General features: G+C 44.6%; 1 long non-coding RNA gene and 1 pseudogene across 1 annotated transcript; one reads left to right on the top strand and one right to left on the bottom strand.

The window, feature by feature from the left end:
- Positions 1 to 68151: 68151 nt before the first annotated feature.
- Positions 68152 to 136384, bottom strand: LOC144828265 (uncharacterized). Its single transcript, XR_013610406.1, has 3 exons — positions 136229 to 136384; positions 72142 to 72197; positions 68152 to 68517 (listed from the first exon to the last, which is right to left on the bottom strand). It is a non-coding gene; the product is annotated as an uncharacterized LOC144828265 (long non-coding RNA).
- On the top strand, positions 72328 to 74581 carry LOC144826803 (uncharacterized; annotated as a pseudogene).
- Positions 136385 to 144179: the final 7795 nt, after the last annotated feature.

The raw sequence follows: 144179 nt of genomic DNA, 5'->3' as shown, positions 1-144179 counted from the left end.
TTTTAAATGTGACCTGATGTTAGTTGTTTTGGGCTCCTGCGCACTTTACCACTGTGTACCAGTGTAAAGTGCGTGCGCAATCTGAGTGCGTGTGGTGAGATTGGCCTGTCCTCCCATAGGAATGCATGGGGAATATGTGTGTCCATTGTAGTTACTGATTTGTAGGGAGTGCAGGGGTGAGTTTGGTATGTGCGAACTCGTGAGATTAAATTCTGCACGATGGTGTGCACAGATTTAATGTGTCTGGTGTGGAAGTGCCACTTTTTGAAGTTAGCATGTCTGTGCAGTGAATGTGAATTGACTGTCTAGCTTGTTATTGGATGGAGCTGGCTGGTGTGCCTGGCTCCAGGAGTAAGGATAGGTCTGCCCGGTGGTGAATGGGGAGATCTTCATGTTGATGGCAGGAAGGAGTGCACCTGGGACCTGAATAGGGCTGGGCCTTCCCTCCACAATGTTGACTCCGCCCCCTGTGGTGCGTCTGATGTCCCTAGCCTGTCCTGTGAATGGGGAGAGGGGCTGAGCACAACAAAGTGCTCAAGAACCAGTTGTAACCGGTTCTCCCCCTGCCCTGCAGCCTAAGACAAAGGAAAAATGTGTATAAAAAGGGGCTGTGACCCCTTGTAAAGTTGTTCTCTCTTTGACCTAACTTGAGGGGAGCCTGCTGCTGGGCGCCAGGAGGACCGCCACTGGGGACTGCCTCCCTGCTGGAGGGCCCTGTGAGCTGGGCCCTGGGCTCAGCCTTTGGCCCCCCACCCTCTAAAAAGCTCCCCTGGACTTTGGACTGCTGGGCCTCTGAGCGCTCTCTTTTGCATTGAGAGGAGCACTTTTACTTGTCTTTGCAGAGCGCTGTATCTTTGGCCCAGGAGGACTGTGGAGAGCTTATAGAACGAGGCTGCAATCCTCTTGGGTAGGGGGACCACCAGCGTGGAGTCATCCCCCGCAATTGTGCATTGCGGCGCTGGTGCCCACCCCGCATTTTATGCCGCATATTTGCCGCACTTTTTTCCCCTATCGGGTGCCCACCCCACCAGGGACTTTGCTGAGTTTGTGTTACGAGCAGGAGCCCACCCTGCATTCTGCCTATTTATTTTTCCCTCTGGCACGGGTGCCCACCCCGCCAGGGACCTTGTGCTTGAAGCGGGTGCCTACCACGCAGTTGCATGCATCGGACCGGGTGCCTACCCCTCAGTGGTGTGCATTGAAGCTGGTGCCCACCCCGCATGCCAGTGAATTGGTTTAATTAGAGGGCGCCTACCCCTCATTTGTCCTGTTTCACCGCTGCTGGCCCGGGAGTCCCCGGAGCACCATGCTGGCTCCCCGCTGACGTCAGAGGGGAGCCGCGCTGGGATTGGTGCTCGAGCCGGGAGTTGCCCGGCAACCGGAGGCGCATCCTCCAGGACGTCGGTGATGGCAACCTGATCACGGCTGGGGCGCCGGCCACATGCACGGCCAAAGGGAAGCCGGAAGCTGACGGGAGCTCACCCCGTGCTCCGATGCACTCAGCAAGAGGGGACCAAGAAGGAGAGTCCAGGTGGGAGCCCACCCCACACTGGAAGGTGCCCAAAGAAGTGGAGGAGTGCCTCAGTGGCTGGCGGGGCTCTCGTGTCATGAGGGAGAGCTCCACGCCCGCACCAGAGGAGGCGTCCCCAGACAGCCCGGTGAGTGGAGCTTGGTTGCAAAGGGGCTGGAGGTGTGTTGAGGCACGTTGTCGGTGCCCAGAGGAGGCCGCTGAGTAACAGCACCACTCCAGGAGTCCCGGTGAGTGGGGCTCCGGCCTGACATTGTTGGGGCAGTTTTCTTCAAAGGGGAGACCTGGGAGGAAGCTAATCTCCCCACAGTTCGTTCCCTGCACAGCGAAGTGCCACGTGGGGGCATATTTAATTTCAGAGCCCCGGCAACTTTGGGGCACAGTATGTTTAAGGGCACCAGTGTGGGCTCCAACAACCAGTGGTGCCTACGCCTTCTTTCCCCATTACTCCTAGAGCCTTAGGGCTCCAACTAGGCCCCAGTTGTTTTCAGGAGCCGGAGTGCTCCTAGTGACATACTTCCTTGGCGCAGTTTTCCAGCTGCTCTGCGAGAGCGCAGGCAGCTGCAATGTTTGGGGGCACATTTTATTTTGTTAGAGTCTCAAGGGGGGACAGAGATGGCACAGGGAGTGCCAGTGCCTCATTTTGTGATTTTACAGCTGCCAGCAATTAGTGGGCAGCTGCCACATTTAGGCTGCTCTTTTCCCTTGTTGCTTATGCTGCTTGCGCAGCCAGCCCGGACATTCTGGACTAAGGGCATTTGAGCCCCATGGAAGGCCAGTTGGCCTGGGGTCAGCATCTTATGTGATTTAGGCGCAAGGTGATTGCCTACTGTGTTTATGATGATAATTGCCTATTGTGATTTATGAATCATGTGCAATGCCTTTATGCCTGTGATACCTCTGACTGTGTTTTTATGCTTAGGAGGTTGTTTTGCCTAGTATAGTAAGTAAGTAAAATTTATTTGCACAATTAATTAAAATCATTGCAATATACACACTTATAATTGACAATTAAAAAGACAATTTTCGGATCTGATAAAAAGACAGTAAATTTATGGGATGAAAAAGTGTCACTTAGGGGGTTAAAGCTCAGTCTTGGTCAGATGCTAAGATCAAGGAATTAATTTCTGTGATAAACTTTACAAAGCGCGTCGCCATCTGAGGTGAATCGCCCCTCATGCATACATCGAGTGCTACTTGGTATGTCCTGATGTTAAGAATTGGGCGAAGCCAAAAAATTATTTGGGCTAGTAAGCGTCGACAAATGCACAAGATGTGAATGAGATTTTCCTCTTCCTGATTACAGAAGCGGCATTGGGAGGAGGCTTCTTTCTTATATCCTTGGCCAAACTTATATGCCATCAGTGGAATTAAGCCAAAACGGAATCTCATTAATTGGAGTTTTACATGAGATTTCATAGGAGATGTAAGATAGGACGGTAATATTTTTGGGGCATACAGTTTGGAGGCCCAGGGGCCATGGAAGAGCTTTAGTACTTGTTGTGCGTCAAGGTCATTTGATAGAATTTTTGCTTGTTTGGTTAAAAGCTTTGATTTCGCCTCAATGGGCAGCGAAGTTGACCATATGTCCTTTGCTTTAAGGGATTCAAGACAAAAGATCAGATATTTATTCCACAATGTTTTGGGGTTGCTGAGCAATGACCATATACAGCTCTTTAAAGTGTGGGGGCTAGCTTGTTTCGTTTTTAGGCAGTAGGCGATGTATCTTGCGCTCATGATCCATCGCTGAGAAGATAAGGAGAATTATTTTCGAATTTGGGCATGGGAGGTCGAGTTTGGCAATTGGAAAACCCTACGGAAGCAAGATGATTGCGCTCTATCCAACCAATTAATCATTTTATCTTTAAAGATTATTGCGCCGAAAGAGATTGTAGGGAGGAATTTTGCAGCAATCAGTTTTATTAGTGGGGCAAAGTCCTGGGAATGGAGAGCACTTTTTGTTCTTATAAAAGCCCCCTCCAGGCTACCAGCAACTGCCTGCATTTCAGTTGTATGCACAGTCGATCTCCCTTTATGATCGATCCAAACACCCAAATAGTTATATGCGGGAACAGTTTCCAATTGCTTCCCTTCAATAAACCACATGCTCTTTTTTGTTTTCGGGGAAGATATTGCCATTACTTTGGTCTTAGTGGCATTTATCTCTAACATATTGATGTTGCAGTACAAGGCAAGGGAGTCAAGCAGTCTTTGAAGGCCCACCTGGGTTTGGTCTAGGAGAATGGTATCGTCTGCGTATTGCAGGGTTTGGATTTTTCTTTGGTCAATTCCTGGGGGGAAGGCTCGAGAGCGGGACAGCCATTCAGGGAGGTCTGTGAGGTACAAATTGAAGAGTAGAGGTGCAAGAATGCATCCTTGTTTTAGACCTCTACTGGTATAGATTTTATTAGAAGAGGACCATCTCGATGTAACTCTTACTTTAACCCAAGTGTCTGTATGTAGGGCTATTAATGCTTTCAATAACATCCGAGGAATACCGCATCGTGCCAGTTTTTCCAGAGTTTAGCCCGGATCACGCTATCGAAAGCTTTGAGAAAGTCTATGAATCCCAGGTGTAGCGATTTACCTTTTACGGCTATGGTGGTTTCCATCAAGTGGGCTATGCAGATCAAATTATCTTCAATATGACAGCCTCTTTGGAAGCCGGTTTGGGTAAAAGGGATTCAGTTGTTATTTTCCACCCACTTTGTTAGTGCTGTTAAAAGGACGCTTGCATATGCCTTCCAGTCCACGTCAAGGAGGGCTATCATCCGATAATTGTCGGGATTAGAGCGCAAGCCTTTTTTATGGAAGTAGTGATCCTTGCCAAGAGACCGGGATGGGACCTCGTAGTATTGCGGCCTCAAAGAGGGGGGTCAACATCAGAGCCCATTTCTGGGCGGAGGCTTTGTATACTTGAGTGGGAATTCTGGTGGGTCCTGGGGCGCCACCTGAGCGCATTTTCTTTATTATTCCCGTTATTTCATTTGTGGTTATCTTGGCGGGGGGGATTGTGTCATCCTGGGGAATTAATTGATCGAGGATGGAGAGGCTACTGCTGTTGGTTGCGTGCGGTGCTGTATAAAGAACTTTGACATAGGCCTCCCAATCAGCAGAAGAGATATTAGTTGCGGTGGGAGGTTTGGTGGCTTTGGTGGCCTTGTTTACCCAGTTCCCAAATTTCTTTGATCTTTAGATTTTATGATCTCAAAGGCTGTTGCCCAATGGTGCTCTTCTTCCAATTTCTTTAAAATGAACCTGGCCTTCCTGTACTCTTTTCTGACGACTGATAAGTCACTCCTCAGAGATTTATATTCACTTTTGTTATTGGCGTTGGTCCGTTGCAGCTTATTTAATTTACTTTTTGTAATGGTTGTGTGTTGTTTTTTCTCTAGCAGGGTAGTTGAGGCCGAAAAGTCCTTAGGAGGACTTATTGGTGGTTTTAGAGCTAATTGGTCTCTGAAGTCGGTCAGTATAAGTTCCCATAAGGATACTGTCAAGTGGCTAATGCCAGCCGGAGGCCATTTTGTCAGAAGATTGTCCACTTCCGCTTCTATTGCTTCCCGGATTCCCTCGAACCATCTCAGGTTTCTTACACTCTGTAGGTTTGATTCCGTTCCGATCAGGGGAATATTCGGGCGGTGTAGCTGCCTTAGGCCAATCTTGCATGTTCAAATTGCATGGTCGCTATCTGAGGATGGAGTTACCAAGAACTGTCGTACCAGCTGAAAGTCAGTTAGTGATATCCATATATAGTCCAGGGTGGCCATTCGAGAGGTGGATACATGGGTGTATGCAGCTGGTTGGTCCAAGACAATCCTTCCGTTTAGGTTGTGCAGGCCTAATTGATTTAATTCTGTTGCCAATTTTATTCCATTGGCTTCCTTCCGTTGATACTGAGATTTTATCTCCGGAATTGCCCACATTTCATTAATTGAGGGTAATTGAGAAGGTTGGGTGGAATCAGTCTCCATTAAGTTGGAGTTAAAATCACCCATTATCAGCCATATATCGTTTGGAAATAGGGCTTCAAGGTTGTTTATTACGGGTAGCATATTTCTCAGAGTAGACTCTCGTCTTGTTTTTGAGGGGTGCAAGTAAACACAGCCTAGGATGATTTTTTGTTTTAAATTTCCCTTTTCATGGCTCTTAGCCTCGAGGCTGATAAAAATATAGTCGCCCTCACCATTATAAAGTGGTTCTAATTTTGCGACCAGTGTGTTCTTAATGGCAATCAGCACGCTTCCAGATGCATGACCACCTACAGCAGATGGAATAGCGAAAGATTCGATAACGGTGAAATCTTCCCAAATGGTGTTCTCCAGGGCCCAAGTCTCTTGAATAGCAAAGATGTCGTGGGTCTCCCGGAGATCCATGGTTAATCGTCCGATTTTCACTTTTGTTAGACCCCGGATGTTCCAAGAGCATATATTTAGGTAGTGAGCTACATCGTGGTTAGGTTTGTTTTCATTCGGTATTTGCCTAATATAGTTTATACTAGTGAGTTTATGTTTTCCTGCGTGATCTATGGTGATTAGTATTGTGTAGTGTGTACCTACCTTTTACCAGTGGTTACTGGTTGTGTCCTAGAATTGTTATTTTATGCTACAGTTGCTCTAAGTGCTATTTCCACTAAGTGCTATTCCTACTAAGTGCTATTTCTGACGGTGGCCCATGTTGCCCTGTCCTGTGTATAACATCCCCTGTAAATTTTGCCCAGTGCCAGTTGGCACAGTGTATCTGTGTGATTATGGTCTAATGTGTTTATGGTAATACAAAGGCTATTTATATATATAACCTTTTGTGGAGTTCCTTTTTGTGGTGTGCCTAGTGTGACGCTGCTGTGTGTGTGTTGCGCGAACGCTTTACACCTTGCCTCCGGGATAAGGCTTACTGATCGTGTCACGCTACCAAGGGGGTGAGTAGGGGTTATCTTGGCATGTAACTACCTTGCCCTGACTAGAGTGGTGGTTTCTGCCTGGCTTTGTTGCAAGCCTTAGCCAACCAGAAATCCCATTTCTAACACAACGTATCAGGAGAAGCTTGTTATGAAGTTTCAAGAGTGCTAAAGAAAATTAAACTTCTGATTATTGATGAGGTAAGCATGGTCTCAAACTTAATGCTTGCTTTTGTGTATTTAAGAATGCAGCAAATTCTTAAAACAGAGTACGATGTCTTATTTGGAGGAAAACATGTCATAGTTTTTGGAGATCTACCGCAACTTCCTCCCGTAAAAGGACAACCAGTATTTAAAACACTTGCGCATGAAGACACCAGAAAGTCTTTGGGTAGTGTTGGAAACGTTAATATTTGGTCATGTTTGATTACAAAGAACTCATTACAAATATGCCACAGGCAAATGATGTTGATTATGGAACTATTCTTCAAGATATAAGAATTGGAGTACTGACAGAACATGTCAAACAAGCTTTGCAGAGTCGGTTACTTTCCAATTTGTTTCCAAATGAAAATAAAGTTCCTGAGAAAATATATATGAAAATTGCAGAAAACACATCTGTAATCTACTTAATGCCAACACTACACGAGTGTTCTATATTCAATTAACAACTTTTGAAGCTGGAAAATGGAGAAATAATAAAAATCGAAGCCATTGATAAAATAGAGCATGAAGGAATCACTATTATTTTGAAAGAAAAATTGAAAACAAAATTGGATTCTTTAGAAAAATCGATATCTAAAACTGCTGGTTTAGAAAAGAATCTATATGCATGTATAAACTGTCGGTGTCGAGTAATTTGAGGCGTAATTTGGATGTTGAAAAAGGTTTAGTTAATGGAGCAATGGGTAAAGTTGTGGATTATGTTAATTATCAGAATAAAGATGGAAATGAATTTTTAAAAATTAAATTTAATCAGATTGAAGAAGTAAAACAAATTGGTCGTTGTTTAGTTTGTTTTTTGCTTGTTAAAGATTTATATGTCTGTAGAAAACAGTTTCCATTTTCTCTGGGTTATTCAGTGACTACTCATAAATCTCAAGGTTTAAGTGTAGACAGTGCTTTGATGAACGTTGGAAGTACAGTGTTTAAAGAGGGTATGGCACATGTAGCTTTGTCCCGAGTCAGAACTTTATCTGGTTTGTTTTTGAATGATTTTGATGACACAAAGGCTACTGCAAATGCAAACTGTGTAAAAGAGTATAATAGGTTAAGAAGAGCGTATGCTCCCAATTTAGGTCAATATCCTGTATTTGAAAAGTGTGTGGTAGGTCGTAAAAGAAGTTATGAGAATATCTGTAGTGAAGGTGTAGAGAAGGAAAAATAACAAGATAATGTTGTGATTGCAAGCAAAAAGAAAAAGAACACTGTTGAAGAGATTGTTGGTTATCAGTTTGAAAATAGTTCAGGTATCAACTGCTACGCTAATGTAGTGGCCAATGTTGTTTTTTTTCTTGAAAGTTTGCAACAGCAAATATTGGAGAATCGGAAAAAATATGTTGTTCCTTGTTGCATAATATTTTTGAAAAATTGAGAACTGATAAAAGTAAAATACAAAGCGATTGTGATATTCGTAATCTTTTGGATGTATGTTCTGCTTCTACACAATTTACGCAGAATATCCAACAAGATGCTCAGGAATTTCTAATGTATATGCTTACCGTATTGGAAAATGAAGGCTTAGAAATTGAAAATCGTTTTGGCCTTTGTTATAAATGGGAGCATCAATGTGAAAATTGAATGTTTATATGTAGCACTAACATAGACACTGAAAGATATATTTGACATTACCAGACTATAAATCAGTGTCTTTCAACAAACTAGTTAAAGCAGCAAATCAAAACATGGAGTGTAGCCAATGCAAATCAGAAATGTTATCAACATTATTTATAGAAAGATATTGACAATATATAATTTTAATGATGCAACGTTGTACAGCTGATGGAAGAAAATTGGAAACTTTAATAAAACATTTTGTAGCAAGTCAAGTATCAATAACAGGAAGAACTTTTGTAGCAGCAGCAATAATTTTCCATGATGGTCCTTCTACAACATCTGGACCTTACACTCCCTGTTTAAAATGCGGTAAAGGATGGACCTATTGTAATGATGCTCAATTGTTTTTTAAACAACTTTTGCCTAGTGAATTATCAAATTCCTACATAATATTTTTAAAGCCCAAGTTTTAGGAACATAATTCGGCCTCTGAGGAATTTATTAATATGTATTAATACGATTACTATTGGACAATTTCAATACAAAGGATTTCAAGAATATTATTTGCCCTAGAGGAAAAGTATATATTTGAATTAAGGACTTTTACTTGCACATTCTGTCAGCATATATTTTTAAAGAAGATTATTTACATTGAATGAAAATTAAAAATAATTTTTCATCGTATTATTCTTTAAGTTCTTTCATATTCAAGTAAGAAATTTGTCTTAGAAGAAAGCATTTTATTTATGTTCGATTTGTATTATATGGTTTGTTAGTGAGGATGTAGTTTTTGTGGAATGTTCAGAAATAGTTGAGTACATTATAAATATGTTACACATAGTTTTTTTTTTAAACAATCTTATTGGCTGTTATGTGATGAGTACAATTGAAATCACTGTTTATAGTGGAATTCAATATATTCTGAGAACAGCAAAAAAGCAAAGAAAATAATAAAAAAAATGTTTAAATTATGTTGGGTTATAAAAAATTTAATATTATATATTATAACTGTATTTTGTCTTCTCTTTCACAGATCCTAATTCTAAAATTTGAAATTTTCAGAAATATAAATTATAAAAAACAACTGAAAAAATGTGTAGCATTTTTTATTTCTATTACTGTGAAGGTAAGTTTAACTAAGTATTAATATGCACAATGGGCTGTGTTTGCACACTGGTGAAGAAAGGGGGGATGGACGGAGTAGATATGTGTGGAAAGATGCTCTGTGGGCATTTTAAGTTACAGGATAAAGTTAACATGAATACTGAGTGTCTCTGGGGCCAATTAACCCACCAGATATGTGCAGAAAGTGCCAAAGAGTTGCATTGCAGAGAGGTATGAAAAGGGACATGATTTCAGAGCACCTCTCTGCAACGCAGCTGTATGGTGTTCAATAGAGAGACATGGTGGGCTAGTAGGGCCCAGGGACTTTCAGGATTAAAATAAACTAAATTCCTCAACTTAAAACAGGTCACAGAGTGTGTTTGCTCATGTCACATCAGGCCCCATCCCTTCCCTTCACCACTCTATAAACATGTCCTATTACTTTGCCACAACCTAATTCCTTATAAATGTATCTCGTTCTCTCTTTGCAGTACTGAAATTACTCTATTTATTAATCATATAGTTAAGGATTGGCCTAGCCATTAACCCTAGTAAAAGTTAATTTCTTTATATACTATGCAAGCAGATCTGCACAAAGCTACAAAGTATTAATACAGTCTTCTAAACACCCAGTTTATACCTATGTAGTTTTGGAATCTCCCTGTCATAGGATATCGTGTGTCCTGAAAAAAAAAGATTTGATTGGTTCATAATATTTCTCATTGTACCTACGGAAGGACCGCAATCATTTCAATCATTCTTGGAGACATAAATCTGTGCTTACCTCCTATCACTCTCATGCAATTTTTCAAACAATGAACTAGCAATATGTTCTTATTGTAACAGTCTGACAATACCTAAGCACTTATGGGGCAAATTTAGAAGCATCCTGTGCCAACAATATGTCACTTATTGTAACATAGTGATAGCGCAAGACACTCTTTCATATTTACAAAGAGAGGAAAAGGCACTCTGTGTACCTTTTCTTCTCCATGTAAATACAACCTCATCATACACACCACTTTGCGTTGAAAGGGCGTTCTATAGGTGTTGCTGTGCGTGTTTGCACAGAACACTCATAGAACAAGACACATCTACAGATTTATCAGAAATCATAAATTTGGACATGTGCGTGAATGCTGCACCGTCCTCCAATTGGTGTAGCAAGGCACAACAAGGAGAATTGTTTTCATTTCTCCTCATTTTTTGTCTTTCAATATATGCCACAATGCACAGCATACATTGAAGGAGAAAAATGCCTTCACTGATTGTTTTTGTGCAGGAAGGTGTGTCTTCCTGCACAAAAACAAACTCCACACGACACAGATATCCTTGCACCATGGTGCAAGGGTGCCTGTGTCACCACATGGCTGCAGTTTAAGCAGCAGTGCAGAGGGAAACATAGACTTGCAATATATTTATGTACATCATATGTTGTATCCCTGTGCTTCGAAAGTACCTCAGCACACTGCAGCTAAAGAGCTTACAGTGTCATGCTGCAGCACTTCCTTATAGTTCTGCATTTACACATTCACCATACACTACTAATGCATTCTTTCATTCAAATATGCACTACGCATACATTCATCTAAACTTTCACACACTATAATACAAATATAGCTCTTTTTTTAACCAGAGAAGTTAGATCTGAAAATAAATTGTTTTTGTTTTATATTTTTTTGTGTTTTTCTGACCAATTTTTAGATTTTTGGGGTTTTGCTTCAACATGAAAAAAAAGAGAACTGGAAGAACAAAACAATGAACTTCAGGGAAGAAAAAAAAACCTCTAGCACCAATGGTTTTCTTGTGCTCTGCAAATCAAATCCACGGACTGCTCTCCGTAACAGAGCAATCTGTTGCACTTAATGCAGTGCACCTTCACGTGGCCGAATTGTGGACGTATGTCCGGATGTAGTGCGGACGGACACGTCCCAGAAGTACTTGGTACTGCAGGTGGTAAATTCTCACACAGTCTTCTACACTCCTCGTGCGCCAGGTTTACAGGGTGCAGAGTCTTTAAGTGCTTGAGCATACTTGCGGTCCAGCAAGAGTACTTCTTGGTTTGATCATATGTGAGAGGACTCTTTTGCAGATCTTCACATTTACTTTTTTTTGTCCCTCGGGGAACGTAAAAAATTTCCACAGGACTGAGTATACCTCTCAGGGCGTGGAGGTTCAGCAACAAATCCATCATCAGATGAATGTTCAGACTCAGATGATGGCTGCTGTCCTGAAGGCGTTGTTTTGCAATGAAAAGCAATAGTAGGTGTGGTATCAGCAAAAAAAGGTTCTTCTCAATAGAGAGTTGTTCCTCCAAAGAAGGTCTAAGAAGAATGATTGAAATGGGTGGGATCCTTCTAAAGTTAGAATAGGAAGTGTTATGAACCAATCAAATCTCTTTTTTTCAGGTCACATGGGGTCCGCGCACCGTGCGCACAGACAGCACGCACCCAACGCGACTTCGAGAAATTGCATTTAAAAGTAATATAGGTATATTAAAAGTAAAAGTATATTACTTTTATGATTAGCTCAGATAATGTCTTGCCTTAATATTTATATTAAAAACATATATATATCTTTTTAGACATTAAAAGATTTCACACACCCTAAGCGGATCCTACAAAACAATCCTAAAATGGTGGCTAGGTTCCGCGCTGTGATCGAGAAAGGTACGCTTTGGGTGCACGACTCCCAAAAAAAGTAAAAAATAAATATATAGAAAATATTTTTTATATAGATAATTGATCATACTTACATTTACTCAGCTACGCACTAACAACACTTTATTTATCCATATAGATAGTAACTCATACTTAGTGTGTCATAAAATCACTATTACAAGTATACAGTTTAACATACAGTCACTCAGACAATCACTAACTCTTATGTATACTTATTCATATACAACAACTGTCACATACACTGCCTTTTATATTTCTACTTTGTTGGACGTGTATCATTGAGAAATATATTTACTCATCAACACACCCATAAAGATATTCACTCACCCAAACAACTGTTTCCACATGCAGTCTTAACCTCATATACCGACTAAATCAACTATTCACACATCTTTGGACAGTCACACACCTCCCACCCAACCTCACATGCATTCACTCTCGCATGCAAATACTCACTTAACTAATTAAAAACTAACATAGTTTCACATATGTAGTAACCAACTTATGCAGTAGTTTACACAACAAGAGACAGAGTGATACAGATATTCACAGTTTAATCACTATCCCATATATTTAGTGAGACATTTTAAAATAGTCACTTAGACAGTCAACCAGAGTGCTACTAAATTCTCCATCCAGACACTTATACAGCCACTCAGTGTTCAATGCAGATACCTTTATATATAATACTTATTTAAATATGGAACCAAACCACATTCACTGGATGATGTCATCAGTGATGTTATCAGTGATGTCATTTGAGATGTCATCAGTGATGTCATCAGCGATGTCACTGACCATGTCATGAATGATGTAATATGTGACATCATCAGCAGTGGATTGCGGGCGCGCGAGTTATAGTTAGTACAACTAACTATAACGGAGGAATTTCAATGGTTTTGTACGAGTGAAATGTCCAGCTAACTATAACACCTCTAAAACCTATGTTTTTTTCAGTGAATATATATATATATATATATATATATATATATATATATATATATATATATATACATATATATATTCACTGAAAAAACCATAGGTTATAGACCATATATAGTTAGGAATTAGCATTTACAAAACCTTGAAAATTCACTGAAAAAACCATAGGTTATAGACCATATATAGTTAGGAATTAGCATTTAAAAAACCTTATTTTACTCACACAAAACCATTGAAATTCCATATATAGTTAGTTGCACTAACTATATATTGCGCACCCGCAATCCACTGCTGATGATGTCACATATTACATCATTCATGACATGGTCAGTGACATCACTGATGACATCACTGATGACATCTCAAATGACATCACTGATGACATCACTGATGACAACATCCAGTGACTATGTTTCTGTAAAGTTAAAATATGTCTTACATATTGAAGAATGAGTGGATGTATAAGTGTCTGGACGAAGGATTTAGTAGGTGCATGACTGAATGTATGAGTGAGTGATTAAATGTGTCTCACTGAGTGCATGGGTTAGTGACTAAACTGTCTTAATTTGTGCATCATTATGTCTGTTGTTCTGTAAACTGCTGCATGTGTTGATCAGTAGCTATATGAGTAACTATATGGGTTATTGATTGATTGCCCAAGTATTTGCATGGGAGACTGAGTGTGTGTGTGGCTGGATGGGAGGTGTGTGACTCTGTACAGATCAATGTGTACTTGTATCAATGATTGTATAAGAGAGTAAGTATGTGTTAGTATATGGTTGAAAACGTAAGGTGCTCTATGTTTAACTGTATAGAGTAGAAAATGGAAGTGTGATTGATTCTTTACAGGACTGACTAGGTGTGTGAGTAACTCCATGGATGAGTGGCAGAGTGTGAGTGTCTGTATAGGTGTATGAGTGCATATGATTGTGTTGTAAACATGAGTGATTGTATGTATGAATGATTGTATGGGTGAATGAGTGAATGTGTGTGTAGACGTAGGAATCAGTGAGTACGTATGTAGTAACTAGTATTGGTGTGTCAATGGTTTCAAAAATTATACTCTGTTTTTAACACTGGGTGAAACAGAGGTTATATTAAAATGTGAGGAGATGCATTGTATTGTCACATGAATGATATCATCAGTGATGTGATCATTGATGTCAAGTGAGATGTCATCAGTGATGTCATTTGAGATGTCATCAGTGATGTCATCAGTGATGTCACTGACCATGTCATGAATGATGTAATATGTGACATCATCAGCAGTGGATTGCGGGTGCGCAATATATAGTTAGTGCAACTAACTATATATGGAATTTCAATGGTTTTGTGTGAGTAAAATAAGGTTTTTTAAATGCTAATTCCTAACTATATATGGTCTATAACCTATGGTTTTTTCAGTGAATTTTCAAGGTTTTGTAAATGCTAATTCCTAACTATATATGGTCTATAACCTATGGTTTTTTCAGTGAATTTCAATGGTTTTTTAATAGCAAATATCATAAGCTGTCGAATGTCAAGTACGTGGTAAGAATTTTTTTTTTCGTGTTTATGCACACTGATCTGCTTTGATTGCTGCCCCCCACCCCTCATTTCTATTAGGAGTACTCTCTCTTTGCAGATAGTGAAGGGTAGTTAACGCAGCCCTTTCCCCCTTTGTAATCCGTCGTGCCTGCTTCTCTCTCCATTTGATTGATTGTTCTCTTTGGTTCATTCTCTATTTACAAACAAGCACAGAGTCCCAATACTCTGTTTAGTCTTTGCAGATAGCGAAAAATCGTGTAAAAAAACAAAAGGAATCGAGCAAAATCAGTAGGCCACTAATGGGATCTCTTTTGACCTCGCTAAAATAGAAACATTAGGAACAACCTGTTGAAAATAGCAATGCGTATGTATATAAGCGGCGTTCATTTGTGTTCACAGTACCCCTTGTTGATTGTTTCAATCGAGCATTGAATTGTTCGAAGTTAATTCTCTTAACGATCTTCTCTACCTGCAAACGAGGAAGAATAGGAATATTCTATCTCCCTTTGCAGATAGTGAAGGGTAGGTAACGCAAGCCTTTAACACGTCGTACCTATTTCATTCCTCATTGATTGATTGATTGTCCGAACATTGACTGTTTGGGAATTAGTTCTTTTTGGAGGTATTCCCTGTTTGCAAATAAACGTAGGAAAATCTTTGCAAGTAGTGAAAGGGTACGTAATGCGGACCGTTCTCCCCCGTTGTAATCTGTCATGCCTATCTACTCCCCACTGATTGATGCACCTTTTTCACCCGGACCATTTACTAGAGATACGTCATCTGGCCCGACCAGAGAGCACCCCTAGTGAAAAGGACATATGCAATAATAACGAAGTGATCACTGTATCCTGTTAACAGAAACTTTACCATGAAACAACCTGGAAAGAAAAAAATAGGAAAACGAAAATCAGTAGGCCACTGATGAACATGAACTTTTATTAAACAACGAACAAAGAAACGATAACATAACGTAATGATAAAACCTATTAATGTCCTAGAAACAAGAAAACGTTAAAATATGCCAGTGGTGAGAGACCAGAAAAACAGTAAGAGAAACCAAATCACCCCTCGCTGTCCCACCGCCTGCCACGCCAAAAAAATCGATAGACTAGGGAAAATGCAAGTCAGTAGAACATCCACCCCCACTCTGGAAACTTCCAAGGTGGGGCAGGGTTCCGGCTACGCCCAGCCGGGAGCAGCCCATATAAGGCAGGTCCTGCTGCCACGCCTCGGCCAGGAGATCCTAACGTAGGGTGTAGCCGGAGGAGAGACCGAGACCAGCGGGACCCGGCCAGGGGATTGCCTTTACAACGCTGAACAGTTGCAGGGGGGGGGAATGTCTCCTCGACCCTCCCCTCTCTCTCCCAGTCCGGCCGCGGTGGCCCTTGAGAGTTGCAGGTAGTCCCGCCACATGCTCTTCCGGTCCGACCACCAACGGTCGGGGGGCCGAGGCCGACGGGATCCGGCTGCAGCCGATAAACCAAGAAACCCGTTCATGGGGCCAGAGCCAGGGGCGTCCGGCCGACATCCACCGGAAGCCCGGCCCGAAGACGGACGGGACACTTCTTTCTTTTATAATGGCTGCGACAACACTGGAGGGGGATGTCTTGCACATGCCTCCGACCCCCCCCTCGTCCTCATCGCCTGGTCCGGCCATAACAAATCTCAAGCGAGACGCCGTGGGGTGCACTGGGAGGGAGAGACGGTGCGAACAGGCCTCTCCCGCCTCCCCAGGTGGAGGCTTCCCAGCTGCACCCTCAGCGCTCCAGGCGGTGGCATCCTAACAACTACAGTGCTGCACAGTTTCGGAACGACCTAGATAACGGTTCTTCCACTGTGGCCATGCTGCAACGTCTCGCCCGGCAGGGTGGAGCCCGTCCGCTCATGTGACCCCGCGATCGCCGGTAGCTGCCGAACTCTCAAAATGGCGGTCGACCTGGCAAGAGCGGGCCCAACATAAAGAAATGGCCCGGTCACTGGTTGACTCCACCACCGTAGTCCTCCACGACCTTGAAGATTCTAGAGGAGCCGCGGGAGTCTCCGACCCCCGATGGGGAATGACTGCCATGATCGCCCGTGGAGTGACGAAACTGTATCCGCGGGACGTCGGCGCTCCCATGCTGGCGCCAGCCTCACTTTGAATTACTACAATCCTGCAGACCTTACTTCCGGTGAAAGCACAGTGTGACCCGGTAGGAAAAATTATTGCACCCCCTCCCCTTTTTGACTGATAGTTCAAACCACCGATCCTTTCCTTTGCCCTTTTAACGGAACTTTGGACTGCCTCCCCCTCTTTTACATTTTCTAGAGAAAACAAAACATTAACCACTACATTAGCATAGCAGTTGACACCAGAACTGTTTTCAAATTGAAAACCAACAACATCTTCAACAGAATCCTTTTTGTTTCTGCTGTGACCCTGCTACAGCACAGGCATTGTCCCCAGCAGTAATTCTGCAATGCCGGTAAGAATAGCTGTGGTGCCTACTGGACTCACTCACCCCCGCGGCGCCCCACGCCGTTTTTTGCTGGGCGGCAACTTACTAGACATCACTTTCGTGCCATCTAGATTTCAGCGCGTTCTGCTGCCTTGGAACTATTCGCACAACAGACCGCTACTGACAAGAATATTTCATTATTGGTGCTGTCAATTTCAATAAATCTATTGGATAATTAAAAAGAAATTGCCACGGTCTCTTCGTTGTTTAAATGTTTTTACTGTTTTTGTTTTGTTGTATATATTTATATGTTATTAAAGTTTTATATTCCTACTACTTTGTTGGAGTGCTATATATTTTTAATGTGACACATAATTGTAAAAACTTTGATGTACAAAGAGTCATTCCTGGAATCTTCCGCTTCAGGCTCGGTCCCCTCCCCAATCACAATACAGGATGGTTTTCAGATAGTAGGAACGCGTGTGCTGTGACGGATCACATCGGGTGTGGGCCTTGATCTACTATAACTCCTTTGAAGAGGGGTGATTCTTTACAGCTGGGGCCATAAACTACATCTGCAGGGCTAGCTGATAGCCTAGGACCGGCCTGGACATTCGGACACAGAGGAAGAGGAGTGTCAGAGGGTGCGGTAGTGAATAGGGCGAAAGGGAGGTGTCGGGCGGGCACAGAGTGTGATTCTCAGGGAAGAGCAGCGCAGATGGGGGAAGGTTTATTGCCCATGCATAAGACAGAGAGCGGTGGTGACCAGTGCCTGGGGGAGATGCTTACGAGGGTGAGGAGCCATGCTACGAATCGACAGCGTGCAGAGAGTGGGTCTGGTCAAGACATCTAAAATGGCTGCCGTGCACGACAAAAGTGTGGCATTTCAAAAAAGGCAAGATGGCGCAGACAATGTTTTTCAACACTTCCTCATTTCCTTCGAATCGAACGTTAACAGACGTTGGGGCATATTACCAAAGTTAAGCGATATTTATCGCTAACGATGCTTACCAACCAATTTTTTACCACTAAGCATCGTCAGAAATTATCGAAGATAAACCTTACTATTATCAAGGTTTATCGCAAATGCGATAATAAACGGCCGCAATGCATGAATATCGCTAAAAAGTCAGCGATATTCATGCATTACCGAGCTAATACTCTTAGCCATGTTATCCACCTCCCATTGGATAACATGGCTAAGAACTGCTCAGGGCAGGTGTTACTTTTTGGAGATATTCGCGCTTAGCGCGAATATCTCCAAAAGTTGGTAATAGGAGATAGATATCTTGCATGTTGTAATGCAAGTTATTGTGGTATATGGAACTCATACCATAATCTCTCAGGAAAGCAGAAACTGATCCTTTTGGGACCGCCTAAAAAGGCCTAGGGGGTGAGGAGTACTCTACTTTGCCCCCTTTTCACGTTCCGAACTATTTTATTTTACTCTCTTCTGTAATTACACAAAATACCAGCGATAAGATGCATCGGAGACACACAGTGAGAGAAAGGAGGCCGGAGATGAAGAAGACATGTCAAATACACATTGGAGATAATATAGTGGCAGAAGGGAAGTAAATATGAGTAAACTTACCATGTAACATAAAAATGTTGCACTCTATACTATAAGTCTCATTTTATACTACAATCACTTCGCTACAACCTCATAAATTAAAAATAAAAATAAATAATGTCTCAAACAATTTTTGATTTCTAAATATAAATTTATTCTTCAGAATTTTCTAAATTTGAAACAACTAGTAACATGTCCTCATCAGTAATTTCCTCTTCAATCATCTCATCTGGAATCTCCTCATTAAAAGTCTGCAATGATGATTCTTGTAACTCTATGGTCTCCAAACACTCGATAAATTCGCCATCAAGAGATTGATCAAAAAAATCATTCAAGTCATCTCCTCCTTCTGACAATATTTCATTATTGGTGCTGTCCATTTCAATCAATGTAGTGGAATCATTCAAGTCATCTCCTCGTGACAATATTTCATTATTGGTGCTCTCAATTTCAATCAATGTAGTGGAATCATTCAAGTCATCTCCTCCTTGTGACAATATTTCATTATTGGTGCTGTCCATTTCAATCAATCTAATGGAATCATACAAGCCATCTCCTCCTTGTGACAATATTTCATTATTGGTGCTCTCAATTTCAATCAATGTAGTGGAATCATTCAAGTCATCTCCTTGTGACAATATTTCATTCTTGGTGCTGTCCATTTCAATCAATCTAATGGAATCATACAAGTCATGTCCTCCTTGTGACAATATTTCATTATTGGTGCTCTCAATTTCAATCAATGTAGTGGACAATTCAAAAGAAATTGCCACGGTCTCTTCATTGTGAGCCATTTTATTTTGAAATTGCTTGCTGTAAATTGCAGAAAAAAATAATCACTTTCATTTATCGTTTTTAGTAATACATAATATAAAACTAACTTCATCAAGTATTTAGTATAACAGAAGGACTGCAAATAAATAACAGAAAACATTTTTCAAATTATCTTCAAGTGTACAACATAGTTCCCCTTACAAATTAACAACTCACCTTTTTAAAAGTAGCAGAAGTGTTAGTACTGTGTAAATCAAACACCAGAAATTCACCACCAAAAATTCCTCACAAATGTACCTCAGACAGTAGTATCACAAAATGGCTGTGGTTTCCTCTCATTTGACATATATACATAACCAATTAACTTTCATCACACACAAATACAAAACCAAAGTAACATTTTAATTGGTTCTAAATTTCAACACTTTCAAATGTGTTTTCCCCATGCAATTTTCCATAGGACATTTACATACGTCTACAGCCTGAATGGCTGAACGGAATTACACCAAACTTGGCAAAATGGTACATCAAACCTAAGAGGTCAGGAATGATCTACTATGCCCCCTTATGGTCATTTCCCCCTTCGCTTTGGCCTCCTCTTGTCTCTCAATCCTACCGAGGGACAAGATGGCGGCCGCTACGGACTGTTTGGAATGTTGACAGACGCCGGAGAACCAATCAGCTTCGCAAAGCTCCGTAACGCGAAAAGTACGCGAAGCGGAGCGCTGTTACAGATATATATCTTTTTTTCAACGTTAATTTCTCAAAATCCACTGGAGCACATATATTGAGACCTAGCAAAGGCACATCGGGCTACCAGTCCCTAATATTTTGCCAAGTTTCGTGCAAATCCATTCAGCCGTTCGATTATTATTATTTTGTTTTTTTTTTGCCCCGCGGGGCCCTTTTAAAACCTCCACATCAAACCTAGGGGGTCAGCGAGGATCTACTATGCCCCCTTATAGTTATTTCCCCCTTTGTTTTGACCTCCTCTTGTCTCTCGATCCTACCGAGAGACAAGATGGCGGCCGCTACGGACTGTTTGGAATGTTGACAGACGCCGGAGAACCAATCAGCTTCGCTTCACAAAGCTCCGTTGCGCGAAAAGTCCGCGAACCAGAGCGCTAACCGGTCCGCTGTTACAGATATATATCTTTTTTTAAACGTTAATTTCTCAAAATCCACTGGAGCACATATATTGAGACCTACAAAAGGCACATCGGGCTACCAGTCCCTACAATTTTGCCAAGTTTCGTGCAAATCCATTCAGCCGTTCGGGCTAAAAGTGAGGCCAACCGCCCTATGGAAAACTCAATGTTAAAAACACGTTTTGGGACCCCCCTTTTTTCTCGGCCCCCACTGGACGAACCCCCCCCAAATTTTCAAGGGCTGCTCAGAAACAAAATGTGCCATTTTCCTGAAAATTTCAGCCAATTCCGTCCACAAACGCCAAAGTTATTAGACATAGAATTTTCAAAAAACCCATAGAGAAAAAATCCTAACTATATATACCTACTGGCGACCGCCAGTAGGTAATATATATGTATATATATGCCTGCTCCAGCGTCTTCTCCTCCTGTCTCGAGAAAACTTGAATTATATAAAAAAGTATAAAAAGTGCAAAATGTATATGCAATTGGAACTGCTGGATAGAATAACAGGGATCTTTTATTGATGATTTTGTCTCTAGATATGAAATTAATTATTGAGAGTTGCGTGTTATAACGAGATTATTTAAGTTAACTGCAAATTGAGGTAGCTCATTGGGTTCTTATATCAAAACCAATATTGTGGGATGAGGAACGTGGCAACCTAGAAGGGTTGCTATGCCGATCCACGGCAAGATCACACAAGCTGAAACTATTTGTTTTAGAATGGCAAAGGTGCAATACAAATCCGCTGTTTTGATTCAATAATGTGGTTTAAGTATGTATATAATGTGTCGATTGTATTTACAATATGGCGCCCATGATTTGTTGGTTGTTCTTAAAAATGGCGCAGCGCAGCGCGTAAAGTTTGACACAGAAGAAGGGAGTATCTCCCGAAACACGTCTGTCTTGGCGTTAATAAACCCGCTTTTTGCTATACATTCCCGTGAGTGCTGTTTGTTTTCTCGAGAAAGGAGGAGAAGACGCTGGAGCAGGCATTAATATCGCGGACACGCCGCCGCGAACACAGCACCCGTTTGCAGTAGTGACTCGCTGTCTGGGCGTATCTTGGAGCGTACATATATATATTTTTTTTATAATGTGAACCCCCTGCGACAACCCTTCCCTGCCCTCACCCCTCTGCCTGAGAGCGATGCTGGCCGCCACTGCATGGAACGCACCTTTCATACGGTATAATGCGTGAAAGGGGCACATATTTACAAGTCCATGAAAAGCCATGTAAAGTGGCTTCGCGTGGTCTTGTAAACATGCTGCGGCACATTGCAAAAACGGAACATCAAACACATGATGTCACAGCATTGCAAGAGTGCTGCTAGGGCCTCATAAATTATTTGGATAATCAGAGAGCTCCCACAATTCATCCTTGCCATGGTCAATGACGCCATGGACCTCATGCCATTGCAGCTAGGAGCACCAAGGAGACCATCACTACCCCTCCTGACACGCATCGCTCACCTAGACATCCGCTCCGTTCCCTTTGGGTGAGGACTGGCCCTGATTCCCTCTAAGTGCTGACCTCCATAGTCCGGAACTTCAGCAAGAAGAAGCTGGAGACCAGGAACAGCAGAAACCAGAGACTCTACGGAACTGTCTCTAACCGTGGAAGAAGGAGAGACGCACAACCAGTCAACATCAAATTAGGTTATCTGCCGTCTGAGGAGTCACATCTGGGGGCTGCATAGACTCCGTACTGGATGACCACGTTGCAGTGGAGCCCATTTGCAGGGGGAGCGTTCAGGGGAAGTGTGGGGATCTTGTAACTGAGTGCGTTTGTGCATTGTTGGTGCTGCATGCAGCTCCTTCAGCCTCTCTTGTACAACCTGCTGCAGATTGGGGGTGGCTCGTAGATGTTGTAGTGTAGTTCCTATTTTCCCAATAGGCTTTGCGCATTGGAATAATATCTTCAAATAGTATAGACGTAGGACTGTGGTTAACTAGGTCTTCTACTGACGATATTAGACTTAAAGTTATGTGTGCCAGCTAGCTCAGAGTTCACTAGAAACTTTCTTGAATAGGCAAGGAGGAGTTTAACCTCCATGGATAGACAAGAAGGGATTTAGTTTCTGACAACCATAGAACATGACAACTTTGCTCCCCCTAATCAAGAGTATATCTCTAGAGTCATGTGAAAACAAAAGACAATCATTTTACTCAGTCAATACGTGCATTCTTAGTTTCACCAGATTGTAGAGAAAAAGAAGAGACGGGCGTGTTCAATAAAGAGGTGTTATTTATTGATCAGTCTCTTTTCTCATACAAGAGAAATGAATCGCTATTATTGCAATACTTATAGTTAAGTAAAGTGCATACAGTAAAAGCAGGAATATAAAATAATACTGTAAAAGCATGGATATGGTTTCTTAGCAATATGATACTTAAAATGGATAAAAGTTATACATACATATATACATTGACTAATCGTACTCAACTGGTGCTTCTAACTACGCCTACCCCGGTGTACCTGACCTAAGCCTAATACGTGGGTGGGAATAAATAAGTAGCAGTTTAAGTTAAGTTTGCTTTGCCAAGAATCTGACTCAAGAATTCTCTGTAAGGGGTTAGTCAGTTCAGTACCTGGGATTTAGAAGGCTGGAGGGTTGGTATCTCTGTCTCAGGACTCGGTATCCCAGTTACCCGCGAGGGCAAGCCAGGAACGCCGGAGGCTGGATTTCTCGGCAGGAGAAAAGGCAGCGTCTATCTCAGCACGTCAAAAGGGAGGGGCAGCTTCCGTGGGCTTCCTGCATCAGCTGGGCTCTCCGGCAAGTAGCGCTGCTCCAAGCTCGTCACCACCGTGTCCCTGCTTAGGGCAGCGTCGGCATATTTATACCTGAAAGGTGCCGAGTTTGACGTAAGGATGGACATAAGACGTCAGTAAGAATGTCATAAGGACTGGTCGTTCTTACATTCTTTTCAGGAGTTCTCGAACGTAATCAAAACAATAGCTACGGGGGATTTCCCAGGTCTGCTGGAGGTTTGATTTGTTTTGAGAACTCGGTGTGCTTTCTAGGTGGCTGGAGGATAGGGCTTGCATGCGCTATGACCCAATCTGAAGACGGGTTTCTGTGCCGTTGTATATCCATTTTAGTAATTAATAACCGGACAAGGGTCAGAAATAGGAGGATCAATATAGGTACCTAGATAAACACACTACACCCACTCCACGATTTTATGTACATATTTACTAACCTAAGCAATAGTAAACATAACTAAGAGTGCATGTGTATACCGGACCACCCCAAAATACATTTTTTGCATTGCATTTGAAATGGCGTATGCGACATACACGATATGAGTATAGGTACTGTATGCATTCAAGCAGTATAATCATTCAAAAAGGAGATGCACATTGTATATCAGCATGAATGATTTGCGAAATTACACATGAAATGGCTCTTAATACAGAATAAAAGTTGCGAGACCATCTCATCACATATAAATACAATTACTTGTATATAAGCTAGAGGTTGAGGTAATGTAATGTCTCTAGAGTTCCTAAGAATAGAAGCTCTGTTCTCTAAGAATAGTTTTACTTTAAGCAGAAGATAAGTGCCAAAAAGGTAAATATTTTGGAATTTGGAAAAAATAATGTTCGCTTTTCAGGGGAGAAGAGAAAAAAATAGTTCAAAAAGTCACTTTGTTTTGAGAACTTGAAGGCCAAATTCAGAGTTCAGGGAACGCTGTGTGCAAATTTGCTTAAAGTCATTCTTTCTGTTCTGGGGAAAACATCATTTCAGATAAACTCTCGAAAAAACAGTCTACGGCTTCTGGTGAAAGTTCGACAAGGTTGGACAAAGTCGCTACCATGCAGTCATTCGCATGATTGCTTTCAGTGATGTTTTGATCAGCATAGCTGACAGAAGGTTGTACCTGATCAATGCTGCTTTCATCTAGTACTTCACTACCCTTCAATCGCAGTGGTGAAGTCTCCACGAATGCCGTCATCAGGATAGGTAGCCGCTGGTGACAGCACAATGCATGAGCCTTTACTGGACCCAACAAAGTATCTGCATCCAATGGTACATCTGATTGTAGTGTAAGACAGGTGTCCAACACGCATTCTTCGCTGCATAGCATGCACCTTAATACAGGCATAACACAATTCTGCCACATGGGTCTGAATGAAAGAAACCAGGTCATATTTAAATCTCGTAGCCGGGCTAAACCACGGACTTTAGTTATGCGGTCCCGGTAGCGGATAGCTAAGATCGTTTCTTCCATTGTTGCTAGAGTCTTGTCTGTGACATGGCTTGCCATAGCGAAGCAATAGTAGCAAAAATAGGACGCCTCCTACTAGTCCCAACAGAAGAGGAAGTCCGCCAAAGATGGAATGGACGAAGTTTGGAAAAATACCCAGGATCGCGTTAAATGGTGTTAAAGCTCCTGAAAAAACTGTCTTGTATCAGAAATATTTAAGATTTCGTTTAGCATTTCTGCGAAGTGTAGGGGGCAATTCGTTGATAATATTGAATGAATCTCTGCCGTTGTCCTTGCAACTTGGAGATCATACGTTTCTTTTGATGACGTCAACTGGGTTGGCGTCTGTAGGAGCACAGTCTTCATTCTGCTTAAAGTATCAATTCGAATAGAAGAGATATTCAAACTGGGCCATAACTTTCCCTCCTTGTCTGGAGCATCATTCGGGAACAATACTCTTTCACAGCACATGACCCTGGAAGTCACGCTTATAAGATAAGGTTTTCCTGGCAGCTAGCCACAACAACTGTGTTCTACAATTAGAATGTAACTCCCGTTAGAAAGTCTTCTAAAGAATGGTTCTATTTGTGTTGCAGGTGTGCCTAACTGGTGACATGAAAGGTTATTTGAAGTCCCTTCACAGGCCCCATGCAAACTTATACCCTGACACAGAAGTATGCAGCTCAGTGATTTTTCACAATTATTACCACTAAGAAATACACTCTGTCCTTTATTACTGACATATGTGTGTGTATAGGGTAAGTTCCATGTTGACTTAATGTATCCTTTACCCAACCTTTCATACTGGCCTGCCTGTATACATTTTTGGCAGTATTGAAACTGGAAAGTTGTTATCGGAATATTTATTATCCCATGTATTATCCATTCAATGACAGGTCGTTCTGACATTGTCAATGGTAATCTCTCAAGTTTTTCAATGCTCAGAATTGTATAGTCAGCACCCTTTTGTGCCAAACTGATTTGTTTGTCAGTAAGGTTAAAGATATTAAATAGTGACGTTGTGTTGATTAAACGCCAAGGCACATAGCCTGAACGCAGATTTTGTAACGTCCAGCCAAGCTGTACAATAGAACGTAATTGAGACTGACCGTGTTGCAACATCAGTAAGTCTTGTTCTATTATATCGATTGCAGAAGATACAATACTGTCCAGTGAATATATTCTGGAAGACAGAGTCATTAACCCATTGTCCACAACAGAAAGTGTTTTTTTCCAAATTAACACGGTCAATTTCCCGTATTTTTTCTGCTGTCTCAATTTGAGTTTCTTTCCAAGCTTCCTTATAAGCTGCATATATAGAGGCCGCTATGAAACGTTTTTGACGCTGTTTGCATGGTCCCATAACAAAATCACGCAAGTCAGCACCTTCTTTAAGTAAAGTTAAGTGTTGCTTAATTTCTGAGAGTGTGGATGTATGTAACCATTGAAGGCAGACTTTCCCCACACTGTAAGTAGTTACAATCCCTGGATGTTGTCTCTGGGAGTATCTTGGGTCTGGCCTGGTCAATGTGAACCCCTGTATTTTGTTCAGGAATCTGTCTTGACAGTTATTTGTGTCTGTGGGCCAGATCAACCATTGTTTCCAATCAGGATGTGTTCTGTTTTGGTTTAAAATATGGGATACGTCTATTTCAACATCCGTAGTGCTATTAATGTTAGTTGTAGGTTTTGGAATAGACGGTTTGTTTAAGTCTTTGATCTTGGCTAGGCCAAGACAAGTAGTCTGTTGAATTGTGTCATTCAAAAATATAATTTGTTCTGGGATCATGCAGGCTCTAAATAATGATTCTATACCTTGCACTTGCCAATCTTTTGTGCCCCAGATCGTTTTCGTTTCAATGTTATTGTTCCAGAAATCAAAACCCAATGTATTCATTTTTTCAAAAAATGAGTCCGAATATATCAATTTTGTGTTTGTAAGCATGGTTTTCACTTCTGTCTTATTTAACAATTTGAAATAAAATGTTTCTGCATTACTTGTGTTAAACCCCGAAAAGTATGAATATTTATCAAAAAATGTTTTTGAACTGCCTTTTGGTGGAGTTGCACAATGTTCCCATTGGTTAAAATTTAAAAAATTTCTAGGTTGAGTAGATTTATGCAGATAATGGTTACCATAATGGTTGTAACAAAACATTTGATCGTAATTAGATGAACCTTGCAAATAATCATGTTCTGTAAATTTAGCTGACATCACTAGATCAGACATCATATCATTAATACTTTCAAAGTCCCAAGCATCAGCGAATGTGCTCGGTTTCACAAAGTCACTCAATGAAATCTTAAATTGATGAGGATACTTCAGGAGCTCAACCGGACCATATATCTCGTAATCAGTTTTGTCCCATGCTACCCCACCGGGTATAGGATTGGCTGTGAAGTTTACTGAAGAAAGTTCTCTTTTCTCGATGTGTGAAGACTTGTGTGGTTTTAGGACCAAGTTGATATTCTGATTTGCTGTGTCCATTGTAGCATATTTTCCCTCAATGAAATGTCCCAAGCATAGTACCATGACGAGCCAAAGTATGAGGATCAATACACCTTGTGCCACCCAAAGTTCAATCCATGGAGAAATCAGATAGGTTTCTTTTAGTTGATGAAAGAGTTCCTTTGCTTTATTTTTAAAAGTTTTTGTTGTTGGCTGTTCCTCAGGTTCACTCAGATCCTCAGAAAAATCATCGAAGTTGATAAAGTAGCCAGATGCTGTTCTGTCAATTTTTTCAATTGCTTCTGGATTCCTTTTTGCTTTAGCTATTTGCTTTGTTTCATTAGCATAGTCTGTGGTTACATCACTGTAGAATGGAGTTTCTTGATGTAAAGCTTTGATTTGGGTTTAAGAGGTTTAAGTTCCATTGCTTTGTTGCATAGTCCTTGTTGAATCACTGTAGGTTTATCAGGTGTGATTAGTCTTTCAGTTTGAACCTCTGTGGTTGTAGCAAACTTTGGTGTTCTGCTACTTCTTGGGAGTCCACTTGGCCTACTACTTGTTATCGGCCACATGATTGTGGTTTGACCAGGTCGATGGATACAACTCGGTTCTCCTTTTTACCAGCAAGGGGCGGTAGTACAACTGATCTTGTCCCGTTGACAGACAAGACAGGAACTGCTTTTCTGTAAGAAGGCCCAAATTCCTTCTTCACCGCGATCTTCTCTCTGACCAGATCCCCGATTTTTGGAATCCAGACAGGCCTTGCTGGGACAGGTGGTTTCTCTTCAGTGGTTATTTGCTGCTGTTTCAACTTTATGTTGCTCAGGTCTTTTCTTGTTTCATTTAAGTCTTGTAAAATAGCCAAACGATCTTTGATATCAAAGCATTTTTCTTTAACCACTGAAGTTTGACTATCGAGGTCCTGGATTAGCATTCTAGTCCCAAACAATAGTTCGTACGGACTGAGACCTCTCAGAGAATTTCTTGGCAGATTATTAAGACTACGTTGGACACTTATTAAATGTTTGACCCACCCAGCTCCCGAACCTAATACCTTTGCCGTTATAGATCGCTCTATGCCTTTGGTTTTTTCTTTACACCATCCCGTTTCCCTCAGGAAGGAAGTGACAAGAGTACCGCAATGCAATGCTCATTCTGGCCATGCCCCCCCCTATAAGCTCGAGAGCTATAGGCAAGACATCGGTCAGAATGTAGCATGCTCCTAGCGTATATGCCATTATAGACTTGCAAATCTTTGTATAACAGTTCAGACGTCAGCCGAGAGCTGTGGTCTACATTATAAGTGAAAATAGTCTCTACATGTTAATATGGCGCTTTATTCATACTGGATTTTTTATGTAGATAGCCTATTCCTTATTGAGCGAAACGCCACGGCAGTATACCGTCTCGGTCACCACTGCGATCTCTGTTGCAGTTTGGACAGTTTCTCGCGAATAGGTGATGGTCCAGACTCATTCCTGGCCACCAGTATGTTGATTGGTATTCTGCTAGAGAATCCTTAATTGTGCGATGTCTAAGACCCTCGCCAATATGTGCGTCTACTATTAACAAGACTCTCCTGTTCATGTTTGGAATCACTCTATCCCCCACTCCAGGGATTCAAGCAAAAGGAACGGAGTTTGCATCGATTATGTATGTATAATTGAGTGGATACATGATGGGTAGCGATGAACAGTCGCCTTTTGATGACGTTTTCACCGCCAGCATTGTTTCCCCGTCAATGTATTTTTCTGTACGCTTTTTTGTAGCTTCGGAAGCCGATTTAGTTGCTTCCACTGTGGCTGTCTCAGCTAATGAATTCCCTGCAACGTGAACGCCATCACGCTGATGACTCAGTGAGTGTATCACGTGAGTCTTTGGTAGTTCTTTCTGTAAAAGAACTACTTGTTCCCAAAGCGATTTTTGCTTTATTGTGGCACCTGTGTCATCTTTGTAACCGTTTTTAATCCATTTCTGTAAATCGTTATTGTATGATTTGACGCAGTAATACGAATCGCACACTATTAGTGTCAGGAATTCGCGATCGGCATTATCTAGCGCCATTTTTAACGCTATTGTTGTTGTTCTGAATTATTTTCCACTGAGTGTGTTTTTGTTAACAGAGGTTTTAACTTACCTTCACGCCACACGTTTTTTACAATCTCGCATGTGGCGTTGTATGCTTGCTCTCCCCAAACTGAGGGTTGAGCATGTCCGTCTGTATATATTACACAGGCGTACTGTCGTATGGGCAGAATGTCGATTGGCAGAGGATATTCTCTTTCATATTCTAGATATTTTAATTTTGTCATTTCCGGGTCAAAATAGTATTTTACTTTGTCCGTAGCAAGAGAATTTTCCCATTGTATCCATTTTGGATTTAATGCCATAGTAGGTAAATTACATGGGCTTGTTAATGCCTCAAAAGCTGATTCTGCTGTTCTGACTGTAATACGTCTGCCGTCAGCTTGGTCTCTTTCTCTTGCTACAGCTGTTTGAACCGCTTGAACAATGTTTTCCTTAATGCTGAACATTTTTTCAGCTTCTGTGTACAAGTGTGATTTGTATGCTATTGGTACCGTTTCTCCCTCATTAGAGGTTAGGTACGTGAATCCGCATCTTCCTGGGATGACTCGGTTTACAAGGTTGCGTGTGTTATCGCGTGTTTGCAGTTTTGTTTTAACTAACATATCTGTTTGTAAGGATCTCAAAATTTCTGTGTGTTTTTGAGTCCAATTGATTCTTTTAAAATCTGGTTTTATTAAGTCATAGAGAGGTTTAACCCTCTCCGCGTCATTTATAATATAAGTTCTTCCGAAATTCAGAAAACCTAGAATTGATTGCAAGTTCTTCAGTGTTCTAGGTGCTTGGATTACAGCACATTTCTCTAGGAAATTGTCAGCCAGGCTTTTGCCTTCACTTGATAATTCATACCCTAAAAACAGGACCGTTAGATGGGCAATTCTTGAATTTTTGAAGTTAAATTTGTAACCCTCTGCTGCGAACCCAAGTATTATGGTGTTCACTCTTTTCAAGTGAGTATCCAAGTAATCATTCATTTGATAGATGTCATCGACATAAGATAATGCCTCGTCATCATATATTTGTAGTAACTCTGTTACCCTTGCTGAGAATAATCCTGGGCTGTTCTTGAACCCCTGGGGTAAACGACAGAAATTTTCTGCGAGCCATTTATTGAGAACGCGGTCAAATATCTGCTTTCTGGTGCTATATTTTGACAAAAGAATCCATTGGAGATGTCTAATGTTGTTTTGTATCTTTTGCGTACTATGCTATTCATTAGTGCTGCACTGTGTGAGTTTTGTACTGCAAAGGTTTTGCAGCATGAGTTAAGGTGTCTGTAGTCCAAAACTAGACGATATGAATCATCTGGTTTGGAGACAGGAAACAAGGGATTGTTCATTTGTGAGGTGCAAGTTTCAATCACCCCCTGGTATTCAAGTTGATCTAGGATCTCTTTTACCTGTTTTTTAGCTTCTTGCTTGATTGGGTACTGCCTCTGCGCAGTAGGTTGAGATTTTAACTGGATTTCATGAGGAGGAGAGTCCTCATCCCATCCCAAATGGTTTTTATATAATGCAGGAGCTTGGGCTACTGCCCACTTTCTTGCAAGTGTATATTTTTTATGAATTGGAATATGATTTGAGAAGGCAGGCATAATCATTTCTTCGCCATGAGGGCACTCTCTGACAAACTCTGGTGGCCAGTCTTTTTCAGCTAGAAGGATGTCATAGCCCTTGGAGAGATTATCCCAAAATAGACCCCTTATTTGCAAATTTTTTGAGGAACGAGTTTTACTTAAAGTACCTATGGCGGGAATCGCGCTTACCTCTTTTACCGTGGAGAACTGCCTGCTTCTCTGGTCCTGTTCTATCTACTAGTGACTGTTAAGGGGTTGGTTTAAATAGTGTTTTCTATGTTTTGATTGGTCCACGGTAAAAGAGGTAAGCGCGATTCCCGCCATAGGTACTTTAAGTAAAACTCGTTCCTCAAAAAATTTGCAACCACTGAAAAACCCTTCTTTTACTCTGGCCCTTAGTAAAATGATTGTTTCTACCGGGAGGACATGACGAAAGCGCCCCTGGTCCCACAAAAAGCTTTTAAAGAGAAAACCCGCCATCAGACAAGGAAATAGTGTTTGAAGACACAGCACACCTACCGTTTCAGGTATGAAAAAATTGCTTTATAACCAATTAAAAAAGAACCACAGGTCAAGTCCTACCGCTAATCACCTTTAATAATTACATTTGCCAGGACACCTAACAAACTACAGACTGCTCAAATTTAGGAGAGTAAACGAAAAATGAAGCAAATCACTACGCCGTAATAGACCCCCACATGATAATATCCAACGGATAGTTTTAAGGTAAATTGATTAAAACTAGCTTTCCTTGAGAAAATGTACTCTGTTTTTTCTTCTTACTTGTTAAGTCAACGAATTAACATGCAATTCGAAATTGGAACCTTTTTGTATCGCCAATTTGGGCTTTAGGATGTATTTTAGGTAGTATGATGGAGCTTTATATCCGGCAATCACAGAGAATATCTTTAAAAAGGAATATAGTTTGTTTATAACTTTGAATTCCCAAAAAACTACACCAAGTCCTGATGACTGAGATAGGAAGACTGCCAGTCCCACCAGTCTGTTAGAGAGACCAGAGACTGAGATAGGAAGACTGCCAGTCCCACCAGTCTGTTAGAGAGACCAGGAAATAGGTTCAAAATAAAACATAGCTCAAACTAGACATGCAATGCTAATGCATAATGGTTTTATTGAATGTACCGTCTTCTCCAAAGGTTTAAGAGAGTGAGCAGGAGCTATAGAGGATCTCCCATACAAATGTTATCCGTACTGTTACCAAATGATCGAACATAGAGTAGTAGTAGAAAAAATGTTTATATATCTCTTAGTAACATAACTGTTCTCCATTATATTGATACCATTAGTTTTGTCATCCAATCAAGACAATGGTCAGGAATTACATATATGATCAACCGCAAATGTCATTGTATTGCAACCGTCATAAAATGTGAAATATCCTGCATAACTGTATAAACTTGAATACTTTACCTGCATATATTCTAATTGATTGTATATCCATCCCATAGGGTGATCTAACTGACCCCAGAAACTCGACAGACAGAACGTAGTGTCTTGACAAAGGTGGCCCAGAATCATATGTACCACCGAAACGCGTCGACGCATTTCATAGTATATTTCTTCCACTCGGACACCTGTGTTGACACATTAATAGACTGTGCATAACATATGGGGGTCAGATAGAGTTTGAATATACACTCAGTATTGCACAATTGAATGTCTCACTGTTGTCTGTCCTTGTAATTTGTTTCAATTTTGCAGGTCAATCTTGAACCCCATGTATTTTGATCATTTGTCTTATTAATTTTTGTAACTGTTTTTATTTGTGTAAGTGGTGCTATTGTCCACTTGGTATTTTAAATACATTGTGTAACTTAATAAATTGTAATATAAAAGATTTTTTTGCATAATTGTTGTTGATTTTATGTATTGAACTACCTGCTTGGAGTTTCAAATTGTTTCACTGTATATTTTTCAAGGGAATATCCTTTGTTTATTAGGGCGCCATTAAACCAGAGCAGGTGCTCTTGGTATTTGAGTGGTATTTCCACCTCCTCGAAAGGAGTGTACTCATCCGGAGGTTCCTCTATCTTGTAATAGTGGAATTCCTTTGTTACAGCGTTTGCTGCTGGAAAGTTTATCCATGAATAGAATACCTCTGTCTGCCGATATTCGTGTGCCTCAATTACGAATATGACTGTACCACCTCTCGGTGTTAGTCCATTTTCTATAAGTTTTAAAGTTATAGTTTTTCTTATGCTGACCGGGATGAGTATTGCATCCGGGTCTTGCTGTACGAGACTTGTGTCCTCTGTTATGAGTTGAGCTGCTATTCTAGCTGCCTCCCTTTCTTCTTCAGTTTCTGACATTTTACTGACAAGAAGTTTTTTGTTTGTTTGCAGATCAGGTTTTTACGGAAACAAAGATTAGATGCACAATATTTTGGAACACTGTATCCTTCAACGTTGAATAAACCAAAAACCATATATAGGAGTCTCCTCCTACTAAGTTTTGGCGGATTTAACCTTTCACCCACTCCAGACGTCTTTGGAGTTTTATGCGAAAAAAGGGTCTGTGTGAAAAAGCACGACTGAGTTACTCTAATGTCTTGCATTAGATTTATCGCCTATCCAAACCGTTGGGCGCCATGTAGTGTAGTTCCTATTTTCCCAATAGGCTCTGCGCATTGGAATAATATCTTCAAATAGTATAGACGTAGGACTGTGGTTCACTAGGTCTTCTACTGAGATATTAGACTTAAAGTTATGTGTGCCAGCTAGCTCAGAGTTCACTAGAAACTTTCTCGAATAGGCAAGGAGGAGTTTAACCTCCCTGGATAGACAAGAAGGGATTTAGTTTCTGACAACCATAGAACATGACAACTTTGCTCCCCCTAATCAAGAGTATATCTCTAGAGTCGTGTGAAAACAAAAGACAATCATTTTACTCAGTCAGTACGTGCATTCTTAGTTTCACCAGATTGTGGAGAAAAAGAAGAGACGGACGTGTTCAATAAAAAGGTGTTATTTATTGATCAGTCTCTTTTCTCATACAAGAGAAATGAATCGCTATTATTGCAATACTTATAGTTAAGTAAAGTGCATACAGTAAAAGCAGGATTATAAAATAATACTGTAAAAGCATGGATATGGTTCCTTAGCCATATGATACTTTAAATGGATAAAAGTTATACATACATATATATACATTGACTAATCGTACTCAACTGGTGCTTCTAACTACGCCTACCCAGGTGTACCTGACCTAAGCCTAATACGTGGGTGGGAATAAATAAGTAGCAGTTTAAGTTAAATTTGCTTTCCCAAGAATCTGACTCAAGAATTCTCTGTAAGGGGTTAGTCAGTTCAGTACCTGGGATTTAGAAGGCTGGAGGGTTGGTATCTCTGTCTCAGGACTCGGTATCCCAGTTACCCGTGAGGGCAAGCCAGGAACGCCGGAGGCTGGATTTCTCGGCAGGAGAAAAGGCAGCGTCTATCTCAGCGCGTCAAAAGGGAGGGGCAGCTTCCGTGGGTTCCTGCATCAGCTGGGCTCTCCGGCAAGTAGCGCTGCTCCAAGCTCGTCGCCACCGTGTCCCTGCTTAGGGCAGCGTCGGCATATTTATACCTGAAAGGTGCCGAGTTTGACGTAAGGATGGACATAAGACATCAGTAAGAATGTCATAAGGACTGGTCGTTCTTACATTCTTTTCAGGAGTTCTCGAACGTAATCAAAACAATAGCTGCGGGGGATTTCCCAGGTCTGCTGGAGGTTTGATTTGTTTTGAGAACTCAGTGTGCTTTCTAGGTGGCTGGAGGATAGGGATTGCATGCGCTATGACCTAATCTGAAGACGGGTTTCAGTGCCGTTGTATGGCCATTTTAGTAATTAATAACCGGACAAGGGTCAGAAATAGGAGGATCAATATAGCTACCTAGATAAACACACTACAATGTCATGGGGAGGCCAGCTCCTCAAACACCTCCCAGTACAACTGGAATCACGAATGACAGCTTGTTGCGCAGACCCTTCACTCCCTGTCCGCAGCACACGGCAACCAAAAGATTGCAGCCACGTCCAGCACTGGTCAGCTGCATCCATAATTTGCGTGTCAACATCTGAGATTACTCACAGCCTTTATAGGTAGAGGAGGGAGTATTTGATGCCCAACTCTCAGAGGCATTGTTTAACCACTAGAAATAAGGCCCTGTGCCTCTGCACCCCGTGGTGTAGTCAGGGAAGAAAATAACTGCTGTTATCCACTTTCACCTCCCCCAGCTTGCGTACCTCCCTCAGGACAGCATCACGATCCCTCTAGGAGGCAGAACACCTGTACCTGGCAGCATGCGGCTCGTGGGCCCTTGACGGGCCTGTTCCACAACAAGGAATGGGAGAGTGCACCTCCTGGCAGTAGGTCACGCAACCATGTCTCAGTATATACCACTGCATCAGCCCCTTCTGCTCTTTCAGGCAGACCCAACACTTTGTTAGGCTGGGAGTGGCCCTCCACAGTCGCCACTGTTTTTCCAGTGACTTCACATGTGCTGTTAGCTGCTACATCTCTAAAGCTGCGCTCAGGGTACTCAGAGGGACTTTGGGCAGTTCTTGCTCAATGTTGTGTACCTTGTAAGTCAGCTTGTGATGATCTGTGAGCTTCAGAGTGAAGTCAACTGTGATTTTGTCTATGCAGCATCAAATGAAGTGCCCGTTTGTTTGAAGGGGGTACCCCCTGCGAGTACAGAGTCTAGTTTGGAGTCCAGGATCCACTGTCACCTGCCCGGGTGGGCAGTGATTTCCAGGCACTATGTTTTCAATATGGTGGTGCAGTGCGGTGCAGTGTGGTCAGCCGGCCCCTCTCCTCCTGTTAGGTGTATGCTAGCCAGGAATCTATGTTTGGGGGGGCACTGATTGAAATCCCCTGTACACCCAAGAGCTCACTTTCAGGGAGCGAGGAAAGGCAGCACCACCCGGTCACCTCCTCCGATCTAACAGTGACAACCAGATTCTGTGTTCCTCAGTAGACGAAGAGGAGCACCCAAGGACCTAGGACTGAACCGACCCCATAACCCTGGCACCTGCCATCACCAACAGCCAATATCAGAGACTAGAGCCCGTTAGTGGAGTCCCCCACCAGTCTTGTGCTGTACCTAGCGCCGCACTCTGCCCTCTCAAAGTATCTTTTTAATTGAGGTTGTCGTTCAACAGCACCGCAGGTGCACAGCTGGTAAGTAGCTGACATTCTAAAGGTATGCCTAAGGCATGCCCTAGGCACCCGTCTGTGCCTAGCCTGCATCCATCACCATAGACCCTGGTCCAACTAACTGCCACTGCTACACCTTCGCTGACCTGCTAGGTCTCAACACTGGATCCGTCACAACAGCTGACCCCACTCCCCATCAGTCCTTGCAACTGCAATCACTGCTACTTTTCTCCATGCCAGCCACCATCCGCACACACCTCCACCTTCATTGCTTGCATGCTCCTCAACACCAGATATCTCTACAAATACTCCACCGATGTCTGTGACCTCATTGATACACACTTTCGGGACAACATCCTTTTCATCGAAATCTGTCTCAGCCCTTCATCCACCTCACTATTGCAGTGGCCAACCCCCTTGCCACAAGATTGTGTGCTATGTCAGGCTCCGCAAACCCGGAGTTAGCCTAGCAATCATCCACAAAGACACAATCACCGGCACTACCGCAACGGACGAACCAACCACGCTCATGGAACACCTGCACTTTGAAATGCTTCTGATTATAGTTCATGCTATGCAGTGTCTCCCAGTGAGAGGACTATACTAGCATATACAGGCTCCAGAATCAGACACACAGTTTGAACGTGTTCATGATTCACCTCTGCCCTGAAGAAAACCCTTTGAGCTGTTAGTCATTTTCATCAACTACTGTTCTGGGCCACAGCAAGAGGTTCTGGACTCAGAAGGGGTCTTTTCACAGATCAAGGTGAGTGGGAAATTGAATGCTGTTGTCCCCGGTTGTGGACGGTGGAGGCCCGCCAAAGATATCAGTGTGGGTTTCAAAATACAATTGCATTAAGTTCAAGTCCACTTACCTTCATTTTTCCTCATCTCCATTTCAGGTTTCTGAGCTTTTACAATTCCAATGTTTGTTTCTTTTTCTTTTCTCTTTTTCATCTCCTGCTCTGGAACATGAAGCTTTACCTTCTCACATCTGGAAGAACATACACATGAGTTTAATGCTACAAAACACTCACAGGCTACACAATCTGAAAAGGAACAGCACATACATCCTGTTATTGGAAATAAAATGCTGCAATCACAGGAGCTCCTGCACTTGGTGTGACATACCAGACACACACACACACATACGCATACACACACACACACACACACACACAAACAACAGGAGCTCCAGAGGTATCAATGGTGTCACAAACTATCCCTTCCCCTCTGAATGTCCCTCTGGTCAAAGCCTTGGAGGTAACAAGCACATGATAATACAAGCTTCAGGGTCTAAGAGGAATGAGTGAAGAACTCGGCTTCCAATACACTTGACCAGTCTCTCTCTTCATCTCCATTTATGTCTATTTATCTGATCACCTGCATCACTCTCTCTTCCTCCCTCACATCTCTTTGCATTTCTCCCTCTCTCTCAGAAAGCACCAGGGATCTCCAATGTAACTGTAAACATGCCCTGTTATTAAAAAAACAAACACACTAACTGTACGTGCCACGTTGTTTCTACTTTGTTTCACCTCTCCTTTCCCCACTTTCTGTCTCTCACTGTGACTCTAACAACACAAACATTATTGTGAAATTTGATGTTACTTCACTCACACTCTCTTTTCATCGGTATCTCAGCAACTGTTTCTCTCTCAGTCCTTCTTTGCTTCCCAGTAACTGAAAACTATTTGTCACTATAACCACATGCAAACACACACACACACACACACACACACAGCCACACACACACACACACAGAGCCACACACACACACACACACAGAGCCACACACACACACACACACACACTCCTTTCTTACAAGCACTATTGGTTTGTTTATCTCTTTCTCTAACAGTTCTTCGGATCTCAAATGCAGATGTGAATAATCACACACACTCTATCTCTCTCACTCTCTCTTTTACTCTCTGTATATGCCCCTGAGTTTCTACTCACTCTCATGAACTCCTGCATCTGTCTATCTCTCTCTCTCCCCCTCTCACTCGCTCTCTCTCTTTTTCTGTATCTATTTCACTCTCTCGTTCTCCCTCTTAGACATCCTGCACATGAATATTTCAGTAGTGCTGAGTATTAGTGTCTGTGAAATCTTGCATTCTGCCCTCTTTGTGAAATTTTTCAATCTGGAATTACTAAGGGGCATATTATCAAGAAACAGCGTTAAAATTATCGCCGCTTTTGCAGCAGAAAATTTGTATCTTGGAATCACTGGGTCCCTGTACTTTGTAATAACTAAAGGCCTGTGCCTTGAAATCTCTAAACAGCTAAACATTGGACTCATTTAGGTCCCGCATTAAAGAGTCTCTAGGATTCTGCACATTGATTCTCTCGATCCCAGTCCCTTTGAATCTTGGCCATTCTGGGGTACCCCACCTTGGAGTCCCTGACAACCGATACCATGGAGTCCCTGCAGTCCTTCACCTTCGAAGCAATGAGGTCCTGCACCTTGGAATCTCTTGGCTCCTGCATCTTGGAATCCCTCACCAAGGACCCCCACACCGCCAAATCCAACATCCACGAGGACATGAAGGCCATCGCAGACTGGATGAGGAGCAGCCGTCTGAAACTGAACTCGGACAAGACGGAGGTCCTCATCCTCGGACCCACCCCCTCAGCCTGGGACGACTCCTGGTGGCCAAATGCCCTAGGCACTGCAACACCACCAACCATCTAGGAGATGCGTCACGTTGTAAAGCCCTGCGCCATAAGGAGGCGTTCCTGCGCAGGGGGGGGGGGCGTTCCTGCGCAGGAACACCTCCTAAAAGTGGCTGAGTGAAATCTATGAGATTTCACTCAGTCACTTTCAGGACAATGCTGCGTCAAAACCCTGCGCCGGCTTGAAGCAGGCGTAGGTCTTGACGCAGCATTGTGGAGATGGGGCACCCCGGAGCCTTGCCGGAGCAGCTCCAGCAATGCGCCACCTTTACGTCACGCATCTGTGCCGTTTTTGCCCCATGGTGCGCCGCATTGTGAATGCGGCGCACCATGGGTGGCGGAGCAGCGGCGCAGGATGACTGGCGCATCCCTGGGGATGCTCCAGTCATCATAAATCTGCCCCCCAGGGTTTAATGGGACACTGAATGAAGATATGTGGAAACTGAGAGTGACTGAAAGAAAATAGGTCAAAGAACAGAGATGTCCCGATTCGGTGGACAATTCGTCCTATTTATGTGTTAAACGTAGGGGTGTAATATTAAGAACAGCATACCATACAATCGGCGGGAAAGGCAAAGGTACAATGAAATGTATTTTAGTTATCTAAACACGTTGATTATACAGTGTCATACTGAGGTCAATTGTAGATTCTAACAAATTCTAAACAGTTCTTAAGGCAAAAGGAATTAAATCATTGAAACTTGTCACGAAGCTTGTTTGATAAAACTATGTATTAGAGTTTATTTACACAATCAATTTACAGATCATAACTCATATCAAAACATTGTTTAAAAACATATCACAAGGGACATTTTAATTAAAAAAAATTCATGAAATACATAATAAAAACAAGAAGAATCAAAAAGGTCGACGCAGCGTTTCGGCTTTCTTTTAGTACACCTTCATCAGGACTGATTCTTATTCCCATTTTTTATCATTTCATTTTTAAAGCTTTATTCGACATTTGTCATAAAAGCATTCACCTAACCCTAATACAATAAATACTACATTTAAAAATAATTTAAAAAATACATATTAAACATTAAATGTCGAATGAATACATGATAAAAATACATCTGATAATAACAAGTTATAACAATTCATAAAAAATGTAAATTTCCTAGAGTAAAATAGTATAATCCATGTGACAAAATGCAAAATACATAATTTCTTTACGGTGCAATTGCCATTAACGATCGGGTACGAATTAACCAAGACCAAGCTAGAAATTTTGCTACCCCAACCACAAGAAATGTAGAACAATCTGTTTCAAGTATCCTGAGAGCTTCCGATTGGCTACGGGTTCCCAAGTTTGAGCACACAGGTTTTAACCATTTACGTCTGGGAGACAAATACAGAGGACAACAAAACAAAAAATGGGAAATGTGTTCAGTTTGTTCATTACAATGGTGACAATATTCGTCCCATGCCGGGGACCAATGCTTCTTAAACGCATTCAGCGGAAGTACACCTATGCGAAATTGAAAGTAAAGTTTTCTATCATGGGGTTTTTCAATAATGTCCCAGAAAGGTTCGCAAAAAGGGTACATTTTTATATTTAAGAAGCGAGATGTTAAATTTGAACTTGTACTGTCACTAAACATTGTGAGATATACCATTTCCCAATATAGTTCTTTTAACTTAGTCTTTGTTGGAAAGCAAGCTACATCTTCAGCTTCCCACAGATAGTCCAATTTCAGTTTTATTAGGAGACCCCGAAGCTCCCTTAACCATGGAATACTGTGAAAACAATCAAATTTGATGACATCCTTCAATGCTGCTGCATAATGGCTTAATTCTGGGGTCACCATAATCCTTCTCCAGTATAGGAGAGGGCGTAACCTCGCTATGTCCTCTATAGATTTTCTTCCCAGATCCAGTTTTAACGGGGTTGTCGGTGTACTTTGAGGGACCATCACAATCCCTCGTAAAAACCTGTTTTCAGCTCGTCCCAGTTCTCTCAAATTAGAAAAACCCCATAGTTCAGAGCCATATAAACAAGCCCCCAGTACTTTCATAGAATAAATTTCCAGCACACTGCTTACTGGCTTTGTCAGTGAGGTGCGGTGTTTAAGTGTAATAGCGCCTGCTAACTGCCTAAACTTTAATAAGGTCATGGTTATGTGTTGCTTCCAGCTCATGTGTTCTTGGAGGGTGATGCCTAAGTAGGAAAAAGAATCCACTCTCTCCAGTGGTGTACCTTTGTATTTTATTACACCTTTAAAGGTGGACTGTTGGTTGAGGCACATAAATTTTGTTTTGGTGGTATTCAATTCAAGGCCCCTCCCATCGCAGAATACACCAAAGGCATCCACCACTTTTTGAAGCCCACTAGGGGTGCGGGAAAGTAAGAGTGTATCATCCGCAAACATGAGGACTGGTACACGAGAGCCAGCAATTACAGGGGCGTCACTAGCAACCTTTTCTAGATGTTCAACAATACCATTTATATAAATAGAGAAAAGGGTTGGCGCTAAGACACACCCTTGCCTTACCCCACGTTCTACTGGGAAGGGATCAGTTTTTATAAAGGTTGTTAGCAATCTTCTTCCATAGGAGCTATGTGATCACTCGCTGCAGTCTGGAACCTCTTTCAATTAGGTCAGCCTTGCGTGGAGGACCGATTATATATTCGGGGTTGGCCTCACGAGTTTGTTATTCTCTTCGTTCATTAGTACGGCCTCCCTGCTCCTATCTCCTGGCAGCCTTCCCTTGTATCGTTCACTCAATCTCCACGGGGGGTTGCTAACAACCTTTATAAAAAACGGTGGCTCCTCCTGGCAGATATATAAGCAGGATCACATCCTATAAACAGATATGAGATAAGTTGTACTAACAGATATAGACGACATCAAAGGAACTTCGTAGTCACTCGTCTTTTAGGAGAAACAGCAGGCTTTGCAAATTGAGAATAGCATCCTGTGACCTGTTAACTGTCCAAAAGTTCATAAGACTTTTGATCCACCCAGCATTTTCCAGTTGGGCAACATACTCCATCTGGAATAAGAATCAGTCCTGATGAAGGTGTACTAAAAGAAAGCCGAAACGCCGCGTAGACCTTTTTGATTCTTCTTGTTTTTATTATGTATTTCATGAAATTTTTTTTTATTAAAATGTCCTTTGTGATATGTTTTTAAACAATGTTTTGATATGAGTTATGATCTGTAAATTGATTGTGTAAATAAATTCTAATACATAGTTTTATCAAACAAGCTTCGTGACAAGTTTCAATGATTTAATTCCTTTTGCCTTAAGAACTGTTTAGAATTTGTTAGAATCTACAATTGTCCTCAGTATGACACTGTATAATCAACGTGTTTAGATAACTAAAATACATTTCATTGTACCTTTGCCTTTCCCGCCGATTGTATGGTATGCTGTTCTTAATATTACACCCCTACGTTTAACACATAAATAGGACGAATTGTCCACCGAATCGGGACATCTCTGTTCTTTGACCACTGTCTTCCCCCCAGTCCCTTATAACTCTGTGAGGGGTCCTCCTTTTTTTCTTCTGAAAGAAAATAGGAACAGCACCCATCATCCCCCAAGCTGAAATCTTTCAAAAACGAGTACAACAAAAAGATCCTCAATTCCAAAAAGGAATTCTTTAGATTGGAACTGGACAATGCCAAAAACAGACCACGGAAACTATTCAAGATCTTAAAGCAACAATCCAGTAGGACAACTCTGCCCAATAAACTATTAAAACTCAACTGAGCTGTGAAGAATTCTCCTAATTCTTCACCGACAAGGCCATCACGCTTGAAAGAGAGCAAAGGATGGCAGCCGGCAATCTTCCCAGCCAACCACCCACACTGAACAATGCTACCACGACAATCAATCATGATAGGGTGAAAAACAAGGCACAATGGGCTACCTTCAAGCTATATGACCGGAATACCATTGCCAAAACTCTCTCGGATATCAAACCTAATAACCACTACAATGACCCACTCCTCTCTAATTGCCTAAAAAGAATCAGCCATATCGTCGTCCCTATATGGCAAAATTTTTAAATGCCTCACTATCTCAAGGGAACTTCCAGAATGCCTAAAAACAGGTCGTCATCCCCATCATCGAAAATCCTACAGCTGACCCAGCAGAACCAAACAACTTTCGCCCAGTAACCAATATTCCATTACTTGCCAAACTAATTGAGAAATGTGCTCAATTGAGTCATCATATCGCCAAATTTCAAGCTGCTGGACGGATGCCAATCGGTATTCAGAACAGGCCACAGCACGGAAACAGCGATCCTACATATAGTGGATAATGTGATACAGGCCCTAGATCACAATCGAAGATGTGTACTAGTTCTTCTAGACCTGTCGTCAGCATTTGACACAGTAAATCATGAAAAATTACTAGCAAGGCTTCATGACAGGATGGGACTATCTGCAAATGTGCTGAAATGGTTTGAATCCTTCCTTCAGAATAGAACACAAAGATTCCTGGTCAACCAGACGCTATCCCCATCAAGTCCTAATTCAATTGGAGTCCCTCAGGATCTACACTATCTCCATCTCTATTCAACCTGTATGTCGAACCCCTCACAGAAATTCTCCGAGACGCAAACATATCCTATCACATGTACGCGTACGTCACTCAGATCTACATTAAGATCACGTCTCTGGAAGACATCAATTTAACGAATGAGCCCTTAAAAGTATCATTACAGTGGTTAACTAGCAATCATCTGAATCTAAAGCCACAAAAACAGAATTCCTATTAATTTTACCACCAAAGAACCACACAGAAGTGAAGGAATGGCCCAACTGATCACAACACTAGACTGCACCCCTATTCTAGTGGACTCAGCGAAATCGATAGGAATCATGCTGGATAAGAAACTAGACATGAAAGCCCACATCAAATTGATGACAAAAAGTGCCTGATTTCAATTGAACTATATTAGAAATGTGAAACCATTCATTTCTACGGTGGACCTCAAATTGGCAGTCCAGTCCTTAGTTATCTCAAGGATTGAATATGGATGTACAACTTTAGCAGGTCTATCAAAAATTTCCACAACACCACTAAAAGCATGTCTCAATGCGGCCACAAGACTCATCACCGGATCTAGGAAATTCAGCCATATCTCCCCACACCTGAAAGCGTTAAACTGGCTACCATACGAAGCCAGAATAAAATTTAAGCTGGCATGTATTACCCACAAAGCGCTCCACTACAAAACACCAAGGGACTTAGCACAGAAAATTGAGCTATCAGGGGGAAGCAAACCAGCCAGGAGTGCCAGGGAGCTGTTGCTGAAACCGTCCATCTTTCGGAAGAAGAAATCATATGACAGAGCTTTCTCGGGAGTGGCCCCCAGAATCTGGAACTCACTCCCTCCAAACATTAGAAAAATTCCAAACACGGCAACATTCAAGAGGGAAGCGAAGATCTTCCTAATGAGAAAGCTCCTTCCGTAGGCAAGACTGTTCATCACTAGCACCATGATATAGGTGTTACCAACACAGAACAACAATGTAAAGATAAAGTCAACAGATATGCTGGGAATAATCTTTAACAGTACTGTACTACTCAAGACTCGTTGTGATGTAGAATGCACGGAAAAAGACACATCGGAACTACTTGTATAGGAATACTCTTACACTTTGTACACTAATCAGTTCCAAAAAGTATTATTTGTAACCGAGAAGATAGGGTACACAGACAAAATATCAAGTTTTAAATTTCAATATACAATTATATCGAAGTTTAAATATCGAAGGGACATAATATAGAAGGTAAGTAATATCGACACTCATAATATCGATATTAGTAATATCGAAGTTTTAAATATCGATGTCAGTAATATCGAAGTAAATAATTTCGATGTTACTAATATCGATTTTTAAATACATTTTGTGTATATTATAGTGTATTTATTATGTTTAATAATTTATTTTTAATGTAATTTAATTAAATGTTGTCTTTTAGTACTGTAGTGGGTTGTGGGTTTATAGGGGAATAGGGTGGGAAGTAATTTAATTATGTTAAATTAATTATTAATTAGTAGGAATTATAAATTAATTAATTGAGAATAATTTTTAAATAATTATAATTAATTGAATAATTGATAAATATGTTCTGTAGCGGGTTATGGGTTTATAGGGGAATAGGGTGGGAAGTAATTTATTTATGTTAAATCAATTATTAATTAGTAGGAATTATTAATTATTAATTGAGAATTATTTGTAATTAATATTCATTAATTGATTAATTGATAAATATGTTCTGTAGCGGGTTTTGGGTTTATAGGGGAATAGGGTGGGAAGTAATTTAATTATGTTAAATTAATTATTAATTAGTAGGAATTATTAATTAATTAATTGAGAATTCTTTTTAATTAATTTTAATTAATTGATTAATTGATAAATATGTTCTGTAGCGGGTTATGGGTTTATAGGGGAATAGGGTGGGAAGTAATTTAATTATGTAGAATTAATTATTAATTAGTAGGAAGCATACATTAATTGTTATTAATTGGTAAATAATTATAATTAATTGGTAATTAATTTTAAATAATTCATTAATTGATAAATATGTTCTGTTGCGGGTTGTGTGTTTATAGGGGATATGGTGGGAACTAATTTTAATGTAATTAAGTAATAATGAATTATTTTTTATAAGTATGTTATTTCAACCCCTACGCTATCCAACACTTTCCCTACTGTTGCACTCTCTGGAGTGGGAATAGTAATTTTTACCCCTACGCTATCCAACACTTTCCCTACTGTTGCACTCTCTAGAGTTGGAATAGTAATTGTTACCCCTACGCGATCCAACACTTTCCCTACTGTTGCATTCTCTGGAGTTGGAATAGTATTTGTTACCCCTACGCTATCCAACACTTTCCCTACTGTTGCACTCTCTGGAGTTGGAATAGTAATTGTTACCCCTACGCTATCCAACACTTTCCCTACTGTTGCACTCTCTGGAGTTGGGATTGTAATTTTTAATCCTACGCTATCCAACACTTTCCCTACTGTTGCACTCTCTGGAGTTGGAATAGTAATTGTTACCCCTACGCTATCCAACACTTTCCCTACTGTTGCACTCTCTGGAGTTGGAATAGTAATTGTTACCCCTACGCTATCCAACACTTTCCCTACTGTTGCACTCTCTGGAGTTGGAATAGTAATTGTTACCCCTACGCTATCCAACACTTTCCCTACTGTTGCACTCTCTGGAGTTGGAATAGTAATTTTTAATCCTACGCTATCCAACACTTTCCCTACTGTTGCACTCTCTGGAGTTGGAATAGTAATTGTTACCCCTACGCTATCCAACACTTTCCCTACTGTTGCACTCTCTGGAGTTGGAATAGTAATTGTTACCCCTATGCTATCCAACACTTTCCCTACTGTTGCACTCTCTGGAGTGGGAATAGTAATTGTTACCCCTACGCTATCCAACACTTTCCCTACTGTTGTACTCTCTGGAGTGGGAATAGTAATTGTTACCCCTACGCTATCCAACACTTTCCCTACTGTTGCACTCTCTGGAGTTGGAATAGTAATTGTTAACCCTACGCTATCCAACACTTTCCCTACTGTTGCACTCTCTGGAGTGGGAATAGTAATTTTTACTCATACACTATCTAAAATGTATTTAGCTTTTTTATTAGTATTATATTGTTATTAATTGTTATTTATGTGATTATTTTATGTATATAAATGTATTAGTAATTTATTATATTATTATTTTTTTATAAGTTATGAAAATAATTAATTTAGAGTTAATATTATTGAAAAATATATTATGTATTATATATTTATTAATATTAATTTGTATTACATTATGTATTCATTTTAAATATTATAGTACATTTTTAAATATGTTTATTACATTTATAAGTATTATTTTGTTAATATTAGATTTTTATTTAATAAAAAAAACGATATTTTACAAAAAACGATATTTTTGTCATTCTATATATTTTTTTCGATATATTTGTACTTACCTTGTTAGGGATAGGATTCCTATATTTTTGACTTCGATATTTTTGTTCCGATATTTTTGTATATCGATATTTGTGTTATCGATATTTTGTCAGACATTCGAAGATAGACATGTACAGGAGTAATTACCTACTGGCGGTCGCCAGTAGGTATATATAGTTAGGATTTTTTCTCTATGGGTTTTTTGAAAATTCTATGTCTAATAACTTTGGCGTTTGTGGACGGAATTGGCTGAAATTTTCAGGAAAATGGCACATTTTGTTTCTGAGCAGCCCCTGAAAATTTTGGGGGGGTTCATCAAGGGGGGGGCCGAGAAAAAAGGGGGGTCCCAAAACGTGTTTTTCCTATGTTAATTTCCATAGGGCGGTTGGCCTCACTTTTAGCCCGAACGGCTGAATGGATTTGCACGAAACTTGGCAAAATTGTAGGGACTGGTAGCCCGATGTGCCTTTTGTAGGTCTCAATATATGTGCTTAAGTGGATTTTGAGAAATTAAGGTTCAAAAAAAGATATATATCTGTAACCGCGGACTGGGCAGCGCTCCGCTACGCGTACTTTTCGCGCAACGGAGCTTTGTGAAGCGAAGCTGATTGGTTCTCCGGCGTCTGTCAACATTCCAAACAGTCCGTAGCGGCCGCCATCTTGTCTCTCGGTAGGATCGAGAGACAAGGGGAGGCGAAAGCGAAGGGGCAAATGACCATAAGGGGGAATAGTAGATCCTCGCTGACCCCCTAGGTTTGATGTGGAGGTTTTAAAAGGGCCCCGCGGGGCAAAAAAAAATAATAATAATAATAATTGAACGGCTGAATGGATTTGCACGAAACTTGGCAAAATATTAGGGACTGGTAGCCCGATGTGCCTTTGCTAGGTCTCAATATATGTGCTCCAGTGGATTTTGAGAAATTAACGTTCAAAAAAAGGTATATATCTGTAACAGCGCACCGCTTCGCGTACTTTTCGCGTTACGGAGCTTTGCGAAGCGAAGCTGATTGGCTCTCCGGTGTCTGTAAACATTCCAAACAGTCCGTAGCGGCCGCCATCTTGTCCCTCGGTAGGATTGAGAGACAAGAGGAGGCCAAAGCGAAGGGGGAAATGACCATAAGGGGGCATAGTAGATCCTTCCTGACCTCTTAGGTTTGATGTACCATTTTGCCAAGTTTGGTGTAATTCCGTTCAGCCATTCAGGCTGTAGACGTATGTAAATGTCCTATGGAAAATTGCATGGGGAAAACACATTTGAAAGTGTTGAAATTTAGAACCAATTAAAATGTTACTTTGGTTTTGTATTTGTGTGTGATGAAAGTTAATTGGTTATGTATATATGTCAAATGAGAGGAAACCACAGCCATTTTGTGATACTACTGTCTGAGGTACATTTGTGAGGAATTTTTGGTGGTGAATTTCTGGTGTTTGATTTACACAGTACTAACACTTCTGCTACTTTTAAAAAGGTGAGTTGTTAATTTGTAAGGGGAACTATGTTGTACACTTGAAGATAATTTGAAAAATGTTTTCTGTTATTTATTTGCAGTCCTTCTGTTATACTAAATACTTGATAAAGTTAGTTTTATATTATGTATTACTACAAACGATAAATGAAAGTGATTATTTTTTTCTGCAATTTACAGCAAGCAATTTCAAAATAAAATGGCTCACAATGAAGAGACCGTGGCAATTTCTTTTGAATCGTCCACTACATTGATTGAAATTGACAGCACCAATAATGAAATATTATCACAAGGTGGACATGACTTGTATGATTCCATTAGATTGATTGAAATGGACAGCACCAAGAATGAAATATTGTCACAAGGAGATGACTTGAATGATTCCACTACATTGATTGAAATTGAGAGCACCAATAATGAAATATTGTCACAAGGAGGAGATGGCTTGTATGATTCCATTAGATTGCTTGAAATGGACAGCACCAATAATGAAATATTGTCACAAGGAGGAGATGACTTGAATGATTCCACTACATTGATTGAAATTGAGAGCACCAATAATGAAATATTGTCACAAGGAGGAGATGACTTGAATGATTCCACTACATTGATTGAAATTGACAGCACCAATAATGAAATATTGTCACAAGGAGGAGATGACTTGAATGATTTTTTTTATCAATCTCTTGATGGCGAATTTATCGAGTGTTTGGAGACCATAGAGTTACAAGAATCATCATTGGAGACTTTTAATGAGGACATTGCTGATGAGGACATGTTAGTAGTTCTTTCAAATTTAGAAAATTCTGAAGAATAAATTTATATTTAGAAATCAAAAATTGTTTGAGACATTATTCATTTTTATTTTTAATTTATGAGGTTGTAGCGAAGTGATTGTAGTATAAAATGAGACTTATAGTATAGAGTGCAACATTTTTATGTTACATGGTAAGTTTACTCATATTTACTTCCCTTCTGCCACTATATTATCTCCAATGTGTATTTGACATGTCTTCTTCATCTCCGGCCTCCTTTCTCTCACTGTGTGTCTCCGATGCATCTTATCGCTGGTATTTTGTGTAATTACAGAAGAGAGTAAAATAAAATAGTTCGGAACGTGAAAAGGGGGCAAAGTAGAGTACTCCTCACCCCCTAGGCCTTTTTAGGCGGTCCCAAAAGGATCAGTTTCTGCTTTCCTGAGAGATTATGGTATGAGTTCCATATACCACAATAACTTGCATTACAACATGCAAGATATCTATCTCCTATTACCAACTTTTGGAGATATTCGCGCTAAGCGCGAATATCTCCAAAAAGTAACACCTGCCCTGAGCAGTTCTTAGCCATGTTATCCAATGGGAGGTGGATAACATGGCTAAGAGCATTAGCTCGGTAATGCATGAATATCGCTGAGTTTTTAGCGATATTCATGCATTGCGGCCGTTTATTATCGCATTTGCGATAAACCTTGATAATAGTAAGGTTTATCTTCGATAATTTCTGACGATGCTTAGTGGTAAAAAATTGGTTGGTAAGCATCGTTAGCGATAAATATCGCTTAACTTTGGTAATATGCCCCAACGTCTGTTAACGTTCCATTCGAAGGAAATGAGGAAGTGTTGAAAAACATTGTCTGCGCCATCTTGCCTTTTTTGAAATGCCACACTTTTGTCGTGCACAGACCCACTCTCTGCACGCTGTCGATTCGTAGCATGGCTCCTCACCCACGCAAGCATCTTCCCTAGGCACTGGTCACCACCGCTCTCTGTCTTATGTATGGGCAATAAACCTCCCCCCATCTGCGCTGCTCTTCTCTGAGAATCACACTCTGTGCCCGCCCGACACCTCCCTTTCGCCCTATTCACTACCGCACCCTCTGACACTCCTCTTTCTCTGTGTCCGATTGTCCAGGCTATCAGCTAGCCCTGTAGATGTAGTTTATGGCCCCAGCTGTAAAGAATCACCCCTCTTCAAAGGAGTTATAGTAGATCAAGGCCCACACTCGATGAGATCCGTCACACCACACGTGTTCCTACTATCTGAAAACCATCCTGTATTGTGATTGGGGAGGGGACAGAGCCTGAAGCGGAAGATTCCAGGAATGACTCTTTGTACATCAAAGTTTTTACAATTATGTGTCACATTAAAAATATATAGCACTCCAACAAAGTAGTAGGTATATAAAACTTTAATAACATATAAATATATACAACAAAACAAAAACAGTAAAAACATTTAAACAACGAAGAGACCGTGGCAATTTCTTTTTAATTATCCAATAGATTTATTGAAATTGACAGCACCAATAATGAAATATTCTTGTCAGTAGAGGTCTGTTGTGCGAATAGTTCCAAGGCAGCAGAACGCGCTGAAATCTAGATGGCACGAAAGTGATGTCTAGTAAGTTGCCGCCCAGCAAATAACGGCGTGGGGCGCCGCGGGGGTGAGTGAGTCCAGTAGGCACCACAGCTATTCTTACCGGCATTGCAGAATTACTGCTGGGGACAATGCCTGTGCTGTAGCAGGGTCACAGCAGAAACAAAAAGGATTCTGTTGAAGATGTTGTTGGTTTTCAATTTGAAAACAGTTCTGGTGTCAACTGCTATGCTAATGTAGTGGTTAATGTTTTGTTTTCTCTAGAAAATGAAAAAGAGGGGGAGGCAGTCCAAAGTTCCGTTAAAAGGGCAAAGGAAAGGATCGGTGGTTTGAACTATCAGTCAAAAAGGGGAGGGGGTGGAATAATTTTTCCTACCGGGTCACACTGTGCTTTCACCGGAAGTGAGGTCTGCAGGATTCTAGTAATTCAAGGTGAGGCTGGCGCCAGCATGGGAGCGCCGACGTCCCGCGGATACAGTTTCGTCACTCCACGGGCGATCATGGCAGTCATTCCCCATCGGGGGTCGGAGACTCCCGCGGCTCCTCTAGAATCTTCAAGGTCGTGGAGGACTACGGTGGTGGAGTCAACCAGTGACCGGGCCATTTCTTTATGCTGGGCCCGCTCTTGCCAGGTCGACCGCCATTTTGAGAGTTGGGTAGCTACCGGCGATCGCGGGGTCACATGAGCGGACGGGCTCCACCCTGCCGGGCGAGACGTTGCAGCATGGCCATAGTGGAAGAACCGTTATCTAGGTCGTTCCGAAACTGTGCAGCACTGTAGTTGTTAGGATGCCACCGCCTGGAGCGCTGAGGGTGCAGCTGGGAAGTCTCCACCTGGGGAGGCGGGAGAGGCCTGTTCGCACCATCTCTCCCTCCCAGTGCACCCCACGGCGTCTCGCTTGAGATTTGTTATGGCCGGACCAGGCGATGAGGACGAGGGGGGGGTCGGAGGCATGTGCAAGACATCCCCCCCAGTGTTGTCGCAGCCATTATAAAAGAAAGAAGTGTCCCGTCCGTCTTCGGGCCGGGCTTCCGGTGGATGTCGGCCGGACGCCCCTGGCTCTGGCCCCATGAACGGGTTTCTTGGTTTATCGGCTGCAGCCGGATCCCGTCGGCCTCGGCCCCCCGACCGTTGGTGGCCGGACCGAAAGACATGTGGCGGGACTACCTGAATCTCTCAAGGGCCACCGCGGCCGGACTGGGAGAGAGAGGGGAGGGTCGAGGAGACATTCCCCCCCCCTGCAACTGTTCAGCGTTGTAAAGGCAATCCCCTGGCCGGGTCCCGCTGGCCTCGGCCTCTCCTTCGGCTACACCCTACGTTAGGATCTGCTGGTCGAGGCGTGGCAGCAGGACCTGCCTTATATGGGCTGCTCCCGGCTGGGCGTAGCCGGAACCCTGCCCCACCTTGGAAGTTTCCAGAGTGGGGGTGGATGTTCTACTGACTTGCATTTTCCCTAGTCTATCGATTTTTTTGGCGTGGCAGGCGGTGGGACAGCGAGGGGTGATTTGGTTTCTCTTACTGTTTTTCTGGTCTCTCACCACTGGCATATTTTAACGTTTTCTTGTTTCTAGGACATTAATAGGTTTTATCATTACGTTATGTTATCGTTTCTTTGTTCGTTGTTTAATAAAAGTTCATGTTCATCAGTGGCCTACTGATTTTCGTTTTCCTATTCTTTTCTTTCCAGGTTGTTTCATGGTAAAGTTTCTGTTAACAGGATACAGTGATCACTTCGTTATTATTGCATATGTCCTTTTCACTAGGGGTGCTCTCTGGTCGGGCCAGATGACGTATCTCTAGTAAATGGTCCGGGTGAAAAAGGTGCATCAATCAGTGGGGAGTAGATAGGCATGACAGATTACAACGGGGGAGAACGGTCCGCATTACGTACCCTTTCACTACTTGCAAAGATTTTCCTACGTTTATTTGCAAACAGGGAATACCTCCAAAAAGAACTAATTCCCAAACAGTCAATGTTCGGACAATCAATCAATGAATGAGGAATGAAATAGGTACGACGTGTTAAAGGCTTGCGTTACCTACCCTTCACTATCTGCAAAGGGAGATAGAATATTCCTATTCTTCCTCGTTTGCAGGTAGAGAAGATCCTTAAGAGAATTAACTTCGAACAATTCAATGCTCGATTGAAACAATCAACAAGGGGTACTGTGAACACAAATGAACGCCGCTTATATACATACGCATTGCTATTTTCAACAGGTTGTTCCTAATGTTTCTATTTTAGCGAGGTCAAAAGAGATCCCATTAGTGGCCTACTGATTTTGCTCGATTCCTTTTGTTTTTTTACACGATTTTTCGCTATCTGCAAAGACTAAACAGAGTATTGCGACTCTGTGCTTGTTTGTAAATAGATAATGAACCAAAGAGAACAATCAATCAAATGGAGAGAGAAGCCGGCACGACGGATTACAAAGGGGGCAAAGGGCTGCGTTAACTACCCTTCACTATCTGCAAAGAGAGAGTACTCCTAATAGAAATGAGGGGTGGGGGGCAGCAATCAAAGCAGATCAGTGTGCATAAACACGAAAATGTTTTTACTTACCACGTACTTGACATTCGACAGCTTATGATATTTGCTATTAAAAAACCATTGAAATTCACTGAAAAAACCATAGGTTATAGACCATATATAGTTAGGAATTAGCATTTACAAAACCTTGAAAATTCACTGAAAAAACCATAGGTTATAGACCATATATAGTTAGGAATTAGCATTTACAAAACCTTGAAAATTCACTGAAAAAACCATAGGTTATAGACCATATATAGTTAGGAATTAGCATTTACAAAACCTTATTTTACTCACACAAAACCATTGAAATTCCATATATAGTTAGTTGCACTAACTATATATCGCGCACCCGCAATCCACTGCTGATGATGTCACATATTACATCATTCATGACATGGTCAGTGACATCACTGATGACATCACTGATGACATCTCAAATGACATCACTGATGACATCACTGATGACATCTCATTTGACATCAATGACCACATCACTGATGATATCATTCATGTGACAATACAATGCATCTCCTCACACTTTAATATAACCTCTGTTACACCCAGTGTTAAATACAGAGTATAATTTTTGAAACCATTGACACACCAATACTAGTTACTACATACGCACTCAGTGATTCCTATGTTTACACACACATTCACTCATTTACCCATACAATCATTCATACATACAATCACTCATCTTTACAACACTATCATATGCACTCATACACCTATACAGACTCTCACACTCTGTCACTCATCCATGGAGTTACTCACACACCTAGTCAGTCCTGTAAAGAATCAATCACACTTCCATTTTCTAATCTATACAGTTAAACATAGAGCACCTTACATTTGAAACATATACTAACACATAATTACTCTCTTATACAATCATTGATACAAGTACACATTGATCTGCACAGAGTCACACACCTCCCAGCCAGCCACACACACACTCAGTCTCCCATACAAATACTTGGGCAATCAATCAATAACCCATATAGTTACTCATATAGCTACTGATCAACACATGCAGCAGTTTACAGAACAACAGACATAATGATGCACAAATTAAGACAGTTTAGTCACTAACCCATGCACTCAGTGAGACACATTTAATCACTCACTCATACAGTCAGTCACGCACCTACTAAATCCTTCATCCAGACACTTCTACATCTACTCATTCTTCAATATGTAAAACATATTTAAACTTTACAGAAACACACAGTCACTGGATGATGTCATCAGTGATGTCATTTGAGATGTCATCAGTGATGTCATCAGTGATGTCACTGACCATGTCATGAATGATGTAATATGTGACATCATCAGCAGTGGATTGCGGGTGCGCGATATATAGTTAGTGCAACTAACTATATATGGAATTTCAATGGTTTTGTGTGAGTAAAATAAGGTTTTGTAAATGCTAATTCCTAACTATATATGGTCTATAACCTATGGTTTTTTCAGTGAATTTTCAAGGTTTTGTAAATGCTAATTCCTAACTATATATGGTCTATAACCTATGGTTTTTTCAGTGAATATATATATATATATGTTAATACTGCTATTCAAGCTGTATCTCTAACGTACCTCATGTCATTGTGAAGCGCTCTGCTATACAAGATATATCTCTAACCTACCTCATGTAACTGTGAAACGCTCTGATACCCAAGCGGTCACGTTTGTGTTATATTAAACTCTTTAAATAAAAATAAATTCCCCAGAAATCTTTAGAAACTTGTGCCAACTTTAATTTTTATCAGTAATTTAACTATGAGTACTGGGCCACTCACGGTCAGACAGGCACATGCAAAACCTTACGTATGCCCCTTAAACTAAGGTATACAACTAGAGTTATAGCCCTCTAGGCCCTACACAGGCTCCTTTCTAAAGGATGAGACAGGTGTAGGAGAGGATGTGTTTTCTAAACAACTCCACTGAAGTTTCAAAGCACTAAGGGGACATCTGTACAGAGTACTCTGGGGTTGTGGAAAACTTGAGGTTGTTTCTGTGGATAAAGGCGCTTTTTCTGGACACATGAAAGTTTCCCTGAATTCATGGGTTATTTCCATAAGACTGGGAGTTTGACGAGTCTCAGTTGTTTTTTTTAAAACTCAACGAATGTTTCGTAGAATGAAAAAGAGTGTGTAAAGACCGTGGATGTTTTGGGAACAAGTTGGTGGTGTTGGGGGGGGGTTAACACTGTTTGGAGCTTTTGAAAGGCAGGAGATTGCCTACATAGTTACCTACATATAATCATTGTATAAGGTAGTGTGGCTTTGGCAGCAGAGTGAATTTGTGTGAGTTCAGTACTGATTTCCACCCAGCAGCCAGACCAGCTCCTTACACACTGAGACGAGGACAATCAACCAAACGTACCTGTCCAGGGTGCTTCTAACATCCTGCAAAACAGAAGAAAGGCAGGAGGGCATCAGTTTCCAAAATACATTTTACATTTTGGCAGCAGTTTAGGTTCAATATAAGTTGGGATATTCAAGTAAAGTTAAACACATGCAAGCATCTCACCCAGTAGACACCAGGGTTCTGATCTCACACCTCATCACACACAGTCTGTGGCATTCTGAATAGGATCACATGACACAGCACAGTTCTAATATCTCAAACTTTCCCAGAAGGCGGCAGAGCTTTTACATTCTGAATGAGAACAGATGACAATACAGAGCGTGAAGAGCAGGAGCTACGCAAACATTTAGTTAGGGCACATTTTTTTATAAAAACAACTATTCTTATTGAACCCTATTTGGTATTGGTGAATAAGCCTTTCCATCGATGGCTCCTAACTAGGTTCCGCTTCAATTTGATCATCTCTCATTGGGGGATTTTCCGGGGTGGTGTAAACCTCAGCATGTAGAACCCTGTCAGTGTGACAACTTTCACCCCAGGACACCTTACATTTTATGATGTTTTTTCATTTTTATACAGACATTTGTAGGAAATTTTTGATACCCATTTTGAGAGGAAGGGGCTTTTTACAGGTCAGACCAGCGTTAATCTATTTACAGATGCTGAGTAATCCATGTGACAATTTTTAATATTGCAAATTTTCTTGTGGCTGCTGTAAGGCTCAAAATTAGAAACCTGATTATGAATTCTGCTTAAATAAGATCTATTGGGTGAATGGGAATTTTCAATTTTTGAAAATCTTGGAAATTCTGTAAAGTTGTATATGATGAGCTCATAAGTGATACTGCTTTTATTTATTCTATTTTAATATGTTTATTTTATGTGTTTGTTTTGTATTGTACTTTTTTGATTTTAATTATTTGAATAAAGTGGATTGATTGATTGATTGACAATACAGACTGATTTTCTAAAAGCAAAATGTATTATAGTCTTTAAATCTCTGCAATCAGGTCGCAAAGCCTGCTAAATCTCATACATTACCAGACATTAGTAAGGATATATTAGAGAAATAACTGGTGTCAATACTTAAAGCATACAATGCCAACATACTTCTAATGGTCTTGTATGCAATTGAATGTTCTCCTGTAGATAAACAAGGATTTTGGATAAATCACAGGATAAGATCTTTAAGTCTCTTGTTTCTGTTAGACAAAGCTCACCCAAGCAAGCGGCAAGACTAGAACTGGGTATAACCAGTACCTTGGAAAAAGCATGTGTGTCCCCTCTGCAATCACCTTTACCGTGGCAGCCCCTCCTGGCATGCAGGGCCACCTATGAGGCTCACACAAGTCTTGACTCTTTGTCGGCACAGAAACTTCTACAATGGCCTCCTCTGGCATACTGGGTCATCACAACAAGGCAGTGCACAGAGTTGGTTGCCGCTAAGGCACTTTGGCCGGCACAGGCCTAAAGCCACGTGGCAATGACTTTGGTGCACAGAGTTGGTGGCAGCCGAGGGACTTTGGCAGGCACGGGCCTCCAGCCACGAGACGGTGAATTGCGGTGCACAGAGTTGGTGAGAGCCGAGGCACTTTGGCCAACCCGGGGCTCCCGCCACATGGCGATGACTTGCAGTGCACTGAGTTAGTGGTACGAGAGCTGAGCGGATGTGCAGCCTGTGATGATGCATAGGCCTCGATACGCCGTCCTGCCAATCAAGGTTCGATTTGAAATGTGAGCCCAGCTGGACAGCAGTGTTCGTCGGAGGCAGCAGGCTGCACAGACATGACTACACGGCGCGGTGCAGCAGGGTGCGCTGGGGGCCTGTGGCGTGGAATCCAGCAACGACTGAGGCGTTTGCACAGCCACGTGTTGGGCCCTCTTGAAAACATGTCCGTGGCGGCAGGTGAGCATTGAGGCCTGGGTGCGCAGAGTTGGGCAGTCATCACTGGGCTGTGGACCAGTCAGGGGACCAGGGTGGGGGTGCTTGTGGAAGATGTATGAATCATGCACACTGCCTGGGAAGTTTGCAACAACATTGGTGAACATGCCCCAGTAGTCCAGTTTTGCCTGCTCATTGTCGGAATGCGTGTGGTTTCTGTTGCGGTGATTGTGTGCAGTGTCGGCAGGGGGCACAAGTAGTACATGTGCGCAGTCAATTACCCCCCATACGTGCGGGAAGCCTGCTATGGCGTATTTCCCTTGCTTGGTCTCCATCTGTTCCTGCGCAGTGTGGGGAGAGTGAAGGTGCAGTGCTATCTAGCTGATACAAACCGTGATGCTGACAGGTATGATAAATCCTGCCTAATGAGACCGCCACAGAAGTTTGTGTGGTCGTAACCATCCTTTTCTTTCCTATGAAGGTTATGACCACACAAACTTCTGTTATATTCTTGATAGAGCAAGATTTCGCATATTACGCGACTTGCTTGATTCAAGAACCTCGAATAACTTATAACCCTGTAATTCAAATCTTTACGTCTTACTAATCTTCTTTTATTTTGAATGTGTGTATCATAGTGACGCTTGCCTATGTGTTCTACTAATACGAATAACCCTTGTCCTTAAAATGGCCGTTGCTTGGGAATTCTCTACTGCGCATGCGTTAGTCACACTCACGTGACGTGACGTAGTTGCAATTCTGGTGGGAAAATGTGCGCATGCGTATTTGCCTCTAATATGGCTGTCTGAATACTCACATGGTGAAGCTTGCGCAGATGCTCTCGTGTTATTGTCTGTTGCACTAATCCATAATGGCATAGTATATTTTTATAGTAAGAAATATAAAGTAGCTACTCATGATATGTAGTAAAATCATTTATTTCTATGTTTTAATTTGTTTTCGCTTACTTTTCATGTACCGCGGTATTGAGGGTCTGATGCAAGGCTCAAGACTCCATATTAAGACGATAGTCTGCGCATGTCCGAACTCTAGCTGTGGCATTGACAAGATGCCAACTGAAGGTCCCTGCCAAGATGTGCCTGGGAAGATGCACCTTCACCCAGCCGGAGAAACAGAATTTGTACTGCATTCGCAACAATTGTATATTCTGCTATTGTATTCTGTAGAATAGGTCATGGGAACCCCAAATTCACTAGGCGGTTCCTTAAAATGCAAATACGAGCTTGTAGAAGTTTGTTCTGATTGGTGTGTTAACCTATCCTACGTGGGGACCAATCAAAATTGTGGATTCTGACACTTTGCAACATTGGGGGGTGGTACACTGCCCGGAAAACAGTATATCTAGCCTAGGTTCAGCTAGAGAAATTGTCCGACTTGTCTGAATAGCTGACCTGTCACTGACCCATCGTACTCAATAGGTGACTGAATACAGAGCGCTGCGGAGCACTCTGTCCGAATTTTGACCATAGACTGTTAAGGTTTTACTAGACCTTAAGTGCTGGCGAAGCACTTTTACTGAGGAGTTCGCTAACCCAATCGGGGTTCTGACTGATAGCTGCAGAGAGGGTGGAGCGTAGGCGTTGCTTCCGAACCGCAGGTGCTGGTCGTGCCTTGGTGGTCCTGTCCTGATCCTAATCTGATTTTCCGGTCCTGTCCTGGGGTGCCCATTCTGCACCTGCTGTCCCATTGATGACTGTCCTTCCTTGGGGTATTTCCTGTCCTTGACTGATCCGTTGCCAGGGTTGGTTTGCACACCATTCTAGGTAATTATATAGTGCGAAAACTCTATACTGCACCTTCTATTTTTCTGTCTTTGCTTCAATAAAGACATACCTTTGCATACGTTAATTTTCCATGCTTTCCGCAATCTATGATATGAAAGATCAATGCATTTATTTCCATAGCGTGTTCCTATGTTTCCCTACCTTTTAGAGCATATTCTCTCTCTATATTGTTTATGAATTTTCGATGTGGTTTATAATTTTCCCTTACAAACTGATTGAAGTAATGTTATTAGAATTATAGCGTGTTCCACTTTTTACCCATCCTATAGATGTATAGGTTCCCTAACTTTCATTCATACACTTGAAGTACATCCCAATAGTGAAATTCTAGTACGTGCATAATTCTGCCCATTTATAGTTGCCCATTCTTAAACTCCATCTAGAATCCGCTTAGTGTATTCCCTGTTCTCATCTCATTGTTAAAATTCATAAATGGTTGCCTTGATTTATTTTCTTCACGGTTATGTGTTTCTCGTTATCTTGATTATTGACTTACCTTTTGACTGTAAAGCTAATGTTTTCCGAAACTGAATCTTAGATAAACTTTTAAAACTTCTCAGTTGTCCGTGGTCATTTAATGAATACAAAGTGAGATATAAAGTGGGTATTTGTGTTGCCTGCCTTTTCTTTCACAGCTAGCTCCCTGATCCATTGTGGTCATAGGTACCAGTAACGGTGGACTGGTAAGTCGGGTACACTAGAATTATATAGGAAGGAACCCAGGGTTACTGGTAGCGGAGAGTGAAAGGTCACCCGATTAATGTATGTGGGTTTAATTGGAGAGAAGTACATGGGCCTAGTACGTGTCTGGTGAAATTATTGGTCGGGTGACCCGCGATCGCTATCAGTAATTTTCTGGTAGTAGAGGTGATGGTTAGGGACTAGTTAAAGTTAGGTAGGACTAGTTAAGCTAGATAAGTTGGATGCTGCTAAGAAAAGTTTTATTGCTGCTACAAGGGTAAACAATTTTGTGTGACCTGATCACTCACTTGAAATGTTTGCTTTGAAAAATTATGAAATGTTTTAAATTGTTTTTCTTATTAGTGTACTGATATATGTATTAACCTACTCGTTAAGTAAAGTGTTATATGTTTGTTGGGAATCCCCGGGGAATTGAATAGCGAGTGGTGAAGAGAATCCACTTGCTTTGAGGTCACTTACTCCAGGAAAGTTGGTGCAGGTTAGGCAGAACTGGAAGCACTAACTAGGGTTTTTCTGAATGTATGTTTGAATAAATGATAGCAATGAGATCGCTGGCAAAACTTCTATTGTGATATAAACCTAGTAAGGGTCACATCGGAAGGAATAGCAGGTTCGTCGGGGCTTGAGTGATAGCAAAAGGGTTTGCTGGTGAAACTTTGGGCTTAGAATATATCCCGAAAAGAAGTGGATGAGTCAAAGGAGTAACATGTTCTCTAATGCTTGAGTGAAGGGTAAGCAGAAGAGATCTATCTGTAGCGTGTGAAAAGTAGACAGAAGGAGTTTACTTGCAGTGAAACAAATCTTTACTGTCTAGACACTTGAGTACAGTGGCGAATGTGTATTCGTTGTTAAATAACCAGAGGGGTTGGCCTAACGGCTAAGGCGCTCGACCTCGGACCTGGGGATCTGGGTTCGAGTCTCGGTAACGACGCCAAAAACTCCCTGTGATTCTGGGCAAATCACTTAATCTCCCCGTGCCTAAAATGAAAGTGTGTCCTCATGTAACGTAACTGGTGCTATGTAAAGCGCTCTGATAACTGATTCGGTTTGGTTCTAGTTCGCGCTATATAAAACTCTGCAGAAAAAAAGCACAAGCACTTTAGAGAGAAATTAAGTTTCCGTTACCTTGTGAAGGAGGGAGTCAGTTGCGAAGCTGCTCTGACGTCACTCTGTGCCGCGCTGGGATTGGTAGACGCAGCGGGTGTGTAGCGGAGCTGAAATTGTAAAGGAGGGGTGAGTGCCGAAGCGTGAGAACTTGTCTCGCGAAAAGGCCGCGCACCCATTGGTCGAGATTATTTGAATTTGTGCATTTCATTGGTCGCACGAAAATAAAAGACGCACTTGGATTGGAAGTGAGTTTGTAAACAAAGTCACTCGCAGAAATTGTATGTGGCACTCGTATAGACCGCATACTAGACTTGATCCTCGACACTTAGGGTTTGAGAACGATCAGTGGAAAAGACATAAAACCGACATAATGTACGGAAATAAGAGGAAATTGTCCTTGGTAAACAAAGTAAAGAATTATTTTAAAAAGGACAAACCGATTAGAACCAGAGAAGGTGTTGTTATTCCGCCACCTAATACTCCCGCATCTTTCATGATGTTTGATAAAGGGTACCACTCATGTGTATGGTTGGAAAACTGGGCGGAATACACAAAAGATGACGGAATTTTGGCCTTTCCGTTAGAAGGTACATTTAACGGCAGGATTCTATTTAATTTGAGAACCCGAATGAATGATTTACATCCTAGACCTAGATTAACGCAGTACGAAGCACTAGAAGAATGGGAAATCGAGGCTTTTGAAAGGGATAAGTCCCGAATGGATAAAGGGTTAACAAAATTTTATCCGAAATTGAAGCAGGAGACCCGAGACAAAAAGATGAAACAGTGGAGACAAAATATGATTGTAGAGGGACTGTTTCCAATGATGCCAATGGGTGGTCCTCCTGGGGGGGAGAAGAAAGCAGAAAAATGCAAACATTGGTTGCCCATTGGGGAGTCAGATGATAAATTGTTAGATGGCATGTTTAATAGAAGTCCGCCTCCTTATAATGAAGGACACAGACCTTCCAGTGAAGGGGATAATTCCCGAAAACCCCCTCCTCAGGATGAGACTAGATCTGCAAGTGTTGGGGGAGGTTGTCAAATACCTCCCTATAACGAGGGTTTGGGACCCATAGGTATGAGAGTTATGTATCCAAGAATACCAGTTAGTGGGGAGGCAAGATACTCACGAGAAAGAGACTTTTGTTCTAGACCTTCCTATGAAGGTGAGGCAAGACCATCAATTTCAGGGATTCCGTTCTCAAGACCTCCGTATGAGGAAGAATCGAGATCCCTAGGCACAGGAAGTTTGTTCCCGAAACCTAATTATGGTGAAGGACCAAGTGAGACACATCCCACTGCCCCGAGTTATGCTCCAACTTTAACCCCGCAGATATTACATGAAAAATCCTTAGATAGGTTATTGGAGGAAAAGGAGCGAGAGGCCCTAGCAAAGCAGAGAGCTGAGATAATTCAAAAAATCTCCCAATTAAATACAAGCCCTGAAGCATTGACAATCCCGGTAACTATTGGACCAGTGGTTCCGTTGTATGGGGACCGACAAGGGAGTCCAAAAACCCCAGTTATCACCCCAGTTATAGCACAACCCAGACCAGAACCCTTAATTGTAGATGACCAGACAAGTGAATGTGAATCTGAGGTCTCGCTAATGGATTTGCCCATCAGCAATGCAGGAAAAAGGTTGCAGAAAAGACATAATCCTTTCAACACGAGGGAGATTCAAATGGAATCAACTTCAGGTACTAAGAGTGTCACGTTAGTGACTCCTGAAGAAATTGAAAGATGGAGTCGAGAATTAGAAAAACAAGTACCTCAGTCAAAACCTTTAGATCTCTACAAACTGAGAGTAGAAATGGAAGAACTGATGGCAGGAAATGTAGGATTAGACCGATTAAATACCTACTCTGAGGAAGAGCTGCTGTTTATCTGCAAGAGTCTTACCCGAAATGTCAGAGTACTCCATGAAAAACTAACTGACACTGCAGCTAGTATGGGAATAGATATTTCCAAATCAAAACCATTGCAGAAACCATATAGAGCAGATTTCTCAGACAAAGATTTGGAAAACCTGAATGTGTCAGGGAAAAAGGCACAGGTCAAAGAATTATTGACAGTATTGCAGAAATGGGGAGATGTAGAAAAATGGAAAGCCAGATGGGCCAAAAAGAAAGATGAGGCTAGATCCAAACAAGCAACTCCAGAATTCGTTCTAAAAGAAGCAGACAAACCAGAGCAGTTATATCCTATGCGCGAAGTGCCAGGAGGAAAATACGTGCATGTTCCGTGGTCCAGACAGGATATTGTGTCCTTTACCAATAACTTTCCAAAATTGAGAGAGAAGCCTGTGGACTGGTACAGGCAGGTGGAAAGATTTGTAAAGGTACAAAAATGCTTATGGAAGGACCTGGATGGGTTCTTCGATATAGTGGTTCCTGTGGATTTATGGACCGAGTGTAAGATTGCCATTGGGTGGCCTAGTGAGGAATACCCGAGGGACCCTAACAAAGGAGCACCCTCTGATGACGTGATGAAAAAATATGACCAGGTAATATTACACCTGAGGGGAAAAGTGCCTGCAAAGGAAACCGATTGGACAAAGATAGATAGAACCACACAGGAAAGGGATGAGACTGTACACTCCTTTTATGAAAGACTGTTACAGGTGTTTAAAACATACAGCGGTATAGATAACATCAAGATGAAGGACATGACCCACTTTATTTACAGGTTTGTAAACGGTTTAAGACCTGAAATTTGCCAGTGGATAAAAGATAATAAAATTTGTTGGCAGTCTAAGAAAATGGATGAGGTCCTACGGTACGCAAAGTACTGTGAGGATGAGATGGCAGAAAAGCGAAAGGCTTTGAAGGAAAAGGTCATGTGGGCACAAGTAAAATTAGCAGAACAGCAGGAAAAGCAATTGAATAAAATGAATAAGAATACCCAAAATCAAGGCTCTGGGGGTGGAGGGAAGCCCAAAGTAAAAATGAGCAGGGAGGAAGCTAAAAAGAAATTTCCCTGGCACCAGTGCGGAGAATTCGGGCACTGGAGAGACGAGTGTCCATATTTACAGCATGATAATACCCAAACCCCTGATTTAATTCCACAGACGCAGAATGAAAAACCAAGAAAGACCCAGCAACAGGTAAAAGCAAGTCAATTGCCCCGAGCGCCAAAACCAAATTATAATGGAAAATCACCGCAGGGTGACGACATAGAAATCTGGGGAGGAAATGAGAATAGAAATGCAGCAACTTCGCAGTTTTTGTTGAATGATACTTTTCTCTGTGACGACCAGTACTGAGGGGGCCTGAGAGAGGAGGACGAGGAGTGTGTACTTGGCGCCTCCTTGCCGGTAGACCAGTCAGGGCCATACATTGAAGGAAAGGTTGATGGAAATGATGTCACCTTTCTATTGGACACTGGTGCTACCCGTTCTACTGTGAGAACAGCGGACGTTCCAAACCTACCCCTCTCGGGAGAAGCAATCCAAGTAGTGGGTGTATCTAATCAATTGATTAGTACCCCCGTTACCGAGCCCATGGAGATCACAATAGGGAATTTCAAAGAAATGCACAGATTTGTCGTTTGTGATACCAGTCCAGTAAACTTACTGGGACGTGATTTGTTGTGCAAAATGAACTGTACCATCTTTTGCTCACCAAAAGGCGTCGAAATTCAAACCCCAGACGAGGATGGCATATACAAATTAATGTTAATCAGACCTGACTCAGAAATTAAACGAATGACTATACAAGACTTACCCGAAGAACTCCAAAAGACAGTGAAACCAGAAGTATGGGACTTTACTGGAAAGGATGTAGGATTAATGGCAAATGTAGATCCAATACAAATAGCCATGAAAGAAAATGCAGTTTACCCCAATACCAAGCCATACAAAATGAGTGCCGAAGTGAGAGCAGGAGTTGCCATTGAAATACAAAAATTGCTAGAAGAAAACATCATACAAGAAGTGATGAGTAGTCCGTGTAACTCACCCATAATTGGAATCAAGAAACCTAGTGGCAAGTACAGAGTAGTGCAGGACCTGAGAAAGGTAAACAAAATTGTGGTTCTTTGCTGTCCTATTGTCCCGAACCCAGCAGTGATCCTGTATCAGATTCCCTGTGATGCTGAGTGGTTCACTGTGATAGACCTATGCCACGCATTATTTTCGATCCCATTGCATCCAGATAGCAAATTTCTTTTCTCATTTGCTTTCGACAGTCACGTGTATGTTTGGAATCGTGTCCCCCAGGGGTACACAGAAAGCCCCTCTATCTTTAATCAGCTCCTGAAAAAGTGCCTTGAATCTTTAGTCTTACCTAGAAAGTCTGTTTTGGTGCAATATATCGACGACCTCTTGGTCGCGTCCAAAAGTCATAGAGATTGTGTGATTGACACCATTGCTTTACTGAATCACCTAGGTGAAAAGGGACATAAAGTGGCCCTTGAAAAATTACAGTTCTGTTCAAAGTCAGTGAAATATCTGGGGCACCAGATAGAAAAAGGCATCAGAAAAGTCACCTCAGAGAGAGTCAGAATAATTCAAAAGATGCAGTTACCCCGTACTCAGAAAGAAGTCAGAATGTTCCTTGGGGTGGTAGGTTACTGCAGGCAATGGATTGTGGAATTCGCAGTCCTGGCAAAGCCTTTGATAAAAATGACAAAGAAAGGAGCAACGGACCCAGTGGAATGGGATGATGAAAGCTTAACAGCATTTACCAAATTACGAGATTGTATTTGTACAGCCCATGCTTTAGGGATGCCTGACTATTCTAAGGAGTTTGCCCTGTTCTGTGACACACGTGACAATTGTGCATTGTCAGTCCTTACTCAGGAGCATGGGTTGACTAGACGCCCGGTGGCATATTTTTCTGCCACTTTGGATCCAGTGGCTGCTGGATTACCTGGGTGTCTGAAAGCAGTAGCTGCAACTTGCAAGAGTTTAGAGCAGAGTGAATCCATTGTAATGGGACATCCTGTAACTGTGTATGTTCCACATGCAGTTGTAATTTTACTAACCCGAACTAAAACTCAGTATCTCACCCCTAGTCGGCTGACTAAGTACGAGAGGATTCTCGTGGGTGCTGCAAATGTAGTCATTACTCGGTGTAATATACTGAATCCAGCCATCCTACTCTCTGACTCAATGATTGTAGAAGCCGAGGGAGAGAACGAGCATGACTGCATTGACCTGACAGAATTCAGTACTAAACCCCGCCCAGACATTAAGGAAACACCTTTGCCTGTGGAAGATGAGGAGTTATTTGTGTATGGCTCATGTATGAGACATGAACTTGTAGGCCTAAGTGCTGCTTATGCTGTAGTCACTATAGACAGCATTAAAGAAGCATCCTGTTTATTTGGAGTGAAGTCTGCACAAGTAGCCGAATTGATGCATTGACAAGGGCCTGTAAAATTGGGAAAAACAAAAGAATAACAGTATATACTGACAGTCAGTACTGTTATGGGGTTGTGCATGACTTTGGCCAATTATGGCTACAAAGAGAATTCCTGACTTCATCAGGTACCCCCATTCGAAATGGAAAGGTTGTACAAGACCTTTTAGAGGCAATCCAATTACCAAAAGAATTTGCAGTGGTCAAATGTGTTGCTCATAAAAAGGGCCTCGACCCTGTATCTTTGGGAAATGATTTTGCTGATCAAGTGGCAAAACAATGTGCTAAGGATCGCATGTCAATAAATATCAAACTGGGAGGGACTGGAAACAGCTGCCAACTTATGGTGTTTGAAGAAGTGCCTACCTGGGATGAAGTGAGAGAGTGGCAGCATGCTGTACCATCAGAAGAGAAAGAGAAATAGAGGAAACTTGGTTGTCGACCAAGACGTGAGGATGGTGTCATTGTGGGCCCAAATGGTATGCCTGTGTTGCCTAGGCACCTACTTGCCACTATGGCCAGACTGATACATGGAAATTCACACACTGGTAGGGATGCCATGGTTCTGGTGTTTCAACAGACCTGGTATAACCCGAAGTTCAGGAAGGTAGCAGAATCACTCTGCCAGAGGTGCTTGACGTGTCAACAGTTCAACGCTGGCAACAGTAGCTGAACTGGGAAAAATTGGGAAATCAGGGGGTCCCTTTGTGAGAATACAGATTGACTTCATCACCATGCCTCGTTGCGAGGGAAAAAGATATGTCCTTGTCATTGTCTGCCTGTTTTCAAAATGGGTGGAAGCTTACCCTGCCAAAACAGAGTGACGCCATAACCGTAGCCAAACTGTTACTGAAAGAATTGATACCTAGGTTCGGGGTTCCAGTCACTATTGAATCAGATAGAGGCGGACATTTTCAGAATGAGGTAATCGCTCAGCTCTGTAAAGCATTTGGAATCACACAAAAGCTGCACTGTGCACATCGTCCAGAGGCTTCTGGAGTAGTAGAGCAAATAAATGGCACTATAAAATCTAGATTAGGGAAAATGTGTGACTCTACTGGAATGAATTGGATTACTGCCTTGCCTCTTGTTCTGATGGGACTCAGAAGTATTCCAGACCGGAAAACAGGCCTGAGCCCCCATGAAATCCTAATGGGAAGAGTGATGAGACAAGCATAGGTACCAGGATACAAACTGTTAAGCATTACTGATGATTTGGTACTTGAGTACTGCAAGCAACTGGGTGACCAAGTGCGTTCTATCTCTCGCCAGATTGGGGAAGACGCCGTCGCCAACCCGACAACTCCAGTTCACAAATTGGTTCCTGGTGACTGGGTTAGAATCAAGAAGCATACTCGTTCGAGTTGCCTTGCACCGAGGTGGGGAGAAAAGCGCCAGATAATACTGGTGACCACGACAGCGGTGAAGTGTGCAGGCGTTCCCAAGTGGATCCATGCCAGCCATACACAGAAGGTAATTCCGGACAAAGAACCTGGAGCTGAAGGTTGTCCAGCTGAGGGGTCTGCAAACGTCGGTCCTGAAGTAGCTGATGACGAACAGCCGAGCACCAGCCAAGAAGATTGGATACCTATAATCGACCTAACTGAAGACCCAATCAGAACAAGAGAGCGAACCTACGAAGATAGAAAGTGGAATAGAGAGGTCGAGATAGGCACAGGCGAAGACCCTCAGATCATTGAGATTCACGTCAAGTCTGAGGACGAAGAGGAAGGTCAGACAGGGACAGAGCAAGTGATTGACACACCTCCACTAACTCCTGAAATAGGAAAGGGACAGACTAGAACTAGTGTAAAAGTTCGAGCAGAAGAAAATCAAGGGATCGAAGTCAACTGTAGAACGAGCCGATATGCATCGGGATATTTGAGTTAAACAGTGCAATGTGCATCACAGGAGAGAGAAACAGCCCTGCATTGATACGCCTGTGAATGTGTAATGATGCTAATGCGTTAGTGAACTTTAAGCACGTGTGCAAACAATAACATGACTTTATATTATGTCCCCCGTGAGGGTTGCTTGTCGCTGTCTCCAGCCCCTCTTACCTTGTGCTTCTGCTCCGCATCCTTCACGGGGATCACACAGTGCTCTCTGCGTGTCGGCCGCTCCCCGTGCGCCTCACAGAGGCCTCCTGGGGCTATTTGCATTTCCTTTAACATCTCCGCTATGTTGGCTAATCTCTTATTCGGTTTCAGTTCCTTCTCTGGGTCGAAGCGCTGCTTGCACTCTGGGCAGTCTTTCTCCAGGTCCTCTTTCCTCTTAAATGTGTCAAAGCAGGAGAGGCAGAAGTTGTGTCCGCAGTCTAAGGTCACGGGGTCAGCGTACAGCTCCCTGCAAATGGAGCAGGTGGCTTCTTCCTGGAGCCTGGCCCTGGGGTCTGCAGCCGCCATGTCTGAAACAAGCATATATTACTCCTAGAATGTGGTACAGCCAGATAAACTACAGTTAGAACTTTGATAGGGGAACAATAGGATACATTTTGTACAAACACACACAGAGTTTAGGTCTGCAACTTCTACGCAGAAGTTTCAAGTTAAAAGCAGCTTTAGGCCTCAGTAGAAATACAGCTCTGCACCGGAAATAGGTCAGAAAATAGCATGTTACAAGGGACAATGAGTTTAGCTGAACTTATCAATCAATCGATCGATCAATCAATCTATTGGCATATTTAAAGAGCGTGCTACTCACCCGTGAGGGTCTCAAGGCGCTGGGGGGAGGGGGGTGCTGCTACTGCTCGAAAAGCCAGGTTTTGAGGTGTTTCCTGAAGGTGAGATGGTCCTGGGTCATTCGTAGGTGTGCAGGGAGGGAGTTCCACGTCTTGGCTGCAAGGTAGGAGAACGATCTTCCTCCGGCGGTGGCTCTGCAGATCCATGGGATGGTGGCGAGGGCGAGGCCGGCGGAGCAGAGCTGGCAGGTGGGAGTGTAGAACGAGAGGCGGTTGTTGAGGTATTCGGGGCCCATGTCGTGGATCGCTTTGTGTGCTTGGGTGAGGAGCCTGAATGTGATCCTCTTGCTGACGGGGAGCCAGTACAGGCCTCTCAGGTGGGCGGATATGTGGCTGTGGCGAGGGACGTCGAGGATGAGTTCTGTATGCATTGTAGTCGTTTCTGAAGTTTGGTGGTGGTTCCTGCGTATAGGGCATTTCCGTAGTCCAGTCGGCTGGTGAAGAGGGCCTGGGTGACGGTTTTTCTGGTTTCGGTGGGGATCCACCTGAAGATTTTTCAGAGCATGCGCAGGGTGTTGAAGTAAGAGGACAAGACGGCGTTGACTTGCTTGGTCATCGTGAGGGTGGAGTCCAGGATGAATCCTAGGTTTCGTGCGTGGTCCGAGGACCTCGCTCGTCCAGGATGAATCCTAGGTTTCGTGTGTGGTCCGGGGATGTCGGTGCGGAGCCCAGTGAAAAACCTCGCTCCGCTGACGGAGCATGCAAAGTTTTTACTAATTCCCACTTCGCAAATTGCACGTAGTCCAGTACCTAAACTGTGCTTAGCGTGGCATCTAAATGAACAATATTCTCAGATGCTTTGAAAAAGCAATTTTACATGCTTAACAGCATATAACCAATTCACAAAAATGAACTTTTACACTGAAAACATTAGGTAATGGGAGAGCTGATGATTTTGGGCCCCCCCTAACCTAGGGGGAGCACCAAGCAGATGCCTTGAACACAAAGAGCATAAACAAAAAGCATATTTTGTTGAACTTCAGTGGTGATCCCATCATTTTAGGACCACCCCAAGCACAGTTATTGGCAAAAAACAATCCCAACCAAAGGCCCCGCAAAGCATTATGGGACAAGATTAGCAGTGGCAGTGAATATTATAGTATCCAATATCAAAATAATTCTACAAAGAGCTGCAGTTCCACTGGTCGTCCCTAGATGTCCCTCACAAGTCAAATGCAAAGCATTGAAATTATTCTTACATCAAGCTGCAGTTCCACTGGTCGTCCCTAGATGTCCCTCACGAGTAAAATGCAAAAGCATTGAAACTAACCCTGGGCGTAGTATGCGGAGTGGGGCTCCGCGGAGCTACGCGAAGTGGGCGCAAAACTACGCCCACCCGCGCACTCCGCGTAGCCCCACTCCGCGCCGCCCGCCTCCCTCCCGTGCTGACGGAGCATGCAAAGTTTTTACTAATTCCCACTTCGCAAATTGCACGTAGTCCAGTACCTAAACTGTGCTTAATCACGTAGCGTAGCATCTAAATGAACAATATTCTCAGATGCTTTGAAAAATTGAGAAATTCCTAATGAGAAATGCGCATGCACGGCCGCCCGCGCATGCGCATTAGTATCCGAAATGGCAGCGCGAATCGCGGGACGGCGAGAGGGAGCCCCGGGGACGCGGCGGACAAGGTAATTGTTTTTAAAAGCTTTCTATCCTTTTATTTAAGTATTTAGGGAGGGCGGGAGGGAGGCGGGTGGCGGCCGGCTACGCACCGTCTGCGGAGCGCGCGTAGTGCCGCCTGGCTATGCCCGCTACGCAAAATGCGTAGGAGACGGCACTACGTGCACTCCGTGCACGGAGCGTAGCTGGCCGCCCACCCTTAATTGAAACCCTTTCATCAAGCATTTACATTTGATTCGTGAGGGACATCTAGGGATGACCAGTGGAACTGCAGCTCTTTGTAGAATTCTTTTAATATTGTATACTATATAAGATTCACTGCCCACTGCTAATTTCATCCCATAATGCTTTGCAAGGCCTTTGGTTGGGAATGTTTTTTTGCCAATAACTGTGTTTGGGTTTGTCCTAAGAGGATGGGACCACAATTAAATCGTTCAATGAGATGTGCTTTTTTGTTTTCAAGGCATCAGTTTGGTACTCTCCCTAGGTTAGGGAGGATCCCAAAATCATCACATCTCCCACTGCTTGCCAAGTTTTCAGTTTCACCATAGTGAGAGTACTATATGCACATTAACATATAAAGATAGAAAAGCTTATTTTCTCATATCTGGGCATGTACAGGAAGCTTTTTGCAATTTTAGCATAGTACAGACAAGCACACAGCGTCTTCAGCTACTCTACGTAGAAGCGATATGTAGTGCTGCTACGCAAACTACGCCCAGGCTTAGAGTCGTCCCAGGCGGATGGGGAGTTTCCGAGGATGAGGACCTCCGTCTTGTCTGAGTTCAGTTTCAGGCGGCTGAGCTTCATCCATTCTGCCGCGTCTTTCATTCCTTCCTGGAGGTTGGTTTTGGCGGCGGCTGGGTCTTTGGTGAGGGAAAGTATCAGCTGGGTGTCGGATTGGAGTGGCGACAAGTTTTGTCAGGGACCTTCGTCGCGCTAACTTTGTTGTGTCGCCAGTTTTGGCAGCAGTTCAGTTCATTCGTAGAAGCGCTGGATAGCGCTAGTAGTAAGCTTGATATTGTGTGATATTTCAGTATTTAGAAGCAGCTTCCTCGCTCGTTTATATCAAGAGATAAGTTGATAATTGCAGGCATAGCAAGCGTTTTTTCAGTTATCCCTTCAAGTGAATATTCTTTGGGATTCTCATTTCATGAAGCAAATATTTACGGAGTGCATCTTGGAAACCCCTAGATTTCAGTTACAGGTGTAAAAGTGTGTTACAATGTTACAACATATTTTTTCCTCACACAAAGTATAGTTAGTTAAAGTCTGTTTGGATATGGGAGAGGTGTGGCGCCGCGGCCAGGGCGACTGACGCTGGAATCTGGGGATCAGGATTCGATCCCTGGCTCCGGCGGCAGGTTAGCCCAGCACCATGTGACTCTGGGCAATAGCTCGCTTAATCTTCCCGACGGCCCCCAGCGCCTAGAGACCCTAACGGGTGATTGTGCGCTTTACAAATGTGGATTATTATTATTATTATTATATATTAGCCTCTCAAGTATTTTAGAAAGCAGAGAGAGGTCGCTGCCTTTCATTTTCTATTTTTCGTTTTCTTTTTATGTATCAAACACTGTGTCCAATTAGGTGCAGGACTAGAGAACATTTATATTTACACTTAATTTACTAAAACAGGATTAAAAGAAATAAGTAACAAGATCTTACCTGCTACGGTAGTGAAGAAACACTAGGAGCCTTCAGTACACCTTGTAGGTAAGAGTCTGTAAAAAGAGAGAAAGAGTGTGAACAAATTAAAAGGCATCATAGAAATAATATTTGTTAACAACAGTTTTGATTATAGTTACAGACAAGGGTTATTATACACAAGTACAGAAGAAAGAAGGGGGGCACATGTCACCAAAGAACTGGGTAAGTGCTAGAGAAATAAGTAATGATTATTGTAAAATGCTGAATGTGAAATAAGAAGTTGCACTAACTGGAGGTTATTTTCAGTTCCACTAAAAAGCACATGCCAGACATGAATAGAAGATAGCAGGAGATAGAAGACCCAAGAACGGAACCAGAATTCAAGGAGTGTCAGTCTCTTCTCTGTCCCATCTCCTTTCCCCCCTTTGGATTCCTTGGCAGGCCACGTGCGGGAAAGCAATGCTGCTGGACAGCTGTAGAAGGGAGTTTGGTAGATTCCTGTCATTCTGCTCCTGTGCATCAGAGGTGTAGATACCGTTCTGACAGAGACTGAGATAAGGCCCCAGTCCCCTCCTTCAGCTTCTCCACCCCTGTACCGAGAGGCTCAAGCAAGTTTAAACATTGCAAAGGTACAGGGCATGTATACCGTGCAGGCTAATACATTAAACACACCACCCACCTCCTCACATCTGCCTGCTCTAAGATATTAAGACCCTGAGTGTAGCCTACCATCAGAATCATCTCCCAAACACAGTGAATATGTCTGGCTACCGCCATGCTCATGATCGGCTAGCACACCTCGGGAGATGTCGGGGGGGGGGGACACCAGTAAATGTGTAGGAACAGTGGATGCTACCTTTAAACTTCATTTAGAAGATGAAACTGTGCCTACCGAGAAAGATAAAAGTGAAGGTCAGCACCCAAAATTAGATTAAAAGGACACACAGGGAGGAGGTGTTACTAGGAAAACAGTCAGCGGTCCAAGGAATTCAAGCCCCAAGAGTGAGAGGGGGACAGGAAAGTTAGCCTTTACACCAAAAACACCTCCTGCAGCACGCTGGAAGCTGACAGAGGAGGGTGGCGATAACAAGTGGGTCAAGATAAGGGAAGATGGACATATAGACACAAGAACAACCTGGGAAAAAGAGAAGGTGCCCCTGTGGCATCGGAAGACACTAGACAGGTCACAGATGATGGAACACCAAAGCTTGGAGGACTTCCTCCGTGCACATAACCTCTTAGGTGAAGAAGACATGAGGTCAGAAAGATCTTACATACGATCAGATGAGGCATTAGATGATGTTACTGAGCATGTTAAAAGAATGTCCATCATTAACGACTATGATAGAGAACAGTCACAATTTGCCTGTGAGGGGGTAGACACCAACAGGGGTGCTGAAGCCTTACATAGAAGGCAGCGAGAGTTAAACAGATTGTGATTTGATGGAACGCATGCACACCCCTATGAGAAGCAGGGGACATTTCACATGACCGGAAGAATGACACAGCACGCCTACTTCTGTGCTCCCTGACACCCAATGAAATAGTGGCCCAACACGAACAGAGTTGGTACAACGTTGTCCCTTTTACTGACAATCTATCAGGTTGGACAGAAGGTCTAGCACCACAAATGACACCACGGCCACGAGATGGTTCTTTTGTGCCACGAGACATGGCAATAGGGGATCCTGAGTGGGATTATCCTTATAAGAAGGACAGCCTGCGAATATGGCAGAGATATGCCAGACAGTATGACCCACGTCACCCTACTGGACATGGGGACATGGTGCTGTCACAACTGCCCTTAATATTTAAAGGTTCGGGGATGCCCCCATACATACCATGGCCCCAGATGGATAAAGAAAATCCTAAAGAACAGCTGCCACCACTTGCCGAAGGGGCGGGGAAGTGGATAGCTGCTTTTGAAAAACACGCAGCAGGGATACCCCTTGCCATAGGCGACATCAAAAGTTTATTAAGCTCCCTTATAGGAGAAGAAACAGACACACCGTTCAAAAAAGCAGGAGTGAAGGACATGACATTGACTAATTCAAAATGTGATGAGTCACACTTCAACAACGTTAGGGGAATTGTTTGGACACAACTAAGACGAAGGTACCCAGACAGGCGAGACATTGGATCTCTCATGGCACAGACAATGCAGCCAGATGAAGACCCAGCACAATTCCTAAGTAGAATAAAAGAGAAATGGACACAGGAGGTAATGGGATGTGAGGAGAGATGGGATGTGACTGGACAAAATGCAATACTGTTCCATAACATAGCGAAGAAGGGATTACCAGCTGAAGTGCTGGACAAACTAGACAACATAGTAGCCTTAGAAGCCAAACCATGGACTGAGATCACGGCTTACGTAATACATTATTGTAAAGGGAGTCGCGGTAGTAAAATGTGCAGCTCACAAAAATTCTCAACGCTTTGTGTCCTGTGGAAATGACTTGGTTGATAGGGCAGCCAAGCAAGCAGCCAAACTCCCTCTAAACAATATACCTACCACAATTCTATTAATGACTGACACAGCAGCTAGCGACACAGATGCATCTTATGATCCCCTGGACCCTACTAGGCATTATACAGAAACAGCTCACCTGCATCTACGAGAGATACAGGAAAATGCTCCAGTCCATGAAAAGAAGTTGTTGGAATCCAGGGGATGCACACTGACAGGTGCAGATTTGATATACAGACAGATATCCACAGGGAAGCCTGTCATGCCTCAAGTACTACTACTTATAGCCTTGAACCAGCTACATTTTCCATCACACACTGCCAGACAACATGTCCCTCCAGATACGCCAAGATTGGTTTGTTCTCAACTTACATGAGATGTTCACAATGTACCTATACATATGTTCCGTGTGTCAGCAGTATTCCCCAAATCTGACCTTCAAGGTAATAGCTTCTATAATACCCCGACCACAAGGACCCTTCAAGGAGTTGCACATTGATTATGTTGATATGATTGACAGATGCAACCGTTACCGTTATCTCATAGTTGTAGTCTGTCCATTTTCAAGGTGGATCGAAGCAGGCCCTTGTTTGCACTGTGATGCCAAGTCTGCTGCTACTTTTCTAATCCATGAGGTTATTACGAGATGGAAAATTCCCAAAGGGTTCAGATCCGACAATGGGACACACTTCATGAATAACATCTTTTCCCCTCATACCACCTTGCTAGGAATAACAAACAGGATCTCATCAGCTTATCACCCTCAAAGTAATGGAATTGTGGAGCGCCTCAATGGCCTCCTCAAGAACAGATTGAGTAAACTGTGTATCACCTTGAAAAAGCCAGTCAGAGGGAAATCCCTGGGTACACCCTAACGTATGGACTTACTATACTTCCATACCCATCTGTCTAGGCATTCATACACCAGCTAGAACAAACAAATCAAGACGTTATAATGGCAAACAGTTAATTTCCACACTAAAACTTAACGTTCACAATCTTTTTAATAAAAACATGTAAAAAGGAAGATTTCCACAAAATGGCGAATTAAAATTTCAAAGAAGAATCTTTGAACAAATACAATGAAAATTAATATTCATAACAATTCATTACATATATGAGCAAATTTAACATAAATCTAAACAGAAAATTAATCTAAAAACAAATATAACAGACAGATATATCATTGAATTACAGAAAAACAACCCCCTATACACTGTGGCTTTCTAATTCCTTTGCCACTGCTAATTTCTGGATCCAATGGTCCTTAGTCAATATGACAAGTGCCGTCAATAGTACCATTAATTTATGCGTATCTATTGCTCACTGGACCCTACTTGGATTCTATGTAAAAAAGGAATGCGTCGACGCGTTTCGGTGCCAAGAGCACTAGATATTGTAGCACCTTCTTCAGGACTGCCGTTTCTTTGGGGTCACCGGCTTCAATGATTATTACTTAACACCCTTTCATGTAGATGTAAGACAGAGCCCCACTGTGTGTGTTTTGTTTAGTCTCAGATCGTGGCTTTTAGCACGTGGTGAGGTTCTTCCTAATATGGGCACAAAGGACACTATCAGTATCTCTATTCCTTTTCCCCCACCCCTGTTGAGTGCGTGAAAATTAGGGCTGTTTACCTCTTCGCCAATATAGAGCTGGGAGGAAAGAGACCTCTTCTTGTCCTTATAGGTATGTGAGGGTACTTCCACTCTGCTTATTCTTCTGTATATCTCTTTGCAAATATGGAACAGAAAGATAGTAGATCTCTCCTCTTTCTTATAGGTATATGAGGGTACTTCCACTCTTGTTATCCGTCTGTATGTGTATCTTAAAAGTTTATAAAACCTTTCTTGAACGGGCATATATCAGCGTGATTCCGTAGGTGAACTGGATGTGTTCTCTTGTACTCGGGGTTCGCGCTTCTGCCTCGTTCTCTTGCCTTGAAAAAGAACTGGTTGTACTGTATCTCATTTGCATTACTTACCCGCAGAAATATGCCAGGGTAAGATCACCACTTGACCCCACACCAAATAGTGACTGGGAGACTGATGAGTACATTTGTGCCCCCAACTAGACACAAGTTGCAAACTGAAAGTGCACCTGAAGTTGTTCAAACTGAAATTTCTGACTATATTGCACAGCTGACAAAAGCCGCAGAGTTATTTTCTAAACAGGTCACCAAGGAAGCAGATAAGCACGCCAACACACTTCCAGCAGATGACCAAAGGCCACCTTTGCCAGTTGTAACTCTAGTGTACGCAAAGCACTTTATCCGTACCTGGAAGGACAGCAAATTCAACGAACCCTTCACAGTAGCACACAGCACAGCTACTGCGGTGAAAGTTGAAGGACATAAGCCATGGTACAATCTGAGACACATTCGCCTGGTGCCGACCTTGCCATCTATCCTTTCCGACACCGAGTGGGGGGAACAGGAGAAGCAACTGGAGTAAAGCCTCCAACGCTCCAACAGACACTTATTTTAAGATATGTACTTTTCTTTTCTTTTTCCTTCTCAGTGCGTTAATATTGATGATGACAGCCCTCGTCTATTTTGAATTTTTCTCTACATTAGATATCATGCGCATGCGTAGAAGTGTTGAAAATTATACTGATCATCACCCTCTCCACAATGCTTTATTTGAAAATAGTTGGTACCAGCACACGCATAGTATGGGCCAGTCTACAGCCAATACCAGTTGGTATGTATGCTCCCTTATTCCCCATGCCACTGCGGTAGATAGATTGCATCACCCCAAAGAGGTACCCCCAAATGCTACGCACTGTCTTTTGCACCTCTTTTTATATGTAGAATAAAAGCACATCTACAACCAATGCATGTTAGTCCGGCAATGTCTCAAGTCAATATAACCTTATTTGACACCACCCCTGGAGTCCTGCAAATTCTGAAAGAAAATGAAGATATAATGAAGGAAGTATCAAGAATGAAGGAAGCAGGGCAGAAAGGAATCTATACAGTTTGGAAAAAAATTAAATTACAGCTGGGCTTTTTAGGAAAGGCTAACCCATCGTCCGAATGCAGTGAGTATTCAGCCAAACCTCTGCCCCCTGACTGCGCAGCTAGGCCGGTACTCAATGTTACAGGATCAGTATTTGACAATGATAAATGGCACACTGGTGCCACATTCATATGTAGAGATATACCATTGTGGAAAGGCACTAAAACAAATAGCCCTCTAAGAGTTGATAAGGTAGTAGGACAATGTCAGCAAATATGGGATGCAAACATACAGAGATGTACCTGGACAAGAACTAACACACACCCTAGAGAAGCAATAAGATTAACACAGTTCTTTCTTTGTTTTAGAGGAAATGGGACAGTAAAGGTGGTAAGTAACCTCAACTGCAATACCACCGTGGAGAACGCCGACATGCAGGGGGGCACGGCCGGCCTGATGGACCACTTTTGGAAATGTGGAGCCGGTTTCCACCTCCAGCTACTCCGAACTGGAGTGGTCTCTGCGCCCTGGTCACACTGCACACCCCCTCCCTGGTGATACCAGGAGTGGACATTAAGACATCCCATAAGCCGTCTAATGACCTTGCTGCATCAGCACGTGAAGAAGAGATCTGCTGAGTACTTTGGCACCACATCCTGGGGAATTGTTCCGCAAGAGAACAGGCTTTTTAGTCTTGCCCAGCTGTTCTTTGGCAGCACCATGCCATTGATTCAGGTAAAAGCAACCGCCTGCTGGCTCCAGATCCCAAGATGGGAGCTAATGAAGGCCATACCGCCACGGAAGATGGCTTCAATGCCATAAAGGAAGAACTACGTGCCCTTAAATTAATGGTGGTGCAGCATAGATACATTCTAGATTTAATGACGGCCATGGAGGGGGGGGTGTCCAAGAAGATTGGATATGCCTGCTGCACGTATGGGCCAGCCAATGATGCAGACAATGGCCATTCAGACATGGCATGATCTCCACAAGTAGTTGGTCGAAGAGGGGGGTGCTCCGGATGAGTGGTTCAAGGGCTGGTTCGATTGGATGCCGCCCTGGATGTCGTTGTTCAAGTTCTTGTTGCCTTTAATTGTTGTATTACTTTTGATGTGCCTTATTTTTCAGGTGATACTAGCCTGTTGCAAAAAGATGACCGCTAGCTTTGGAGGAGCAGTCTTGGTCAGAAAAAGCACCACAGATGTCTTAGAACAGAGTGTTATATATGAGGAGATTCCCTTCGAGGATGGGAGATTAGGAGAAGAAGTAGTTGAAGAACCAAATATAGGGGGGAATGATATAAAATGTCAGCTGATTAATGCATTAAACCATATTGTATTGTTAACCTGCTCCTGTGTTATTCTTACATAGATCTTTTCCCATCAACAACTTGTAGGTGTGTTCTACTAGCAGAGGGAGACACGCAGATGGATTGTTCCAGGGCCCGCCCCCTCTAGTTGTGGACAAAGAGGGTCACCCAGTGAGTGGCAGTGCTCCGGGCCGGCCTCTGGCTGGGGTTTGTGGTGTGGCCCTGTGTGTGGTGCAGTGTTCAAGGGCCCAGCCTCTGGCTGGGGGTTATAGTGTTGGTCCTGTCAGTCGTGCAGTGCTCCAGGCTGGCCTCTGGCTGGGGTTTGTGGTGTTGGTCCTGTGTGTGGTGCACTGTTCCAGGGCCCATCCTCTGGCTGGGGTTTGTGGTGTTTGCCCTGTGTGTGGTGCAGTGTTCCAGGGCCCAGCCTCTGGCTAGTGGTTGTAGTGTTGGGCCTTTTCAGGGGTCAATGGGTTTGAGTGTCAGCTGAAATATTCTCCCATCGAGAGGAAGAGGTTGCTAATTTGTGAAACTAAAATGTACCTTCTTTTGGCAAATTACTTCCTTCATTTGGAACCAAAATTATATTTGTTTCTAAGTTTGACAGTTATAAAGATGTAACACCCATGCAATGGTATTTGCCTATTGACCACTTTAAACTGGTCCTGTCACTAATTTACAACCCTGTGCCAAGGACGCAGCCTTAATCGTTACTGGAGATAAGTGTGCTGTCAAATGCCAGCTCACAAGTTCTAAATCAGTTTTTATCCATCCAGGGAGAAAAAGGGGAGCCAGGTTTGAGTCTCGGTGTCAGCTCAACATTGTGTACAAGCAAAGAAAAAGACATGCAAACAACAAGCTAGCTTCAAATGTGTGCAGGGAGAGATTAGGTTTAAATTAATAATACAAGTGTTGGAGAAACAAAGTAATGTAGCCCTGTGTGCTGACACGAAAATCATTCTTCAAAAGCATTGGCGAAAATATACAACATTAAAAGGAGTTGGATCCCAGCCCTAACCTAATAGAAGAAGTCCCACCTACAAAGCGGATGAGAATGAGTAATTAGGCCACAGGATACTAATAAGAGAAGGACACCCAAACAAACACTGGTAAATGCATTAGGTTTCACCTATGTGATTATTAATAAGCTGTTTTTTGTTGTAAGTTGTAGCTTGCTAAGTGCTATGGTGCACTTAAATATAAAATTATATAGGGTTGTTTTTCACTAAGAGATTCACAGTAACAAATTAGACAATGAGAGCAAAGCTCGAGTTTTTTATGACACTCATAACTAAGGGGTGAAAAACATTCCCTTTATTCACTTTTCCAATTTACAAATGTATATTGTTTATGGGTTTCAAATCGGTCTACTACTGTGAAGTGTGTTCTAGAAATGTGGGGGCATATCAACAAGCAGCAGCGATAATTATCGCTGGCCGCTCTTAGCGTGGGGATTTTTATCTCCGGCTATCGCAGATAATTATCACCATGCTAGCCCTGTATTAACAACGCATAGCGCAATGGCGATAATTATTCCAGTGATAGCGATGTTTTCCATGGAACATCGCTGGTTTTCCAGCGAGGTCCATGGAAAACAGCGATATCATTGGTGATAGGGCCTGTGGTCTTAGCCGCACAATCCACCCCTATGCTAGATATGCCTTAGTCAGGAATTTACCAGACGTTAAATTCCTGTGTTAACGCATACTTAACATGATTTTAAATATCGCTAACCCTCTGTGTTAATATGACGAAGCAGGGTTAGCGATATTTTCCCAAGGGATTCTTGTCAGGCACGCCACCTTTGCATCTCATTAGCGATGCGATGGGAGGCGTGCTGACAAGGGGCGCTAATGCAAGGATACACGCGCTAGCGTGTCCTTGTTGATAATGCGATAATATTATTGCCGCTTTTCAATATTATCGGAGCCCCTTGTTAATATGCCCAGTGGTATTTTAAAAACAGAAATAAATTTGACTGGAGAATGGCCTACTGTTGACATCACACATTCATGCAGGGGAAGCATAATCTTAGAAGGAAGTCGACCCGAAATGAGAGGAACAAGGAACGCTTATAGAAAGTATTCCAATCGCTTACTTCATAGGCGCTGGAAGTATAGGTGCTGGGGGCTCTGCAGCACCCCAGAAATAATCTTTAAGAAAGTGAATGAGCAATAAAGATGCTTCTAAATGTTGTGAGGCTAATTTAAGGGCCCTTGCATCACTTTAGCGCTGCTGGTGTGTCACTGTTTGTGACGCACCAGCGGTGTAAAAGATGCACCACGTTGTGCCATATTTATGAAGTGCAGGTGCGTCACTTTGTAAACCCCTGTGCCACATTATAAAAATAATCTTTGCAGGAGGGCGTTCCGATGCAAGAAAGGGTCGTCAAAGTGAGCCAGGTGACAATCCTGCTGGGTGCAGGAAACAAAAGTAAAGGAGGTAGCATGTCAGTTTCTTTATAACACACTACAACGCTTAAATATCAAGAAATTACCTATACACACATTTCAAATTATATCAGCAATTAGGAAAGCACAAATGAAGGTCTCTGTGGTAATTCTGAAGGGTGATGGAAACAAATGTTTTAATAGGATCAAAAGAAATCAAGACACTTTACTCTACAAGGTGCAAATTAAAAATATGAGCTAAAGCCAGCTTTCCACACGTTCGTTTTGCACTATGGGGCAGATTTATGATGACTGGCGCATCCCCAGGGATGCGCCAGTTAATGTGCGCCACAGTGCGCCACAGCTCCGCCACCCATGGTGTGCCGCATTTACAATGCAGCGCACCATGGGGCAAAAACGGCACAGATGCGTGACGCATCTGTGCCGTAAAGGTGGCGCATTGCTGGAGTTGCGTCGCAAGCGCGACGCAGCTCCAGCAAGGCTCGGGGGTGCCCCATCTTCACAATGCTGCGTCAAGACCTACGCCTGCTTCAAGCAGGCACAGGGTTTTGACGCAGCATTGGCCTGAAAGTGACTGAGTGAAATCTTATAGATTTCACTCAGCCACTTTCAGGGGGCGTTCCTGCGCAGGAACGCCCCCCCTGCGCAGGAACGCCTCCTTATGGCACAGGGCTTTACAACGTGACGCATCTCGTAGATGCGTCACGTTGTAAATAGGGCGCATTGTTTGCGCCGCCGTTGCGTCAAATAAAGTGACGCAATTGCGGTGCTAAGTGGCGCAAGGGCCTCATAGATCTGCCCCTATATATTTTACCTTTTTTTGGCTATATGGCCCTTGATAATATGTCCCATCGAGTTTAATATCTTAAATAGAGCATAACTTACGCCTCAGATAATTAGCAGCATTTACCCCAGAGCCCCCCCCTTGCCCTCGGTGTAGTTCAGTTGAAGCTGCCTCAAATGCTGTGGTCCTGTGTCTCTCGCGTGCTATACTAGGACTGGAAGAAAACTGCCGTGACTGGTTATGAAGTGCATAAACCTTGAAGGAGTTTGTACTTGGCCGCGCCGCACCACTGACATGCGACAAAGCTTCTAAGAAAGCAATTGTATTTGCAACTTTACTAGCCAGACCAAATATAACTTGTTGCTGGAAAACTACCAATCCTCTGTCCACCTCAAGATGGCAGCCAGAGGCTGTGCAATACCTGGAAGACATTTACACAGGGAAGAACGTGCAGAATTATGACAACGCTGAGATGATGCAATGTTGGAAGTATTAATAGTATATTACACAACGTTAAAAATATAGGGGCATATTATCAAGGGGGTTTATCTCCGCTTTTTTGGCTTTAAAAGCCAAGAAAGCGGAGATAAAATTATCTCCCTATTACCAAGCTGTCGCTAACACCAGTTAGTGACAGCTAATAGGAGATAGCGACCATCTTGGGCCCCGCTTTGCATGTCAGTGATATTTATCACTAATGGCATGCAAAGTGGGCGTGCCAAGATGTTAGCGACTGGAAACAGTCGCTAACATCGCTATCTCCTATTACCAACTTTTGGAGATATTCGCGCTAAGCGGGAATATCTCCAAAAGCTAACACCTGCCCCTGTGCAGTTCTTAGCCATGTTATCCAATGGGAGGTGGATAACATGGCTAAGAGCATTTGCTCGATAATGCATGAATATCGCTGACTTTTCAGCGATATTCATGCATTGCGGCCGTTTTTTATCGCATTTGCGATAAACCTTGCTAATAGCAAGGTTTATCTGCGATAAAAATCGCCGATGTGCGGCGATAATTTTTGTCTCTAAACAAGTTAGAGACAAAAATTATCGCTAGTTGTTGGTAATATACCCCATAGTTCCACAAAAATGGATGGAAACAGTACTTGGTCGTGGGAAACTGATAAGTAGGCCTGGGCCGTAAATTCTGTTCAGCTCGCAGAATTTGCGTAATTTGGGTAATTCCGCGGAGAATGGGGAATTGGCAAAAATTCTGTGATCCGCGGCTTTGCGGAATTTTTTGCCAGTTCGTGCTTTCAAAATGCGTGTTCGCAAGATATTTCTCCCTGAGCACCAAACAGCGCTTGCAAACAGGAAAAAAGCATTGTGAGCGGGTCACACAAGGAATTCCGTGTGTTCGTGGAATTTATTTATTTATTTATTTATTTAATCATTTATAGAGCGCTCTGCAACCCCACGGGCATCCTGGCGCTGAGTACATATAGCTGAAGGACCTGTGTAACAAGAGGGCAGTGATCTAGGGCTCTGGACGATTAGATTTTTGGGAAGAGCCATGTGTTAACCTTTTTCCGAAAGGCCATCAGTTCGTTTGTTTTCTGATGTCAGTAGGAAGGTTGTTCCACAGATGAGCTGCAGCTATACTAAAGGCTCTTCCACCACGGGTGGCTTTCTTGATCCTGGGTATGCTGATAAGGTTTAAGGATGAGGATCGAAGAGACCGGGTAGGCTCATAACAGTTAAGTTTGTTTTGGAGTGGTCGGGGGCCTAGCCCATGAACTGCCCTGAAGACAATACATAGGGATTTGAAACACATCCTCTGGTGTATAGGCAGCCAGTGAAGGTCGGCCAAGGCGAGAGTGGTGGAGGATCTTCGTTCTCGAGAGAGTGCCAGTTTAGCTGCAGCCGCCTGGATAGTTTGAAGTCTGGAAATAAGATAGGCAGGGGATTCCAGTAGAAGGGTGTGGCAGTAATCCAGGCGGCTGAGGATGGTACTCCTGACTATGTTGGCTCTGGCCTGTGAAGGCAGGAGAGGTAGCAGCTTTCGCAATCCTCGCAATAAGGCAAGGCAGCTGCGGACCTGCTTGTTAACGTTGGTCTCTAGGCTCAGACTGTTGTTAATAGTAACTCCGAGATTCCTAACTGGTTTCACTGGGGTAGGCGAGTCTCCTAACAGCCGAGGCCAGAAGTCTGTAGGCAAACTTTTGGGAATTCTTCCTACCATACAGTGCAATATTTCAGTCTTGTCACTGTTAAATTGAAGTGAATTCTGGTTTAACCAGAGTGACATTTCCAGCATGCAGGTGTGGAAGGTCTCAAGAGAGTCTGCATGGGCTCCATCAAGAGAGATCATCAGCTGTGTGTCGTCAGCGTAATTAGTCACGCTAATGTCGTGACTTTTGATGATGCTCATCAGGGGTTGCATGTATATATTGAAGAGTATAGGGCTGATTGCAGACCGCTGTGGGACCCCATGTGGAACATTAGCAAACTCTGATTGATATGGGGGGATAGCTACTGCCTGCAATCTATCCGTCAGGTAGGAGCGGAACCAGTCAAGCGCGACTCCTCCGACTCCAATGTTCTTCAATCTTTTTATCAGGATGTCGTGGCTCACCGTATCGAATGCGGCGGACAGGTCCAGCAAAATTAGGATTGCTGATTCTCCCCTGTCCGCCCTCATTCGTAGGTCATCTAGAACTGTCAGCAAGGCTGATTCAGTTCTATGAACTGGTCTGAACCCAAATTGCTCCTCTTCCAGGATGTTGTTGGTTTCTAGGAAGAGGGCTAGGGATCTACTGACCCATCGCTCTATGATCTTTATCGGGTATGGTAGGAGCGATATAGGTCGGTAGTTCTTTTGGCAGTTTGGGTCCAGATTTGTTTTTTTTAGCAGTGGAGTGACCACCACCAGTTTCCAATCTTTAGGTACGGAGCCTGTGTGGAGAGATTGGTTGCATAACTGATGCAACACTGGAAAGATTTCATCTCCAAAATTCTTAACTATTCTATGGGGTAGAGGGTCTAGAGGGGATCCTGATGACGTGTTAAGGGCTATTCTTAGAAATTCTTGTTCTGTAGGGACCTCAAAATGTTCCAAGATGGCATTTGGAGTAGGGCCCCTAGTATTTTCCGCCTTCTTATCTTTGTTCTCTTGGTAGCTATTGTCCTGCAATATGGGAATAGAATTGTTTTTCATTCCCTCGACAATTTTACTGATTTTTTCCCGAAAGAATAGTGCTAAGCCGTCACATAATACTTGTGAGGGCTTGATTTGACTGTCAGCGTAAGTAGGATGAGATAGCTCCCTGATGATCCTGAAGGTGTCGCAAGACTTATTAGAGCTTTTAAGAATTAGGTCTGCGAAGTGACTTGCTTTGGCTCTAATAATTTCCTTCTTATATTGTATGATGGTGAGCCTCCACGTCACTTTCTCCTGTTCCGAGTAATTTTTCCTCCAAAGCTTCTCCGCTTTTTTACAGACGTTTTTCAATTCTTTCAGTTTGTCCGTATACCAGGGCGCGGAGGGTTTTCCTCTTTTTCTGATTGTTTTCAGAGGTATAGTGTCATCAAGTTTCTTAGTTATCTCATTACATAATGGGAGATAGTTTGTAGTAACATCGCACTCCGTTTTGAACGAAGTCCCAATATGATGAAAATCAAACTTTCCTTCCTCTTTCCTTTTCAACAGGCCCTTCCAATCACGACCAATGAAAGTTCTGGTTTGTGCACTTGTGGGTCCTGTGTTAGTCAGGGTATGGATATTGAATAGAAGGAGGTGATGGTCTGACCAACCTACTGGAAGAATTGTATTCATGGTCATTAGATCTTCCGCCGCGAATATTAAGTCCAGTGCGTTACCTTGTATATGTGTGGGGGTAGTTATCCACTGTTTCAGCCCCAGATTGTGACAAGATTGCGTGATGTTATGCAGGGCTGTGCGTAGTTGGTCATTGTCCCATATGTTAAAATCTCCCAATACCAACAGCCTGCTATGAGAGATTGATATATTATTAATAACAGCAATCAATTCCTGCTGTTGTGAGGCATTAAAATGCCCCGGTGCCCTATAGCAGATTAGGCCCGTAAGGCAATGTTCAGAGTCATGTTTAATCGAGACACCAAGGATTTCGGCACATGAAACTGTGTCGACGTCCATGGTTGTAATGTTAAGCTCCTCTTTAAAAATGATCCCTAAGCCTCCTCCTCGTCCTATATTCCTGGGTTTATGAATTATCTTATATCCTGCTGGACATGCTGGCCCTAGCTCTGATTCTATTCCCGCAGCCATCCATGTCTCGGTTAGGAATAGAATGTCTAAATTATTGGACTCAATCAATAACTGTATTTCAGTAGCATGTTTTGGGAGGGATCTGACATTTAGTAGTCCGCTAATTAATTTTCCCTCAATACTACGCTTAGGTCCCTCATTGGTTGGCGGGAGATGAGTATTGTCCGAGATTGGATAGGGTTTCAAAAGAGATTTGGGGAGGAGGGGATTAATGTTTGGTAGCCGTCCTCGGCAATTGGGACATAAATATTTGTCCTCGTGTATAATGTTAGGGGCTAAGCGTGGGCAGTCAGCTATGTCTACCAGTGGGTTCAATAGCATAAGTGTTTCTCTGCTATATCTGAGTACCTCAGGTTCCGGAGTAGAACGACCAGGGGGGAATGCCCTTGGCCCGGTCTCGGCGCGGACGAGCGCAGACGAGTGTGCGTTAAGCGCTCCTTCGGCGCGCAATCGTCGCGCCCACTGCGCTCGTCCGCTGCGCTTCCGGTAAGGACACATGTTTTATAATGCTGGAAGTTTAGAGCTGAGGGGGCGTGGCTATGGGTGTGGGGCGTGCCTCTGAAGCCCGTCCAATAGCGTGTGTGCACAGACAATTCCCCGCCCGCGTCAGCGTTCAGTCAGCTGAGCGAAGGGTTTTGGTGCAGAAACGCGATTAAAAAACACAATATTACACAAGATATTTTCATGTGTATATTTTTATCGCCCTATTAGCAAGCTGTCGCTAACAGCAGTTAGCGACAGCTTACAGGCGATAGCTACAGGTTTGGGGCCGCCTTTGCGTGTCAGCGATATTTATCTCTAATGACATGCAAAATGGGTGTACCCAACCTGTTAGCGGCTGAAAGCAGTCGCTGACGCCGCTATCGCCTATTAGCAAGGCAGGCAAAGCGATGAAAAAATTTGCGCTAAGCCCGAATATCGCCTGTATCTATGCCTGCACAGACCATGACTTAACCTGTATATCCAATGGGAGGTGGATATTCAGGTTTAGTCCCCATTAGCGATAATGCCTGAATATCACTGGGTTTCCAGCGATATTCACGCATTGAGCCGCTATCGCTGGATATTTTATCGCTTTAGAGATAAACGTTGCTAATATCACGTTATCTTTGCGATAATATCCAGCGATAGGTGGCGAAAAAAAAAATGCACTAATCGCATTTAGCGATAATTATCGCTATTTGTTGATAATATGCCCCTCAGTTTTTAGGTTTCTCCTGCACAGCACTTGTGCTTGTGAAATCCATAGTATTCAACAAATTTCTACATGCTCGTAAAGATTTCTTACCGTTTCACTAACCTTTGCATTGTGCGACTACATAAATTCCACCCACCCCTAAAGATAAGAGGAGCACATCAGTAGAAAGTATGCTACAGCCAATAAAAAATAGGAAAAGTAAGTCGCAAGCACAGGAACCAATGAAAAAGAAGGAAATCGAGTGGGCAGGAATATAAGTCGCTCTAAAGATTTATATTAAATACAAAAGATTTCACAGGCACAGAGCTAGGAAACCAAAAAAAAGGAAATACTTCAACCAATAGAAGCAAAGGGAAAGTAAAGTGACAAGTAGAGGGACAAATAAGAAGTAGAGGTGGGATGCAAACCACTTCTAAGATATGTTGAGCTGAGGAGTTATTTAAAGCTCTGTCGTTTTATTATTTTCTTTAAATTAGTTCTTGTTCCATCAAAATAATGACTACAAGTAATACGCTGTCCTCAAGCTGCCAAGCTTTGTGTTACTTTAACCCCTTCGCTGCGGCGGCTATTCCGCAGCAGCGCTAAGGGGGAGGCGGGGCCGCGCGGCACTCCCGTACTCGTGACGGAAGTGCTCCATCACGAGCCTCGGGTGGGCTGTGCTTGTGACGGAACGGTTCCGTCACGGTCCCGCCCGCTCCTTAGAACGTCAGCGCAAGCGCAGAATTCACACCGCGCAGGCGCCGCGAGGGGGCCGTGACGGAACCGTTCCGTCACAAGCACAACCCACCCGAGGCTCATGATGGAACGGTTCCGTCACGAGCATGGGAGGGGTTAAGTGGCATTCTGTTCACCATGTTTCAGCATGAAAGCAATACAATGTGCATCCATGCAAGTATGTAACATGAAGTGTGCAAGCATGCTAGTGTGCAGCATGATGCAAGCAAGCAATACAGTGTGCATCCATGCAAGTATGTAACATGATGTGTGCAAGCATGCTAGTGTGCAGCATGATGCAAGCAAGCAATACAGTGTGCATCCATGCAAGTATGTAACATGATGTGTGCAAGCATGCTAGTGTGCAGCATGATGCAAGCAAGCAATACAGTGTGCATCCATGCAAGTATGTAACATGATGTGTGCAAGCATGCTAGTGTGCAGCATGATGCATGCAAGCAATATAGTGTGCATACATGCAAGTATGTAACATGCTGTGTGCAAGCATGCAAGTGTGCAGCATGATGCATGTAAGCAATACATTGTGCATACATGCAAGTATGTAACATGCTGTGTGCAAGCATACATGTGTGCAGCATGATGCATGCAAGCAATACAGTGTGCATACATGCAAGTATGTAACATGCTGTGTGCAAGCATACATGTGTGCAGCATGATGCATGCAAGCAATACAGTGTGCATACATGCAAGTATGTAACATGCTGTGTGCAAGCATGCAAGTGTGCAGCATGATGCATGCAAGCAATACAGTGTGCATACATGCAAGTATGTAACATGCTGTGTGCAAGCATGCAAGTGTGCAGCATGATGCATGCAAGCAATACAGTGTGCATACATGCAAGTATGTAACATGCTGTGTGCAAGCATGCAAGTGTGCAGCATGATGCATGCAAGCAATACAGTGTGCATACATGCAAGTATGTAACATGCTGTGTGCAAGCATGCAAGTGTGCAGCATGATGCATGCAAGCAATACAGTGTGCATACATGCAAGTATGTAACATGCTGTGTGCAAGCATGCCCGTGTGCAGCATGATGCATGCAAGCAATACAGTGTGCAAGCATGCACGTGTGCAGCATGCTGCATGAAAGCAAAACAGTGTGCAAGCATGCATGTGTGCAGCATGCTGCATGCACGCAATACAGTCTGCAAGCATGCACGTGTGTAGCATGATGCATGCAAGCAATACAGTGTGCAATCATGCAAGTGTGCAGCATGCTGCATGAAAGCAAAACAGTGTGCAAGCATGCATGTGTGCAGCATGCTGCATGCATGCAATACAGTCTGCAAGCATGCACGTGTGTAGCATGATGCATGCAAGCAATACAGTGTGCAATCATGCAAGTGTGCAGCATGCTGCATGAAAGCAAAACAGTGTGCAAGCATGCATGTGTGCAGCATGCTGCAGGCACGCAATACAGTCTGCAAGCATGCACGTGTGTAGCATGATGCATGCAAGCAATACAGTGTGCAATCATGCAAGTGTGCAGCATGCTGCATGCATGCAATACAGTCTGCAAGCATGCACGTGTGTAGCATGATGCATGCAAGCAATACAGTGTGCAATCATGCAAGTGTGCAGCATGCTGCATGAAAGCAAAACAGTGTGCAAGCATGCATGTGTGCAGCATGCTGCATGCACGCAATACTGTCTGCAAGCATGCACGTGTGTAGCATGATGCATGCAAGCAATACAGTGTGCAATCATGCAAGTGTGCAGCATGCTGCATGAAAGCAAAACAGTGTGCAAGCATGCATGTGTGCAGCATGCTGCATGCACGCAATACAGTCTGCAAGCATGCACGTGTGTAGCATGATGCATGCAAGCAATACAGTGTGCAATCATGCACGTGTGTAGCATGCTGCATGCAAGCAATAAGGAGTGCAAGCATTCAAGTGTGCAGCATGCAAGTATATAACATGCTGTGTGCAAGCATGCAAGTGTGCAGCATGCAAGCAATACATGAGCACTCAACACTGGCAGACTTCTCAGACACAGCTTGGAACTCTCTGGACCTGATTCACAAACTAGACTTTTGGGAAAGTTAACTACTTTTTTGGTATTCACAAACTACAAGTTTAATTTTACAAACAGTAATTTTACGACTTTTGAGACTCTGCATGTGTGGACAGGTCTCCACATGTAACAAGAAAGGCCTCTCATTACTCACCAGAAGCATCTCCATGGATCTTTCAACTCGCTGAAACCTTTATAGTATTGGGGGTTATGCATATAGCGCTGTATGACGGCCCCAATCATGAGGTCTCCAGCCTTGTACATGCTCGGTCGCGCACTGGTTCGGAGGCTACACCCGGGTGTGTGTTCAGAATCATCTCCGGCAGCACATTGAAGCACCATCGAGAATAGAATGAAAAGCAGCATGATGTATCTGAAAGAGGGGGTGGTTGGGACGCCACAAGCTGACACGTCACAGAGGGTCCAGTTGAAACACTTCCTTGGGAGCCCACATTTTGTGTCCTCACTTCCATCCTCCGCTCTGTCCCAAAGCTGCAAATGTGAACAAGTGTCACTGGGTGTTGAGTGAAGCTCATTGGCACACATTGCAGTCTTCGGGCTGTCCTCGAAGAGCAGCCAAGGAGTACATGGGATTTCTTGCAGAAGCCGCCTTAAGTGAGATGTCCTAGGATTGGCAGTGCGAAATATGGAATTATGAGTTAAAAAATTAGAGCTCTGAGCCTCTGTTCTCAGGCTCTGCTAATCAAAGTGATGCCTTATTTCCAGGCCCCTCATCATGAAAACCCTGAAAATAAGAGCTCTCAGAGTCTGTAAGATGCCAAATCAAAGAAAGCCATGTACCTGTACGCCACCAATTACAGATCGTAAAGTCTGTACCTTGCCCCGAAGATAAGAGACGCTCACGCCCAGTCACAGATCTGGGTTGAAACCATCATCGATCTTTAGCTCACTTTGCCACCCCAGTTTGGACCCAGACATATGCAAATCAGTCTGACCCTGTGCCTCATGGGAACAGTCCAGCCTGAACTGCCAGGCCAGGTCCTCCCTGGACCAGAAACAAGCTTCCTGGGACCGATTTCAGGGTAACACCCCTCATAAGCCAGGCTATCTTGAAGCCAGTGGCAAAGTGAGGGACAGACCCACGTCTGGGCACACCCTGCCAACTTAGGGTGAACAAAGCAAACACGGGGAGATGATGGACGGAGTGCTGAAACTTTAAACAGTCACAGATCTGGGTCCATTGTTATTCAAACAATCAATCAATCATGTGTTTGTTAAGCGCAACTACTCACCAGTGAGGGTCTCAAGGCGCTGGGGAATGGGGGGTTCGCAGGTTCCAGTTCATCCTGGAGGTGGTCTATCAAAGAGCCAGGTTTTGAGGTTCTTGTGAAGATGGGGAGCGATGTTTTCTGTCTGAGGTGAGGTTCCAGGCTCTGGCCACGAGGAAGGAGAAGGAGCGGCCGCCTGATCTGGTCTTTCTGGTGCGGGGGACTATGGCGTAGGAGAGCTGGGCTGATCGTAGGGTCCTTTGGGGTGCGTGGAATTTGAGTCGGCTGTTCAGGTATGCTGGTCCGGTGTCGTGGAGGGCCTTGTAAGCGTGGGTGAGCATCTTGAACGTGATTCTAGCCTCGATGGGGAGCCAGTGGAGGGTCTGCAGGTGCTGGGAGATGTGGCAGTGTCTGGGCAGGTTGAGGACCAGTCTTGCGGTGGAGTTCTGGTTGTTCTGAGCTTGCATGTGAGGTTTTTGTTTATTCCGGCGTAGAGTGCGTTCCGTAGTCAAGTCTGCTGGTGACCGGGGCGTGAGTGACGGTCTTTCTGTGTTTGAGGGGGATCAATTTGAAGGTCTTACGTAGGAGGAAGAGGGTGTGGAAGCAGGAGGATGCGATGGCATTGATTTGGCGGTCCATTTTGAGGATGATTCCTAGCTTGCAAGCGTGGTCCGTGGGGGTGAGCGGACTTCCAAGGGCAGAGGGCCATCAGGTGTCGTTCCAGTTGTCAGGTGTAGGCCCTTGATGAGTACTTCCGTTTTGTTGGTGTTTAGTTGAAGGCAGCTGTTTTTTATCCATTTGGCGACGGCTTCCATGCCTTCTTGTTAATAGTATCTGGCTGTGTTGGGTTCGTTGGATAGGGAGAGGATGAGTTGGGTGTCGTCTGCGTATGACACAATGTGGAGTCCGTAAGTTCTGACGATGGAGGCTTGCGGAGCCATCTAGAGGTTGAAGGACGTGGGGCTGAGGGATGACCCCTGGAGAATTCTGCCCGTGGTTGGTGTAGGGTCCTAGAGGAAAGGGGCATTCTGACCCACTGCATTCTGCCAGAGAGGAAGAAGCAGATCCAGTTGCGGGCCTTGTCTTTATTTCCTGCATTGTGGAGTCTGCGTCTTAGGGTTCGGTGAGAGACTGTGTTGAACGCCGCTGAGAGGTTGAGGAGGATGAGGGCTGTAGTTTCTCCTTTGTCCAGTAGGGTGCAGATGTCGTCTGTTGAGACAAGGAGGGCGGTTTCCATGCTGTGTATTTTTCTGAAGTCGGATTGGAAGGAGTTGAGGATGTTGTGCTCTTCGATGAACATGGCGAGTTGGCTCTTGATGGCTTTCTCGATGACTTTCACTGGTAAAGGGAGCAGGGAGATGGGTGTAGTTTTGGAGGTCGGTGGGGTCTGCCGGGGGGTTCTTGATGAGGGGGTTGATCTAGGCGTGTTTCCAGTCTTCGGGGAATGATGCGGTTGACAGGGAACAGTTGATGGTGTGGCGGAGTATGGGTACGATGGTCTCAGAGGCTCTGTTGAAAATGTGGTGAAGGTAGGGTTCCGTGGGGGCCCCGGACTGGATTGAGTTCATCATCTTCAGTGTGTCTTCGGTGGTGAGGGCTGCCTAGTTGTTGATCGTTGGCTTCATGGTGTCAAGGTGGTTGGTGAGGGTTCAATGTGTTGGTTGTCTTTGTCGAAGTTGTCATAGATGCTCTTGATTTTGTGGTGGAAAAAGGGGCTGGGTTTGTCGAAGAGGTCTTGTGAGGGTGGGATGTTGGTGGATACGCTGGTAGGTTGGGCAGACTCCTTGATGGCGTTGAAGAGTTCTTTGCTGTTGTGTGCGTGGCTGAAGATTCTGTCTTCGATTGCTTTCTTTCTCGTTTTTCTGATGATTTGGTAGTGGACTCTGGTGGCTGCTCTAAAGTTGTTGTGCGCTTCTGTGGATTTGGTGTTCCACCAGTCTTTTTCGAGGCAGTGGCAGGTGCATCTGGACTCTCATAATTCGATGGTGAACCATCTAGCTTTCTTGGCATGGGTGTTGTTTTTCTTGAGGGGAGCTAAGGTGTTGGGTCTGTCAGTGATCCATCTGTGCAGGGTACGGGCTGCGGCGTTGGGGTTGTCGTTTTCCACGACGGTAGGGGTGGAGTTGCTGAATGATGAGGTTAGCTGGTCGTTGGTGATTCTGGTCCAATTTCATCATGGGAGCAAGAGCTGGTATCTGTGGTTGGTGGGTGTTCTGAAGGTGAAGTGGATGCATAAATGGTCGGTCCATGGGAGTTCGGTGGTGTGGCTGAAGGTGATGGAGTTTCCTGTTGGGAAGAGGGGGTCGAGGGTGTGTCCTGCTGAGTGTGTGGGTTCGGTCACAATTTGGCGGAGTCCAATGTTGTGGAGGTTGTCCAGGAGGTAAGTGGTACTGGGGTCCAGTTGGTTGTTGAGGTGGATGTTGAGGTCTCCTAGCAGGGTGTAGTTGGTGGATGCGATGGCCTGTGGGGAGATGATGTCCGTGATGAATTCAGCAAAAGGTCCACGGGTCCAGGAGGTCGGTAGATGAGCGTTCCTCTGAGGGTGGTGGCGGGGCTGGCCAGTATCTTGAAGTGAAGGTGTTCAATCAAGTATGTGGGCTCATCAGGGAGTGTGCTCAGTCAGAGCTTTAGCTCACTCAGCCACCCCAGTTAGGACCCAGCCATATGCAAATCAGTCTGACCCTGTGCCTCATGGAAAAAGTCCAGCCCGAACTGCCAAGCCAAGTCCTTCATAGACTGGAAACAAGCATCCTGGGACCAGTTTTGGGGTAACACACCTCATCATCCAGGTTATCTTGAATCTAGTGGCAAAGTGAGCTGCCCTCACAGCCTCCTTCCATAGTTTACCCTCAGAGCCTCCTTCCACAGCTGGCCCGCACATCATCCTGTCTACAGGAGCCTGTCAGTGCTTCAGTCTTGGGAACAAATCTTGCTATTTAATTGCCCTACCAATTTACAGCTAGGCCAGGGAGCACCAAATCTATCAAGGGTCATCCTGTGTGGCTTCGGCACCAACTACAAGCCCTAAACAGATTGCTGAGCCTAAAAATAGAGGTGATGAGATCAGCACACGGTCAAACCTGTCACTAACAGAAGCGACCATGTCAATAAAACATTTAGATAACTCCAATTATCAGCTTACCTTGAGAAATCACAGCCCATAACAGCTCTTTCTATGTTTTGTGTTTTGTTCTCAAACATTGAAGATTTAGTTTCCTACAGAACTGTGTGCCGTGTTTTGAAACACGCAAAGATGTAGTTTCCTCCAGCACTGTGTGTTCTCAAACACTGAAGATTTGGTTTCCTCCATCTCTCTGTCTTCTGTTCTCAAACATTGAAGCTTTAGGGGCATATTCTCAAGGACTTATCGCCGAGTTATGGGCACTTTAGCGCAGGAAAATTGGAGAAAGAAATATCGCCCCATTCACAAGCTGGCACAAACTGGTGATATCGGCAGTTTTCCAGCGATAGCTGCCGCAAAAAACACCCCCACGGAAGAGAGCAATGCTAATGATATGCATAGTCTGAGGGCCTGAGTACAATGTTGTCGATGTATTCCGACTCATGCGTAAATGTTTGAAGGTGTTTACCGCATTCGATAACTTTACAAATGCAGCAACAAGTCGGTTTAAGAAAACTTTACTAATAATACATGTAGCGGGTAGCAGGCTGCAATTTCATTGCGGTATAAAGTGACAAAAACTGCCCTGGCACGTCTTTTCATCTGTCTGGCTCTACATCGGCATTACTTCCAGGAACCTTATCTTCAGTAGAAATGTGGCTGTAAAGACATCCCAAAGGAGGAGGGTGGAAACAAGCAACGAAAGCTGTAAAGTCATCAGTAACAGGATACTGGACAGCTTTCGTTGCCTGTTTACTGCCCTCCTCCTTGTTACTGGTGATCACATGTCCCTAGCCTGCGGACTTCAGACTTGTTATAAGAAAAGACAACAGATAAGGTTGTGGGATGGCTCCAGGGTGGACTTTGCTTAGTTTCACCACAGACCTCCCCCCACCTCGCCTTTGGCTATTTGTAGGAAGTCAGACGAGTTGTTTGTAACCGAGGCCGCGTTTCCTATGGCGTGTTTATAATGCACATCGACTCTTTGTGTTCACGCTGAGTAGCGCTGCAGGCATTGACACTTCCCCAGCCCCACCTTCCACTGGGTTCTATTGCGTTACCGTTTCTCCCACTTGATTCGCCGACACTGTTGCACCACTCCGCAATACGAAAAGCTAAAGAGCTGTGGGGCATATTACCAAACAATAGCGATAATTATCGCTATTGCTTGGTTAGCGATAAAAATGTATCGCCGAGCTGCGACGATTTTTATCGCAGATAAACCTTGCTATTAGCAAGGTTTATCTCTGAAACGATCAAAATCGGCCGAAATGCATGAATATCGCTGTAAAGTCAGCGATATTCATGCATTACCGAGCGAATGCTCTTAGCCATGTCATCCACCTCCCATTGGATAACATGGCTAAGAACTGCTCAGGGCAGGTGTTAGCTTTTGGAGATATTCGCGATTAGCGCGAATATCTCCAAAAGTTGGTAATAGGAGATAGCGATGTTAGCGACTGTGTCCAGTCGCTAACATCTTGGCACGCCCACTTTGCATGTCATTAGTGATAAATATCTCTGACATGCAAAGCGGGGCCCAAGATGGTTGCTATCTCCTACTAGCTGTCGCTAACTGGTGTTAGCGACAGCTAGGTAATAGGGAGATCATTTTATCTCCGCTTTCTTGGCTTTTAAAGCCAAAAAAGCGGAGATAAACCCCCTTGATAATATGTCCCTGTGTTATCCTGCCAACATACATGTTCCGTGCAACAAGACTTCCTGGTGCAATGTACACACCTGGGCAGGAGGCCGGAGCACCTCACCAGTGTCATGGAATATCTCACGCGCTTTCCAAAACCCTGGTCCCTATGAATGAGCACTTTAGAGCTGAGGTTGGACCAAAGACTCATGCACCAATGAGGGACAGACCCCAAATTATTTTATATCTGCACACTTCTCTCACAGTCCACAGCTCCATTTATGAGGTTTGCTCAACGCACAATATTATCCGAGTGAACTCAATCCATGCTTCCATCTGTGATGTCTACACAATTCTGCCGCTGCGTGCTCTCACATCCATACTTCAGTCACTGTCTGCACCAGCCACTCTTCCATAACACAGTGTCTCATAACATAAGTGTTCCACAGTTATACCCATAAAACTCTTCCCTTACTCAAAACCCCATCATTCATACCAGCTTTGTTTAGTACCTTCATACCAACACACTTTTGCTGCTCTATAAAACATAGCCACTTTGCTGAGTACCAATAACGCAATGGCCCATAATAAATGCACTCCCATAAGTCATTGCACCAAAATGTGCCACTCATAACACACTTCCGTCTCTGAGTGCCCCATATCGCTTTCATCGTGGAGTGGCAACCATACAACATACTTCCATTGCCGTGCCCCATAAAGCATACCTACGTCGCCGGGTATCCCCCCGACGCACACATATAACACACTTTTATTTTGGTACCCCACAACAAACAATTCCGTTACCAGATGCCCTTGTAACTGGCGGTGGGAGTAATTTGTGTAGTTGCGCTCCACAAACCTCTGTGAAATGGTAAATAATCTACCCCAGTGTTGACCCATGGACACATCCTTGATGCCTTATCCCGCCGACCCCTCTGGTGGCTGGTAGTTCTTGACTGTTAGGTGAGTAGGGAATGCAAGGTTGTCAGAACTGTGGCTTTTTGTTGACTTTGAGTTTGTTTAATTGTTTAACTGTCCACTGAGTCACCTTATGTTTTAATGGGTGTCTCCCGATCCACTGCCTGATGCCTTCACATGGTATGAACCAGGGTATACACCGGAACCTGGATAGCTGCTGGATATTTTAACCTTTGAATTCTTTTTAAGCCTTCTTTTACCACTCCACCACCTCACCTACGTAGTGCTTGTTCTGTGTGCCACACTTTAGACACTAGGCGCACATAACCACTATGGCATGCGTTGACTGTTACTTGAATCACAAGTACACCAATAGCATGAACAAATCACAGTTCTTTTCCATGGCGTGACGTATTTTTTGCATCTTGCAAATTGTTTTTAATCCTTGTTGGTTTATCTCCTTTCTATGTTTAGGCATAGGACAACCCCCACAGAGGTAATACACACAACAACCCACACATGACACCAGCATGTTGTAATTCACCCTTTTTTGTAGGTCCTGATGAATCGCGGGTAACTATTGCCCACTGCGAGAAACATGTCGACCGCCTGCACCACTAGCCTCACCTAGGTTCACCTGACCTTACTCGTTGACTCCTAGTGAGCTAGCATCCTGTTTTTATTTGCAGCCAGGGGACCCCCAGAATAAAGTTCATTCCGGTACCCTTAGCTTCATTTTAATATCCTTATTCACTATCACATACCACCCTGCCCACACACCCACACCTCACCATAAGGCTGTTGGAAAAAGATCTCCGCCAAAGAGCCCCTCTTTGAGGTGAGCCCGTCGGGGATTGCACCGCCTCCCCGACGAGGAGCAACCGCCGATGATGAAGCATGACACCCTTCTGGGTGTGTGAGGCAAATCCATCCAACAAAATGGATGCCCTAGGGTGTTACACTTACACCTTTGGTCACGCCAGATAACCTTTCCCTTAGTCACGTATAGGAACAGTCCAGCAACCCCTCCTTGTTGTAAATAATCTACCTAAACATGCAAAACTTCAGCGAACACGCTGAATTGCTTGTTCCGCCCGTTCACAATGCTTTGCTCCTGTTCGCAAATGCTGTTTGCATGCTCGGGGAGAAATATCTCGTGAACACGCATTTTGAAAGCACGAACAAGCAAAAAATTCCTCAAAGCCACAGATCGCGGAATTTTTGGCAATTCCGTGCTTTCCGCAGAATGCAAAATTACCCAAATTCCACAAATTCCACGAGCGAAACAGAATTTAGAACCCGGGCTTACTTGTAACAAACCATTCAATATACCCAGGTTACTGCCACCCATAAAAACAAGCATGTGCAATGCAATAGGTCTCGCATTTGCGACACTTTGAGCTACTGGCATTGTAAATGACAAACCTTTTCTCTATGTGTTGATTTTAAAAACAGATACATAAAAAACATTGTCATTTACAATGCCAATAGCTTAAAATTTCGCAAATGCGAGACCTATTGCATTGCAAATGCTTGTTAGATGTTCAGCTCAAGCCTGGAATGGGTCGTTAGAGTGATGTTGGTGTCCAAGTAACCAGTGGTGTAACATTAACCCTCGCAGCCCCCATGGTGCAGGAGGGCCCTGAGCTCCAGGGGGCTCCCCAGCACTGCGTACGGGCGGCATGCCCCTGGCCTGGGAGCTCCTGACTGGGTCAGGGTGGGGCCCGCCTCCATGTACTTTCAATGGGGGTCCCTCTGGTTTGGTTACGTCACTGGTAAGCGCTGCTCTTCATTGACAACCTTCAGGTGAGTGAGAAGCCCTGGAGAATAGAAGCAGCTGATGTGGCCTTTTTATGGACAAATGGCGTGTGCTTTGAGAGGTGTGTTGTGTGGGGATGCACGGTTGCATTCACAATGGTGCCATAAGAAGGGCCACCACAGCCAGTGAATACCACCACTAACATTAATCTCAAGCATCAAACCTTTATGTGCTCAAACAACTTCTCCTAGGGTGCATTAACTAAAGTACATTTAGCAATGTTTATGGCACTAAAATAAACATTACATAAATCCTATATTAGACCATTCAAGAGCATGTTTATTGTCCATTTTTGTGAAACATATTTTGACTCCATGTACAAATGTCCCTCGCTCCAGATAATGGGAGTTGATAAAAACCTGGACAGCGCCGGGTGCACTTAATATCTTTCTTTGTGAAAAATCTATCTCTATTTTATATCATCCTTAAATTAAGTGGTAAAACAATATGGGCCATGTGTACAAAGAAGTGGCAGAGTGATGCGTTAGCCGTCCTGGCTTTACGCCTCACTGCGCCACTTCAGAAACGCAAGGTTGCACCGTATTTACAAAAACACGGTGCAGCCTTACATTTCCCCCAGCTCTGGTGCTACGTTTAGCAGCTTAGTACCAACGCAGGCACCCTTCCACCCTAGTGCAAGGGTGTCTGCGTGTAAGGGAAGATTGTTTATGTCCAGGAAGGTGTCCCTTCCTGCACATAAACAAGCTTTAAATGCGGTTTTGTCGCTTCTATGTGTGCTGCTAATGCAGTCACGTGGAAGATACAAAATGTAATTTTGTTTTAAAGATTGTTGATGTGCAGGAAGGGGGACCGTCCTACACATAAACAATCCAAGGCGTTTTGCTTTTTCCATCTGTGCTGCACAAGGCACCACACATGGAAAAAGCAAAACCGAGGAGAAACAAGGCATTTCTCCTCGTTTCACCAAGTTAAGACCATGTTTTTCCTGGTCTTAATTTTGGCGCCTCCCTTGTAAATAGGGGGCAGCATCAAAATCAATGGGTGTTGCGATGGAATTTCCACCACAACACCCACTGCACCCCTTTCACACTAAGCATAGCGTGAAAGGGGGCCGTATTACAAGGCAGCGTTAAGACATGTGAAGTGGCTCAACGCTGCCTTGTAAATAAGGTGAAGCCCCTACTACCACAGGAATGTCGGAAAAAGTGAGGTTCCTGTGGCGATAGGGCCTTGTACATATGCACCTTTGTTTCACCTGCACCTGGAGCGCATACAAACAAGTGTATCTGTCACCACAGTGAATCAGCGTAGGACACAACCCTGCTAGCCCTGCAGAGCCACACAACCCTTCCCTCAAGGAGGGCGCCCCCTATCGACCTGCCACAGTACGACGCCCTCTTCCTTCTCATCCTTACATCAAGGAGGGCGCCCCCTATCGACCTGCCACAGTAAGACGCCCTCTTCCTTCTCATCCTTACATCAAGGAGGGCGCCCCCTATCGACCTGCCACAGTAAGACGCCCTCTTCCTTCTCATCCTTACATCAAGGAGGGCGCCCCCTATCGACCTGTCACAGTAAGACGCCCTCTTCCTTCTCATCCTTACATCAAGGAGGGCGCCCCCTATCGACCTGCCACAGTAAGACGCCCTCTTCCTTCTCATCCTTACATCAAGGAGGGCGCCCCCTATCGACCTGCCACAGTAAGACGCCCTCTTCCTTATCGACCTTACATCAAGGCGGGCGCCCCCAACTTTTCTGTCACAATGAGACGCCATCTTCTTTTTGTCCTTACATCAAGGAGGGCGCCCCCTATCGACCTGCCACAGTAAGACGCCCTCTTCCTTCTCATCCTTACTTCAAGGAGGGCGCCCCCTATCGACCTGTCACAGTAAGACGCCCTCTTCCTTCTCATCCTTACATCAAGCAGGGCTCCCCCTATCGACCTGTCACAGTAAGACGCCCTCTTCCTTCTCATCCTTACTTCAAGGAGGGCGCCCCCTATCGACCTGTCACAGTAAGACGCCCTCTTCCTTCTCATCCTTACTTCAAGGAGGGCGCCCCCTATCGACCTGCCACAGTAAGACGCCCTCTTCCTTCTCATCCTTACTTCAAGGAGGGCGCCCCCTATCGACCTGCCACTGTACGACGCCCTCTTCCTCTCGTCCTTACATCAAGGAGGGCGCCCCCTATCGACCTGCCACAGTAAGACGCCCTCTTCCTTCTCATCCTTACATCAAGAAGGGCGCCCCCTATCGACCTGTCACAGTAAGACGCCCTCTTCCTCTCGTCCTTACATCAAGGAGGGCGCCCCCTATCGACCTGCCACAGTAAGACGCCCTCTTCCTTCTCATCCTTACTTCAAGCAGGGCGCCCCCTATCGACCTGCCACAGTAAGACGCCCTCTTCCTTCTCATCCTTACTTCAAGCAGGGCGCCCCCTATCGACCTGCCACAGTAAGACGCCCTCTTCCTTCTCATCCTTACATCAAGGAGGGCGCCCCCTATCGACCTGCCACAGTAAGACGCCCTCTTCCTTCTCATCCTTACTTCAAGGAGGGCGCCCCCTATCGACCTGCCACAGTAAGACGCCTTCTTCCTTCTCATCCTTACTTCAAGCAGGGCGCCCCCTATCGACCTGCCACAGTAAGACGCCCTCTTCCTTCTCATCCTTACTTCAAGGAGGGCGCCCCCTATCGACCTGTCACAGTAAGACGCCCTCTTCCTTCTCGTCCTTACATCAAGGAGGGCGCCCCCTATCGACCTGTCACAGTACGACACCCTCTTCCTTCTCATCCTTACTTCAAGGAGGGCGCCCCCTATCGACCTACCACAGTAAGACGCCCTCTTCCTTCTCATCCTTACATCAAGGAGGGCGCCCCCTATCGACCTGCCACTGTACGACGCCCTCTTCCTCTCGTCCTTACATCAAGGAGGGCGCCCCCTATCGACCTGCCACAGTAAGACGCCCTCTTCCTCTCGTCCTTACATCAAGGCGGGCGCCCCCAACTGTTCTGTCACAATGAGACGCCCTCTTCTTCTTGTCCTTCCTTGAAGGAGTGCACCCCCCTAATGACCTGTCACAGTAAGTGTTGACAAGTCATGCTTGTGCCCTGGGCACCTCCCAAATCTTTGCTGACTGGTACTGGTCATAACTGACTCTGGCTGACCCTGGGCTCTGCCTTACCAGGCCCTGGTCCAGTGCTATGGTGAAAGACACTTAGAATACAGTGAAAACACATACATACACCAGGGTAAAGTATGAATTAGGGTACCACTGTGATTGGCATGGCCTGCCCTATAAGGCCCTAGTACATAATAGGGCAGGCGGAGTGAAACTACCTTTAAGTCCCTAGTATATAATAGGACATGACGGTTCAGAGGCCAGCAGCCCTTTCTGCCTTGCTTGTGTGCACTGCTGGAGCCTGAGGTCAGTTTAAAAGTAGCCCTGTGTTTCAGAACTGCTTTTAAAATGCAAATTGTGCCCAAACTCAACTTTGGTGTTTGGTACACTTAATAAATATTAAACTACGATGTTTGCGCATATTAGGTACCCCCAGGGTCTCCCCTAGGTGTCTCAGGGGTGAGGGGGGTTAGGAATTTACAAGGAGGACCCTTATAAAATGTGTTTTATATGCCCTGGGTTAAGTGCAATTGCACATTTCACTCCCACCCCTATTGTGATAAAGTGCTTCACAAAATCAACTTTTGTAGTAGGAGCACTGTGGAGGGACGATCTGTAATATGTTTACATATTTAGAACCCTTAAAGTGTCCCATAGGTGTTCCAGGGGCTGGGGGGCCCGTAAATATAAGCAGGGTTCTTATAAACCGTGTTTTTATAAGCCCTGGTGTTGAAAAAATGTCCCAAGTCATTTTTCCCATTGCAGATCCCCTGCCACATAGGTTAACATGACAAGAAGTTATTAACTAATAATTGCCACTAGAAGAATGATACAAATAGCATTCAAGGACTTTCCACAATGGTATTGATAAATCCAACAATATGATATTGTTGAATTTCCCCTAAAATATTCAGACATGAAGTTATACGTCTTTCTCGTCTGAAAGCCGAATTTCAGCCTTCCAGTGGTCTGTCCTGATTGGTCATAGACTATGACCAATCAGGACAGACCACTAGTTTTTACCCATTTTCTGTGGGTAAATGTGATGACACATATTAGGAAAGATTTTTATGAAACTAGCCATTGTACCTATTAGTGAAACAATCAAATGCAGCCAAAATATCAAATGTGAGTTTGATATGTCCTGATTCTCTACAGTTTATAAAATAATTAAACTAAACCTAAAACGTGAAACTAAACCCTGCATCTTTAGACCAAAGGCCATAAAACTGAAAAAAGTTAAAGGAAGAAGAAACAATATTCTAGTGGCATCCCTAAAGAACAAAACTAAAGCAGAATAATGTTAGCCAGTCTTTCTTACTGCTAGCTTGTATAACAAAGTTACATTTTATTGACCCCTTCAGTAAGAACAAAATGACTCTTTCACTTTCTTTTTCCTTTCTTTGAATGGCATTTAGTTTGTGGTTGTGCAGGTGTTTTTTCAGTGTTTATATGTTTTCACAGGTGAGGGCTATTTTTCTTTCAGTGGGGTTTTATCAGTTATTATAGGTTTAAACCTAAAACCCCACAGCCTAGTCATAGTTAAGTGGATTAGCCAGGCTCCTTTGATGAGGTGATAAAGAGCCCCTGGGGTTAGCCAGCTCTTCTGGGAGGGCAGGTTTCTGCCACACAGGAATGCCAGAGCAGGGGAGGGGCTGTAAACACAATGGAAGGAGGAGACAGGTAGAAGACACCTGTTTCATTTCAACTCTCCTCTTTGAACCCAGCCAGATGCTCGGCTTAAGGAAGGAATGAGCTGATGCAAGGGGGGGAGACAATGGAGATTACCCATCCTGGAGGTTCTTCTCTCCCTGATCAAAGTTCTGAAATATAGAATTTTGGGGAAATAGTGCTGTCTGGAATATCACTGTACCACACTTTGTAGGAAGTGGTCATGATTTGGGGTATTGCCCTGTACCTCATTGGACACGAGTGCCCTCCTGCTTGACCCAGAGAACAATGACGTTAATAACATTTGTTTCGACTGATGTTGCTCTCCCATAGCAAGAATTGGAGTAGTATTTACTACATTTCAAATGGGTTTTGTTTCCTGTTATTTTCTTTTGCGTGAAAATATAGCCCATGTAGCACAGAAGTAGTTTTCCCTTTTGTGAGGTGATGAACTTTGGTCCTTCTGTCATTTTTCTGTATATCTGTGAATATATTTATATCTATACTACTATAATAAAGGAAGAACTTTCAGCCTTTGAGGCGGGTAAACTCGGGAACCACAGCGCCAATCCACACACCCGATACACCGTTGGAATCGTCAGGGTGTGTAGATGGTTATAGGCTATATACATTTAAAAAAAAACGTTATTTAAAAAATGTACAGTAAAAAAAAAAGTAGTCCCTCCGAAGTAGCGCCGGCCGCGACGTGCGTGCTCATGTCAGGAGCGCGGGGAGGAGCGGCGTCCAGGAGCCCGACGAGGAGCAGTGGACATGGCGCGGGGGAGGAGCGGTGACGTGAGGAGCAGCGGACAGGCCAGCGGTGGTGCGAGCAGCGGATACAGCGGACAGGCCAGCGGCGGTGCGAGCAGCAGACAGGCGGGAGGAGCGGCGGCTCAGGTAAGGGGACCCATGTCGGGGCAGGCGGGGGTCGGGGCAGGCGGGGGACGGGCCGGGCGGGGGCCCGGGCTGCTGCACAATGTCGGGGCGGCCGGGGGGCGGGGAAGCCTGTTGCACCCGGACAAGGCCGGGACGGGCTGCTAGTATATATATATATATATATATATATTTATTAATTATTAAGTATTGAAGAGTAAACATATTTTTATAATTATTACATTTGAAAATATACTTGCGTATAACTTGTTTTGCTTTTCAATGTTCGTGGTTTATTTACTGGCTTCTTTTTTCTTTTTGTTGGTTAAAAAGGAATATTTATTTTTATTAAAGTGTTTAATTTAGTTTGATTATTTAGTTTATTTAGTCTCTCTTTTTATTTAGTTGTAAAAAAACTTACTATTTTTAGTTGATGAAGTTTATTTTGTTGATGTTGTTTTGTTGAAGTCTGTAGAAGCTAATAAAATAAAAGTATTTGTTGATTATGTTTTGCTTTTTTATACATTTTTAGGTCTCACCTAGGCAGCGCTCTTGGAGGACTTTTAGCCATCGGCCTTCACTTTTCAAGCAATGCACTCATGCTTGTGGCGGCATCCACCTTGCGGGAGCGAGCAGCAGCGTGCCACAAGCACAAGTGCAGTGCTTGAAAAGTGAAGACTGCTCTCCCAAGTGCGCCCGAGCGAACCATGCACTGGCTCACCTCCTGCTCCCCCTCTCTCTCACAACCTGGGCGTCAGGTACAGAGAACTGGCTCCTGTCCGTGTTCTGGGATACGTCCCTCTCTTTCATCGACTCCCCACCAGAAGGGACGCTCCCTCACAAATCCCGTCCAGCCGGGATTGATAAGCAACCCGCTCCCCGGTGTTCCCATCTGAGGTTCCGTGACGATTTTTACTCGTGTTTGTAACATTGTCGTAAATACATAATTTTGGTATCGGTGAACCGCAAATGATCCATTTAGTATATCCTGGTGTTTTCGCTATGCTACAAGTAAGAGCACTCCTGTTACCAACACATTTGTGATCTACCCATGGCGCCATCTTAGAACACGGAAGCCATTTTGTATTCCTTGCCCTCACATAGTCAATGGACACGCAATGACCTCTTTTTATTAAAGGACACGTAGGCTTTGGCCGGCGATTCACCTTGCAAGTGACACGTGCACCTTAGGCCAGCAACGCTGTGGCAGCATGACTCGGCAAGAGCTGCCTCCCCAGCCTGAGGCCAGTCCTGCTATACTGGTTCTTGTATTCGTTGGCCTGATCATGATTAGGCGGCCGAAGCTGGTAACCGTGCCCATTTACGACCCGCAAACATTTCTTATCCTGTCTTTCTATCTTCCACACCTGGCTCTGCTCCTTTCCTTCTGGGCCTTTATTAGGGGGAGGTAACGAAATTTACGATGAGGCGGTCCGGGTCTTGAATAAAGAATTGACATGGGATTATGATGGACTAGTGGGAACCCCTCATTTGTAATGTTTTGACATCAGATACTGTTGACGATTCCTGTGCAACGCCAAATATTTACTGTATAAAACACGAATGTTTAGAACTGTGGTAACATGTAAAGAATTTGCCTGAAGCCCAATATTTAGTATATAAGGAACAACCCTCTTTGTACAAATCGAACAGGCTCCTAGATACTGCCCATGTGTAGTTTCTGTGACTTCTGTGTCCCTGCAGTAATAAACCTTTGGTCTTTGACGCCACCATCGAGAAGCCCGTGTTTCTGTTTGTTTGTGTACCAAGACAGGTGGAACTCCGGGGTCTTCGGGTGTTGTCCCTGACACCTCTGGACGGAACCAAAAAAGTCCAGAACTCCATTTGGCGCCCAACGTGGGGCGACGTCATTCGGTACCGGTCCAAAAGCCTGAAGAGTTCGAGGAGCTTCGTGTGAAGATTTCAGAGGGAGGCGCCCCACTTCATCGATCCCGGCATATCGCAAAAGTGGCCCCGACGTCCTCTTCCACGAGGGTTCCCGTTCAGACGGCTGCAGTGCTCCGTTGCCTTGACCGTCGCCCTGTCTTGGACCCGAGGTGCAGTCCTCAGTACGGCGAAACGTGACGGGTTTCTCCTTGGTGACGTCTTCAGTGCCTCAGTTAAGTATTTAGTGGTTGCTAGTTGATTATTTTATAAGGGTTGCTCCTGTTTGGATAATCCTTTTGGTTCTCAGTTCAGTTCAGTTCTGTAAGGTTATCACTGGTTATTCTGGTTACGATAATCATTCTGTTCAGTTCAGGTATCGATACATTTGTCAGTTCTGGTAGGCCTAAGTTCGTGGTTCGAGTGCGCATCTTTTCTGTTTGTGTCTTGTTTGTCTTGTGTTCCGGATTATAAAATGGTAAGTCGGAAAAATTGTATGTTGTCTTGTTTTAGTTGCAACAGTGATTCCCAGTTGGAGGACTCGTGTTTGGTTCCTCCGATTGGAACTCCCCTTTATGACCTTTATTGCAAGTTTGGGGTGGGCCCTATCTCTTATAATGAGGTATGGATCCGCTACACAGAGAAAGATGGTGTCCTTAGTTGGCCACTACATGGTAGTTTTGAACCTGAAGTTCTTGATAATCTAGAAAGAAGGTTATTTAAGAAGAAAGCCCGGCCGGCAATGTTTGATTCTTTCCGTTATTGGCGAAAAGAATCTAAACAGAGAGAAATTAAAAAGTTGAAGAAAGAACAGAAAGAGCAAGAGTTGACTTTAGAACAGTCTGCTAGGCAGCTGCAACTCAACGAGTCTGAGAAAGCGATGGAGATGGCCGATAGAGAGCGTAATTTAGCGATAGACAAGTGCTATCCTGCTTTGCCATCGAGTACGGCTAAGATAGTAGAGGACCCTGAAAAGGATCCCCTGTTGTCTTACTTGTTACGATCACCCCCACCGTATGCACAAGGTGCTACGGCTCCACCTATACCGAATGTTCAATTACCGGTTGCTGGACAACCTGGTGTCCCTGTTCTCGCCCCCCTGAATCAAGTTCCTGTACCTCCTGTGGTCAATATTAATGTTCCTTCGACAACCCCTCTTCTAGGGTTGCCGACTTCTTTACCTATGCCTGTGTCGCTCACACCTGCCACTTCACAAGCTATTTTGCCTGCTACTCCTACTGTTCCTGATCTATCTGTTCCAACTGCTACTCTATTCACTGCCTCTGCTAATATTATGACTCCGCTTTCTGTTCGACGAAGAATCACTGATTCTGTCTCTAATATTCTATCTCCCTTCTATAAAACTCTGATTAAGACTCCTACCTCTGACTCTGTGCAGAGACGTAGTCAGCTTCCCAGTACTGAAGAAAGAGGAATACTAGATTCCACTGCTCTTAGATGGGTTTCGAAAGTTGGAAGATATAATGTACAAAATGTATTAGATACATTTATGCAATGGAACGAACCGACACAACGATATGTGTTCGATGAAATGTGTTTCCTTCTACGTGAGGAATTGGAAGAGGATGACCCTGAATCAAATCTAGGAGAATTAATTAATGTTCAGAAAGAGTTTGCTACAGGTATGATAGTTGGACAAAATATAAAAGAAGCGATGGAACTGGTTCTAAGTTATAGATCCGACTCATCCCTTCTTTCACCGAGAGAGTTAGAGAAACGTAGTACGAAACGAAATCGTCAATATCCGATGAGAGAGGTTCCACCAATTTGGCGTGAAGCTGTGCAAGCTAATGCAAACCTTGGTATTGCAGCCGCTCCGGCCCAATTCCAGAGAGTCTGGATACATATTCCATGGAAACGAGCTGAAGTGTTAGCAGTAAAACAGGCCTTGCCAGATCCGCGTAAAAATCCTGCAGGGTACTACAAAGAGTTGGCTCAAACAGTTGACGCTTGTGTATTGAATCTTGCTGACATAGATCTGCTATTTGGTAACGTAGTACCGCAACCAATTTGGGCTAAAATTCGTAAAGAGAATCATCCAGTTGCCCTAGGTGGTGATTGGGCAGCTATAACTGCAGCGGATGGTCAACAAATAGGTGGTTCCAAACCTGAACCTTTAATTGCTAACTTGCCTGGTAGAATAATCGATTTAATGAAAACCTTAATGCCTGCATTACGCGTTAACTGGGATAAATTGTCCGCGTGCAAACAAAAGAAAGACGAAAGCGTCTCCGACTTTTTCACAAGATTCGAAGAGACTTTCGTGGATCATAGTGGTCAGGATATGAGCACAGAAGGAGGCCAGAGATTATTTGTTGATAAATTTGTGCACAATCTGTTGCCAGAACTTAGTGGTAAATTAAAGAATTCTGAAAGTGCGTGGGCTGTCTCTACGACTGCGCAAATACTTGCGACTGCTCAGTACTACGAAAATAGGGATAAAGAAGAGAAGGAAAAATCAGATAAAAAGACGAAAGATTTAAAAACTAAAGTACTTTTACAGCAAGCTTATCCGCCTCGCATGAATCAAACTAATATGCAGCAAGGGTCATATCAAAGAACGGATTATAATTTTCAAAGGCCACAATACCAATGGAATCAATGTGCTTATTGCAAAAAGGAAGGTCATTACAAAAGTGATTGTCCAGTTCGGGCGCAAAATAATGATGCGGCAGCTCAGAGAGGTCGTGGTAGTTCTATGCAAAACTCTAGAGGTCGAGGACGAGGTGCTATGCCTCCACAGACAAGTGATCGCCCCTCTAATTATTTCGACCAGCGTAATGGACAATCTGCCCAACAGAATAGGTCTCCACAGTATCATGTTGAAGACTATTATGAAGCTAGTGAGGAAGGTCAGCAAAGTGAATACTAGGACAGCCATGGACAAAGAGAGGGAGTAGTATCAGTACCAGTAGATCAGAGTGGGCCTTATGTCGCGGTAGCAACATCAGGTATAGTCGAACCGTTTCTGTTGGATACTGGTGCAGCAAAAAGTTCTATCATACATGCGAAACTCCCTGGCGCACCTTTGTCTGGCTCAACAAACGTTTCAGTAGGTTTTTCGGGCGCCCCTGTTCACAACCCTGTTTCTGGTCCTTTGTCTATTACTGTTGGACCACGTCAATTGAAAGCACCCCTGATTTTGACGACAGGTTGTAACGAAAATCTGCTTGGTTTAGACTTGTTAAAACGCCTGTACGCGACATTGTACTGTTCTCCAGCGGGAGTACAGCTTACGTTGGGTAAAAGAATAATCTCCCCGATGTACTTGTCGATGGATGCGCTCCCACCAGAGCTGCGTTCACTCCCTGATACTCTTTGGGGGACTGGTCCTAATGATGTAGGTCTATTGGAAATTCCACCCTATGTAGTAACTTTGAAAGCAAATGTCAAACTTCCACGAATTCCACAATACAGAATCTCTAGTGAAGGTGAGCGTGCGCTCCTACTGATAATACAAGACCTGATCAAGAAAGATGTTGTAGAAGAGACTAGAGGTAATGTCTGTAATAGTCCTGTACTGCCTATTTTGAAACGAACTGACCCTACAAAACCTCCAGTATATAGGTTCGTAATTGATCTTAGAGAGGTTAATAAAATTGTGATCCCACAGTTTCCTGTGGTTCCAGACATTACTGCATTGTTAACGTTGATTCCTGCTACAGCAGCATGGTTTTCAGTTGTCGACTTGAAAAATGCCTTTTTCAGTATTCCGATAGCCGAGGAAAGCAGAGATATCTTCGGTTTCTCTCTAGGAGGACGAAGTTTTAGATTTAAACGCGCTCCACAAGGTTATTGTGAAAGCCCATCCATTTACAGTCAAGCATTAAAAAGCCAGTTAGATTCCTTTGTACTTCCTCGTGGTTCTGCTTTAGTACAGTATGTCGATGATCTTCTAGTGGCTGCCGATGACAAGGAAACTTGCAAAACAGCTACGATTTCTTTATTGCATCACTTGTCAGATCTGAATCACAAGGTGTCACCTTCAAAAATGCAATACTGCTGCCAAGAAGTGACCTACCTAGGTCATCTCTTGTCAAAGGAGGGAAGGAAGTTGACCCCAGAGAGAATAAAAGCAATTACACAGATGAACGTTCCTAGCACGCAGAGAGAAGTACGTGCCTTTTTGGGTATTACCTCATATTGTAGGCAATGGATCCCAAATTTTTCTCTTCTAGCAAAACCATTGGTAGCCTTGACTGGGAAAGGTGTCCCGAGTCCGGTACCATGGTCTGTTGAATGTCAGCAGAGTTTTTCTGAGTTACGAAATGCACTGTGTTCAGCACCTGTATTGGGTACACCCGACTACAGTAAGCCATTTACGCTCTATGTCCACGAGAGAGAAGGTTGTGCATTGAGTGTTTTGACGCAGAAATTTGGTGATAAACAACGCCCTTGTGCGTATTTTTCATCAACATTAGATCCAGTAGCTAGAGCATTGCCTAGTTGCTTGAGAGCTACAGCCGCAGCTGCAGCTTCCATTCGACAATCTGCTGGTGTAGTAATGAACAACATGCTAGTAGTTATGGTTCCGCATGCTGTGGATACACTCATGAACCGAACCAAGACGCAACACCTTACCAGTGCTAGATTATCAGGTTATGAACTGACACTATTAGCTAGTCATATTCAGATCAAAAGATGCAATGTATTGAATCCAGCAACATTGTTGCCGACTAGCCAAGAGTCGAGTGATTCCGAACCACACGACTGTTGTTTCAGAACTGAGGAAGAAACAAAAGGACGAATCGACCTAAAAGACACTCCGTTGTCAGAACCAGATGGCACGTTGTACGTTGACGGGTCTTGTTTCAAATTAGAGAATGGTGATGTGACTGCTGCTTATGCAGTAACGACCTTGAGTACGATTGTGGAGACTGCAAGAGTGAGTCAGAATTCTGCCCAGGCTGCAGAATTGATCGCGCTAACAAGAGCGTGCGTTTTAGCTAAGGGAAAGAGAGTGAATGTGTTCACAGATAGTCAGTACGCGTTCGGCGTGGCCCATAGTTTTGGCCGTTTGTGGAAAGAAAGAGGTTTCATTACGTCCCATGGGACTAAGATTCAACATGGTCAGCTAGTTAATGACTTGTTGGAATCTCTAACCTTACCGACTGAAGTTGCGATTGTAAAATGCAGTGCTCATAAAGCAATCACGGATAATGTTGGTCGTGGGAATGCTTTTGCTGATGAGATCGCAAAACAGACGGCTAGAAATATGATGAGTAGAATGTATGTTGCAACGTCTGCAAGATGGATTTCTGAGTCTGGAATGTGTGAAGACACAGTGGAAAGCGTGAAGGAAATTCAGAAAGAGGCGACTGAGGAGGAAAAACTTGCATGGAAAGAGAGCACGGGTAAATTGGACTCGAGTGGGTGTTGGATTGACTTGTCGGAACAACAGCGTTGGATGTTGCCTGATGCGTATGTGCTTGCAGTAGTGACGATGGCACATGGAACAGCGCACATCAGTTCAAAAGGGATTTGTAAGATGTTGGCTCCGGTCTGGAAGAATGACGGGATTAGTAAGTGTGCAGAGAGAGTGATGAAAAATTGTATGGTATGCTTGATGCATAATCCTGGCAAGGGAATCCCCACACCTGCAGGTCACTTCGCTCCCCCTTCCTGCCCCTTTGAGGTGATCCAGCTAGACTTCATTCACATGGATCGTTGTAATAACCTGAAATACGTCCTAGTGGTAGTTTGTGCTTTCTCCAAATGGATCGAAGCATACCCGCTAAAGGACAATACTGCCTTATCCACTGCCAAAATTCTCCTTAAAGAATACTTCCCCAGATACGGAATGCCACGGATTGTATGGTCAGATAACGGAAGTGAGTTCGTAGGGAAAGTTATGCAGAGTGTGTGTGCCGGCCTAGGGATTAGGCAAAAATTTCATAGTGCGAATCATCCCCAGTCCGCGGGTTTAGTCGAGGGTTACAATGGCACCCTTAAACTGAAACTTGCTAAGATACAAGCATCCACGGGTTTGTCCTGGCCAGACGCATTGCCTTTGGCGTTGCTATCAACAAGAGCAACTGTACATTCTAGAGTAGGGCTTAGTCCCTACGAAATAGTTTTTGGTCGTCCTGCAAATGTTTGGGGGGTACCTAGACCGAAAGAATTTAAGCAGCTGGAATACCCAATGTTAATTGATTACCTTTTCGACTTGACTGCTAAATTGAGTCTTATTCACCAACAGGTTTTCGACGCATTGCCAAAGCCACCGGAGAGTCCAGGCCATCAGCTGAAACCGGGTGATCAGGTGGTCATCCGAAATTTTGCAAGAACGAAAAACCTTCAGCCCAGATTTATTGGCCCTTTCCAGGTCCTGCTAGCAACGAGAACTGCTATTCGTGTGGCCGGAAGAAGGAATTGGATCCATACGACTCATGCTAAACGTGTGCCTCTGCCACTTCCTTACGACAACTGGGTAAAGAAAGGAATCGGTGCCTCTGAAACGGAACAAGTCCCCAGGTTCATACCTTTCAGCGATGCAGAACTTATCACGGATTCACCAAATTCTGACTCTCCTCCTGAAACTGCTCTTTTGAACCCTGAACATTTGTCATCTGCACCAAAAGAACATTTGTCATCTGCGAACGTGAACATTGCAACGTCAGCTGAAAATACATTGTTTCCAGATCAGACAGCTCCTGCAAAACTGAGATACAACTTACGTTCTCGCAATATGGACAAATAAAGCAGGAAACTGCCTATTTTCAGATTTGAATTTGCTATAACATTGCCTCCAGCCAGGAAGTTTGCTAATACTTTGTATTGTTTCTTTTTGTTAAAAAAATTGCCTTGCCGTCTGGGTAGCCGTAGGGTCGTGGCTGTGTGCCTAGTTGAATCTGCGGGGGTCTGACACAAGGTCGATCTTTCTGTTAGTTCTGGGAACTCCCAGGGCTGATAGAGGCATTTTCATCTACGTACACATCATCAGTGGTCGCGAACGGTCGTAGAAGATGGAGCTTCCTGAGCTACAACGAGAAAATGTAATTTATGTTCGCAGAAATAGACTGTACAGAATACTACACAGCAAATGCTTTCTAATGCAATGTGCAGTTACATTTTTAATTGTTTTGATGACGCTGGTGGGTGGAATCGTCTTTGGCGTACATTTGATTTTTGTGCCAATAGCTACAGTACCTCCCCTTGATCCTACTACTTCTACGGTTTCTTCTATGCATTCTTTTCACTCATTTCCTGAACACGAACAAGCTCGACGCTCAGAATTTATTAATAATACATTTGTACAGCTCCTGCATCAACACCAACTGATAGTTAATACTACAAACTGCTGGGTGTGTGGCTTGATACCTCACACTATGGATAAAGGCATTCCCTATCTAGTCTTGCCTTTTAGCTATAATGGATCATTTCAGGCCTTTCAGACCATTTTTTCATATGCCCTTGAGACCTATCCTCCGCGTCCACCACGGTCCGCTAAATACAACTCAGCCAACAAAGCTTTAGTCCAGGGAATTATTGATATGATTAAAGACGTCAATAATACTCCATCTTATCCTAAAGATGAATTGCTGGTGTATTTGACTTGGAACTCTACAGAGTACCGCCTTAGTTTGGGAGAAAGCAAGCGTAAAAGCTCCACTTCAGTTTGGGTCGTGCCTCACCGAGGTCAGGTCTGTTTGCAAGGAAATGGGAGAAATCCGAGAGCTCAGCTAGGGAGCAGTGAGTGCGTTGAGACTTACGTATTTCCGTCTGACTCCTCCCCTGCCTTTCTGACTGCTAGGGGTACCTACTTCATTTGCCAGGACCGAGCATATACATGGCTGCCTGCTGACTTTTCAGGGTCATGTTATATTGCTCGATTATTACCCCCGACATACACTGCTTCTTCAGATTATCACAAAACCAGAGTAGCAAGAGGTGTCTTCAGCAAGGAAGATACCGCTGGTCAAGAAGCTGGAGACTTTTTCAAAGGTTTCCTCCCGTTTTGGGGGCCTATGGCTAATAGTAGAAGTATACGTCAACTAACACGAGTAGTTGAATCTACTATTACAGAAACTGCTGGTGCCCTTAGTAACTTAACAGCTGAGCTTCAGGCGGATCGTCTCATGACGTTGCAGAATCGTATGGTTCTAGACGTAATACTTGCAGATCGAGGTGGGGTATGCAGAATGATCCAATCGAGCTGCTGTGTCTTTATTCCTAATAATGCTCCAACAGTCTATGAAGCAATCTCTAAGCTACATAAGATTTCCGACTCTATACACGTAGATAAGGGAAACTGGTCCTTCATGGAGTGGTTTTGGACTCTGGTATCAGCGTGGGGATGGAAGGTTCTGATGGTTATTGGTGTCATCTTAGTATTTCTGTTCTCGTGCTGTCTTATTATCCAGTGTGGTCCCGCTCTGTGTAGTCTCTGCGCTGCAACCTGTTTCAGGAAACCACCTGCATTAGGAGAAAAGGCACGAGGCAGGATGATGATACAACGACATGTCGCTGACCTAATGAGCATAGAAATGGACTCTGACTCTGATATAGACTGAGTAATTGCCTATGTAAGGGCAAAAGGAGGGTCTGAGGTTCCGTGACGATTTTTACTCGTGTTTGTAACATTGTCGTAAATACATAATTTTGGTATCGGTGAACCGCAAATGATCCATTTAGTATATCCTGGTGTTTTCGCTATGCTACAAGTAAGAGCACTCCTGTTACCAACACATTTGTGATCTACCCATGGCGCCATCTTAGAACACGGAAGCCATTTTGTATTCCTTGCCCTCACATAGTCAATGGACACGCAATGACCTCTTTTCATTAAAGGACACGTAGGCTTTGGCCGGCGATTCACCTTGCAAGTGACACGTGCACCTTAGGCCAGCAACGCTGTGGCAGCATGACTCGGCAAGAGCTGCCTCCCCAGCCTGAGGCCAGTCCTGCTATACTGGTTCTTGTATTCGTTGGCCTGATCATGATTAGGCGGCCGAAGCTGGTAACCGTGCCCATTTACGACCCGCAAACATTTCTTATCCTGTCTTTCTATCTTCCACACCTGGCTCTGCTCCTTTCCTTCTGGGCCTTTATTAGGGGGAGGTAACGAAATTTACGATGAGGCGGTCCGGGTCTTGAATAAAGAATTGACATGGGATTATGATGGACTAGTGGGAACCCCTCATTTGTAATGTTTTGACATCAGATACTGTTGACGATTCCTGTGCAACGCCAAATATTTACTGTATAAAACACGAATGTTTAGAACTGTGGTAACATGTAAAGAATTTGCCTGAAGCCCAATATTTAGTATATAAGGAACAACCCTCTTTGTACAAATCGAACAGGCTCCTAGATACTGCCCATGTGTAGTTTCTGTGACTTCTGTGTCCCTGCAGTAATAAACCTTTGGTCTTTGACGCCACCATCGAGAAGCCCGTGTTTCTGTTTGTTTGTGTACCAAGACAGGTGGAACTCCGGGGTCTTCGGGTGTTGTCCCTGACACCTCTGGACGGAACCAAAAAAGTCCAGAACTCCACATCCATTAAGTGCTGACAGGTCCCTGCTCCGCCATATCTCAGCTCCTGTGGGGTCAGATTAGTGGACACTCCCCCTCCGCAAATAACTGCTGCAGCTGCTGACAGATCTACTAGGACTTCCTAAGGGCCTTGAGCTGCAGACTTGAAATACCTTCAACTGAGAGGTAAATCCCCTACTTACGGCAAATCCTGAATCCAGGGCCTGGTCTCACAGTGGGTGCCCCACCTACACCACTTAGAACACATTCTGCATGCATTACACAGACTGCATCACGCTTACAACATCCAAAACCACTCAGACCTCACTTAGCCCAGACCGCTGTGCTTTTACACTCTTACACAAACTAGCCATAGAGCAACTGCACCACCCAGACTGCACAACTCTACACTACGCAGGTCCCTTAGTGCCCACAAAAGTCACTCAACTGTACACCTTAGAGTACAACATGCGCAGCTTTTCACCTGCACCACCCTAACTGCGCAGTGCCACACCTGCCAGGTCCCACTCCATCCCTTACCCTAGCACCACACTCCGTACACTAGCCAGCACTCTGTAAATACAACATTCAGACCAACCTGTATATACACCTTCCATACCATACCGAGTCCAAACCACCTGCACCACACTAATCAGGCCACTCTGAACAAATAATTGAGACCCACATGCACATACATTTACCATACCACACCAAAATCCCTACAAAACTGCTTTAGGTTACCCAAATCTTACTTGTTTCAACTACTCATAGACCACTGTGTGTCTAAACTACCCATACTACACTGTTTCAAGACTTGTACCATTCTGCACTAAATACCACAACACACCTAATTCCACTCACACAGCATTGCAACTATACCACACTTCGCCCACAGCAACCACACCACACTACATTTACAATACATCATTTGGGGCCTACACACACAGTCTACACCTCACCTACAACACATTATATCTTCATCACCCACTCCTCAGTGTGCCTGCAAAACAGATCACAAGGTGGTCAGAATACACAACGTTATAACTCGCAGGTCACACTGCCCTCACAAAGCTAGGACCATTGTTCATTTGTACACCACAATTCCCCCACTGTGCACGTAGCTCACCCACTCCACAATGCTTTACTACCCATTTGATGCTATACTTACACTGAAGGCACTAAACTGAAATCAAAGTGTGTCTACAACACAAATTACACTTTATAATTACACCAGAGACCATTGCGCCTACATGGAGGGATGAAGGAGTTATGTGGCAGTGCAGGACCAAGTTATGCTACAGGGTTGATTGGCAAGAAAAAACAAGTTATGCCAGAAGGAAAGACAAATTATGCAGTTTGATTAAATACAATTGAAGGCAAAAAATGCTGCACATTTTTAGGCATTATAATCTAGTAAATGTTTACATTTTAACATGCCCTGATAAACAAGCATTGCCATAGCCAATAGGTTTCCCTTTTGGGACCTTATAAGTATTTAGTTATGCAGCACAATATCCTTGGTGCAATAACATCAACTGTTGCATGGCTAAACACTTAATAAGGTCCCAAAGGTGAGACCTATTGGCCATGCCAATGCTTGTTTTAGTTTTCCTCAGTTAACTTTATTTGTTGGTTAAGTTATATACATACAATGTTTTATATTTTTTGTTAACCCCTTCGCTGCTAGGTATCCCCCCCCCCCCGTGCTAAGCCTTTTTTTGGCTATTTGGGGTACTTCGCGCTTAGGACCCTGTAACTTTTTCACCACATAAGGTATCCACGCCAAATTTGCGTAATTTTTTTCCAACATTATGGGGATTATAAAAGTAACAAGGTTTGGGGATTCCCCTGGAGGAGACCCAGAAATTAGCCAAAACACAGCAAAATTTTGTTTTTTTGGGGTAAAATGCGAAAAAAGAGCTACAGATGAAAGTGCCTGTTTTTTTCCCTGCAAATGGTATAAAAAAGGAGTTGTAGTGCTGAAATCACCATCTTCCCAGCTTTCAGGAACAAGCAGAATTTTGTCAGAAAACCAACAGTTTTTTACACAGTTTTGGCATTTTTCTGGGACATTGCCTATTTTTGCTATTTTTTGTGCTTTCAACCTCCTTCCAGTTAATGGTAGAGATGGGTATGAAAGCAATAATTTATCCAGAAAAGCTATACATTTTAGAAAAGTAAACAAAATTCTGAATTCAGCAAGGGGTCAATTGTGTAGATCCTTGAAGGTTTCTTTATAGAAACTAACAGTTAAATATAGGAAAAATTGAAAATTAGTTGAAAAAACAGCCTTTGTGTCAACGTTTTCACCTGTAAATTTTTCTGATTATGACAGCTCTTAGAAAGCAATATACCGTTGCATCCGCTGGACCTCACTGGTTGTGGGTATATATCAGACTTGTAGGTTCACCCACAACCCGACACACCCAGAGCCAAATACTGAGCAGCGACTTGCAATGATTGTTTATAATGTACTGGGTATATAGCAAATATTCTGGGAAAATGTATACATGGAAAAATCGGTATGAAAGACACCGATCTATTTCTGAAATGGGAACAAAATATAGATTTTTGAAACAGTAGATATTTGCACATTTCCAAAATTGGGAATACTCATACTAGCAGGAGAATTATTGATCATTTTTCAAAAATACTTCTTTTTTACATATTGTCTTTCATTTGGAAGGCAAAAATGTATCGAAAGTCAATAGGTAATAACAGTTGCTTTACAAATATGAATTACCCTAAGTCTCCCGATAGAAATGGTACCTCACTTGTGTGGGTAGTCCTAGTAACCACGACAGGAAACGGCTCACAACGAAATGTGAACCCACCACAATTTCACAATGAAAAATTTCCCTTTTTCTGCAAAGTGCCTAGCTGTTGCTTTTGAACCTTAGCTCTACCAGCACCTAGGGAAACCTAGCAAACCTATACAGTTTTTGAAATATAGACACCCAGAAGAATCCAGGATGGGGTGACTTGACTGGATCACACCAGGTACTGTTACTAAGAATTCCTTGCAAACCTAGAAAATTGTCAAAAAAAACCAAAATTTCCTCACATTTATGTGGTGGAAAGTTCTGGAATCTGTGTGGATCCACACATTTCCACCCACCCCGCATTCCCCAGAGTTTTCCAAGAGAAATGGTACCTCACTTGTGTAGGTGTGCCTAGTGCCTGGGACAGGAAATGGCGCAAAATGCAACACGGACACACCACATTTTCACAATGAAAAATTACCCTTTTTTTGCAAAGTGCCTAGCTGTAGATTTTGGACCCTAGATCTGCCGGCACCTAGGGAAACCTAGCAAACCTATATATTTTTTTAAAACAAGACACCGGAGAAATCCAGAATAGGGTGATTCCACTTGCTCACACCAGGTTCTGTTACTCAGAATCTCTTGCAAACCTAAACAATTGTCCAAACAAACACATTTTTCTCACATTTCTGTGTTGGAATGTTCTGGAATCTGTGTGGATCCACAAATTTCCACACACCCTGCATTTCCCGAAGTCTTGCAAGAAAAATTGTACCTCACATGTGTGGGTAGGCCTAGTGCCTGCGACAGGAAATGGCGCAAAACGCAACGTGGACACACCACAATTTCACAGCGAAAACTGATCCTTTTTTGGCACGGTACCTAGCTGTAGATTTTGAACGATAGCTCTGCCGGCACCTAAGGAGACTTAGAAAACCTATACATTTTTTTTTTATCTAGACACCCAGGGAAATACAGAATGGGGTGATTTGACTGGCTCACACAAGGTTATGTTACCCAGAATCCATTTGCAAACCTAAAAAAAATTCAAAAAACATATTTTCCTCACATTTCTATGGTGGCAAGTTCTGAAATCTGCATGGACCCACACATTTCCACAAACCCCGAGTTCCCCAACGTCTTCCGAGAAAAAAGGTACCTCACATGTGTGGGTAGGCCAAGTGGCCATGACAGCAAATGGCGCAAAACGCAATGTGGACACACCACAATTTCACAGCGAAAAATGACCCTTATTTGGCAAAGTACCTAGCTGTAGTTTTTGAAACCTGGCTCCGCCGGCACCAAGGGAAACCTAGCAAACCTACACATTTTTTAAAACTAAACACCCAGGGAAATATAGCACATTTTCCTCACATTTCTTTGTGGGAAAATTCTGGAATCTACGTGGATCCAAAAATTTCCTACCACCCAGTGTTTGCCCACTTCTCCCAATAAAAATGGTACCTCACTCGCATGGGTGGGTCAAGTACCCGCGACAAGCAAGGGCCCAAAACGTATTGAAGAGACATCAAAATCACCTATCACAAAACAACCTGGATTTGCAAAGGGTGTCACCTGGATTTATGACCCCGGGCTTGGCGGCCATCTTGGGAAACTTCCAAGCCCACACATTTTTGAAAAGTAGACACCCAACGGAGTGCAGCGAAGTATGACTTGCATGGGTCCCCCAACATTTTCCTACCCAGAATCCATTACAAACCTCAAATTTAGCTGAAAAATCACTTTTTCCCAAATTTCTAGACACCCAGAGGAGTCCATTTTTATCCGGAGACCAAGGGGGGGGGGGGGTGAGGAACGCTGGGTGGAAGGAAATTTGTGCATCCACGAAGGTTCCAGAACTTTTCCACACAGCAATGCAATAGGTCTCGCATTAGGAAAGTTTGAGCTATTGGCATTGTAAATGACAATTCTTTTATTTATGTTTTGTTTTTGAAAATAGCAAAATTATTAGCTTTGTCATTTACAATGCCAATAGTTATAACTTTCGCAAATGTGACACCGATAGCATTTGTAATGCAATATGTGTTGTATTTACGTGACTTACATGTATTGATATTACAAATAACAATGGCTTTTAATTTTTTTTAATAATTAATACTTGAATAAAAGTTATTGTAATTTATAATTGCAAAAGCTTAAACTTTTGTAAATATCTTTTGTGAAGATTATGTTCAGTGTATTTTATTTTGACGAAAATCCAAGAACAGAAGTGAAATATTAACATCTTTTTTTTACATTTGTAATAAAGCTTGAAACATTGAGAGAACATATTTGAACCAGTTGTTGTTGAATGGTTGCACAGATTGCTGCTGTGGTGGCGCTGAGTGATGTTGTGATGGCGAACGAGTGATGCTGTGGCGTTCAGTGATGCTGTAGTAGCGCATAGTGATGTTGTGGTGCCCCTGAGTGATGCTGTGGTGGTGCTGAGTGATGCTGTATGCTATGCTATGTTTTGTTTTGCTATCCTATGTTTTATTTTGTTATGCCATGCTATGCTATGTTTTGCTATCCTATGCTTTGATTTGTTATGCTATGCTATGCTGTGTTTTGTTATGCTATGCTATGTTTTGTTATGCTATGCTATGTTTTGCTATGCTATGCTTTGTTATGCTATGGTTTGTTATGATATGCTATGTTTTGTTGTGTTTTATTATGCTATGCTTTGCTTTGCTATGCTATGTTTTTTAAGCTATGCTATGCTATGTTTTGTTGTGTTTAGTATGTTTTGTTATGCTATGTGTTGTTGTCTTTTGTTATGCTTTGTTTTGTTATGTTATGCTATGCTTAGTTATGCTATGTTTTGTTTTGCTATCCTATGCTTTGTTTTGTTATGCTATGCTATGTTTAGTTTTGCTATCCTGTGCTTTGTTTTGTTATGCTATGCTATGTTTTGTTGTGTTTTGTTAAGCTATGCTATGTTTTGTTGTGTTTTTTATGCTATGCTTTGTTTTGCAATGCTGTTTTGTTATGCTATGCTGTGCTATGCTTTGTTTTGTTATGTTATGCTATGCTAAGCTTTGTTTTGTTATGCTATACTATGGTGTGTTTTGTTATGCTATGCTATGTTTTGTTGTGTTTTGTTATGCTATGCTATGTTTTGCTATGCTCTGTTTTGTTATGTTTGCTATGTTTTGTTGTGTTTTTTATACTATGCTATGTTTTGTTTTGCTATGCTTGCTTTGTCATGTTATTCTATGCATTGTTTTGTTATGCTATGTTTTGTTATGCTATGCTATGTTTTGTTGTGTTTTGCTATGCTATGCTTTGTTGTGTTTTGCTATGCTATGTTTTGTTATGCTATGTTTTATTTTGCTATCCTATGCTTTGTTTTGTTATGCTATGTTATGCTATCATATGCGTTGTTTCGTTATGGTATGCTATGATGTGTTTTGTTATTCTATGCTGAGTTTTGTTATGCTATGCTATGCTGTGTTTTGCTATGCTATGCTTTGCTGTGTTATGCTATGCTGGTGAGGGTGTGTGAGGGTGTGTGAGGTTGAGTGAAGGTGAGTGAGGGTGAGTGAGGGTGAGGGTGTGTGAGCGTGAGGGTGTGTGAGGGTGAGGGTGTGTGAGGGTGAGAGTGTGAGGGTGAGGGTGTGTGAGAGTGAGGGGGTGTGAGGGTGAGGGTGTGAGGGTGAGTGAGGGTGTGTGAGAGTGAGTGAGTGTGAGGGGGTGTGAGGGGGTGTGAGGGGTGTGAGGGTGAGGGGGTGTGAGGGTGTGAGTGTGTGAGAGTGTGTGAGGGTGAGGATGTGTGAGGGTGTGTGAGGCTGAGGGGGTGTGAGGGTGAGGGGGTGTGAGGGGGTGAGGGTGAGGGGGTGTGAGGGTGAGGGTGTGTGAGGGTGAGGGTGTGTGAGTGTGAGGGTGAGTGAGGGTAAGAGTGTGAGGGTGAGGGTGTGTGAGAGTGAGGGGGTGTGAGGGTGAGTGAGGGTGTGTAAGGGTGAGTGAGTATGAGGGTGAGGGTGTCAGGGTAAGGGGGTGTGAGGGTGAGGGGTGGTGAGGGGGTGTGAGGGTGAGGGGGTGCGAGGGTGTGAGGGTGTGAGAGTGTGTGAGGGTAAGGGGATGTGAGGGGGTGTGAGGCTGAGGTGGTGTCAGGATGAGGGTGTGTGAGTGGTGAGGGTGATGGGGTGTGAGGGTGAGGGGGTGAGGGTGTGTGAGGGTAAGGGGGTGTAAGGCTGACGGGGTGTGAGGGTGAGGGTGGGTGAGGGTGGGTGAGAGGGTGTGTGAGGGTGAGGGTGAGAGGGTGTGTGAGGGTGAGAGGGTGTGTGAGGGTGAGAGGGTGTGTGAAGGTGAGGGGTTGTGTGAGGGTTAGGGGGTGTGAGGGTGAGGCAAGTGCTTCATTAAATTGTTGCATTGATGACATATGTCACGCACGCCAGGGTAGACAACGCGGTTCCTGTTTATTTTTTGCTGCAGGTTTGACTCTGCATTCAGAGAAAGTGTCACTGTCTAAGGGGCGGGCGGGGTGGAGGGTGAGGGTGGAACACATAACACACGGTGTTTTGGGGGAAAAGTGGCTCAAATTTAAATACGGGCATTATAAAGAGACCGCAGGAGCGCAGGTTTAAGGGTACGGTCTTTGTACAAGGGGGAGGAGGAATACATGCCAGTAGATGTTCTCAGGACAGGTGATAACTGCGTGAAGGTCAGGTTGCAAAATATGCGACTTTGCCTGCATATGCCTGCCCCAAGATCATGTGGCAAAACTGCCGCAATTCCAAAGAAAGTAGTGATAGAAAATGTCTTGCGGTACAGCGGGGATTACCTCTTCCTACAAGGGTCGGGAGTCTCCACATTCTGTGCTGGGACAAGCACCCCTTCAGCGCTTGTCACGAGACTATCATCCGGGACGTAAAAGAAACAGTGCTCATTGCGTAAGCCGCACAGCCAAAGAGAAAAAGGGGCGGCTAGAGAGGTCTACGAAAGCGAAAAGAGTGAGCAGCGCGGTTAGAGTTAGATACTGGCCAACATCCGAGATGTAGACACAAAAAGAGGACTTGATAGAAAAATCGAGCTAAATAGACTACCGTATTGGATGCAGATTTGTAAATATTTACTGTACGAACTATTCTGGGGTGAAACAAAACACTTGACTCGGCTCCATGTGAAGTGATGCATTGGATTAAAGACATTTTGAAACTAACTATTGCGATCCCGATCGAATGTGCGAGAACGGCAATGGCTGTGTAAGGAGCACGACGTTATCTTTTACCTTTGTCGCCGCTTCTCTCTTTGCTGCTGAGCTGTTGTCTTTGCCAGTGCCTGTTGTACTGGAATGATTTAGTGAAAGTATTTTTAAAACAATCCCAGATGGGCATCCACGCTGATGCACTGGCAGGTATTTTTTTAATGTTCTTTTTATGAAAGGGTTTAAAAACATGGACATCTTAGCATTTAAAAATAAGATTTTCCCAAAAACATTTAAAGATGGCTGCCCATGCATACACTTGCCGAAGAGGTTTAAGTTTAACAAGCTCTTGACATTGCTGTGCCGGGGGCGGGGTGGGAGCGCATTCCTTTGAAGTCTGATGCCGAGGCTCAGACAAATAGTGGTGCGTGATGTGCACGCGGGGGGGCGGGGGAGCGGCAGCCTTTGAAGTCTGATGCCGAGGCACAGACAAATGGTGGTGTGTTACGTGACTGGCGATGGCGTGCACGCTCATAGATTACATGTACTGTACGTGATCCGCAGTTTGGTAGAGTTTTTGAACTGCCTACTATAATCTCGCCTATCTATCCCTGTGGGATAGAATACTCGAGACCTAAAAAGGGTCAGTTTTCACTGTGAAAATGTGGATTCCATATTGTGTTTTGGGCCATTTCCTGTCGCGGCCAGTAGGCCTGACCAGTACCAACATCCACCGACCATCCACGCAACCTAGGATTCATCCTTGACTCCTCCCTCTCCATGTATAAGCAGGTCAACGCCATCTCCTCCTCCTGCTCCAACACCCTCCGCATGCTCCGCAGGATCTACAAGTGGATCCTGACCGAAACAAGAAGAATGGTGACACAGGCCCTCGTCAGCAGCAGACTGGACTACGGCAATGCACTCTACGCAGGAATCCCAGCCAAACACCTACGACGACTACAACGCATCCAAAACGCCTCCGCCCGACTGATCGTTAACGTCCCCCGCCGCAGCCACATCACCTCCCACCTGAGAGACCTACACTGGTTCCCCGTCGACAAGAGGATCACCTTCAAGCTCCTCACGCACGTACACAAAGCACTTCACAACACCGGACCAGCGTACCTGAACAGCAGACTCAACTTCTACACCCCCACACGCCAGCCACGCTCTGCCAGCCTCGCCCTCGCCACTGTCCCCCGCATCCAACGAATAACCTCCGGTGGCAGATCCTTCTCCTACCTCGCCGCCAAGACCGGGAACACCCTCCCTACCCACCTACGGCAGACCCAAGACCTACTCGCCTTCAGAAAACTCCTCAAGACCTGGCTCTTTGAGCAGTAGCAGCACCCCCTCCCCTAAGCGCCTTCAGACCCTCACGGGTAAGTAGCACGCTCTTCAAGTACTCTGATTGATTGATTGAATGATTGATTGATTGATTGTATGGTTGAGTATGGTTGATGTGAAGGTGTATGGCTGATGTGATGGTGTATGGTTGATGTGATGGTGCATGCTTGATGTGATGGTGTATGGTTGCTAAGGTGTATGGGTGATGTGATGGTGAATGGGTGATGTGATGGTGTATGGTTGCTAAGGTGTATGGTTGATGTGATGGTGTATGGCTGATGTGATGGTGGATGGTAGATGTGAAGGTGTATGGTTGATGTGATGGTGTATGGTTGCTAGGGTGTATGGGTGATGTGATGGTGGATGGTTGATGTGATGGTGTATCGGTGATGTGATGGTGTATGGTTGCTAAGGTGTATGGTTGATGTGAAGGTGTATGGCTGATGTGATGGTGTATCGTTGATGTGATGGTGTATCGTTGATGTGATGGTGTATCGTTGATGTGATGGTGTATTGTTTCTAAGGTGTATGGGTGATGTGATGGTGGATGGTTGATGTGATGGTGGATGGTTGATGTGATGGTGGATGGTTGATGTGATGGTGGATGGTTGCTAAGGTGTATGGGTGATGTGATGGTGTAACACACTCTCCTTCATTAGCGGGGACGCACTATGTTTTTCACACAACGCCAACAGCTGATGTTAAGCCGAGGACAACATTTGAACCAGGGGCTCCCGACCACTGGACGGGGCACAGATGTTGTTTTGAAACACTCTTTTAACCCTTTCCAACCCCTCGCTGCTTCCCTGGGAACGGCATGTTAAATGTGAATTGTGCAATGCAAAAAGGTCCATTGTTGCGGCGGGCCTGCAGTTTGAGGATTTTTTTTTTATTGTATATAGCGTTAACTCGACACAAAGGTATTTGAGCGCTTGAAATGAGCTCCAGTGACGTTACACGAGGACATATTTATTTTCTCGTAACCACTTCGGGGCAGATTGACAAGCCCCGTGTGCCACATTTATGCCGCCGTTGCGTCACTTTTGTGACGCAGAGGCGGAGTAAACCATGTGCCATGTTGCGGCGTATTTACAACGTGACGCATCTAGGGAGATGCGTCACGGTGTAAACCCCGGCGCCACATGACACCTGTATCTGGTTTTATGTGGGTGTTTCCGCGCAGGTACGCTTAGTAAAAGTGACGCAGTGAAATCTACAAGATTTCACTCAGTCACTTTTACGGCCATGTTGTGTCAAAACCGTGCGCCTGCTTGAAGCAGGCGTATGGATTGACGCAGCATGTTAGGCATAGGGTCACCCCAAGCCTTGCTGGCTCCGCGTCGCGCTTGCGACATGACTCCAGCAGTGCACCGCCTTTCCGCCGGGGGATGCGACTTGCATCTGCCCATCCGAGCGCCACGACGCGCTGCATTGTAGTGGTGGCACACGGGTGGCCAGATGCGTCGCAACTCTTCTGGCGCATCCCTGCCGATTATCAGAGATGCGCCAAAAGTCGTAAATCTGCTCCTTGGAGATTAAGGAAAGTGCTCAGAATGACAGGATGTTAAACCGAGGACAGCAATGGAACCCGGGGCTTTTAAAATGAAACTCACAGCCTTCCATTCCTCTCATTTACACAAACACACAATCAAAAGGCATCATGCAGGCCACACCTCCACATCCGTGCATCATGCATGCCACTCCTCCACATCCGTGCATCATGCAGGCCACACCTCCACATCCGTGCATCATGCAGGCCACATCTCCACATCCGTGCATCATGCAGGCCACACCTCCACATCCGTGCATCATGCATGCCACACCTCCACATCCGTGCATCATGCAGGCCACTCCTCCACATCCGTGCATCATGCAGGCCACTCCTCCACATCCGTGCATCATGCAGGCCACATCTCCACATCCGTGCATCATGCATGCCACACCTCCACATCCGTGCATCATGCAGGCCACTCCTCCACATCCGTGCATCATGCAGGCCACATCTCCACATCCGTGCATCATGCAGGCCACTCCTCCACATCCGTGCATGCACACATGCGCCTGAACTGCAGTGCTGGGACCGAGGTGGCTGCGTGTCAGTGGACTGCACTGGCCCAGAGGCCTCACTGGTGTGAGCAGATCTAAAGGTCTGAGTATAACTACGGATTCAGAGAACAGCTAATCCCATGAGAGGGAAGGTAGGCCAACATCAAACAAGCATTGGAAATGCAAGCGGTCTCGCCTTTCATTAAGTTGAAGCCATTCGCTTTGTTAATGCGATTGTACAGCAAAGCAAAAGGCTTTAACTTACTCAAATGCGAGACCCTTTGCATCTTCAATGCTTGTTATTACTATCCAGCGCCTTGATGCCCTCCGGGGAGACTCGCAGCGCTCGACAGATCTACCGAGTGAGGGACGGACGGATGAATGGATACACAGACAGACGGACGGACGGAAGGTTTCAGGGAGCCCGTCATCAGAGCACCGGGCGGACGCTTCCGTTGCTCTGAAAATTCTTTAAACCATGGTTGAAATGCATAGTCAACTCAGGGCTACATAACATTCCCCCGCCCCACATACCCAAACCCGCAAAGGAAACACAGACAAATAGAGTTTGGGTACAAAAATTGCTGCAGGATTTATTTACATACAACATATGTAAAGATGGTGGGTTAGCTTACGGGCGATCCAGGACAGGCCGCATTCTCGCCACCTGTCCGCCTGTTTGAGCCAAACAGCACAGTGGCGAACCACCCAACTGCTGTAGAATATAATTAAATACTGACACACCCATTTGCTGGGCGTGACTAGGCAAACCCCCGGCTGCACAGGCCCACAACCGCCCGAAGGACTACTGGGGTGCCGACACGGATTCCTGCACCTCCCATGAGGTTACAGGTTAGGCTCTGGCACCCCTATGTGCCCACTGAAGTACATCATTTGCACCTCTCTTCTTCCGGATCGCCCCGTAACTCCGCCTGCAACGAAAAACAAGACACATTAAAACACCCCCACAGCCCCTACTCATGACACTCTGGGTAAGAGGACGGGAGGGAAAAGAGTGTCCCGCAAGATCGTACGGCGTCCGGGCGGCAAAGAGGCTTAGGATGGGGGCACCACAGCATAAGTACCCCTGAAGCCCCTCCCCGCCGCCCGGACGAGATTCTCGGCAAGCCGCCTCCTCCAACCGGTGAGGCGGATGTGCCGGACAGGCAAGTGGGGGCGGGACCGCCCTCCTTGACTAGGTACCCGCCCTCTTGATGGCCACTGCGTGGCCTCGGGCAGGCGCATAGTCAACTCAGGGCTACATAACATTCCCCCGCCCCACATACCCAAACCCGCAAAGGAAACACAGACAAATAGAGTTTGGGTACAAAAATTGCTGCAGGATTTATTTACATACAACATATGTAAAGATGGTGGGTTAGCTTACGGGCGATCCAGGACAGGCCGCATTCTCGCCACCTGTCCGCCTGTTTGAGCCAAACAGCACAGTGGCGAACCACCCAACTGCTGTAGAATATAATTAAATACTGACACACCCATTTGCTGGGCGTGACTAGGCAAACCCCCGGCTGCACAGGCCCACAACCGCCCGAAGGACTACTGGGGTGCCGACACGGATTCCTGCACCTCCCATGAGGTTACAGGTTAGGCTCTGGCACCCCTATGTGCCCACTGAAGTACATCATTTGCACCTCTCTTCTTCCGGATCGCCCCGTAACTCCGCCACAGCCTGTGCGGTGGTCACCGCTGCCGCACAGGCCCCCCACCATTGTTACTTATTCTACCTGCAACCTCTGCTCATGAGTTCTTATTTCAAGTCCAGAGGAAAGAGGTATAAGCCAACAGGCGAGAGGAGAACACCATCTCCCTCAAAGTACCCCATGACCTTTTCCCGAATCACGTCATGGTAAGAAAAACAGCCCACTGTGCTGCGAAACTTTGTCATGGCCGCATATATGCGCCTTCCTGCTCTCACGATAGCCTCGCTGGACTTAGCGCCCCGCCAATGTCTTCTAGGCACTGTTTCAGACCACCAGACTTCGCATTCGCGCAACATGCTGCCAACGATACCCAGGTCTGTCTACAAGCAGCCGGTATCCCCTGCCCCCCTTGGGTTTTAGGCTGGGAGCGGCTACCGACAAGATATTGTTTAAGTTAGTTTGGCAGGGAGCCCCCAAGGCTGACCTGTGCAGGGGCTTGTATGGGAAGTAACAGCCACCACGACACCAATGTGCCTAACCACCCGGGAACAGTCCCAATGCCCCATGAGGGAAGACTATCCCAGGCCAGAGACCAGGTGATGGGAAGGGCCCCCCCTGCAGAGACTCTCCCCCGGAAAACAAGCGCAGTCACAGGAAATAATCAACTGCAAGATTACGCATAAGCGACTAATCCTCCCCCGGATACAGAGTCTATTGCAGTGCGCAAAGCATATTTTGGAATGACTAGCGAATAGGTCTTACAAGAGGCAAACTGGAAGCCTCGGGGACAGCCGCGAACACTTGCCCCCCCGGATCATACCTGAAATCCTAAAAGACTTCTCGGGCCCACCCCAAACCATTATTGGCAGTCCGTACTCTGGCTGTGGAAGCCACAGCTATTCTCTGTATAACTGAATAGAGTGTTACACTGACGGCAGCAGACTGCGGGTGAGCTGCCAGCGGGCCCCCGAGCCTCGGGAAAGAAGGCAGGAGATCCAAGAAGGGGGGGGGGAGACTAAACGAATGACCCTCCCAAGCATGGCAGACCACACATGTGCCTTAATCGAGGGTACCAAGTACTATTTCTCAGTTACGAGTTGTTGCCAATCATGCAGTGCCCCCTATAAACCTGTGATTGGTACTCATTGTTGCATGCCGGGCCACATCTAAACACCCTTCTTTAGACCCTAGTTTAAGATTAAACACTCTGAAAACTCCATCCGTGTACAGGTCAGAAGTAGCCTGAGATATCCACCCCACTAAAATCGTCTGGCCTAAAAGAACATGTGTAACAGACGCTTAGGTGGAAAGAGGAGTATTACGCCAGAGGAGCCAAGGAGGGAGGAGTCTAATGTAGATCCACTCAGCTATACGGGTGACACTAAATCTCAGCCTGGGCTATCAAACAATTAAACCCCAGGACATTCAAATAATGACAATCCTCCCGCTTAACTTACTGTAGTAAACAAGAGGACCCATACATGGCAGACGACGTCTGCGAATATGAAAGTGGCATAACCAGTCTATAGGTTTGAGACATGGCATAAGAATATTAGACTCCAGCACAACGCCCATGTTAGCAATGGACTAACAGAGACCGGCCGTTGTGCCTACCCATTAGGCTGAAGACCTCTACGTGGTGAATGGGGGCAAGGAACGTGAGTGCTTTGAAAATCATATACATAGAAGGATACTGGATTTTCTTTGAAGAATATCTGCGTGTCAGATACATGTCAAACCATCAAAATAAAGTAGACGTGCCATGCCTAGACGTCCGGATACTAAGTGACGGGTCCCGAAAAGCAGCACTATCACACGCTGCGTTTTCCCTTGGTTACTTTGGGCTGAACTCGCAAGGATTGGGTGCGAGTTATCTGAGAATAGGGCCAAGGGAGTGTCATAGGCAGCGCTAAGAGGAAGAATATGGGCCCCCAGGAAGGAGGTGGGATGATAAAATGCAGCCATGGTCACTTCAGCAGAGGAGGAATCAAGTGTCCTAGGAACCCCTGCACCTGCTGCAACTACGCTCTCGATTACGCCCGTCTCAGGGAGGGAGCGTCTTCGACAATGAACAGGTGAGGGTCTTATTCCAAATGCCTGTCCAGCATCCTGCTGTAATATTCTTGGACCAGTTCTATCACATGCTATGCCGATGACAAACTGCCACCCACAACGTAGAGATCACTACCTGCAATGCTGATCTATAGCTAGATCAGGGAGTGCCAATGCTAGAATAGAGACCAGTGTCAGCACCACTTCCCGCATTTACAAGGGCCACAAGCAGTCATAGAAACTCTATTGCTGGTACGGATGAGCAGGACAAACTAGGGTCTCATCTGCAACTCATGCTAAAACCCAAAGGAGAGTTCCAAACAAAATTGGACCGAAATTGGGACCAGTGACACCACCACATCCCGAATTTACAAGGGGCAAAAGCAGTCGGTCAACCTCTATTGCTAGTAGGGATGAGCAGGACAAACTAGGGTCTCATCCGCAACTCACCTTATAACACGATACCCTTGGACAGGATGTTGCACATTCAAAGCCGAATTCCCACTGAGCCGTGCTCCAAAACATATGAACACACCGGTTAACAATTATCTGCCTAGTGAGGCTCCCGTTAACACTAAAGTGTCTTTTGATATTCACGTATGAATATGTCCCATAAACCAGTGGATCTGCAATAATGCCAGAGAAGTGGCGACTATAATATTGGCACCTGTGTTAATCAGCTAAATTAATAGCCACTGAATGCGGTTTACTTGGGGAATCATTGCATGAAGTGACCCGAAATCCGGCCACAGATTTACCGAATAAATACCCTAAATAAATTTAAAGGTAATTTAAACATCTACAGGCAAACATTCAGGGGTGAGAACCGCGTATTACAAACAGTAGAGGTACCTGCTGTGTAGTCATAATCATTTAAGAATCATCAGGTGTACGACAGTCCGGGAAATAGAACATGCCCGTTTGCAAAACAGCACTCGCGGGCAAGAACGATGATATCCTGCAGTGCTGAGAAATGACATTCTATGAGAAAACGTGGAAAGGACACAAAATTCCAGCGTGTGCGGAGAAACTGAAACCGAGAGACTGTTCCCCCTGGTGGCCAACACGCACCACTGCCCAAGCAAAAGGCCGAGCGCAACAATTGCTAACGCATCCAAGACCAAATTATGCCCAGCAATTGCCGAAGTGCGGTGTTGCTGTAAACGGCACGAGAACCAACAAAAATCCAGCAGGCAAAGGGGTGGCCAGGACATCCAGCGAAAACGTCTCTCCGCTCCCGTCGTTGCCCGGCCTAAAGGCATGTACAAGCACCCTTGTTCTGTGTACCATGGCCTGGAGGGCGGCTGTGTGGACCAAGTGTACACTGCCCGACAGGGGGGGGATTAGGGGTGGTGGGTGGAAGGCCACTCCACCAGTCTGCCACTATAAAGACGTGCATGCCAAAACACAATCAAAAGCCAACATGCCTGTGCCCCACCAATAATTAGCCCTGAAGCCAGATGGCGCATCCTTACGCGGACATCTCGCACATAATTGCCTTTTAAAATGGCCGGACATGTACGCCATTACCCGCGTGCCCCGGACATGGTGAAGCGTACTTCCCATGCCAGTGGTGGCAAGTTGACGCCATTACCCACGTGCGCCGGACAAAGTAAGAGATACCGCCCCAGGAAATGGCCGGCTGCCCAGGAGCATGGAGTCTATCTTTCCAACAGACTGTAAAGATGTCTTTATCCTCTGATCGATATGTCACTGAGGCATACATGGAAAATAGTATAGTCGAGATCCGCCTACAACCTGTTTAGGACCAGCGCAAGGACCACACAAATCAACGCATTTCAGAATGCCATCCTCTACCATACCGGAAAAGAACAAAGCCGGAAATGAATAAGGCTGCCGAGGACAATAGCGCATCACTCCCCGCATGCTTACACAACCCTTGACCCTCGGACACCTGGAGCGAAACTCCCCCTCTAGCTCCAGCCACATTTTCTCTACCGCGCCAAAGGCACAACTGAGAAAACATGGTAGTTCGCACTTTAGCACGTTTCTAATTCATCATCACAAACAATATGCAGGTATATTTCTAAACCATAGAGACAATGATCAGCACACACCGTTGGTTCATATCCTTTTTTAACTACTTTCCTGCAAAATGGTAAAGCATTTAAGTGTTGTCAAAACGCATTGCGATTGCGACCCCACGATTTCTAGATGCTCTAGATACCACCACAGATGTCACTAATACCTCAAGTAGTGTGACATATGCCACAGAAACATGTCCACTAAACCTTCTCCTCAGGTATCGTTACTGCTAATGTGACGCTCGGACCCTGCGGGAAAGTCTGCGCTAGAACGTAGTGAGCGTCGCCACTGCAGAAGGACCGCACTGCCGAACGCAAACTCCAGCGCTGGCCCGGCGCCGCATACACCTGTGTAGTCGCCCAGGGTCACATGAACGCACCATGGGAGGACAATGCGAAGCCTCCGACCCGCCTCCCGACATGGGGACCCTGGCTGACGCCTCGGAGGCAGGGGGGTGGGGGAGAAATGAAGGACATGGTTCGAGTGAACGAAGGGGCTGGCCCCACCACCCCCCGACACACACCGCAGAAAACGCGAGGACGGGCTATACACCAGCGCGCCGACAAAAGCAGATTTTCTTAACCGGGCGGTGTTCTATTACACCACGAAAATATACAGCCAAGCCTCCCGGACGGACATAGGGGTGGGAGCTAGGTGCATGGTTGCTGGCAACGAACCCCGAGACAGGTGGTGCCGCCGACTGGACCCACTCCACCAAACCCAAATTGAGCCGCCCGTTGCTAGCGTTGCTGACAGGATGGGCCTGGGGCAGGGCAGTGAACAGCAAGGCGCGTAGCCATACTAAACCGTGGCGACGGAATGTTGAAAGATGCAAAGCGTAGCCTTTTGCTATCAATACTAATTGACCTAATTTTGGTGTCAATTGGGGTACATCTGCCCGCCCCCGCCCGGAAGCCAAAGCCGAAAACCAAAACTGCACTGCGACCGTTAGACTAAATGAGCCGACGCCGCGGCTCGAACACTGGTCCCCAGCTCCAGAGTCAGCAACTCTAACCGCTGAACACGCCTCTGGCTTCGAAAATGAGCCCATCGGGCCCCTATGCTGTTACTGTGCACAATACCTCCGTCAGACATAACTGACCCCCTAACGAAGAACCTATGTAACCCTTGCTTGGACAAAATGTCTCGGACAGATGAGAGAAAAACCCCCCCCACGAGCGCCGCCTCACCGTCGAAAGCCTAATACATTTGCAAGGCAGTCTCAAAACATCACACTGGTAAGTAACAAGAAAGGGACGGCAGCGACTCGAAAATGAACCTTGACGGTATTAAACATTAACTCCTAAACAGTGAATTCACACTAATACCCGGACGTAAGGATATCCCGCTAGACAGCCACACTTAGTGGTTTCCGACAGAAGGCATAGAGTAGCGGTGGACACTAGGACAGCAATTGCATTAGTAATCGCGCCCCCAATCAACCCGGGAAAGAAAGGATATCTGTGCCCTGAGGCACCGAATGCGGCACCGTGAATCCATAACATATCATAAAACCAACAATCACGCATGATTATGGCAAGCCGCACAAACATCTCGGCCCTAAAACCGAGAAAGCGCAAGAAAACCTAGCGTTCATGCAAACAAAACGCCTCTCAGCCCCGATTCCATGAGATGGGGGCCACGACCACTGGTCAGCTCAGCAGCACTGGTAAATATGGGGACAACACACTCGTATCTCCGCAGGCCCCAGTCACAAGTGCCGCCCCACTCCGGGGCCCAAATTAAGCCTTCTTGATCCCGTAGTCAGAAGCGATCAAAAGGAAACACTTTGCATGAACGATGGTATTCCTTGAATGCAAAATACACGGTACGTGCATAATGATGAAGCGGGTAAAAATTGGCTCATCCTTCACAGCTCCCCCCCATCAACATGAGTACAACCATAACGAGTCTTGGCCTTCGCCTGAAAGCCCGCGCACCACCAAGCATGCACTATCCCTTTGCCATAATCCTCACAAAAGAAACCAAGCAGCACGAGGATACGAACCTCCGACTCCGAAGAGACTGGTGCCTAAAACCGGATCCTTTGACCGCTCGGGCCACGCGCCCACCTGTAAATAACTGTACACATTAGAATACCACACACCGCGCCATACTTGAGGGCACTGCGCACAAGCACGATGTCGCGAGAAAGCATCCAGCTCAGGCCCCAGGTAGGAGCAATCAGAAGCGCCAGATGCACAGAGCATGGCTAAGCGTACACACGGAAAAACACGCTTACCCTACCCTTCGGCCACAGCCCCGATGATCGTAGAGGGTCGGCATCGGACTCCCGGGAGAACCATTACCCCACGGACAGTCCCACCACGCGGGGCTCCCCGGACCAGCCCGCACCCCCAAAGAGAATGCGAGGAAAATCAGACGACGAGGAAGGGGGACGGACGAGGCGAAGGAGGTAGGGAGAAATACACAACATTACACACCCACGCACAACCTGGGGAAGGTTCGACCCGCCAAAATGCAATATTTGTAAATCCTACAATTGCCGCCACAATACCACACAAACATGGCCACTCCAGCGCCGGAGAGATCACACAAAAGACGCCCAAACCTTTAGGGAAAACGGGACTCGGTATAGCAAATACAGCGGGGCCCGACAAGAACAGGCCGGGCCCGCGCTGACCGGAGGACAAAGACCGGAAGGAAAACCGGACGTCCCCCCCACAGCAGCCCGCTCTAGCGGGCCGCCTCGCCAGGCTCCCACCTCACACGGAGGGAGCAGGCGGCTACAGTAAAGGGGGGGGGGGGAGAGGGTAGGCCCAAGGCCTCGCTCACCTCAACACGACGAGGTAGTCACAAAAGAGTGTCCCGCAAGATCGTACGGCGTCCGGGCGGCAAAGAGGCTTAGGATGGGGGCACCACAGCATAAGTACCCCTGAAGCCCCTCCCCGCCGCCCGGACGAGATTCTCGGCAAGCCGCCTCCTCCAACCGGTGAGGCGGATGTGCCGGACAGGCAAGTGGGGGCGGGACCGCCCTCCTTGACTAGGTACCCGCCCTCTTGATGGCCACTGCGTGGCCTCGGGCAGGCGCATTATGTAGCGCTTACCACGAAATAAAAACACATATCAACAGCCCCACCCCTTCCCATTTCTTTCTTTCCAGTAAACCCCCCCCCCCCCCCGGGGCAGTGAATACATCACCCCCTCGGCCCCTACCTTCTCTTCTCCCCCTCCTGGGGGCTGCTCTTTGCGGGGCTCCTTCAGGCCCCTCCCCGTGGACTCATCGTCGGGGGCTCCTCCAGCGCCTCGAAGGCTGCAGCGCACTCAGTGCCGCTGCCCCGGGCCCGAGAGCCTCTGCCCTCGGCCGGGAGTGAAAGTGAAGGTGAAGGAAGAGGACTTTCACCCCTGGACGCGCCGGAGATAAGGCAGCGCCTCCCCTCCTTACGAGGCGCTATCTCCGCCCCGCCCTGCCTTGATTCCGGCTCTTCATTACTTCAGTCCCAGACCTTTGTACCGGCGCAGTTTACAAAAAACCCAAGCAACGGCAAGACGAGCCCGCGAGGCGGGGGGGAGAGTGGGGGGGGGGGGGGGGGGGGGCTCCACCTTTCACCCTCAGACCCAGAACAAGAGGGAGAAGGAGAGAGACAGAGAGAGGGGGGGGGGGGGTAACCTGTGAGAGAAAGGGGCCGGGAGAGGGGGGCATGGGGTGTCTTCAGAATCCCTCGGTGTTCACCCCCCCCCCGCACTCATGTGTGTCATAGTGAGTTGTATTCACTCTAAATGACGTCAGAAGTGGAGCATTGGGGGGGGGGGGGGGCACCGGATGATGGGCGTCAGTGACGTCACACCGCAGCCCACCCGGACCTGCCATGAGCATCCAGCAAACATCTGTTCTCCTCAAAAAACACAAAAGGAAAGACCAGCCCCATAAACCAGACGTGAAGCGTGTTTATTTAATGCCCACAGACACATGGAATCCATGCACCCATTTACATACATGACACATACATGTACTGTACACACATGTGCGGCTAGGCAGATTGGCCTCACAGAGACACATACCTACAGTCACGCATGCCACAGACCAACACACATGCAGTCACCTACAGACCCAGGTGCAGACCAACACACATGCAGTCACCGACACACACAGACACTCAGATCAACACACATGCAGTCACCTACACACACAGACCAACACACATGCAGTCACCTACAGACCCAGGCACAGACCAACACACATGCAGTCACCTATGCACACAGACACTCAGATCAACACACATGCAGTCACCTACACACACAGGTACAGACCAACACACATGCAGTCACCTACGCACACAGACACTCAGATCAACACACATGCAGTCACCTACACACACAGACACAGACCAACACACATGCAGTCACCTACGCACACAGACACTCAGATCAACACACATGCAGTCACCTACACACACAGACACTCAGATCAACACACATGCAGTCACCTACACACACAGACCAACAAACATGCAGTCACATACACATACAGGCACAGACCAACACACATGCAGTCACCTACAGACCCAGGCACAGACCAACACACATGCAGTCACCGACACACACAGACACAGACCAACACACATGCAGTCACCTACACACACAGGCACACAGACCAACACACATGCAGTCACCTACACACACAGGCACAGACCAACACACATGCAGTCACCTACAGACCCAGGCACAGACCAACACACATGCAGTCACCTACACACACAGGCACACAGACCAACACACATGCAGTCACCTTCGCACACAGACACTCAGACCAACACACATGCAGTCACCTACACACACAGACCAACACACATGCAGTCACCTACAGACCCAGGCACAGATCAACACACATGCAGTCACCTACACACACAGGCCCAGACCAACACACATGCAGTCACCTACAGACCCAGGCACAGACCAACACACATGCAGTCTGGAAAACCGCAGCCTTAAGGCTCGGCGGGGCAGGGTACGCCTGAAATCCCCGGGATTCACCTGCCTTGTCAGAACAGAGACACGGACTCTTCGTCTGGCGTAGAAGATGGTATTTATTAGCTGCAGCTGGTACAGTGGTCTTAGAAGTCGTTAATATAACGAGGTTCGAAAGAGACTGCCACTTAACTCCGTGGCGCACAAGCTTATATATGGTACAATACAATGCAAAGCACAAACATACAAGGGCATGAGGTATAAGCAAATGTTATAGACAATGCTTTAAGTGTAAAGTAACTTAAGTTCCCGGTTATGGTTGTCACTCAATCCCTCAAGTAGTTTACAAATGAATCCACACAATTCACTTTACGGCAGAGGAAAATACAGTTATATGCTCGAGAAGGACAGTCATGAAACAGGAGAATGCATGAGACGTGTAGCGAAGGACAGCAGATAAGATAACCCACAGGAAAGAATGGTGCGACTCAACAAATAGTCCTGACAGAGATTAATCAGCTCAGACAGGAATTAGCATACTCGGCCAGACCCCGACACCCGTTAGCAAACAAAGGCAAAGAGGCCACCTGACACGTAAATGCAGAAACGACAAAAACATCGCGCTCGCCGCGCTGCCTGAGTGAGGGCAACACAAAATGGCGGCGGCTACAAAATGGAGGCTGGGCACGAACAAACTCGCATTTTACAGAACCTCAGACCCTCCATTTGCCATTACTCAGGCAAAGACAAACCAAATCATGCTATTCTGAGTCGGAATCAACATCCATGTTCATAAAATCCTCTTGCTGTATCTGCACCATCATCCTAATATTCTCTGTCTTTGAAGTTACGGAACGTGGAACAGATAAAGTAGCCAGTAGGCCACAAACTGCAGGACCACATTGAATACACAGACAGCAAGAGAATATGATGGCTAGAATTGCTCCAAGGAACGTTAGGATCTCCCATCCCCAAGTTGACAATATTCCCCAAAACCATCCCATAAAAGACCAATCCCCTTCTGCCTGATGTATCGACTCGGAGACGGTATGCAATCTGGAAATGGCCTGGTATATCGTAGGAGCATCATCTGGAATATAGATGCAGCAACTAGATCCGATTAATCTACAGATGCCTCCTCGGTCTGCTAAGATCACATCTAGCGCAATCCGATTCTGCAATGTCATGAGACGGTCAGCCTGAAGCTCTGCCGTAATATTACTTAGCGCACCTGCAGTAACATTGATGGTGGTCTCAACCACACGAACCAATTGTCTGATGTGTCTGCTGTTGGCCATTGGACCCCAAAAAGGAAGGAATTCTTTAAGGAAGTCTCTTCCCTCTTGTTCTGCCATGTCTTTGACATCGAATATACCTCGGCTATATCTAATTCTGTGGTCGTCTGACGGAGCCGTATACGTAGGGGGAAGGAGGTAAGCTATATAACATGTTCCAGAAAAGTTAGAAGAGAGCCATGTATAAGCTCTGTCATTACAGACGAAATATGTTCCTTGAGACGGAACCAACAGAGGGAAGTCAGGAGACGAGAAAATGTAAGTGTACAGACAACTCTGCTTGCTGTCAGTCTTCTTGCCATTGACTTTAAGACAAAAATTACATTGATGGGGTACGGTCCACCCTTTCTAGTCTTGTCGCCAAGGCTAGAGACATAGCGAGTAACATTCCATCCCTCATAAGCTCTCTTCTCGTCTAACGGAAATTTTTTCTTTTCTACGATTTTAGCCATCACCACTATACCCTTAATTAAAAAGCTTTGGCTAAAATCCAATCCATTCCCAAAAGGTTTGATGGAACTTCTAAGTCTGTTGTGGTATGCGGCTGAAAAAATAGCCAGATAAGCCCAAGCTGAACCTTCATATGAGAAAGGAAGGACCAGATATGGCATTCCTTTCTGCGTATTGTGTGGCATGAGTCCGCAAACCCAACAATCAGTCATATTAATAGCCAACTGATGCTGGTGTAACAGCTGGACAAATGTATTATTCATATATTCGGCTCTCCTTATCTGCTCATGCGGAGGTAGAGTATGCATTTTATGTGAAAGGACAGAAAGATGAGAAGGCAAAGAAACCGTAGAATTAACAAAAATTTTCTGCAGCAGAACGCGTATGATCCAACCTGTGCAGGCTAATAAAATACATAAAAACAGAAACACACAAAGCTACGCCAAAACGACTATGTAATAATTTAGAATACTTCGATCTCATTTCCTGCTTCCTATTTTCCCTACCTACAGTTACTGTACCAACCATCTTTATCTAAAGAAAATTGTCGCTCACGGCAATCTTCCTCAATAACTCAGCTACTCACTTCTGTATATCCGGAGGCACTAGCCACTTACTAAAGGAACAAAAACCAGATTACAGTTCTGAGTCTCCTACCGTGACCCTGCAACGGAGACAGATGGCACATCTAATACTAAAATGTCACACAAGAAACAAGGGGGCAAAAAGGATCAAAAGGAAATGTCTTTGGGTAAAAAGGAACAGAAAATGTCAAAGTTTTTAGTTCCTCTGGTCAACCTTCGACTTCAGGTTGTAGTGTGGTTTGTTCGGCCCGGTCTGGTCCTTAAACAAAGTCTCTGGATTGGTAGTGTCTATTCGAAGATGCGCAGACACAGCGGCTTGAAGAATGTCGTCATCAGCTTTCTCAGACTGGGTTCCATGAATTTGAGCGTCACTGAAAGGCACAAAGCAAGGAATCGCTGCAGATTCAGATTCCCTTACGCCACTGCGGATCCACTGATCAAAGGGTAACGGCAGAGGCACTTTCTTACAGTGCATGCCATGCACCAAATTCTTCTTCCCGACCACTTTCACAGTTGTGCGAGTGACAAGCAAAACTTGTCTAGGCGCTGACCAGCGAGGCTCCAAGTTCTTAGTCCGCTGGAAATTCTTGATGCAGATCCAGTCACTGGGCAAGATGGTGTGGCCTGGGTCTGTGGAGGCCTCAGGCAAAGCACTCTGTACCTGTTGGCGAATAACACCCAGTTTAGCAGTCAAATCATGCAGGTAATCAATTAACAAAGGATATGGTATGTACGATTATTTCCTGGGACGAGGGACACCCCAGACATTAGCTGGACGTCCGAATACCACTTCATATGGGCTAAGTCCCATACCAGATGCACATTAGTTCTGGTCGACAAAAGAGCTAGGGGCAAGGCATCAGGCCAGGCAAGACCTGTGCTAGCTTGAATATTAGCTGGTTTAAGCTTGAGTGTACCATTATAACACTCAACCAAACCCGCTGACTGTGGATGGTCTGCCACATGGAACTTCTGTCTGATACCGAGACCCGAACACACTTTTTGCATAATTTGACCCACAAATTCACTTCCATTGTCACTCCAGACAATTGGCGGCAAACCAAACCTATGAAAGAATTCTTTTAGTAACACCTTAGTAGTGGACAGAGCAGTATTATCTTTCAAGGGGTATGCTTCTATCCAGTGGGAAAAGGCACATACCACCAGCAGAACATACTTGAGGTTGTTGCAACGATCCATGTGAATGTAATCAATTTGCCATACCTCAAAAGGGTATGACGGGGGAGCAAAATGGCCTGCCGGAGTTGGGGTACCCTTTCCTGGGTTATGCATTAAACAAACAATACAATGCTTAACCATGTTAAAAGTTAGGCTGAAAACCGTCAACATTATCGGCGCCCTCTTGCTCTCCCTAAACCTTTTGTGCGCGTAAAACGGCCGCCATTTTTGGACACCATGGCTTCCCGGCTCTCGCCGAGAGCCAGCGCGTCTCTCGCTCCCTCCTAACTTCGCTAGCAACCCCCTGCTTGCACCTGCCTTGGGTCATAAACCCCTCTTCGGCGCTGCTCTGCCCCAGGCCCTCCTCCTGTTCCCAGCGCGACACCTCCCTGTTTCCCCGTCATGATCTCCGGCCCTTTTGATGCAAACCCTTTTTCCCCGTGTGCCCGTTTGTCTTCCCTGTTCCCAGACCGACACCTAGCTCTGCCGATACCAACCTCTTGCCCCTCCCCATACAATAGGAAGCTTCCCTCCCCAAAGGATCCCCGAGATGATCAAAGCCCCCCCACCCCACGAGATCCGATCGAAACCCGCACACTCCGTGAATCGGCGGAATACCCAGCTGCGCAATGATCATCACCTGTTGTGAACGGGGCGGGGACTTCCACTATAGCCTTGCATGGGAACGGGCTGGGAAGGGGGGATTCTGAGGATGTCTTTTCCGTACATCAAAGTATCAACGAGAATGTGTGACATGTAATAAAGAGATAAACTCGTGTATAAGAGGCCAGGCCTCCGGGATGCAGTTAGAGCACCTCAGAACGATACCTTCTGTCCGTTTCGTTGTGTTCTCCTCCGGAGAGAATAAAAAAAACCCTTGTTTCATGCCTTCCAGTCTCCAGCGCCTGCCTCTTCAATAGTTTAACTTCTGTGTGGGTTCAAGAGGCGACATCGCCGGGCAATAATTAAGGATCTTATATTCTGGTTGGTAGTGCCCCCCCCAGTTTGTATTTTTCCACAATTGGCGTCCCAAGCGTGGGGCCCATCAGCGACCCATGGATCCAGTGGGAGAGGTCCTGACGACAAAGTGAACGACTGCAACGATCGGGAACGCGTCTGTCCGATAGACCCTCGTCTGACAGCCGATCATCCGAACTTCACTGGTTCCGAACAGACCTCTCTCGAGTGATCTACGGTCCTGACTGGGAACCATCAGGAGTGCCGCGAGGATAACGAAGAAGAGAGGACGATCGGGCGCTGGATTCGGAAGTCAGGAAACTGTCCATGCGGTCCGGGTAAGGTCGTGTTACCACGACAAATTGCGAAAAATTTGCTTGATTGTTAAATACTAGTATTGCTCTTTTTTGTTTAATTGGAGATTCACTGTCTGCAAACGGAGAAACAACAGGCTCTCTCTTTGCAAGCGGTGGAGGATAGGTAGGGCAGACAACCGTGCTTATTTTTCTCCCCCACTCAATAGTCACCTGAAACTGAGCTGTTGTTCACAAACTATTGTTTCCTGGAGATTCCCTGTCTGCAAACAGGGAAGAGACCACCCTTTTTGCAGATAGTGAAAAAGGTAGGTAACGCAAATCTTTGCGGACCTACTCACTCTCCCCATTGTTATTTGTCGGTCTTTTGTTATCTTGATCCACGAGGGATTCACTGTCTGCAAACGGAGAAACAAAGGTCTCTCTCTTTGCAAGCAGTGGAGGATAGGTAGGGTAGCAGCCGTGCTTATTTTTTTTCTCCCTCACCCTATAATTGCTTGAAACTGAACTGTTGTTCGCAAAATTATTGTTTCCTGGAGATTCCCTGTCTGCAAACAGGGAAGAGACCACCCTTTTTGCAGATAGCGAAAAAGGTAGATAACGCAGATCTTTGCGGACCTACTCATTCTCCCCATTGTTATTTGTTGGTCTTTGGTTATTGTGATCCATGAGGTATTCACTGCCTGCAAACAACGTAGAATAGAAATATTCTGTCCAGTCTTTGCACCTAGTGATAAGATAGGCAGTGCTGACTTTTTAGTCCCTCGTTACGAGCCGTCATGTCTGTCTTCTCCCCACTGATTGGTAGCCTGTTTAGCCCGGACCGCTTATTAGAGATGGACCATCCAGCCCCACTGGAAGGCACCCCTAATAAGGACATGTTCATGAAGCATGGATTGACCGCTATTGCCTATAGTAAACTATGGCATAAATATACAAAACAGGGTCAAGAAAGTCAATGGCCCCTGACAGGATCCTTCGATGATGATAAAATAAAAATGCTAGAAACTGCCCTGGGTAAAAACAAGACAACACCCACTATGCTTGATAGCTTCGGCATGTGGCGAAAAGAAACTGAACAGCGTAAAAAGAAAACTGAGAGTAGGTTGGAAAAAGAGCTGCAAAAAGCAGCCCACCTAGCTGCTCAGAAGCTAAAAAAGGAGATAGAGGAAAGAGAGAAAGCTAAACAGAAACTAGAAAGGGAAACGCCAAGCCAGTGTCCGGTTAGAACCCCCTCCATGCTCTACCCTGACTTGCCCTCGAAACGACAAGCCAATGAGGACCTGCTGTTAGGTCCTCCTATCATCTACATGCCCCCTCCATACGCCCCTTCTCGGCCCTTGGCGCAGCACGCGCCACCCCCAGGTACAAGCGAAGGTACCGCCGCAGCGTCGGCCCCAATGGCCTCTGTGCCAGCCGA

This window comes from Lissotriton helveticus, chromosome 4_1 (assembly GCF_964261635.1).
Source record: "Lissotriton helveticus chromosome 4_1, aLisHel1.1, whole genome shotgun sequence".
In the NCBI taxonomy this organism is placed as follows: domain Eukaryota; kingdom Metazoa; phylum Chordata; class Amphibia; order Caudata; family Salamandridae; genus Lissotriton; species Lissotriton helveticus.
The sequence above is the reverse complement of the archived record's forward strand: the minus strand, read 5'-3'. Positions and strand labels throughout refer to the sequence as shown.